Here is a 144,179-nt window from a genome sequence, read left to right on the forward strand (position 1 = left end):
CCCTACAGATGGTCCAGGCAGACAGACGAGAGTCCGGAGAGGGAGCCTCAATAATGCCAAAGACCTACGGATGGGACAGGGAGAATTCAACAGAGTCTCCCGATTCCCAGACGGATCCCTCACAGGTGTCCAAACAGATGGACCCCTCACGGGCATCCTAACAGACGGACCCCTCTCGGGTGTCCTATGAAAGGAAGAAAGGCTAAAATTCTCCACAGTCCCAGTCCTCATCCTATTGTTGAAAACAGACTGTTTTCCTGGAGGGTCTGCAGGCATGCCCTGGGATCCTGGTGCAACTAGTTCCTGCAATCATGAGAAGAAGTACAAGGAAATTTCCACCAAAGATGCCAAGCAAGGGCTAGAGAGAGAGCTCAGCTGGCAAAGAGCTTGCCTGGCAAATAGGAGGACCCGAGTTCGATCCCCAGAATTCACATTTTAAAAGCCAGGCATAGTGAAGCAAAACTGTAATCTTAGCACTGTGGAGGGGAAGACAGGAGGAACCCTGGGTCTCTCTAGGTAGCTAACCCAGACAATCTGGAGCGCTCCAGGCCTGTGAGAGATGCTGTTTCAAGGAAAAGGACAGAGGATTTCTGAGGAGCAACACTCAAAAGTTTTCTTCTGGCTTCCACGTGCTAGTGCAGACACATGCAAATGCACCAGCCTGCACATACATGCACACACACACACATAAAGATGCCACCCAAACATTCAAGGATAAGATATAGGAATTTAGATGCTATTTAATTTGTATTCCCTCCTCCCAGGCCACTGGCAGTGCTGTAGCTAGACTGGTACAGGAAAGGCATTGTGATAACTATCACAGTGGTCAGACTGAGACATAGTTTTAAGTCATATAGGGATCTTTAAAAAGAATGATGCTATACGTAACTGATTTAAAGATGAAAGCAAACATGGTTTATAGATAGGTAGACAGGTATATGAACAATTTAAAAAAACCACCTCATTTGGTGCAAACTTTGCAAATGTTACTATGCTTCTAATTTTGTTCAGGCTGGGGAAAAAACTCTGTGTGTGTGTGTGTGTGTGTGTGTGTGTGTGTGTGTGTGATGCAAAGAGAGATATTATATAAATTCATAGACTGGGCCAGATACTTTTCTCCATCAAAGTATAGTTTTGGCTCCCGTATTATCCCCAGGGTCAGAGCAACTTTTCAGCCAACTCAAGTGACGTTTTAATTCTGGAACATAAGTAATTTTGACCATGGTAGAAATATCAGAGCCCTGGGAGTGGCTATTCTCCATGGGATAGCCTGGGTTGCTTCCTGAGCCATAGGGAGGCCAGGAAGTGTGCGCTAGAACAGATCTGGGGCTCCAGTGTGGGCTGGAGCTGGTGAGAACCCTGCCACCTCCCTCTGGTCATACTCTCTTGAGCGCCAGACTCAGTTGAGCAATGGAGTTTGTCTTCAGCTTCCATCCTTTAGCCTGGTCCCGTGCTGTTGCCCTCTGACACGTGGGTACTCCTGAATCTGCACTGGCTTTCAGATGTTGGCAACTTCAGAGACACTTAAGCTATGCTGACCGCTGGAAGGTCATCATTCTCTGACAGCAACACTCTGAAAGGGGTTGATTGTAGACGAATTTTTAAATGGTCTTATTATATTAAAAACAAGGAACCAAATATAGGGGTTAAGCCTTAAAGAGATCAGGGAAATAGGAAAAGCCACCAGCCAACCTTACCCCACCAACTCTGCAGCTTCCAAATGTGAGCTACTTCCTGTCTTACCCATGCCTTTATTGCCTTGATGGTCTGCCCTCTCATTGGCTCTTAGCCCAGCTACCTCACTTCCTCGTCACTGCCTGTCTATACAGACCTCCACGTCTCTACGGTTGGTATTGGGATTAAAGGCGTGTGTTACCACGCTTGGCTGTGTCCTTGAACACACGGAGACTCTGCCTGCCATGTGATCGGATTAAGGGTGTGTGCCACCACCGCCTGACTTTTGTTTATGGCTGGCTATGACCTCTGATCTCCAGGCAAACCTTATTTATTAGCATACAAATAAAATACCACCACATTTCAGCACAAATAAAATATCACCACACAGAGCAGTCAATCCTTCAAGTATATTTACATAAAAAGATAAAATATGTGTTGCTGGTAGAAATGACCCCAAAGCTATGTTTCTCAGGTGAAAACAGTAGTGTCACACTGCGAACACACTGCAGAGATCCCATGTCATGATTAACCTCGCTGACACCCTATCCGGGCTGTGTGGCTTAGATTAGCGGGCCCTTTCACACACAGTAACTCATCTGATCCCACGACAAATGAGGGACACCACACTGAGTGTTCTGCCAAGTGCCATTACGCAAACGATATACCTAGCAGGTTCCCAGTTAAGCCACAAGGATCTCACCCCACGCTGCTCCCCACCCCCAGAGTTCTCCACATACTGTTTTATTCCCTCCATATTTTACCAAATCCTAAATCCGTGGGTTCATCGTTATCTTTTGATTATCTCTTCTCCCTCACCCTTTCCTAAGCAACCTTCCTGGTACTCCAACAATGACAAATCGCTTCACCACAGGAATTTACCTATTATCTCCCAAAGTAATCAGTTCTCTGACCTAGTTCTGTCCAAGAGAAATACGAGATGGGGGACTGTTTTAATTTCCTTGCTTTATTTTTGTGGGCTTACAAATTATTTGAAATCCTGGTTAATCTCATCCATATTGACGGTAGTGTTTGTTTGTTTCTCCTTCGGTGTCGAGAAGTACACAGGTAGCCAATGTAAGGGAACAGCATTGGCCCAGGACACCCAAGACCAAATTCTCAGCCCGATGGAGATTTCTTTGTACCAAGGGACAGAGGGCAAGAAATAAGAGACTAAGACAGGAGATCGAGAATGAGGGGGAAGGTTTCCTGCAGCCTATTCTTGCTGATGGTGTAGTCTCTGGTCACCACTTCAGTGATGGCAAAATGGCATTTCTAGAGCTCTCTTGGGTAGGAAGCCATGTCTCTAATTTAAATTTTTCTAGTAGAAAAGTAAGTCGAGATAAGTGAAGTTAGTTTTAAAGTTTCTTTCTGTAAAATGTACACAGCATAAAACTTACTACTTAGACCACAGTTTATTTATCTGTTTGCTGGCAGACATTGCAGTGCTGTGTTTGGAGCTCTTTTCAAGACTGCTGCCATGAGGGCTGGTGAAATGGTTCACTGGGTGATAGAGCTCACCAGGCAAGCCTGAGGATCTGTGTTCGATCCCTGGACCCCACGGTGGAAGGAGATCAGTAACTCTGACCCCCACACAAGCACAGCAGCACACGTGCCTTTCCACTGTCACAGGCACGCACACGAGAAGAATAAGCTTAAAGATCACTTTAACAAGGCAAAGAACAGTGTGATGAGTGTCGGCACCGGAGCATCTGCATCCTTGCCTCCAGTTCTACTGCTGCGAAATGAACTCTAACAATGCAGTTTCCATGTCAACATGCGATCAATGGAAAGATGCATTTGCGGCGCTTTGTGTAAGGTCTCAAAATCTGGGACAGTCACAGTACCACTCAATTTAGATGTGAAATTTTATTCTATATTTACACTTCATAAAATTTATAGTTAGAAAAGTAGATCCACAAATTGTTCCAAACACACTCTAGAGCGTGTAAGTTGATTTAAATTAAACTTAAAATTCAGTGCCTTGCTCACCCTGACCACATTTTAAGTGCTCGTAGCTATCAATAGCTAACGACTTCTGTATGGAACACAGCAGATCGAGCTGATGGGACAAAATGCCTGCCTCCGACCCCAATCACAATTTGGTGACTTCATCCTGCCTCTCTTAGCCTATCTTCCTCTACTCCCCAGCATACATCCTAGAGTAGGCCGACTGATGCGAAACATTAATTTGACGAAATCTACATTGAACACTTGCCTATGTGCAAGCATTCTGCTAAGCACTGCATGGAACAGGACACAAAACCATGTGTGGATGGGGCATAAAAAAAAGGCCAGCAGATTGTAACACTGCTAATGTCACAGTAAAGACAGAGTACGTCATAAATTGCTAGAAGCCTGAGGGGAAAGAATCTGATAGGAGATGCACATAAAGGACATCATTATAACACAAAAAACCCCAGCATCTTCTCAGTTTTGAGTATGTTGGGGGAAAGGATTTGATGGCATGTATAATAATAGTACATCTTAGGAATACGGGAAGATTCTAGAATGAAGGACAGATCCCCCGTGGAAGAGGTTAGAGAAAAGAGCCATGGTGTTGAAGGAGCCAAGCCAGCATGTGTAACCAGCCTGAAGTGAGAGACACCTTTGCCTGAGGAGCAAAGAGAAAACGGTTCATGCAGGAGAGGGCAGGTAAGCAGGACCCCGCTCACGCAGGCCTTTACGCCATAGTAGAGAGTTGCCATTTTGTACCAAATGCACTGGGAAATCTGTTGTACATGTTTTAAAGATGTTAGGTATGCTGGAACACTATACTCAGTGAGGTAACCCAGACCCATAAAGACAGATACATGTTCTCACTCTTACGTGTATCTTCCTGTTGAATCCTTTGATTTCTGTGTTTAGCTTGGAGTACCTGTAGAATCCAGGAAAATAGAAACGGACCATGGTGGGGAGGAGGAACAAAGTTCTTAGGGAGGAGAAATAGTAGAACATAGGCGATATGAAGGAGAAAGGGGGAATAATGGGAAGGGGAGGTTTAAGCAGGGAGAGGGGCTGGGAGGGCAGGGCAGAGTGGAAACTAACACTAAGAATGTTTGGGAAAGCCACATGGAAACTTAAGCTGCTATTTTATAAGCTCTCTCTTTAATTGGAGTTACCCTACACAGGAGATAATGCTCCTGCAGGAAGCCATAGGTTGCCAAATAAAATCCCAGTGCCGGGTGTTGGATATCCCTCCCTCCATGAGTTGTTGGTTAGGGATGTCTCAGAGATGTCCAAAATAATACAAGCTATTGCCATTGCTTTTGGTTACCCACCAGAACACGACGGTGCTGAGGTACCACACACTTTGGTCATAGGACATGGAGCAATCAAGTTGGTACCAGGAAGTTTCCTCCTACCAGAGAGCCTTTAGAGTATTAACGAGTGCTGTGTAGATGGCTGGGGTGGCCGTGGAGGTGGGGGGGGGGAGGTATCATCAACAGTCCTATCTAGTTGTGAGCACTGTGAGTTAAAATAATGACTGGGGTGGCAAGGTATGCTCATGAGTATATGCTCATGCAGTGGTGGCACAAATATTATGGGAGTGTCCAACCACTTTCTGATCAGATTGAAGGCCACTCCACGTGAAGAAATTCATGCTTAGTAATGTCAACCTGGCCAGCTGGGGAGCTCACAGGTTCCGGGGATGGACCTACTTTTATTTTGGCTAAATGGATATAAAACTGCCATCTAAATCCATATCTTTTTATTAATAGATCAGTACATCTCTTAGACCTCATCAGAGAAGTTTCTATTTGTAGTAGACAGTGGTTAATGTAGAAACTCACAAATGGTTAAAGTGTAGAGAAGACATGTTTATGAAGTGCTTACCCACAAAGGTGACATCTGTATCACAACTCTCCTCCCAAGGCCCAGAGACCATCTTGGAAGAGGAAGCAGAAAGATCACATGAGGTTAGGGAGGCCTGGAGCAAACCACCTCTTGAACAGGACAGGACCACTGCACTCATGATCAGCAGCAGTTGTGGCTGTGTGCAGACGGTCAAGACAGCCAGCATTCTGGCCCCCACCTGGAACTGAGTAGCGATTGACTTCTGATGGATCCCAGGGGAGGAAGAGTCAGATGTCTTTAAGGGTGTGTCCCCCTCCCTGTAGGTCACCCAGGCTCCCACATCTAAAAATATACGGGCATCTTAAACTGGACTGAGTGGATTCTTTTAAAAGATAAAAACAAAAGACAAGGATGTGAAGTTGGGGGAGGGGATGTAAGTGGAGGTTGGGGGTATGAGTTCCAGAGAAGTTAGGGGGATGAGTACGAGGTGAATACAGTCAAAATACAAAGTAAAGAATTAACGCAAATATTATATTTAAAAGACATCAAGTTAACGCTTAATTTATCTTTTTACTTTCCTTCTACATATTTATTGAAAGAGGATCTCACCATGTCTCTGTAGACAGCCCAAAACTCACTGTGTAGCCCAGGCTGGCCTGGGGCTTGCTGGGATCCTTCTATCTCCTGAGTGCTGGGATTACAAGTGTGCTCCTCTTTTAAATCTTGAATCCTTCAAGGGCCTTTCTTTCCCCTGAGTTTTAACCTCCGCTGCGCTGTCCAAGTTTCCCATGTCCTCATAATCCTTGCTACAAAGATTTAGTTCTGTGAACAAGACTTGCCTCCTACTCCCCAGCACCCGGGCTACCAATACTTCACAACAAAATAGGACATCATTTTATGTCAGGTTGGGGTTACCTGCTGGCTAATTTGTGTCAACTTGACACAAGCTAAATTCATGGCAGAGAAGCAAACCTTGATTGAGAAGATTAAGAAAATGCCTCCATAAGATCAGGCGGCAGGCAAGCCTGTGGAGGCCCACAAAGGATTCCCAGTGAGATCTGAGTTTGCTTTACCCGGCAGGGGTGCATAAAAGGGATGGATTGATGTTTGGAAGGGACTGTACTTGGCTGAGCTAGGGGGAGGTCTTTTGCTCCACCCCTTGGCATTCCTTTAAAAAGCCCTTTAGAAGAGACAGAAGGGATCAGTGGATAAGGATCCAGGCCTTCCTGAGCTAGCCTGTGTTCGTATCTTTCTCTCTCCCCTCTATATGTCTATCTAAATATTTCTCACTTCTCCCTCCTCAAGAGTACTCTGGGGAAAAATTGGAAGCAGGACTCCCACACAAACCTGTAGGGCATTTTCTTAATGACTGATGTGGGAGGGCACAGCTCATTGTGGGTTAGGCCACCCCTAGTCTGTATAAAAGCAGGCTGAGGAAGCCCTGTGAAGCAAGCCAGTAAGCAGCACTCTTCCATGGCCTCTGCATCAGCTCCTGCCTCCAAGTTCCTGCCCTGCTGCGTTTGATGAATTGTTATATGGAACTGTGAGTGAAATAAATCCTATAACCTCCAGGTTGCTTCTGGTTATGTATGGTGTTTCATCACAGCAATAGTGACCCTAACTAAAACAGGTTACAAAATAGCATTATCAACCCCTGTGTAACCTTGTGATTATGAGACTTGAACTTTTCTGTCCCTTCCAAGTTCTGGCTTGGAAACTATGTACTTCAAAGAATTCTTAAGAAACACAATCTTTGATCCAAGAAAGAAGTGCTTGCATTTGGCCAGATGCACCCAGCTGACCTACACACCAAAAGCTTTCCTGAATGGCTTTCCCTGTGGATTCTCAGTTTAACATCTGCAAGACCAGGCATGGAAGGGTCCCACATTCAGTGACTTTCCAACCGCGGCCTTGGCAGGATACATTTCTGAGCCTGTTTCTACGTCTAAAACTGGCCATGATTAACTGAGAAGTGAAAACATTTAGCCGTAGTTCATGATCAAACCGTTCTCTGTGCCTTTAAGGTTTCCCCCGAGGAGAGAAAGGAGGAAGGGAGTGACCCTTAGTTGACAAAAGAAAATGTCACTGTTTCCTCTTCCTGTCCAGAACGGTTAGATCTCCAAGCAGATAATCTCAGGAGAAGGTCGTTAAAATATGCCGAGGGCATTTTTCACTGTAACTCTTTTTTTTTTTTTTTTTTTTTTTTTGAGTTCACAAAAGGCAAGTGAAATCCAGCTTCTGGGAGAGCGGCCTTTTTCCTGGGTCCGACCCAGGCCCACAGCCTGCACTGGCTTTAAAAGGCCTAGATTCTCCGGAGCTACGGTCCGGGATGCATGTTCCCGCAGCCTCCTCTCCCTGGCTCCCGCGCCCTGCGCCGTGCGTGCCCCGCCTGCTCGCACAGCTTGCCATGTCGGGAAGGTCAGAGCGCGGCCGGGCCGCCGAGGCCAGTGCCCGGGAGTAACCCTGCGGGCCCGCCCCTCCGCACAGGCTGCCCGGAGCGGCGCGGTGATTGGCGGACGCCGTCGCGGGTGAATGGGGTGACCCCGCTCCCCCCACCCCCCACCCCCAAGTCTGCCCGAGGCCCGGCGCCCCGAAGCAGCCCGGAAGTGAGGCCGTGGTGGTGGTGGTGGGTCCTCGGGGATACACAGGATGCATCACTCGGACAGAGAGCATTCGGCCCCGAGGGTCCCTCCTGCCGCCGGCGCCGATCGCCCGCTCGCACTAGAACCTTGGAGCCTGGGCAGGGCCTCGCTGAGCCTGGGCTAGCCCAGACTCCTGATGCTCGCTGTGTGTACCTTGTTGAACATGGAGTTTGGATTCAGCCGTTTCAGTAGACCAGACGCGCACTCTTTTCGCCATGCAGACCTCAGTAAAGGAGGCCTCTGTCGTGGTACAGTGTGGAAATGCTGAGAAGGAAGCAAACTAGAGGAGAGATTGGTTTTTGGCAGGGTAATGGCGCCCTGGTGGGGCTTCGGGTAGGGGTACGATAGGGATAGGAAAGGAGCACACAGGCTTTGTTTTTTTTTTTTTCTTTTTTTTTTTTTGGTTTTTCGAGACAGGGTTTCTCTGTGTAGCTTTGCGCCTTTCCTGGAGCTCACTTGGTAGCCCAGGCTGGCCTCGAACTCACAGAGATCCGGCTGGCTCTGCCTTCCGAGTGCTGGGATTAAAGGCGTGCGCCACCAACGCCCGGCTACACAGGCTTTGAAAAGGCCCGGCTTTTGCAATGTTCTTTCCTCATTCTCTCAGCTTCAGAAATCTCAAGGCACTTTCATTTTTTTATTTGCTAAAAGTGCATCAGTTTTCATAATGTAATGTTTTTTATTATCTCAGTTCCTGGAGTATAGCATTTCCCGGAAGACAGAAAATATGTACGTGATGTTTACTGCCATCTAGATTTCTGGCTAGGTGCAGAGGGTAATTTTTAAGACGCATAACACATTGGTGAATGTTCGATGAAAATCAGTTCCTATCTTTTTATGCTTACCCCACACACTCAGGGTGGCACTCCTCATCTCTGCCCTTTGGAAGGCTTTCTTGAATATTTAACCACAACACAGCTTTCTAGGCATTCATGCCCTCAAGTCTACTGACTGCTGAACTAGCTGACCCATAAACTACTGTCTCGGTGAGATGAAAGCACAGCACCCCATAGGATGTTTGTGTTCGATTTTTGTGTTACCATAGTTACCTGCAATGCCTCCATCCACAGTAACAAATGAAGAAAACAACAGGCAAATAAGCGAACACTCGTAGCATGAATTTGAGACTCCCAAAGTCTTACTGTGTCTTGAAACAGCCGACTAAATCTAATTTGCTGTTATGATTATGAAGAAAGTAAACGGTCTTCTTGGGATGTCGTTGTGTATGTTTTCAAGTATACAGTCTTTCACTAGTCAACTTCAATAAACATCCATTTTTTTGCTTTTTATGTATCTGGCCCTACACCATCCTAGAAGTTTCTGCCCTTGACTTGAGGAAAAGAGATACTAGAAACAGTAAGTGATACAAAGGAGTACAGAGTGCTCTGGTCTTGGGAAAAGGTGGGAAAGAAACATTTTCTTCTGCTTTACATTCTGTGAAGCAAAGCCTAGGGAGAGAGGAAAATAAATAATGAAAAGATTAAATATATGCACATTGAAACTCGATAGAAGTCAATCTTATGTGTCAATAAGATGCAGAGTGATAACATTGTATTCTGCATTTCCTAGTTTAAACAGTTTAAAAATTGCTCCAAATTTATGCTCAGAGGGAATCTGTTTATCAGCTTCTATATTTGTTGAAACAATCTGATAAAGGGCAGCAAGCTATGTTATCAATTAGGTTAGAAGACAATGCCGCACTTTGACGTAAGAGACTATGTAGCTATGCAAGCCAATGGCAAGCAGTGGTTTTCAAAAAATTAAGCTGAAGATATGGTTCAGAGGTTAATATCATTTACTGCCCTTTGAGAGGACCTGGACTTGGTCCGCAACACTCTCATGGTGGCTCAAAACCATCCCTCACTCCAGTTCCAGGGAGATCTGATAACTGCCCTTTTTTGAACTCTGAGGGCACCAGGTATGTACCTGGTGCCTGGACATGCATGCAAGTAAAACACTTACACACATAAAATAAAGAATAAAACTCATTAAAAAAATCAAGGTGCTGCACAAACTTGTCAAGTTTCACTTGAGTCTTAAGTGGTAAAAAGTGAACTGAAATTGCACTACCATATTTTGACATGGAAGAGTATGTCTAATAGTACAGATACACATAAGCAAGGCTTTTGATGAAATACCTTTTCAGATAACTAAAATACCCCATGACCTAGAATGACTACGCCTTTGAAGGCTAAATTTTAGAGAAATTGCTTTTATAAATGATAGATCCAGGGCAAAGAATATCGAGGGTATGTCTCTAGCTCTAACAGAATATAAATCACTTTAAAAGCATGTTGCTTCGCCAGGGTAGACTCCCTAACAGCCAATTTACACAGCTACTGTTGGGCTAACAGTAAGCTTACCACTTGCTTTTTATCTAATCTTTAGCTCTTTGATATGGTATTGAATTAAATAAATTAGTTCTAAAATTTATCTTGATATTCAGCAAAGTAAAAGACCCAATGATAATCTTTCCTGGTTGAAAGCCTTATTTTCATTTCAGTTACAACTTCATTGAGATATGATTTATTGACCACAAAATTCAGCCAAGTATACAATTCAAGAAGCTGACGGCTGAGCGTGGCCAGTTCAAGACTTAATTTTTGCCAGCTGGCCTTGCAGCCACGAGTATGCTACTTTAGTCTTGTATGCCTTGATTTTCTCATCTTTATGCTGTTGGCAGAAGACAACTAGGGGCTAGAGAGACGGCTCAGTGGTGAAAAGCACTTGTTCTTACCACGTGCTGGGGTTCAAGACCAAGCACCTACATGGTGGCTCTGAACTGTCCACAAAGTATCCAGTGCCCTCTTCTGACCTCCTGGGGCACCAGGCACACATGTGGTGCACAGACATACATGTGAACAAACACACGCATAAAACATAATAATAATAATAAAAAGAATGCAATCAAAAGTAAAATTCCCTTTACTGGGAAAGGTCTTAGAAATGTTTCAGTATTAAAAGAGAACTGGTACATTTTTTAGTTTATTTAAATGTAAAAAAATTTGTATGAGTGTTTTGTTGGTGTATATTTATATGCACCATATTCGTGCCTGGTGTCTGCAGAGTCCAGAAAAAAGTGTTCAGTCTCCTGGAACTGGACTTACAGATAGTTGTGAGGTACCACGTAGGTGCCTTTAACTTCTGTCTTAGTTAGGGTTTCTATTGCTGTGAAGAGACGCCATGACCACGGCAACTTTTAAAAAGGAAAAATGTTGGCCGGGCGGTGGTGGTGCACGCCTTTAATCCCAGCACTTGGGAGGCAGAGCCAGGCGGATCTCTGTGAGTTCGAGGCCAGCCTGGGCTACCAAGTGAGTCCCAGGAAAGGTGCAAAGCTACACAGAAACCCTGTCTCGAAAAACCAAAAAAAAAAAAAAACAGGAAAAATGTTTAGCCGGGGTGGCTGATCATCGTGGTCTAAGATGGTGGTGAGCAGGCAGACATGGTGCTGGAGAAGTAGCTGAGGGTCCTACATCTTGACTTGCAGACAACAGGAAGTGGTCTGTCTCACTGGGCGTGGCTTGAGAGCCCGCCTCCACAGTGACACACTTTCTCTAACAAGACCACACCTACTCCGGCAAAGCCACAACTCCCGATAGTGCCACTCCCTTTGGGGGCCGTTTCCTGTCAACCTACCACAACGGCTGAGCTAGCTCTCCAGCCCCCAAAATGTGACTAATTATTGCAATAAATATAATAGCGCTTGATATTCAAATTAATACAAATTTAAGATTTTTTTAAAAGGTATTTTTACTTATATGGGTATATACATGTGTGCTCACATGAGTTAATGTGTGTTACATGTGTGCATGTGTGTGAGGAGGCCAGAGAGTGCCAGATCCCTTGGGACTGGAAATACGGATGTTTGTGAGCTGCCTGATGTGATTGCAGGGATTTACACCCAGGTCCTCTGCAGGAGCAGCAAGTGTTGTTCAGTGCTGAGCCATCTCTCTGTCAGTCTTCACATCCCCCTAATTGTATTGCTTTGAGTCCGGGACACAGTCTGAAACCGAGTAGAGGCTGTGCCTTCAGTAAGCTTATTAGACGACAGGATAATAAATAATAAAAAGCAGATGTGGTGTGTCAAATAGTGATGAGCGCTAAGGAATAACACCGAATCGCGAAGAAAAGCTCCAGAAAACAGGAGTCCAAGAAGGCGACAGGATGGAGTGGCAGAAAAACGTCTCTTGCTTCCGGAGGAGGTGGTGTTTATGCCAAGATCACAGTGAAACAAAGTTGCAGCCTTCGGGATGTCTAGGTTAAATCCTTGGAGGCTTAGAAACCAACAAGAGCAAGGCTCTTGAGGTGGTCTGCCGCTTGCTCAGTACAAGGAGTAGGAAGGAGGCTATTGTCTGGGAAAGGCCACAGTGTCCGTCATGGCTTAGTCCTGGAAACCTGACAGGGGTGATGAGGGAATGAAGAATGGACAGACACACGTACAGAAAAGCTGGGATCAGAAGGAACATGGCCCTTTGATGGACCAGCACCACCTATCAACCTGGGACCTCCCTTATTATGCACAGGAGAGGCTATCTAGTCTCTTAGAGGAGGTCTCTGGACGAGAGCAGTCTCAATCTGCAGTCATCCTGGAGGAGGAAGCTGCAGTTGCTAATTTTTGCACACACAGGTTAATCATTCATTCACACTCACACTTGGACCAGAGAAAGGCCTTGCCATGCCTCTGAGCCTCACCCAGATGAAGGCTTTGCCAGATCCCTTGGGTCTGAGGCATTGGGCCTTGTCAATAATGCACATTTACTCAGGACTCCATTCACTCCTTACACATTCACTCAAGGCTTTCTTGGCCCCCCACAGAAGGCAGATAATTTTAGAAGGATAGAGAAATAGCAACATGTTAAATAAAGTCCAAAGGCGATTGTTAGGATTTGGGCTTTAATTCTCTGTTGAGATATGAAGTTGGTAGTACTACACAGAACTGAAAAACAGAGAGAAGACACAAGAGAGAAAGAGAGGAGGTCAAGAGGAGAGAAAGAAGCAAGAGAGCGAGCTCAATAGATGGATCTGTGTTGTCCTTAGTATAAAACAACAGTCGTCCTAGATTCTAGGCAACTTTGAAATGTCCAGAGACTGACATTTTAAAGACAGGTTTTGTTATGTCATGCAAATATCTCCTAATGAGACAGTAGCAGTTTTAGTAATTAGAATTGTATTATAATGAAACTGTTAATTGAATTTTTAATTCAACTGCAGCTGCTATCGCAATAAAACAAATTAGCCAGGATATTAAATAATCTCTTCCCTAGATCTAGTCCCAGTGATAAAGACTGGGGGGAGGGGTGCTACCATAATTTAAAAGTAAATAAAGAGGAAAATCAGTATTTAATGGAGAAAATGTGATGCTTTTTTTTTTTTTTTGATGTTACCATGTGAGTTTTACCAAGGAATTACCTTGGATCACATATGATGGGTAAAAGGGCAGCAATGGCTTCAGGACAGCCTCATAGTTCTGATGACCAAGAACCCAATTCTGTGGTACCCAAAACACTTCCCTTGAATTCCATTATTTAGTAAGCCTGGCATTGATCATAGGTTCATTTCTATTTGGGAAAAAATAGTTAAGATGGGAAGTTATACCAGTTCTGTGCCTTTCTTGCAGATTTACACTTGAATCCAAAGTTACTGAAACAGGGATGTCTTAGGGTTTCTATTGCTGTGAAGAGACGCCAAGACCACGGCAGTTCTTATAAGGGAAAACATTAATTGAGGTGGCTTGTAGTTCAGAGGTTCAGTCCATTATCATCATGATGGGACATGGCAGTGTGCAAGCAGACATGCTATCGGAGAGGAGGTTGAAAGTCCTACATCTTGATGGCAGGTAACAGGAAGTGAATTCAACTAGGCATAGCTTGAGCATAGGAGACCTCAAAGCCCACCCCTATGTTTCCTCCAACAGACCACACCTACTTCAACAAGGCCACACCTCCTAATAGTGCCATTCCCTGAGATGATGGGGGTCAATTACATTTAAACTACCAGAAGTATAGCTGTGAGGGTGGTCATTTCACACTCGGTGGTGTAAATTTAGCTGCTGGGGCAGAGAAGGCCCTGCTTGCCACTGATTGCATAGGTAAGTGTATATTGCTGGGGTTCTCAACCTATGGGTCAAGACCCCCTTTGTGGTCAAATATTAGAAATCCTGCATATCAGATACTTACAATTCATAAAAGCAGCAAAATTAGAATTATGAAGTAGCAACAAAATACTATGATTGTGGGTCACCACAATACGAGGAACCGCACCAGCATTAGGAAGGTTGGGAACCGTCGACATACTGGAAACCCTAAGGCTCTGCTTGAGGAAGATGAGAGTATGGCCTTGCTAATAGCCTTGAGATGAGTTCAAATGCTGGATAGGGTAGGAAGTGGAGCTGAAACAGGAGCGAGTGTGACACTGCTGATTTTATCCTTCACCCATTCCAAACAAGGTTAGAGACTTCTTGTCACTCACCAGGGTCTGCTAAGGTCTGTGCAAATGATGCAGCAAATCTAGCATGTTTCTCCTTTCAGTGGTGTTTACAATCTCAAGTTGTGATCTTTAAAGCACCCCAGAGATTGAGACAATACAGCTAGGGAACAAATACAATGAATATGTGTAGACGAATTTCTAAACAGTCTTATTAGATAAGAAACACAGAGCCAAATGCAGAGGTATAAGCTGTAGAGCAATAGGTGCCAACTAACCTTAGCTCACCATCTCACCATAGCTTCCCGAGAGGCTTCTTCCTGTCTAGCCTGTACCTTTATTGCCTTCCTGTTCTGCCTTTTTATTGGCTCTAAGCCCAGCAACCACACTTCCTCATCACTGACTGTCTATACAGACCTCCAGGTCTCTATGGTTCGTACTGGGATTGAAGGCATGTGTCACCACACTTGGCTATGTCCTTGAACACAGAGACTCTGCCTGCCCTGTGATCAGACTAAGGGCATGTGCCACCACTGCCTGACTTCTGTTTATAGCTCTCGGTGACCTCTGATCTCCAGGTAAACTTTATTATTAACATACAAATAAAATATCACATTTCAGCACAAATAAAATATCACCACAAATATGGGCTAACTGCGTGTGCAAAGACATCCTTTAAATGATGGGAAGAAAATATAACTTTATTTTATTTCAAAGTAAGAAAAGCATTATTTGGTGTTTGATTTTGTGGTGGTTTGAAAGAAAATGGCCCCCCAAAGGGAATAGCACTATTGGGAGGTGTGACCTTGTTGTGAAGTAGGTGTGGCCTTGTTGGAGGAAGTTTCTCACTGTGGGGGCCTACGTTGAGGTCTCTTTTGATCAAGTTTCGCTCAGTGTCACAGATCATTTCCTGTTGCCTGTAAAATGTAGGACTCTCAGCTACTTCTCCCTCACCATGTCTGTCTGCATGCTCCCATATCTCACCATGACAACAATGGACTGAACTTGTGAAACTGTAAGTGAGCCATCCCAATTCAATGTTTTCCTTTATGAGTTCCTGTTGTCATGGTGTCTCTTCACAGCAATAGAAACCCTAAGACAAGTATTTCCTTACTGTTTGTAATTAAAGTAAATACAAATATTTTGGCCGTATGGGCTTAAAACATTTTATTGGTGGAGACAATATAAACAGTTGAGTATGGTATAAAACTTGAGATTGAATTTTAATTTCAATTTGAAAACTTAAAACTCAAAAAGGAAAGAACATATAGGGCAGAAAAGTTAGCAAGTCTCTTAGGAGACAGGAGGAAGAGTGATAATAAAGGAAATTTACTCCTGTCCCATCAAAATATGTCTTTACATGCCACTTGAACAACACTCTGTATATGTAGATATCCATGTTATGAATGATTAGCACTCTGCACTGCTTCAGGGAAGGTGGTCCTTAGTGTTTGTAGAAGTGAATGGCGACTGTTACAACAGCAATTTGTGTATGTTTAAATTATCTAATGTGTATATAGTTTATCTGTACTCCTATTACAAAGGTTTAGGTCCTGAAGTATTGCTGGTACATGATAAACATTACCCTATAAACGAAAGTGCCTACATTGAATAGTTGGCTGTGTTATGTCAATAGGTGTGAGACTGTGAACTAACACACACACACACACACACACACACACAACACACACACACGAGGTTAAATTTCTAGTGCTTGAAATGGGAGTTGTATGATACTTGAGATGAAGAAGGCCCTGCATTATAAAACAGCAGCAAAAACCAGAAAGACTTTCATGTTTGTGTCCGATTCCCTTTTAAGTGTTTAAATTTGCCCAGCTGAAAGACATTACTCTACCAACTTCTCCATTACAAGACTGATAGTTTCATAGAGTGGAAGAATCAAAATTCCCAATAATGTGTGAGCAATCCATCCAAGAATTACCGTTACAAAGTTCCAAGTGATTTTTGTTGTTGCTTCATCTTGCCCAACCGCAGCCCCAAACTGTGAACTGGGTCCCTTTCAGAATGGTGTCGAAGCCCGTTAGGGAGATGGGCACCTGCCAAAAAACGCCGCACCAGGACCCTGCCCCCGGATGCTGGAAAGAGTTCAGGGCATCTAGAACTTCACTGAGGCTATTGCGCAGACTCTGCGTCCCACGCAGGCTTATTAGGAAGAAGCCAGAAAACTGCTCCGAGACACGTGAACCACAGGGGACCAACCCCGGCCTGCGCTGAGCACCGCATCGGATTCTGGAATTTACAATCACGAAAGTTCTATCGCTCCAGGATTGGCTCCCAGGCCGCATGACATCATAGCGCTTGATCCAGCCTCCGGGCGCGGATTGGCTGGCCGCGCCATTGTGACGTCACGGTCAGCCCACGCCGGGGTTGAAGCTGCCGGGCGCCTTCCTCTTGCATCGCGGCAGCCGCTCGCTCCTGTTCCCGCGCCCGCTTGCACATCCTCCTGCTCGCGCGCTCCTGCTCCCGCCCGGTGCTCCCCGCCGCCGCTCCGGCCGAGAGGTGAGCCGCTTGCTCTAGGAACTTGGCGGGTGCCGTGGCACCGGGGCGCGGCCGGGCTGCTGGCGCCGTGAGGTCCGAGCTGGGCTGGCGGCGGCGGGCGGCGGCGGGGGGAGGGATTGGGGTGGAGGACCGCAGGCACCGACTGGGGCCGGGCGAGCGCGGGGCGCGGGCCGAGCGGGGCTCTGCCGGGATGCTGTCGCACCTGTTCGTGGGTGGCAGCCACTTTGGCGCGCTGACAGGCGCGGAGATCGCAGGGAGGGATGGCGGCGCGCTAGGATCTTCCGCAGAGCTTTCTCCAGGCGGCAGCAAGGGCTGCTGAGCAGGAGCCCGCGCGGGTCCGGGCGGCACCGGGCGCCCGGGGCCGCGCGCCGGCCTTTCCCTGCCTTCCTCTCTTTTGCCGCTGCCAGGGACCCTCGCTAGCCGGCGACCACTCTGCCTGCCTTACATTTAGCAGCCCTGCTTGCCCCGCGAGGGTGGGGACTCGGGCGCTGCGCTGTAGGCAGCGGCCTGGAGTCAGCGGATCCATAGTGTGCACTGCTCGGGAGTTTTAGGAAAAGTGCCCTTAATTGTTTCCCTGCCAGCAAGGTTTCCCTTTCCCCAATCCTTGGGGTGCAGATAGTAACGCCCAGAGGGAGAGTTGTTCTTTTTAAATGAACTTGAAGCCCTTCGGCACCTTTGAACTTGGTAGCGTACCCGCTCACGATTGTGAGTTATGCTCATCTCTAGGCTCCTTGATTGCAAATTTGAAGGATGCATTGGCCGACTTTTCGTAAGGGGAGAGGGCGATTGAAAGAATGCAATGCGTGACTCATTAATTGGACACCCGAGAGGTGTCTGATGAGAAATTGTGGGGAGCGATCAACCTCTCCCTAGCTCAGATTCTCTGTTTTTTAATGTCAGGGCCGGTGGCAGGAAGTGTTTCTTACAGTTATACGGGAGGGCCAGTGTTGCCTGTTGGCTTTGTAATTTGTTCCTCTAACCTGTTGGTTTGTACTTTTGTTGCTTGCAAGTCTCAGGCCACGGCATTTGGGTCAGAATCTACAGCTGGCTTTGCATTAGGTGAACGCACACTTTAGATTTCCATTTACGGTTGGCTACACGTGGATCATTTATCAGTTCAGCCCAGGTACTGCCGGCGACCTTGAAAGAAATGCTACTTACGTACCTTTTGAGATTTTTCTCCTGATTATAACATCACCGTGGAGAACTTTCTGTAGGCCATCTCATTTTGCATTTTCTTTCAGTTTTGAACTGAAGACAAAAGGGGAAATGTTACACACTTTCACAGAATGTAGGGTAAACTTGAAAGAAAAATGAAGGGAAGCATGGCTGTCAGATTTTTCAGAATAGGTATCTCGTAAGTTCAAACACTGTACTTGCTTGACTGGGTTTCCTTGTCAGTAAACCGGGTTCCATGTTGCTAATTTATTAGGTGGTTTTTGAGAGACTATAAATGAAAGAACCAAACTGGTTGTCTGCTAAATAGTGGTTTGATAAATGTTTCCTTTTACTTTCCTGGGATTAACAGTGTTTCTCTTGGCCAGGACCTTAGCCCTGGGATGTCTGCTGTTAGCAGAAGCCTTTCCCCCAGTACTTTCCTCCTCTGCGTTAGCCATAATTACTGCTTGTGCTGCTTTTAGAGGTGAAGTACTCACTCTTGTGTTTTATTTCCAATGTGAAGTATATACACAAATCAAGGCAGACTTGCTTACCTTGTCTCCCAGGGACCGTGGCAGAGTAGAGCATATATGTTGCCTTTTTCTCTACCACTCACTAGCCTTCCCTATATATATATGATTCTCCTTTGGCCTGCCAACTCATGGTCACCATAGACCACCTCCCCTTAGCTGTCTGGCTTTCCCTACATGCATTCCCTTCCAGTTCTCCTGTCTGCCCTTCTCCCTGGCCTCTCTCCCTGCCTTTCTTGATGCGGGGAGTTGAACCCAGAATGTCACACATGCTCAGCAAACCTTTCCTCTGAGCTACTTCATCAGCCCTGTTTCATGGACTAATGATAAGAGAACCTATTTGCTAAGTATTTCTTTGCACGTCCCAGGGTCCCCTTGGGGAGTCTCATCACCCACCGTTTTGTTTGTTTGTTTGTTTAGAATTGGGAGCTAAAGCCTAGAGATGTTGGTTTTCTAAATTCACCCAGCCCTGTCTATCTCAAGCAGCGTTCCCACCCTGGCCACATCCTTGCGCTGCCGTTGGATCGCCTCTAGGCACCTGTATGGCATTTATGTAATCGTGCTGTTTGGTAACTTTAAAAACCCTTAAACCTTCCAGGATTAACAATCGGCTGTTTCTCAAAGCTGCCTAAAATATGTTTGTCTATTTATTTATCCTTTTCTTGATTCATTTGTTTTAAGACAGGCTCTCATGTAGTCCAGGCTTGCCTCTGCTTACCAGTTTCTGCAGGTGACCTTCAACTTCTGGTCCTCCTGCCTCTGTTTTTTGAGCACTGGGATAGTAGGCCTAGGCTAACACATCTGCTTTGTGCTGTGCTGGGGTGGAACCCAGGGCTTCAGCATGCTAGGCAAGTGTTCCAACCGAGCCATCGCCCCAATCCACGTCTTATTGTTATTAACTTGCTGGCTTTCTTTAGCTGGTTTGTATGAAATGTGTGTGTGGATGGGGTGTTTGCATCCAAAGATGAGTGAAGTGGTTCCTGATGCCAAAGCCCTTCTTGATTTGGCTTACATTTTGAGCCTCTTTGTACACACTTTTATTCTTTACACAAAAGGGAGTCAGAGGTATATTTCTGGGGTGTGTGTCTGCGTGCTTCACGGCACAACTGTCTGTCAAATACTGCAGTTTGTAGCAGTGCTGAATTGGTCAGGATGCTTTTGGTGCAGGGAGAATTAGCTTAACCTCACACCCCTGTAAGGGCCTTGAAAGCAAGACCTTTGCTCTACTTCCCTACAGCCCTCTGAGATACAGGTTCTGTCCTTAGGCTCATTTTGCAAGATGACTCTACCAGCGACTGGATTCCCCCTTGAGGTGCTTAAGTTAAGCCTTGGCCACTTTAAGCAATCACTGGGAAGAGTTGGATAACTTGGTATCCATCCCAACAGTGGGTTGACTCTTGCCACACCTAACTGGATGCTGTGCCTTTAGGGGGGCTTGCATTAACACCAGTGTGTCGAAAATAAGTTAGGGGAAGTTTGGAGAGTGAACATGTGTGGAGTCATTGGGCAAGAAGGAAGTGCAGGTGACCGAAGCTGGTAAGACGGCAGAAGCAGAACGTTAGTCTGGCTTTGCTGTAATAACAACTTAAATTATTGAGTTGTTCTATCAGACTATTAGATCACTTCCTGAGAGCGGATCTCAGGCCTCATTAATTGATACCAGAACATTCTCACTTAATAATAAGATGCTTGGGGTTGGAGAGCTGGCTCAGCAGTTAAGAGCACTGGCTGTTCTTTCAGAGGACCTGGGTTCAATGTCCACCACCCACATGGCAGCTCACAACTGCCTGTAACTCCAGTTCCAGGGTACCCGAAACCACCATGCAGGCAAAACACCAATGCATATGAATTGGGAGGGGAAAAAAAAGGATGCTCAGTTTAGATACTTGTCCAAGGTCATGACTCATGCAGCCTAGATGTTTCTGATGCCGGATCCTGTTTTCTCTTCTGAGGTGTTCAGTAACAGAATGTTACAATGGTTCCTTTTTTTAAACTAGAAGAAATATATTGAGTGCTATGCTTAAGAAATAGGAATCTTATCAGCATGTATAGGATGGGTTGGCTGGGATGGAGGCTTGGGATGTGGAGAGGGCCTGAGAATGTGGAGAGGTAACAGTCTGCCTTACCCCACATAATGGTGCACATTATAGACTGAAACACAGGCTTGGGATGCAGAATTAAAGCACACACATGCTAACCAGCATTCAAGTGTGAAAAGGCACGAGTGTTTCACATTGGTGTGTTGAACTGACCGCATGGTTCCTTGTCTTCACATGCCACCAAACATGAGAAATCAGCTCTGAGCACTGGTCTCTCTCTCTCTCCCCCTCTTTAAAAATGAAAGGAAGAAGTGAACATGTCTTAGTTTCATTTTTACCAAGAATCAACCCTTTGTTTCTGTTTGACGGTGGCTAGAGGGTGAAACTTGAGATCTTTTAGGTCTTAGAAAGACATTACAACTGGAGGTAAAATTGAAGTCGTGGAAGCAGATTGCTGCTAGGCTTGGCTTCTGGAGCTTGAAGCGTTACCCTAGGAGATGAGGGTTCAGCCTAGAGAAGCAACTTGTTGTATGACCATGTGTTGAGATAGGACCCTCTCTCCCAGTCCCTGACTTCAACCATAAATGTTACTGTCACCCAACTTTGGTTCCCATTGGCATGTTTGCCCCATGGGGACATTTTTTGTTGACTTGTAGTCATCTATTTTAAGCATTGTGTGGCCCCTGGGTTTAAAACAGTCCTACTTGGTGAATTTTTAGAGATTTAAATTCCTGGTTAGGGAGATGGCTTTCCTTGCAAGCCTGAGGAACTGAGTGAGCAACTCAGAACCCGTGGCTGGGGGTGCGAGCCAGGCAGGGGGTGACGGCACCCATTTTCACTCTCAGCACTAAGGACACATTGGTTGGCAGGTCCCTGGAACTCCCTGACCATCTAGCCTTGATGCCTGGGAAAGTTCTACACCAATGAGAGACCTTGTTGTGCTCCCCTACCCCCAAAGGGGGGCCGCAAGGAATAATGGTATTATGATGTCCTCTGGCTTCCACAAACCCACACGTGCACAAATATACAAAAAAGCTAATTTCCTGTCCTTCCTGTCTGTCCCTTCCTTCCCCTCCAGTTGTGTGTGACGTTCAGTTGGAATTGTATCCAGGAAATAAGGGGTACCCTAGTACTCTTTATTGCGAGTTAGACTTTAGTGCTTTGGGCTTAACATCTCACATTGTTTGGGGTTCAGAACATAGCTTGTTATTTTTGTTGTAAGATTTTTCAGTGTTGATTCTGTCTTGCTTTTTCTAACTAGAATAACCATTTTTCTAGAAACATACTTGTGATTTTCACAAGTATATTCTTAGTTACTATACGAGGCTAGAAGTTCCCACACATGCTGGTTGTGGTTTCTACTGGTTGATTTCTCCTGTTGCCCCTTCCTCTTCCCCTGCTTAACACTTAGATTCTTGTTACTAACTCTAGGAAGCCATTTTGGACAGGCTTCATTGGAACCATGTGGGGAATTGGTCAGGGAATGTGCTTTGAGTTTCTGGAACCAAGAGCGCTGTTCCCGCTTTGTCTTGGCACAGTAAATGCTGGGACAAAGTGATTGTTATGAATTCTCCTTCCTTAAAGAATATTCTCAGGATACCAAATTCAGTAATTACTCATTTGTTTCTCTGGGACTTCAGCAATATGGTGTGTCCCCAGGGCTAGTGTTGAAGGCACACCTGCTTCTTTGGAGAAGAAACAAATTAATATTTACAGAGGTGGCTGACACCTCAGTCAGCCCTTGGTTAGTTGATTCACACAACTGAAAATTAGCAATTGTTTCTGACCGAACTTGGAAATATCGACGTTATGATCTGAGGTGCATCTTGTCTGCATCTAAGTAAGGCAGGCTGTAGGAAGCATTTTAGAGCAGTGGCTCCCAAGTTAGCCACACACCTATGTAGGTTCCACACTTACTGAAGTGTGGACTGTGGCAGGTAAGTTACGCCACTTTCCCAAGACCCCGACTTGCGTAGAGAGCTTGGATAATAACTATAACCACTTTGAATGGCATTGGAACCATCAGTTTTTTTTTTTTTTTGTTTTGTTTTGTTTTGTTTTGTTTTTTGGTTTTTCGAGACCGGGTTTCTCTGTGTAGCTTTGCGCCTTTCCTGGAACTCACTTGGTAGCCCAGGCTGGCCTTGAACTCACAGAGATCCGCCTGGCTCTGCCTCCCGAGTGCTGGGATTAAAGGCGTGCGCCACCACCGCCCGGCGGAACCATCAGTTTTATGTGTGGAAGCTAAGTAGGGTATTGACTGGTAAGTGCAGTACAGAATTCCCTCTGTACAGGACACCACTCAAAGCATTGTTTATAATAGCAACAGGTTAGAAGAGCCAGTAGGGCAGATGTCGCGCAGCAGAATAAATTGTGCCATCGCTTGGCAAGGGACTACACCAATTGGTGCGTGCTAAATGGGGTTGTTTTTCACCATAGGCCACTTTGATGAAGTGCCCAACAGAAATGAACAGCTCACTGAACCTTACAAGATAAGAACCTGAGGTGTACAGAAGAGAACTAAGGTTCAGGAGTGTCACTTCACTCTTTAAAGCTCCACAGCTAGTAGAGCCTGGTCTCAAGTCCGGAAGGGTGCTGCAGAGCTTCCTAGGTCTTTGCGGTGCCTTGGCCTCTAAGACCCGGTCACTTAGACGGGGGCAGCTGTGCTTCAGAAGGCAAGTGGAGGTCAGAGCCATCACATTCTGGGAGGTTGGTGACAGCATAAAGCTTTTGTTGACAGTAACTAAGCAAAGCTCTAGAAGTGGACAGGAATAACACTTGTGGTCGGGGCTCAAGAGGGTGGCCTTTCCTTTCTTCCCTTAACTCCTTTTGTAGATATTCTGGTCTTCAGGCGGCTCTGTCTGTGGAATCGGAGGGCAGCGCTGGAGACGTGCCTCAGTGGTAGAGCGCTCACTTAAGTGTGCCTGGGGTCCTCGTCCTCTTCTCAGTCCGAAGGCGTGCAGACACGGCTCTGCTGGTCTAAGAAGCCTGTGTTGAGAATCCTCAGTCTCCTGTCGTCTTGGCCTCGGGAATCCAGCCTTGGTGTCCTGGTGTGGCCCTGGCTCCATTGGGTTTTCTTTACAAGGTGTAAGGCCTGAGAGGTGTGTGCTGCACTGGGTAGCAAAGACACCCAGAGTCTCCGGGGAGCATCCTCTCAGTGCCCCTGGTGAGTGGACATGTAAGTCCTGAGCGTTTGGGGAACACCAGGTCATCGTCCTGCTACTGGCACCGTTAGGACTGCTGTGCTGAGCCAGTGTTGTGGCCGTAAGCACCTTCTCCCTTCCGTTCTCCTGGGATCCCTCATCTTCTCAGCACTTCTTCTTTCTAGGTGAGCACCGAGTCACTCAGTTCGTCTGACAGGACTGTGATGACCTGAAAGTACCATCGTTCCTAAAATAAAATCACAAGTCATATGATGGCTTATGTATTAGCAAGGAATCAGATAATAAAACCATCCTGACCTTGGCCACGGTCTGCAGAAGAGATGAATACATGAATACTATTATGTTTGCTTTTTTTTTTTTAATAGCACATCGCAGCAGGCTTTGAAAAACAGCCTGCACATGTTGATTGTGGCCATACTGCATTCACCTCCACACTCAAATAAGAGTTATGATATAGATATCTAGTTGAATTTTAACGAAGAAACGTGTTTTCGTATTGCACGGCCTAGGTCACACAGGCTCGGATGGAAACCTTTTAAGCCATTTTCTGTTGCAGGATCGTAGAACTCTGTTACAGCCTCCTCTCTTTCAATTTTAGCTTGGGCTGTGATGCAGCCTTTGTGCGCTTGGTACAAATTAGCTTGGAGAACATTAAAATTTATTTTGAATATTCAAGTAATCACATCAACCATAAGACTGCAATCAGATAGGAATTTTAAGTAGCTACCCAGAGTAGAAAATATTGCTTAAAAGCCTCTTGAAAATTGGTCTCCCAGCTATTTGCAGTGGCAGTCTGTTGGCCTCGTAGTTTCCAGTATCATTGGCTCTACTGAGCTAGAGCCCAGCCCAAGCCCAGCCCCTAAGGCAGCTGCTGAAAGGAGGCAAGTGGCGTTATCTTGATGATGACTGTCTTGGCTGGTGTTTTCTGTTCAAGGGCTCTTCCTGCAAGAAAGAATTGCTCCAAATGGGTGGGAGCTTCTCCAAGGAGACTCTTCAGATACATCAGGACCTCCATGTCCCTAGAAACGCAGTGACTCCTGTAGTGGCTTCATTTTCAAAACAAGTAGTGTTTGGGGTGGGCTTAGTGACCCCAAAGGAGGTTGGCTGTGACTGGAGAACACTGAGCCCTTCCATTTCTTCCTCCCCATCCTCCCTCCCCGCTTCCTTTTTGGTGGCACTAGGAACTGAATCCAGGACCCTGTGTAAGGCAGCTGCTGTTGTGTTTTGTTTGTGAGACAGAGTCTCACACACAGCCTGGGCTGGCCCGAAACTCTGTATGTCACTCCCGATGATGGCAGGCTCCTTTATCCTGCCTCTACTTCCCAGGTATTGATATTTCAGTTATGTACGTACCATTGTGCCCTAGTTCACGTACTTTTCATTGAGCTATAGAACTTTGCATGGGGCTGATATAACTTAAGGGCCTCCAGAGTCTAAGCTTGAGGTCAGCATTTGTAGACACTCCCATAGCTCATGGGCTGTCTCTTGGTAGGGTTTCAGTGGGGTAAGCATTTGTAGATGCTCCCATAGCTCATGGGCTGTCTTGTTGGTAGGGTTTCAGTGCCTCTCCCCACTCACTGATTGTTCCTCTCAGCTTTCTAGTCCATCTCTTTTTTTGCCCCGTCTCTGCTTCATGTTTTATTTGGATAGCTTCCTCATTAATATCTGTATCTATTCCCACTATTTATAAAGCAAAGCAAAATGATAATAGAAAAGCCTTGTTTTTCATGGGACAAAACCTCACCTCTTTGATTCTTCTGGCTGAATTGTGAGTTCTGACCCCTTCTTGGCTGCTTGGTCCAACGTTTTAACCTCTTGTGTGTCTCAGTTTTTTCTTAAAACGAGACTGACCAGTATTTTTCTTCTTCACAGTTGCTCAGAATCTGCCTGGCAAGAGTTTCTCTGTGTTTCAGAACCTGTGTGCTTTCTGGGTGTAGTGTAGGTATCTGGCAAATATTTGCATAAACATTTCTCCGAAGTGTCCTTCAGACATGTGCTTGAGTCTGCACGTGGCTGTGTGATGCTGATGAGATAGATCCCTGAGAATACTGGACTACTACACGATTCTTCCCAGTTGAGGAGCCCACCTGATCTGAGGATGGGGCATGTCTCCAGGCCAAGAGAGTAGAGCAGCGGCGGCCCACGGAGCATTCGAATCGCTAGACATTCATCCCACCTGCCTAGGACCAGGGGTGATGATGACTGCTATTTTAAAGCTGGTGTTTATTTGCGTATCACACTATATGCTTCAAGGTTGAATATGTTTGCGCTAGAACAGTCTGGTGGCACTATTCCCAAAGAAGGAATAAAGTCGACACTGGTATCTAAGTACTGAAGATATCCATTATTAAAATAATAGTGAACTTGCCACTCTTTTTAACCTTATTTTGGTTAGCATCATGCCCAGGGGAAGGGTGGACAGAGCTGGGTTAAGTAGCCACAAGGCTACCCAATTTATTGATCATGCACATTCACTCATTATAGAGCGTGGGAACGTAAGTCTTAGCTGGGTGTGGTGGAGCACACCTTTAATCCCAACACTGGGAGGCAGAGGCAGGTGGATCTCTTTGAGTTTGAGGCTGGCCTGGTCTGTGTAGTGAATTCTAGGCCAGCCTGAGTCTGATGGAGGACACTGAATGAACAGATAACTCAATGTGAGGCCCGAGGTAGGATGGTGTTGAGAGCCAGGGGCCAGTCAAGGATACTTTCATGAGATTGGAAAGCCAGGATGCTGCAGGAATCAGGCTGGTAGAAGAGGAAAGAGGCTTGCTGTTTGGGGATGGAGAGTCATGTGAGGAGTGAGAGTCAGGAGGATCAGTGGTGGAGCAGGGAACTGTCCCTGTGGACCCTGTGGCCACCCGGAGGAGTCTGAACATTTTCCGAAGAGATTTCACCTGGCAGTGCCAGTGCCAGACTGGAGGGGGGTTTGGAAGTACAGTGGAGCTAGCCTCAGGTAGCCAGTGGCTTTGGTGGAGGTAGATAAAGTTTTAAAAATCTACAGCATCTAGGGACTGGGGAGGGATTTAGAAATAATCTGGTCTCTTAAAGTTTACCAGGACTGGAAGTCTAAATGACTTCCTGGAGTTTTCACAGAAATTGAAATAGAGCAATACGGGGAAACTGCTTGTCTAAATCTCTTTATGTCTCTTGGCTAATGTGCTAATTTAGGAGAATAGGGCATTGTGGACGCTGGTATTTTTATTTTATTTTTATTCTTTGAAAATTTCATACATACATACAATGTTTTGACCATACCTCCTCCTCTTCCCACCCTCACTACATCCCGGAGTCCCCTTAGTGTCCACAGTGTACGCATGCGTGTAGGCCCATTGGCGCATGGGCCACCTGCGGGGCGGGGGGGGGGCACATCTCAGAAAAAGAACTGACTTTCCCTTCTAGGGGTGGGGCTTCATGCTCTCCCCCTACTCAGGCTGGAATGTTGACTGGCTTGATCTCAGGCAGCCACGGCTGTGTGAGTTCCTGAGCACAGCATCCTGATGTCCGGAAGGTACTGTTTTACGGCCGCCCAACCTCTGACTCCGAATCTCAGAGTTCCCTCCTCTGTGATGTTCCCTGAGCTTCTGGGGGAGAGGTGATGTAGATGTCCTGTTTAGGGCTGGCCTGAGCACAGCATAGTCACTTACTCTCTGTACTTTGATTAGTGTGAGTCTCTGTATCTAACCTCGAGTCATTATAAAAGGGATTTCCCCAGTGAGGGGGGCGGGCTGCGTTAATCGTGGTCAGCCAGAAGTGATACTAGCAGCTAGAGCAGGGTCCCAGGCTAGCTTGTTTAAATTATTATTATTATTATTATTATTATTATTATTATTATTATTATTTACATTTGGGGAGAGAGAGAGAAAGTAAGAGAGTGTGTTTCAGGGATTGATCTCAGGTTGCCATTTTACCATTTTACCCTCTGAATATTCTCTGGCCCTCACTTGATGTTTTTGAGAGTGGGTCTCTATGTAGTCCAGGCTGGCTTGGAACTGCAATCCTCCTTCCTGCCTCCGCCTAGGATTTATAGGCATGATCTACCACTTGCAGCTTCTGTGGGATGTTGAAGAAGCAGATTTGTTTCTGGCATGGAGAGTTAGATGACTTAGGAGGTGGCTGGCTTTTCATCTGAATCTTTAGAGCTGAGAATAACTTGGAGAGAAGAGTGGTGAGGGCCTACTGTGTGACAGGCCTACCTTATGGAGGAGGGTGTACTCTGTGGAGGGCCTACTGTGTGACAGGCCTACCTTATGGAGGGTCTACTGTGTAGAGGGCCTACTGTGAAAGGCCTACCTTATGGAGGAGGGTGTACTCTGGAGGGTCTACTGTGGAGAGCAGCATGTGAGATCATGCCCTTAGTTCTATGCTGTAGTGATACCGGGTACCTCCAGGAATCGTGAGTATCCTTGGACACCAGGAAGAGCTCTAACAGCACCAGCTGTAGAGCAACTTCAGTGTTTCTCAGAGTTGACTGGTTTTATTGTGTCATCCTCAGTACTGAGGGTTCTGCTTCGCATCAATATGTAGTACAAAATGGCAGAAGTTAACTTAGGACCACTTGGGAAATTGTTGGAAATCTGTCCTAATCCCAAGCCAAAATTCATTCAGCAATTTTTTGTTTTGTTTTAGTTTTAATGAAATCCATGTCAGCAGCTTGAACAGCAGTTTTTAAAATAGAATATACTAAAACAATAGCATCCAAAGATATACTAATTTGGTATTTACATGCTGAGGAATGATAGTGGGAAAATACTAAATGTCTTTGTTTTCCGTAAGTAAACTATTACATTTCTGTACAAGGAGAAGACTTGGTACAGCAGAAATGCAGTTTGTACTGTCCAGTCGTCTTGCCCCGAGGGTTTTCAGGTGGCAGTGGTTGGGGTTGTAAGGCACGATGCTGTGGGCTGTGCAGCCTTCACGTGTACGTTCAGAACCAAGGCCGCAGTGACGGGTCATGGAGCAAGGGGAGGGCCCCAGGCAGCAGCACCTTGGACTCACTCCACATTTGATGTGGAGTTCATTTTTGGTCATCGTGTATTCAGACACCTTTTACCGTCACCGACTTTTTCATGACTCCAGCGTTCAGTATGTGACCTCTAGTTTAAGAAGATGGGTCATAGCCAAAACTTAAGTCAGTCGCTCAACGTGGCCCGAATACAGTGAAGCGATGTGGTTAACGTGAGATGTGTCGGGCAGTTGCCATTGTTTCGGGACGTACAGTTCCCCAGTAAATGTTTATTTACAGAGTGATTGCTTGTGATAGGTGATTGCATGTGCCATAACCACCCTCCCCCTTCTTCCTAGTGTTTAGTCTAAATTGTTTTGTTGTAGTTTACATTATAGCTCCCCCTTTTTATATCTTTGAATGTTTTATTATTTATTCCCTACTGAAGTCAAAGCCCACTTTGGGCCAGACTTCAACTAAAAATGAGAATAGTATAGAGCCCACAGTGCTGAAACCTGTATCAAATCTCGAAGACGATTGCTTTCAGATGCATTGGAAGACTTTAACAAGCCTGGTCCTGGGACACAGCAGGGCCCTCCTGACTCAGATAGAAAACTGTGTTGTCTGTCTCCTGCGGCAGCTCCAGCCACTGTCCACACTAGGGAATAGAAGCAGGAGCCCCGAGCTTGGCTTTCGCTGAGTGCTCAGTAGCCTGGCTCAATCCTGAGACAGCTTCACCCTGTCTGTCAGTCTGTCTGCTTCTCCATTGCCCATGAATCTCGAAGGCCAGAAGCATGCAGCTGCTGAAGGTGCATGCCCTGGATGAGCTCCAGTCTTGTTTGGTTCTGCCACACTGGTTCCTCACCCATTTTTCCAGTCTTGAGCCCAGTGTGTTATCTCTAGGAGGATGTGTACACTGGCTCATCCACCTCCAGGGCCCTGGCTTTCCTGTGTGTGTCTGGAGTGTGTCTCCCTCCCTCCTTCCCTCCCTTCCTCCATCCTTCTCTCTCTCCCCCTCCCTACAAGGTCTCACTATGTAGCCCTGGTGATTTCCTTGGAATTCTAGGCCAGGCTGGCCTTGAACTCTCAAAGATCTCCTTGCCTATGCCTCCCAGCTGCTGGGGTCAAAGGTGTGTACAACCATGCCTGGCCTGAGTCTCACTAGTTATAATTGCTTTATTTATTTATTTATTTATTTATTTATTTATTTATTTATTTATTTATTTAGTATGTTTGTTTTTCGAGACAGGGTTTCTCTGTGTAGCTTTGCACCTTTCCTGGAACTCACTCTGTAGCCCAGGCTGGCCTCAAACTCACAGAGATACGCCTGCCTCTGCCTCCAGAGTGCTGGGATTAAAGGTGTGCACCACCAACGCCCTGCTGCTCTTTTTATATTTTGAGTCAGCCTGGACTCTTACTTCCTGGTCTCTCTGTTGGTTATGCCCTTAGTCTGTGCCTGAAACACCCTGTCTTCCCCATTTCTGCTAGCTGTCCAGCCTACCTGAGCTCTCAGCTTAGGACGCCACTTTCTCCAGGAATCCTCCAGTCTCCTAAGTGTCTCCAAAGTCTTGTTTTGCATGACACCCCGCCCTCATTCCAACATACCATAATCTTGAGTTAGTTAAATGCATACAGAAATCAGGTCCTACAAGAGCAGAGCTGTCCCCACCCCATGACAGCAGACCTCTGACTTCAGAATACTTCCTCTCTGTGCCTCACAAGCCAGATGCATCCTCACTACCATCTGCATCAGTGGCTCGCAACCTTTCCTAACACTGAGACCTTTAATACAGTTCCTCGTGTTGTGGTGACCCCCCAACCATAAAATTATTTTCGTTGCTACTTTGTAACTGTAATTTAGCTACTGTTATGAATCATGATATAAACATCTAATAAATATGCAGTTATCAGCAAAGGAGCCTCGACTCACAGGTTGAAAACCGATGCTCTAAATCCTGCCCTGTCTCTGACCAGGGAGAAACTGCCTGTTCCTTTCACTATGACCAGAAATCACTCAAAGAAATAAGATTACTGCTTACCATTTGTGATGAGCATAACTGTAAACAGACCAGGTTACGGATGTTCGGAGCCTTTTAGTTAGTGGCTTTGCAGGCTGCATGGAGTTGACTGTAGCCTGTGGAATCTAATACCTGCATTTAAAGACTGTCTTGACATCCCCCCACCCTCTTCTGTCAGTGAAGGTTCTTGCTCATTCCTCTCAAATGATATAAAAAACGTCTCCTTGCTGGTGGAGGGAGCTGACTGTTCTGTTTCAGATGCTTTCCACATGCGTCTCTGATTTCATTCAACCTCATCCAGAGGCTCCTGGGTCACTTGTAAGTTCTCACCTGCGATTCCTGTCCATGTACTTGCCCTTCTCCATCATCCTGCCCCTCAGTTCCTTAAAGCCCTGAGCCTATGTTCTGTGGCAGCTGACCTAAGTCTGGCAGTGGAAACTGGTCTGCCTGCCTTTGTCCTCCTCCCTGCTTAGGAAGATCCCGGTCTTGTGGCCCTTCCTTCTGATGTAGACATCTTGAGCCTGCAGATGCAGCTGCTGCAGTGGCCTAGCCAAGGCCACTAGGGGTCAGGGACAAAAATCTGAGTTGCTTAGATACCAGGCCACATTTGCATCTTGGCCTCACTTCTGATGACAGTACCCCCCCCCCCTTTTTTTTTATAAGAAAATAAGTAAATGCAACTTAATTACTAAGTTAAAATAAAATCGAAATGGCAGTTCCGTGGCTCTTTGCTGCTCCTGTTCAGTGTGCTTGCAAGGTTTTCCCAGAAGCCACTCTGGCTTTGGTTGTCCCCTCTCTGAGTAGCTCAAGGTCACAGGCTCTGCCCTCTGGGCTCAATATTATTGAGCTTTACCAGTTGAGTCATGGAGGAAAGAAATCACAGCTTGATGACTTGTGCTAGAAGGGAAATGGGTGCTACTTGTTACAACATTTTCACATCTGTTTTTAAGTTCGTGGTTTCTAAACCCCTTTGTTTTTCAGAAAGAAGTGGATGTAGTGATTAAAACTACAGTGTTCTCCCAAGAAAAGGGGGGAGGAAGCTGTTTTAGAGCATTTGCAGAGTGTCTTGGCATTAGAGCTTATTTTCGCTGGCACCACATTGCCTGTCTACCTATCTGGAGATGTTATTAATAAAGCAGTTGCATACGCCGCATGTGAAAATCACTTTAATTACGATCATCTTTCCTGCTGTTTTATTCTCCAGAAAGGGAAATAGGATTGAAGTGAGAGCCACTTCATTTTTAGGTGACGAGCCCAACTTCCTGTTGTCTCTTTCTTTTGCCTTTTGCCTTGCTTAACTAAGATTTCTATGTTGCAGACAGTGGGCTGTCACTTACAGTAATCAGTGTCCCCGTGAGACAGAGCCCCCTAGCCACGCTGCGAGCATAGACTGAGCACAGCCAAGGATACGGGAAGGACCCGCTGATCTTCACTGCCAATGTCAGCTGTATTGTTCTCTATGAACAGTTCAGGTTTTTCCTTCTATCTTCAAACCATTGTTTCCCCTTAATGTGATCATGTGCCTGGCTAGTAGGCATCACTCTGTAATATTTTCCAAACTAAGAACACCAGGAGTTTCTTGTGTTGAGAAACTTGCAGCTGTCTGTTTTGTGGCTGTGCCCTGGTGGTCAACGTTCTGAGCTCTGGTTCCTAACACAAGGGGTGTGCTGTGCGCGGCCCAGCCGGGAGCCTGTGCACTCGGATGCACAGTGGTTCGCTCTCATGACGCTGCGCTCTTGCAAAGGAATCCATTCCCAGACCATGAGAGGAGATGAAATGTCACTTGCAAATTCTCATTTTGGAAAAGACAGTGTCGTGTACTTTACCCTGTCTCTCTTCTTCACTCCCATTTTTTCCCTCTCTTTCCCTCTTCTCCTTCCTCCCTCTTCCCCTCCCTCTCCCTTCCTTGTCCCCATCTCTCTTCCTTCTCTCCCTCTCCCTACACTCCTCTTTCATTCTCCATGGATATATTTGAATATGAGTACTTCATGTATGCAGTGGTTAGTAATTGAATGCATTCCTTTTTATTGAAATTTTAAATTAAGTTAGCATAAAAAGTAATGTGTTTTATTATCGTATTTTCTTTCTTTATTGTTTTTTCGAGACAGGATTTCCCTGTGTAGCCCTGACTGTCCTGGAACTTGCTCTAATGACCTGAGTGGTCTGAAAACTCAGAGATCTGCCTGCCCCTGTTTCCCAAGTGCGCGCTCTCGTCTCTCTCTCTCTCTCTCTCTCTCTCTCTCTCTCTCTCACACACACACAACACACACACACACACACACACACAAATAATAAAATAAACCTTAAAAGAACCCTCATTTTTTTTGGTTTTCTTTTTTTTGGGGTGTGTGTGGATATTTTAAGTTTAGAAACTAAATTTTCAGCATCTTTTGGAAATAAAACCTTGGGGGGAAGGAATCTGCATAGCCCCTATTACAATAACTGTCAGAACTTTTTGACCCCATTACATTACTTAAAAAAAAAAAAAAAAACAAAAAAAAAAACTATTGAGCTTCATAGAGCTCTAGTTTATTCAGATTATATCTATTGATGTTTAGCCTGTCAGATACTAATTTTTGAAAATTACTTTGCAGTTGAATTTTTAGGTAATATTTTTCTTGTTACCTGACAGCATAAACAGCCTCTTTGTGGAAAATGTGCTTTATGAAACAACAAAACATTAGTGCAGACTAGAAAGCTTGATGGTTTTGCCCATCTCTTAACTACTTGGCTAATGAAAGACGCCTGGATCCTCTCAGTCCCCTGCATTTAGTAGGTTCAGATCTCACACGTGATAGGGAGATGGGGAAGTAACCTTTGAGTATTATGGACTGGACTGCATGTTGAGAATCCTGCCACAAAAGGCCCTACATATTGTATTTTTAAAGAGGAGCCTTCTCCTTAATTATTACAAAATCATTTTTCATTTCTTCTTTCTGTGTGTCTTGCCATCATTTCCTCCTGCTTAAGATTCTTGACGTAGGCTGCAGGGTATGTGTGCACTCCTTCACATTTTACCTGCATCAGGTGGATAGCCATTTTGGACTTAACCACATGAATATATCTGTAGAGGACCTTACTTAGGTAGGGTAAGATTTACTGTTAATTTGTTCACAATACTGGTTGTTGGTAAGTTCTGGAAAATCTGAGCAGAAAGGAGCAAATAAGGTCATGATTGTACGTGTGTTGGGGTGCACTTTTTAATTAATCCCAGCACTCGGAATGCAGAGGTAGGTAGATCTCTGAGTTTGAGGCCAGCCAGGGCTACAAAAAGAGACTCTGTCTAAAGAACAAAAAGATTATTTTTTTGACATAAAAGATTATGTCATTGTAGCAGTAGTAGGTTACTTTTTAAAAAATATTCATTTTACTTTTATTTTTTAATTATTCCTTCCCATGGAATATCTTTGCTTTATAATCTTTGGACCTTAAAGTTGGCTGGACATCACTTAAAAATACATAATGTCATTTTTATCCAGACTTGGTGTCTTTCACTGTTGATGTTGGAGAATGCCTTTGTTTTAATACAGAACTGCTGCATCATGTCCCCTTGATCTTGCTTTGTATAACTATTTAACCCTTAATTCCCTGTGTTCCAGGGAATTAATTTTTTTACAAAGTGTGGTCTCTGGATCCTAGTCATTGTTGTGCGTCTCCTGGTTCTGTGCTGAGTCGGGCTCCAGTGCAGAGTTACTGTTTGTAGTTACTAGCTTTTCTGTTGGTTATATTTGCACTGTCCAGTCTAGTAGTCACCAGCTACATGTTGTCACCAAGACTTGAAAAGTGACTGATGTAACTGAGGAACTGAATGAATTTTTACTTTTTATTTTTACTGAGTTTTGTTTGTTTTATTTTTGAGACAGATCTGCCTGCCTCCATGTTGTGTGACAGACTTTTCCTGGGGAAATGTTAGGAAGTGTGTGCACAGAAACACACACACACACACACACACACACACAACACACACACACGTTAGGGAGATCAGGACAGATCACAGTACAGTTACCACTGAAGTCCAACTTGCTGATCCAGTGAGTTTTACTGGTTCACTTACAGGGGCAGAAATGACTCAGACAGCTGCTTCACCAAAGCCCACCCCAGCATGAATGACAGCTCACACAGCTGGGGACCTGGAGCACAGTCACCTGCAGACAGCTCAGCAGGTCAGAGAGTGTCCTTCCCAGGTGGCTCAGCTTCCCAGGTGGCTCAGCTAGTCTGAGCCATTTCAGGCAGTTCACTGATCTCCTCTACTCCAAGTGGTTGAGCATGTCTTAAAGTCTCCTTTGGAGCTTGGCTCCTGAGAGGGATTACTGTTTATACTCTTTGAGGAGGTGGGAGGAATCTAGTGAATCCTGTCAGTTTTAGGGACTTCCTGAAGTGGTTTTGAACTGTCTTGAACTTCCCTGTAGGAGGGAATGTTTCAACATCAAGGAAACTGCTACATAACACTTCTCCTCAGGGACCCAGCCAAGCCTGGTTTTTGTTGTTGTTGTTGTTGTTTTAATTTAATTTAATGAATTTACGTAGCCAAAGAGTGTCTGTTTATTTCTTAAGTTTTAATGAACAATTATTGTATATATTTAAAAAATACACAGTAGGCATTTGATATACACATACAAATATAGACAGATGTTATTAAGGCCCTCCAAACTCTTCTAGTGACACACACACACACACACACACACACACACACACACACACACACATATTTAAATTGTTGTAAGTTGTAGCCACCCTGCTGTGATCCAGAACACTAGAAGCTATTCTCGCCACCTGCCTGTACTTGGGTACCCAGTATCCAGTCTGTTTCTATCTACTCTTCCCCCTGCTGCTACCTGAAGGACTTTGGGGTTGACCTGATGGAAGCACCAGGGAATGAAAGTAGGGAATAAAGAAATATCAGACACATGCATCCATAAAAGCTGGGATCGGGTAGGACATGAATTCTGATCCAGACCAGCAGCAGCCCTGAAACTCAGCCGGTCTCTGGAGGGGAGCAGTCTCAGGCTGTACTCATCTTGTAGAAGGAAGTTGTGCTTTGGTATTTTCAGTACACACTGTCAGTATCCATACTAGGACCAGCAGACGGCCTTGCCACTCCCATGGTGGGGGGCATTGGCCTCCTTGATATGGCCATGCTCATGTCAACAGTGCATCCTTAGGAGATCGTCCACTCCCCATACCCCACCCTCCTAACTTCCTTTGTCTATGTGATTAACATTTAAAATCCCACAAGTGAAAACACCAGGTATTTGTCTTCTTGTTGTGCCTGAACTGTTCATGGGTCCCTTTTTTTTTTAACCCATACTGCCACAGATGACTAGATTGCTTTCCTTGTTTGTGGCATGGTAATACCCCATTGTGTATGTGAACTCATGCCTTTTTTTTTTTTTTTTTTTTGGTTTTTTTTTCGAGACAGGGTTTCTCTGTGTAGCTTTGTGCCTTTCCTGGGACTCACTTGGTAGTGTAGGCTGGCCTCGAACTCACAGAGATCCGCCTGGCTCTGCCTCCCGGGTGCTGAGATTAAAGGCGTGCACCACCACCGCCCGGTGGCACTCACGCCTTTAATCCTAGCATTCCAGAGGCAGAAATCCATCTGGGATCTCTGTGAGTTCAAGGCCACTTTGGAAACAGCCAGGCATGGCTTTAATCCCAGGGAGTGATGGCAAAAACAGAAAGATATATAAGGCGTGAAGACCAAAAACTAGAGGCATTTGGCCTGGTTAAGCATTTGGCCTGGTTAAGCATTCAGGCTTTTGAGCAGCAGTTCAGCTGAGAGCCATTCGGATGAGGACTCAGAGGCCTCCAGTCTGAGGAAACAAGACCAGCTGAGGAATCGGCGAGGTGAGGTGGCTGTGACTTGTTCTGTTTCTCTGATCGTCCAGCATTCACCCCAATACCTGGCTCCGGGTTTGTTTTTATTAATAAGAACTTTAAAGATTCGTGCTACAATTACCTTTGGAGATCTGCCCAGGAATGGGCGTGCTGGTTCATACGGTAGTTGTGAGTTTAGTTTTTTGAGGAACTCTTCCTTGCTGTTTTCTATTAGTGACAGCATTATCCACATCCCTACCAAGAGTGTCTGAATGCTCCCTCTCACGCTCCCCATGAGTGTTTACTTTTATCTTTTTAGTCACAGCCATTCTGATTGGCAGGGGGTGATTTCTCAGTTTCCCGGGGGGACACCAAGTTTTTTTTTCTATTATTTCTTTGCCGTTTTTCTTTTGAGAAATGTCCTGTCAGATTGTTTGCCTGCTTTCTGAAAAGAGGATTAATAAAAATAAGGAATATTTCACAGATAAGTGTTATCCTTGTACAAGGGCCTAGCTGATCTTTGTTTCAGCCCATTGTAGCTCGTGTGCTGAAGTGAATATTCCAAGTGAATATTCCCACTTTTTAAAAATGAGGAATCTCGGCCGGGCGGTGTTGGCGCACGCCTTTAATCTCAGCACCCGGGAGGCAGAGCCAGGCGGATCTCTGTGAGTTCAAGGCCAGCCTGGGCTACCAAGTGAGTTCCAGGAAAGGCGCAAAGCTACACAGAGAAACCCTGTCTCGAAAAACAAAAACAAAAACAAAAACAAAAACAAAAAAAAAAAATGAGGAATCTGGCTTTCGTGGTTGAGTGCTTGAGTTCTCTGTACTTGGGACAGCCCCTCATGGAGTGTTTTCTTCAGTTTGCCTGGTTGTCTCTACCAGCAACTCTTTAGGATGTTCCCTTGTCTCACCACTGACTTCGGTTTCTCGAAGGCTCCCGCTGTCCACTCATCTGTTCCGCTCAGATGTACCGTAGCAAGTGTGTTTGACTGTCTGGTTTGCTTTATTGATGAGGCTGGAACTGGAGAGACAGGAAATTAAAAGCAAGTCTGATTATGAGCTGGAGAATGAGCTTTGGAGGGCAAACAGTTTAAGGGGCGATTGTTAAGGTTGGGCAGGGTCAACCTAGCTTTTGGAGAGAATACGTTCTTGAAAGGGAAACAATCCAGACAAAAGTAGAGGGGTGCAAAGACTCTGTGAAACAGGCTCACCAGTCCCATTGCTGATGATACACAGAGGAAGGAGATCAGTATGCTGAAGAGAGCCTGTGCTTGGGAGTTGGTTGCTGCACCAGGAAGTGGAAATAACCAAACTGTCCATCAGCTGAGTAATGACTAAAGAAAAGAAGATCTATACACACAATGCAATACTGTTCAGCCTCTTTGTAATGTGGATAGAACTGGAGAACAGTATGCTAAGAGGAGTAAGTCAAGCACAGAAAGACAATTGCTACATGTGCTCAGGTTGACAGGAAGCTAAAATGTTAATCTCATGGGAGAGTGCTAGTTATGTTATCAAGGGCCTGGAAGGGGAGGGGGAGAGGGACATGGAGAGAGTGTTCACAGGTGCAGTTGGGTAGGAGGAGTATCCTGTCCCGTTTTTCAGCACAAAACAACCATGGTTGCCTACAGTGACATATATAAAAGTAGCTCCTAGAGATTTGGGGTGTTCCTAGTGTTGAAGAAGTGGTGTGTCCTAGATGATGCACATAGATGCCATGACTCTATCATCACATGTTTATGTGTGCAGAATGTCACACTGCACCTTCTAAGTGTGTAGTTATTATGTCTGTTACAAATAACAAAGGTGGTCTTAAAATAGACACTGAGTGGGGAAGTAAACAATAAAGGACTTTAAAACCGTGGGGTTAGATGTCATCCTCAGTGGTCCACAGACACTGCAGTCTTGTTGCAGAACACATTCCCTCTTTCCAAAGGAGAGTCTGTGCTGCGTCTCTTCCGCTCCCTGCCACCTCACTTGCCCCATTTCTGCAGACTTGCCTGCTGATGCCTTCCTACAGTGCACAGTGTGGCCCATCCTCTCTGTTGGGTGACGGTGATGTTTGAAGACAGAGTGCTAGTCATATGGACACCGAGTTTGGCAGAATTATGGTTCTGCCAGTTAGTATTTTTCCTGGGAGTAAGGCTCCTTGGGTGTGGTGTCGAGAGTATTCCTGGAAACGCTAGCTAGGGTCTAGCCTGACTAGAAAAGCAAAGCTGGATGGGTGGGACCAACGACATCCCCCAAAGCAGACTGAATCCCTGGGAGAGCCCAGGAAGGGAAGGGCTGGCTGGGAATTTGTGTTTAAAGAGAGAGGGGTATCCGGTTTCAGGTTGGATAGTGGGATCCTGACTTAGAATACCTGTGGAACCATAAACTCACCTAAACCGGGGTGTTATCTTCCGCTGTGCACCATGGGGAGCACCCCAACTCTGTGCTGCAGTACACAGATGGGCACTCCAAGGTTTAAAGGCAGCAGAGTGGGAATCTCCCTGCTTGGAGGGCTTCTCAATCAGTTGGAAGCAGCTCATTTTTCTGCCTCCTGATGAGTCAGCCATAGCTGCTGGTGCCTTTGGCCAACTGATCAAGCCTGTTTGTGTTCCCAGTCTGCTTGCTAGTGGTACTGCGCAGCTACCATTCATCCATAGGATTGTAGTGGGCACCCTTTGTGTGCTCGTGGTGGGTCAGATGATGGCCACAGCCTTTGTCTTGATGCTCACTAGTTTGTGTCTAAAGTATGAATAGACAGTGGGATCTAACCCGGGCTGGAGCTTTTGGGAGGAGTCCCCAGGAGAGCGTACAGTGTGGTACACATCCGTTGCCCATTAGTGTAGATGAGAGTGAAGCAGGGAGGCTGGAAGACTTGTTAAAGCTTCTAGCATCTGCCTCAGGTAAGGGTGCACTGCTGAGGAAAAGGAGATGCCCCTGCTCAAAGTTTTGGGGGACAGAAGGCTAGGAAGCTGGTGTTAGCCGGAGCTTAGAGGAGCCTCTAAGCCAAAGGAGGGGTTCAGACTCACTCACTGTCCACAGATCAGGAGGAACAAAAGGCTCTAGGCAGGAGCAGTCCTATTAGTTTGGGTGGGTAGTTTAAAAACAACACACTGGTACAATATGTTGATGGATAGGCGAGAGCAAGAATAGACCCCTACAGTGGGTATGGTGGTACATGCTTATCATCCCAGCACACAGGATGCGGGGCACAGTGATCGTGAACTCAATGCCAGTCTGGGTTCATAGCAAGCCATTCTCAAAGAGGAATAATAATAATAATAATAATAATAATAATAATAATAATAATAATAATAAAAATAATGTCTGAAGCTGCCTTAGAGTTCATGTGAAAGCAATTGGACTTGCCAGTCACACACGCCTTTAGTCTTACGCTAGGAAGGTAAAGGCCAACCTGTTGTACATAGAAAATACCAGGGCAGCAAGGGCAACATAGTTTTTTTTTTTAAAAAAAAAAGAAGAAAGAACATGGCTCTGTCTGGTGTGATGGGGATGTAGGTGGGAAGACTTGGGTTTTACAAAGTTCTTGGGAGATAACAGGCCCAGACATGGTTGAATTACCGATGCCCCGACTCTTCCATCTGCTGTTTCCTCTCATGCCTCTGTGGCTCTTCCCATGTTGTGCCCAATGCTTTAGATACCCTCCAGCATTGTCTTAAGGCTCTTCTGTCTTGTCAAGTTCTTACTGACTCGGCCGGATGCCACTAGTTACAGTCTTCTTGGAATAATTCACTGAACAAATATTTAAGCATGTCCACATGTTTTAATGTGCTGATTTAGTCACTGCCGACTTGGCTTTCTGGAGAAGCAGATTCAACACACGGCCGTTGCAAGGTTGAGGCAGAATCTGAAATGTGGCAGGCCCCACCACAGTGTGTTTCTCCCTAGAACACAGCAGCCTCCGCCCACCTTCATTCCATGGGAACTGTTTCTGCCTGCTCTCACCGGCCAGCATCTCAAGTGGCAGGGGAAGCTTTGCTGAATCCCCACAGTGCCTCTGGCCTGGCTGCCTGCCCCCACCCTTTACCGTTCACCCTCTGTTGTTCTGTGTCTTGCTGGGTGCCTGTACAGTTCTTACCGCTGATCTGATACATGTCACTGCTGTGCCAGACACTGAGAGCTTGCCTAGGTCATTCCATCCAGAACAGCACTTTTAAATAGTTGGTATTTGAAAAATACCCAGCTGGCATGCCAGCTTCATCATTTCCTGCGATAGACGTGAGGACTCCTCCCCTGCCCCCCAAGACAGGGTCTCAACTATGTGTATCACTAACTAGAACTTTCAGAGATCCACCTGCCCGTGTCTCCAAGTACTGAGATTAAAGGTCTGAACCACCATGCCCAACTAGACAGACGCTTGTAGACTTGGACACCTGAAGTTAATGAGTAGCAATGTGATTGGCAGTGGCATCTTGGAGGGTATGTTTGCACACTGATTTTCTTGGAAAGATGTAGCAGTGGATAGGACATCCTCATTAATTAGAAAGTAGGCTTGAGTGTGAGGCCATGCTGCAGAGACCAGTGACGTTTAATATTGTGCATTTCTACCTTGCTTTAGTCTGCATGGGCCCAGGATTATCAGTGCCCCTGAGTAGTCCTTGGCCCCAAGTTAACCCGTATTACCAACCACTGAACCCAGGTGGGGGCTCATGTATGCCCTGTCTCCACTGGCCTTTCTATTGGTTGCACATTTCACTGAAAGTTCTTCAAGCTAACGTTTCTTATTTGCAGCCAGCTTGGGAGATAAAGACACATTTAAAAAACTTACAGTGGGCTGGTGAGGTGGCTCAGTGGGTTAGGGTGCCTGCCTCAAGCCTAGTGGCCCAAAGTTCGATCCCCAGGACCCACTATCTATAGTGGAAGTCGATAACCAGTTGATGTATGCACACACAACAAATAAATACAGAAATGTATTTTGAAAGTTTTTAAAACTTAGTGTAACCTGTTCCTCTACTTTTTGTCTTAATCTAGGGCTAATCTCTGACCCCTTGTTATAGGTCTTTTTGATTGCCATTAAGCATTTAATACATGTTTTAGATGTGCATCTTAAATATATAGATATGTAATTAGTTCCCATAGTTTTATAATCGAATCTTATGTGCTTTATTATACCACATTTTATTTTTATTTTGTGTGTATGAGTGTTTTGCCTGCGTTTGTATCTGTGCACTGTAAACAGATGCTTCCTGTTCTGACTGCCCAGTCCCAAATAACCAACTTAGAGACTGAATATTACTTATGAATGCTTGCTTGTTAGCTCAGGCTTGTTACTAGCTAACTCTTACACTTAAATTAACCCATATTTCTATTTATGCTTGCCCCATGGTGGTACCTTTATTAGCATGGCACATTGTCCTTCTCCCTCTGTGTCTGGCTGGCGACTCTGACTCCGCCCTTCTCCTTCCCATCATCCTTAGTTTGGTCACTCCACCTATACTCCCTATGTGGCCAATCAGCATTTTATTAAACCATTTCAAGTGACAAATCTTTACAGTGTGCAAGAGGATTATTCCACACAGTGCCCACAAAAGCCAGAAGAGGGTGTTGGTTCCCCTGTGCCTATAGTTATGAATGGTTGTGAGCCACCATGTGGGTGGCTGCTGGGAATGGGACCCAAGTCCTCTCTCCAAGAGCAGTCAGTGCTCTCAACCATCTCTCCAGCCCCTTTACAAAGTATATTAAAGGACTATGGGAGAGGCTTGTGGCTCCTCCTGTTCTCAGTCCTGCATGCTGAGCACAGTGGACATCCGTAGGTCATAGTATCCTCCAAGGCAAATGAGAACTTCCTTGAGACTTGTCAGCAAAGCCTTGCTAAAGTCACATCATTACTGTATGTATGTACTTGCCCACCATTTTGAAGCAGGCCTACTGCCCAAGAGTTGGTAGGTCCTAATTCCTACTGCCTCCAAGGTACCAAAGTCAATCTGATGCTTAATTAGAATGAAAACTTAAAGTGAAGGAGAGTGTGTGTGCTACCTGAGCTTGTCACCGACAGCTGGTTCTCTGACATCTTATAGAATCGTTGTCTTGGTATTAGGTTCCCCTGTATATTAAGTGCTCATCACAAACTTTACATGATGACTTGGATCCTCTAGTTCATGGTAGGTGTCTACAGGTTGCTCGTTTGATGCACGCTCCTGTTTTCCTGGTAGACTAGATTATACCTCTTCTAATTTTAGTGGCAGTTAAAAGCCTGAGCAGCCAGAGTTGGATCTGTTTTCCACCTGGTACATGTAGGCTCTGCAGTTTCTAATGTGTGAGTCTCCACTTCTGTAAATAGAAAAATTACCCTTTAAGGACTATTGGGAAGATTAAATCGAACAGTTTGCGTGGTATAGTCCTAAGTGCACAGTGGTGGTTACTATTGGGATTGTTGTCATTGGTGTGTTTCTGTAACTAAGGGTCCCATCCTGAAGCCAGAGTCACCAAAGGAAGAGCGTTCAGGCTTCATAATGAAATCTTCTTACCTCATTAGTGAGGCATTACAGACGATAATGATGCCGAACTTGTTTGATGTTGGGACAAATTAGGCCTGAGTTCATGCCCCACCCCATCCTATTAGACCCAGAACAACTTCTCCCTACTTGCCGGTTTCCTGCAGTGAGACAATTCTCAGACAGGGGCCGCTTGTCACCATAAGGCCGTTATGACCCTGGTAGAAGCTAGACAACTCTGAGTTGAAGCTGTTGTATCCCAGGCCTTATTCTGTGTGTGGCAAGTAGACAACACTTCAGGGTGTGGGTATAAAATTTCTCAGTGATCAAGTCAAAATATTTTCCTAACCGTTCATCAGCACCTGCACAGGGACTGGAAAAATCAAGCTGCTTTACACTGCTTTAGTCCCTCGGATAACTCATAGCATAAACAGAATTTGGCTGACTCAGCTGCTGATCACCAGGGCCTCTCTTCTGCAGAGTGCTATGTACACAGTTAGGAAATCAACCAGTGTTCTCTTAAATACATGAAGGAGTTTGAATTTGTAAAAAATAGATTTATGATCCTCTCTCACAGACCAAATTGACTGTTGCTTCATAGGACCCTCCCCCACTTTGAAATTTTTTTTTTAAAACAACAGTCCACATTTTCAAAAGCCAGATGACAAATGAATATCTATGATACACCTTCACATAATGAGGAGATTGTGTGTATTAAAATAATTGGGGGGGGGGCTGGCTCAGTTGTTAAGAGCCCTTGCTACTCTTCTAGGAAACCTGGGTTCAATTCCCATAGCCCGCACCAAGTGTTTCACGATTCTCTGCAATTCCAACTCCAGGGGATCCAATGCCTCTGGCCTCAATGGGCACTGTACCCAATAGTATTTACCCACACATAGGCATACATATAATTAAAAATAAGTCTTTAAAAAAAGAAAAGAACTGGGTGTGGTCAAGCACACCTTTAATCTCAGCACTCCAGAAGCAGAGAGATCTCTGTGAGTTCAAGGCCAGCTTGGTCTACATAGTGAGTCCCAGGCCAGCCAGAGTTACATAGTGAGACCCTGTCTCACCAAACCAAAACAACAAAAAAAGAAAAAGATCTGGACATTCTAGCCTCTGGAAGTATGAGAAAGAAATGGTTTAATAAGCCCTTTCATCTTGAGTATTTGTTACAGTGGCCCAGGATGGCTATAGCCTTTTTCCAGTTGGTTGGAATGCATTACATGGCTCGTGTGTATGACAGAAATGGAAATGCAGGCTATTTTAGACACGCTGTTGCTGAACAGTTTCAACTTTTCAGCTTTTTGTGCACCAGGAAATATGTGATAGCTTTTCCAAATCAACGAGGCTATTTATGCACCATTTTATTTCTGTTACTTGCCAGGTAGGTAGTCAGTTTTAGCTTTCAGTGTATGTCCGTCTGTCCCTCTGTCTGTTTTGTGTTGGGCTTTGTGAATTTGTGCTGAGTGTGGATAATAAGGAGTCCCACGCACTTTTGATCACCATCTTGTGCGGTACTCCTGAAGAAATCTGGTGCCGAGGAAAGGCAGGTTTTGAGAGCATTTTACAGCTTCTTTTATTAAAATATGCCCAATTGACTTCTCTAGGAAAGACTATTTATAACTTCTAAACACAGATGGGGTCTCCTCCTCTTACATCTCCTTAATTTTCCTGTGGGGACCTGTTAGTTAATCCTTAATGGACTTCATGCTAATGTCATCGCTGGCCTTCCTTTGTTTTGTTACAATAAAGTGGTTTTTCTGATAGCTCAGAATTGAATGTTGCTGCTTGGGGAGAGCTGGGCTGAAGGGACCCATGGCAAAACACCGGCTCATATTGCTGTGACTTAGGAAAGCTTTAGTAGTTCCACTCAGATGCAATCATGTGGCCTAATGTTAGCTTTCCAACTATATATTTGTCAGGACTTAAGCACCCGTGCACCTGGTGGAGACAGGAAAGCGCTGCCTGAAAGAGACTGGATCTAGATGGAGTTTCCAGAGGTGGCTCCGGATGTCTTTTCAGTCTGCAGCGGGGTCGTGCCCATTGAGTAGCTCCTCCGTGCAGAGCCAGGTGGCAGCAGGAAGTTGAGTCACAGTGTGACAGGAGTCCCTCCACATGTAAAATTGCTCTCTTCTTGTCTTTTCTGTTTTTTTTTCTCTTCTTTTTTTCTGAGACAGGCTCTCTATGTAGCCTGTGGTTGGCTTGGAACTTACCACCTGCCTCCACTTCCCCTGAGTGCTGGAATTAAAGCTGTGTGGCACCGTGCAAGATAAAATATTTTATTCTTGCCATTTTTAGTGGAGTTGATAAGAAATTAATTAGATAATCAAAAAAATTCTTAGTTTTTAAATAATGCAATGAACTTTTATGTTTTATTATCAGAAACACCTAGGATATGACAATATAAAACTGAGAGGATTTTTGTTTAAAAAGGGGGGGGGGGCGCTGAGACTGTAACTCAGCAGAACAACACTGTGTGAGATCCTCCGTTCACTCTGCAATAGAGGGAGGGACTGAGGTGAGGGAAGGGTGCCCCACTTGAGAGAGGACGTGACAGACTCCTGGCTTGCACTTACTGTTAAACGAAGCCCTGGAGCTGTTACGGATTTATCCCGGTGTCTTTGCCCATCTACAGTCCTGTAAGATATGAGGTTTTGCGTTTGTCGTCATGACTGAAGTAGTTCAGCCCACAGTGTGTCTCTGAATCTCAAAGATGACATTTTATTCAGGGAGGCTTTACTTGTCCTATGACTTGCCTGCTCTTTGAAAAGGAGCCTGTGTGCAAAGTAGAGCTCCTGGAAGGGAAGCAGAACCAAGGCTGATGGATGCTAGCTTCCGATCCCTGTGGTCTGGGTAGGTGAGTGTTAAATGAAGCTAGGTGAGACAGCCATGGAGCAGGGGAAACACCAGTGTTTGGGTGACGTGTAAACTCTGGGGCAAAGTTCAGAGGACCCCCTCTTCCTTTTCCAACACGCACCCTTTTTACTTTGTTACAACTAAAGTCACCGCCATGTAGAGCAGATTGATGATAGATAGGGGTGTTCTGTCTTTTGTTTCTGATCAATGCTTAGCCTTGCTTGTTGGTTAGTTTTTCTTCTAACAGTTACAGATTTTTGAAAATTGGACTTTTTGAGAGGGTTGTAGATTCATATGCAGCTGTAAGAAAGTGTTCGCGCGCACACATACGCATGCACACATGTGCGCGTGCGTACACACAGGAGCTGGGGCAAGGGCACATGGCAGAGGATGAAGGGAAAAGGGAAAGTGATCAGATTACATTTTAATTTAAAATAAATAATAGAGATAGCTCATGGGTCCTAACAACCCTTTCCCTGGTTCCTCGGAAAACGCCCTGCCGACATGGACCTTGGTGCAGTCTGGCATGGGATGGTGTTGTCAGTGCAAGTTTACTCAGATTGCCACATCTTTTCCCTCCACATCACCCTTGGCAGCCACTGGCTCTTCACCAGCCCTGTAATTCCATCATTACAGAATGTTATTTAAGTGGACTTCTTCGACTGGGTTTAAATCTTCGGAGATTCACCTAGGTTGTTGGTATATCAATAGGCTTTTTAAAAAATGTCTTTTATCCTTTGACAGATTTGTACATGAATACAGTATATCTTGATTCTTTCTCCCCCCAAGTCTCCTCTCCTACTAACCCTGGATGTCTCCCAACATGCCCCCTTCCCACCTTCATGGACTCTCTTTCCCCCTCCCTTTTGTAACCCAGCAAATCGAGTTAGTGCTGCGTGCTGGAGCGTTGACTGCTGGTGTTGACCCTTGGCAAGTCTTAAGCAGGTAACTGTAGCTTCAGCGAGTTCATGAGTGCCATTCGTGCTGTGTCTGTGCCATGTCCGGAAGAGAGCACTCACAGCATCCTTCTCCATCCTTGGGCTTTGACATTCTTCTCTCCCTCTTCCCTGATGTTTCCTGAGCGTTAGAGGGTGATAGGTCCTATTTAGGGCTAAGTATTCACAGTCATTTATTATCAACAGCTTAACCAGTTGCTGCATTAACTGCCGAAAGAAACTTCTGGCCAAGGTAGAAAGCAGCACTTCTCAGTGGATATAAGTGTAATTAATTTAGGAGACAGTTTGAAAACATGTCCATTTAGCAGAACAACAGAACCAGATTCTTCCCTCCTCACTCTCAGGGCCTTAACTACCCGCCCCAAGCCATGGGCTTTTGACCTCATTTCCCTCTTGTGGAGCAGGCCTCAAATTGAATCGGAAAAGGGTTGGTTGCCTCCATAACTTTGCACTATTTTCCAGTAGGCATACCTTGCCAGGCTGGTTAGTACCCTGTTCAAGGTTTACTGCTGGATAAAACCATTGATAATGTTCCTCCTCCAGTGATCCACAGCATCTTCTGGTACTATGAAAACTAGCCAGCAAGGGACAGAGTTTTAGATCAGTTCCAGCTTGACTTCTCTAATGTCCTGCAATCAAAGTGTGTTGTGCCTTCAACAATATCTTACAGTCTGTTGGGCAACCAAGAACAACACTAACAATGGCTGGCTTGCATTGTTTGGGGGCCACCCGGGCTAACAACTCATGGGAAGTATCCCATGCCTGTTATTTTATTATTTATTTTTTGTTAATACTAAGGACAGGACATACTGCTGTGTAACTGTCCACCCATTAAAGAACATCATAGTTACTTGAATTTAACTTACCATGATAAAGCTGCTTTGCATGTGTTTGTGTGAACACAAGTTTTCATTTCTCCCAGTGTTCAGTAAGTTCATTGTGGCAACAGAGTAGTATGTAATTGTGGGTCTTTATAATAGGTTTTTTTTGTTTTTAATTTGGTTTTTTGAAACAGGGTTTCTCTGTGTAGCTTTGCGCCTTTCCTGGAGCTCACTTGGTAGCCCAGGCTGGCCTAGAACTCAAAGAGATCCACCTGGCTCTGCCTCCTGAGTGCTGGGATTAAAGGCGTGCGCCACCACCGCCCAGCCTGTTTGTTTGTTTTGTTTTTTTTTGAGACAGGGTTTCTCTGTGTAGTTTTGGTGCCTGTCCTGGATCTCGCTCTGGAGACCAGGTTGGCCTCGAACTCACAGATCCTCTTGAGTACTGGGATTAAAGGTGTGTGCCACCACCGCCCAGCTACAGTAGTTTTTATAGTTTGTAATTTCCAGATAAAATTTTAATAGTCGGCTCTTCTCTCGATATTTCTGCAGTTCTAAATATTACCTAGATGATGATCTTTAGAGAAATTGTAACACACACACACACACACACACACACACACACACACACCCACTAGGAACCCCTCCCCACTCCCGCCACTGGCAGCCATGTTTGTCCTTTGTGTCTCTCTAGTCTTTTGTCGGTTCCCCACATTGAACTTACATAACGGAACCAAGGGATAGATAGCTTTTTGTGTGTTGTACCAAGTAACATACTTCATGCCTTCCTGTTCCATCTTATCACTTACATTTTGCTGACTTGTTAGTTAAATTGATAGCCTCTTGAGTCACTGTAACTTTGGGGCTGTTAGAAATAATCTCTCTCGTAGGTTCTCATTCTCTTGGGTGAATATCCAGAATTGCTGGGCCACGGGAAATTCTTTCTCATTTTGAGAACTTGCCGAACCGTTTTTCCTAACACATAAACCGTTCCATAGTATGACTGTCAGTCAGCATTAGTTATCTGACCTGGCAGAGGCAGGTGGGTCTCTGGAAGTTGGAGGCAGTCTGGTCTGTATCGTGAGTTCCAGGCCAACCAGGGCTGCGTACTGAGACCCTGTCTCAACCACACAGAACAACAACAAACTGGACAACAACAGATCCCCAACAAATATCCCATATCTTTGCCAGCACCTGTTTTTGTCCGCCTTTAGTATAGATTATCACGGTGTCTGTTATGTGGTTCTTTTCAAAGAGAGAGGGCTGCTACAGCAACCCTGCTTTGCGGTCCCCCCTGGTGTGACCACCACAGTGACTCTGCTTAGGTTAAAAGTCACCTGTGAACCCAGTTGACTGCTTCTGGGCTTCTGTGAAAGAGGGGGAAAAAACAACTTGTATTTTTTTTTCCTGTTAAAAATGAAAGAATTGCTGTTGTTATGACACAGAATGGCATGGAAAACTTTTTAAAAGATTGAAAGTTTTCTTTTTTTTTTTTTTTTCAGAATAATTCAGACTCTCTTTTTGTGGCTTAAAGAGCTAACATATACAAGCTGGGGGGCTTCTCACGGAACTTCACATCCGTTTGGGGACTTTGCAGGAAAGATAGCGGGGCTGTGTAATGCATGCTGGGGCGATGTCGTGTGTGAAGCGGGGAGGTATTAGCACACGTGAGAAATAATTTCCCCGTTGGTAGGGTTTTGTTTCACTTGGAGAGGTGGTTTGAATAGAAGTGGTCTTCCTGTCTCTTAGCTGGTAAAATTACAGCAAACAAGGAATTCGGGCCAGAATCTGCTGGAAGAAAAAACAGCTTGTCCTTGAGACGAGGCTTTGTCGGTGTGATATGATATACGGAGGCAGCAGGGTGACTAAGCAGCAACAGCTGTAATGGTAGGGGATTTTGTTAAGAGTTCAGAAGCCCATTCATTCATGAACGAGTTACCAGAGCAGACCGCTCTTCAGAGAGCCGTGGAGCCGCTCAGAGAGATCTCTCAGCCTCCAGAAGAAGGACCCTGAACTTCTAGGGATAGGTTCCAGACATCTGTGCGTTAAAGCTTCTGGGTGACTGAGGTGCAGCCACATTTGAAAAGCTATTGCTAGGAAACTGGGAAGTCACAAGGGCATATTCATTTCCTCACTTGTCTGGGCTTACATGGGCAGTCACATGCATATCCAGGTTCTCTATAAAGATACAGATGTGAATGTCTTACTGAGGGTTTTATGCTGTGACAACTTTTTTTTTTTGGGTTTTGAAGACAGGGTTTCTCTGTGTAGTTTTGAAGCCTGTCCTGGAATGAACTCTGTAGCCCAGGCTGGCCTTGAACTCACAGAGATCCGCCTGGCTCTGCCTCCCCGAGTGCTGGGATTAAAGGCGTGCACCACCACCACCGCCGCCCAGCGACCATGGCAACTCTTATAAAGTGCTGCAAGCCGCAGGAAAACATAATGGAATTCAGCTACTAGCACAAAAGCTTCTACTTGGAAAAGTCAAGGACTTCTCTAAAGGTCAAGCCATGGCTTAAGGAGTCTTGGTGATATTTTAGCTTTTGTATATATATTAGCTGGTTCCTAAAATGATTTTCTTGTGCGCTTCCAAGAACTCCTAACAGTGTATTTATCTAAAATGCCTATCAAGCATCCAAGGCCATATGAAACAACACCTGTCTCCTAGGTCAGGAGGATAGCTTTATTTCTTTTGCAGTTTAGGGTGAGACCCTCCTTTCTTATAGAACCTTACTAACAGACCCCTAACTTCTTACCTAACCACTTCTCGGAATGCAGACTGAGCACATAGATCCCTTTTTTGATACACTAACCAGTCATTAGCACTCAGGTGACCTCCTCTTTTACCACTCCCATACTGGGTTGTAAAAGAAAGCCTGGTGGTCACTGCCTGAGGAAAATTTTTACCTGCCTTTATGACCCCACAGAATTCAAGCCTAGTGACCTTGCTCAACCAGGGAACTGCTATTGCTTGGGTTTATAACTGGATTCCTGGGAGAGTTAGGTAGATAAGTATAGAGAGAAATCAGGCAAGAAAGGAGCTAGGCACGAGAACAGAACTGAAGCTGTGTATACAGGATGTTATCCCAGAGGAATTAAAGCAAGTGGACGATAGAGCTCGGTATGCTTAGATTCTATTTCCCGGAAATAGTCCTCGCTGTTAGCAGTTCTCACTCCTGAACCCCTGGGATGTATAATATTAAGACTGATCCCTCTAATTTTATACAAGAATAAAGGAAAATATTTAAGTGAGGCTTATACTTCAGAGGTTTAGTCCGTTATCGTCATGGCGGGAAGCATGGCGGCAGACATGAGACTGGAGAGGCAGCTGACTGTTCTACATCTGGGTCTGCAGGCGTCAGGAAGAGACTGCCACAGTGGCCCTGGCTGGAGCGTCTGAGACCTCAAAGGCTGCCCCAGTGACGCACTTCCTCCCACAAGGCCACCCCTCCCTGTAGTGCCACTCCCTATGGGCCTCTGTGGCCACTGTCACTTAACCCACCACAGGGAATTCCAGAGGTTTCCCTCTTGAAGAGCTTAGGCCTAAGTGGAACTGTGGACAGATGAACAGATGGTTTTATTTTAAGTAATAATCACATATTACAGATAAAACACCATTTTATCACTGATTGAAATACAGTGGAAATGGTGGTGGAATTGGAAAATGAGGCCAAGGGAGGATCATGGCCTCTTTTTCTCCTATCTAAGACTGCAATGTGCAGAGGTTTCTGAGGCCTCTATTACCACCCATCTTAGGGGAACACAAATGTTTTGGGGGGGGGGTGTTTATGTGTGTGTTGTAATGTGATACCATTTAAAATTACATTAATTCTCTATATTCTCTTAGAGGTCTGTATTCAAGCAATGTTGATAACTATCTTCATCATCTTAGTACATTCAAGTGCTCCTTTGGAAGGTTGTCTGGGTGTTCTAAGGGTGGTAGGCTGTAGAGCAAAAGACCCAGGGTCAGTGTCTTGAGTGCATGACCATTGGCAGCTCAGCACCTCCCTAGGTAAAATGCTTCTTGATTTGGGACAGTGAGGTCCAGATAAGTCCATAGCAACTCAGCAACCAACCCAGTCCACTCGCGTTTTCCCGTATGAGCGCATGGCTGATTGGTAGTTGTGGCTCACTGCTGTTTCCCAGCATCAAAGGGAGAGAATGTCACACTGCCTGTCACCAGGCCAGGAAAAGATTAAAATTGAAAACCCAGTTTCTCCTGAGGACTGTTTCCACACTATCACCATGTCAAAGAACTGGAGTCCTCTTGGCCGGAGAGATGGCCCTGGTGAAAGCATTTACTGTTCCTGAAGAGGCCCAGGGTTTAGTCCCCCGCACCTCAGGTGGCTTGCAGCTGCCTGCAGCCCTAGCTCTGATACCCTCTGACACCAGCATTCTGTGCACATGCACGTTAACTCATATCAGGTACACAAACATACAAAAGCAAACCCACCCAGAGTTTAATTAGGGAATTGAACTAATTAAAATAGTAAATTAGGGACCATCTGTATAGAAAACTAAGAAATTTATTATGCACTTACCATTTGCTGGTTGTGAGGAGTAAGAGGCAGGTCAGACACAGACTTACATATGCTCTGTACTAAGGATGAGATGGAACATGATCTGCATTCTTCCCAGAGAAATTCATGACCAGTATCCCCTCAGCGTTCCAGAGAAATCCACCTAGAGATTTCTTGCAGGTCCCATGATTCAAGTATCATCATTGCTTGTGATTACCATCTATAATAGGGAAGAGCAGAGCCCTGAGGTTAAGCACATTTCACTGCCCGTGACCTCGTAGGGAGTTCCAGTTTCGGGCCAAGTTCATAAACACCAGTGTACAGTCGATCAATGTTGAGTCTTTCTAACAATGGTGAGAATATACGTTTTTGCAGCACAGTGTGACTCACTGGGTCACACAAAGGTATAATTAGCCTTGTTTCACAGACTAGAGGACTAAGACACCAACAGATTGAGTAACCTTTCGTCTGTCACTCTGACTGCGAGGCAGCCACTTGAACCCTGGCTTTTTGTTTGTTTGTTTCATTTTTTTGAGACAGGGTTTCTCTGTAGCTTTGGAGCCGTTCCTGGAACTCGTTCTATAGACCAGGCTGGTCTTGAACCCAGAGAGATCCGCCTGCCTATGCCTCCCAAGCACTGGGATTAAAGGTGTGCGCCACCACTGCCCAGCTTGCTCGTTTTCTTGTGTCTGAGTTTCTTAGGTTATTTATATATTGCTTTTAAGGCCCAGAAAAGCACATCTCTGTCCTGAGTGGAAAAGAAGCTCCTTTTGATTTTGAAAGGGGCGTTCATGCATGAGTGCCTGTCTGCATTTTTAAAATTGTTTCATATCTTACAGAATGCTTTTGCTGAGCACATCGCTAAGAAGAAAGCAGAGTATTGAGGAAGGGCTCCCTGGGAAAATGCCTCTGTAACTAGCATTTTAGGAAGCTGTTGTTGTGGGTGGGTCTTCCTCCTTCTTTCCTTTGTAATACCAAGTGTATCTTTCCACCTCTGGTATCTTGCTTATGGACTCTCTTGCTCAGAACAAACTGGAAGAAAGAATGAATTAATCTAAGGTGGTACAGCGCTGTGTTTCCTAAGACCTAGCGTGAAATAAGCAGGTTCTGTGTAGACAGTGCTGAGTGCTGGATGAGTGGTCCAGACTGCAGAGCTACGGGAAGCTAGAGAGAATGCCTAATGAGGCGTGGAGGAAGGAGAAAGGGTCGGAAGTGAGAAGAAAGCAGAGGAGGAAGGAGGGCTGCAGATGGTCTCTAAGAACAGAACAACCGGGCAGGTGGTAAACCCCTGCACTTCCAGGGCTTTGAGGCTGAGGCAGGAGGATCCTGGCGTTTGAGGCCAGTTTGGGCTACATAGTGAGACCTTGTCTCAAAACAAACGAACAAACACCTCCAAACTACTACTACCACAGACCACAACAAAAAGCAAAGCCAGTGGAGTAACTATTAGTTTAGGAAAGTGTCCTCTAGCTGAGTTTAGAATAGTAAGTACCCCCACGCCTTCCTTTTTATGTGATGGTGTGTTCATGAGTCCTGGGGGTCAAGTACTTCAGGGCTTCCTGTATGCTAGCCAAGTACTCTGTCAATGCAGTGTGTCTCAGCCCCTAAAATAATTCCTTTTTTTTTTTTTTTTTAAATACTAACCGGCAGCAACAGAAATTGAAGATGGAGGCTTCCCATGTGAAACATCTCATCTTATTTTAGTGCAAAGAAGTACTGATTGTAGCAACATTTTAAACGTGATTTTCCCCCAAATTGTCCATTATATCCTAACAGTAGGGAGGCTTTCCCTTCTGGTCTGTGACCCCAATTTGAAGAACACATCCACGCCTTGCTCTTAGAGTTACTGATCTGAGACCCTGAGTGAGCTGTGCTGGTTTTCTTCATGTTTAGCAGAAAAAAGGATGTCACCAGGGTGGTAACGAGAGTTAGGGTCTTTGAGTGAGGGGAGAGCATATGGGATTTCTAGAGTAGACAAAGAATGTAGCTTTGTATATGTGGGAATGGTGACATGCAGTTGGACGAGGCAGGGAGCGAACATGGCAGGTAATGTTTTGTAGCCAAAATTTCACCCAACTTTATTATTTAAATGCCAGAATTTTTGAGGGATTTTGTTATTAGGTTATACTCATGTCCTAAAACTTGTTAGTACTTGTGTGTTTTTCCCCTTGGAGACTTGTGTAGTTAACATTTCAATTTTTTATTTTTTTTTTTTTATTTATTTATTTATTTATTTATTTATTTATTTATTTATTTATTTATTTTTTTGAGACAGGCCTTCCTATATAAAGTAGGCTGGCTGGCAACTCACAGAGCACCACCCATGCCCTGAGGCTGTGTTTTAACATTTCTTTAAAAGAAAAAAAATTGCTGCTTGTTCTCTGTGGGAGCTAATGTTCTCAGTATAGAACACCTCTAAAATTCAGGGGGATCATGTGTTGTGGCTGTGGCTGTGTGTGTGTGTGTGTGTGTGTGTGTGTGTGTGTGTGTGTTGGCAGCCAACATGAAAGAGTGTTCCATGTCTCCTGACCCTAAGTTGACCATTAAAAGGGATGGATGAGCCAGCGTGCGGGCTGTTAGGTACCAGCCTGCTACCTCTCAGGGCATAGGTTTGTTAGCTCGGCTTAGTTGGCTGTTTGTAGGTGAACTTTGACAGTTCAGAAAAATAAAACACAAGGTGATGCGGTTACATAGTAGACAGCTAAACTTCCCATGATACATTTTTAAGCCAAAAGGAATTTGACTGGCCTGATTTCACAGAAAGGAGACTGTCACCTGGCAGTATTATTACCTTTTGCAGCCAGATTTCCAGACTGTCGCTGGCATGGATGGGTCAGCAGGTGGCCTGGTTGTGGGTTTAGGGCATCAACTGTCTTTGCTGTGGTTTGTGTTCCAACTCTTGGATGTAGTTACATTAAGCCTTACCTGTCAGGCAGGTTGCCTTCACCCCAGGCCCTTCCTTTCCCTGCCTGGCACCTGTCTTTCTCTCTCTGACACGTAGACTCTTCCCGGGAGCGCTCACACAGGTCAGACTTGCTGCTGTTTCCATCTCAGCCCCACCGCCACACTCCTGTTGTCCTTCTTGGGAGCCCAGTGGGAAGCAGGCAGAGGGGACTGGTTCCCTGTAAAACCCGTTGGGGTGTCATTATTCAGTTTTTGAACGTGCTTCTGGTAACTCTGCTGTACGGTTCACCTGGGCTTACACTACATTCGAAGGGAGCTAGTGAGGAGATAGATGGAGGGTGGGTTTTCCACACCAGCAGAACTGGGGTTCTCTTTGGGCATGTGGTTTGCCCTCTTGGGTTCAGAGTTTACAGTATTTCATGCTGTGGTGCTTCTGATCTTTCCTTGAATTCAGGCCTAAGGATGCTGAACTCTAAGCCCTTCCTTGCCAAAAGTGATTTAAGTGGTGTGCTGGGCTCTTTTCTCCCATCATGCTCTCTTTCAGCTGCCCCTTTAAATACAGGGAGTGCCAGCCTCCGTCAGTTTTCTATAGTGGGATATTTAAAATGTAACACAACATTGTCTTGTGATTACCGAAAGTAGTCCAGAATTTTGTAGTGAGAAATGACTCAGCCGAGAGTGTCTACTGCAAAATGTACATATTAAAAAAAGGAATTCGGGGCTGGAGAGATGGCTCAGAGGTTAAGAGCACCGACTGTTCTTCCAGAGGTCCTGAGTTCAATTCCCAGCAACCACATGGTGGCTCACAACCATCTGTAATGAGACCTGGTGCCCTCTTCTGTGTACATAATAAATAAATAAATAAATTTTTCTTTTAAAAAAGGAATTCTTCGCCAGCACCTGGTGGGTGGCAGGTATACACCTATTTTCCTAGCACTTGGGAGACTGAGGCAGGAAGATCTCCAGTTTGAGGGCACCTTAGGCCTTTTTGTCTGTTACTGACAGAAAAGATTTCTTGAGATCTATTCTAACTTACCATCCCTCCCTCACTCTTTTTTTCTTTGTCCATGTGTTTTATGTGTGCTCTCGCACTCCTGAATAGCTTTGGGGGTTACTGTTATGGTTGGAATTTTAAAATGGATTCTGGTATACCTAGCTATGGCCTGCAGTTTCCATGAGGCCATCTGGGTTGAGTGGAGGGCAGAGACTCTCGGCTAACGAGGCTGTGACTTTGGTTTGGTGTCAGCAGGGTGTCGTTTCTGGGGATAGTAATCCATTCTTGTCATGTCCCCTCTTGTCGATTTGTGGGGAGCCAGGCAGAAAAATGAAAGGCCTACTGTTTGCTACACAGAGGATCAAAGCTCCTCCTCTAGAGGGTCCCGGTGCCTGGCTTGGTTCCTGCTAGCACAGTGGTACAGAGCAGCTGTGTTCCCACTTGGTCCAGCACAGTCAAGAAGTCATGTCACTGGGCCACACAGCTTGGAAGCTGGAAACCCCGGCAGATAGGCAGGCTGCAGACCCAGCAACATGATTGGACGTCGTCGCAAATTGGGTCATGGCAACAGCTAGGCCAAGTGTCGAGGGTCCTTCAGGGTCCTGTGCCTATACAAGGGTGTCAGGCCGCTATACAGGCCACTCAGCAGTGGGCCAGTCCAGCCTGGCAGTGAAGACCATTTTTACTGCTCCTGGCATAGCAGATGAGGCTTAGTGAGGGAGAGGAAACTGGACAGGGCCCCGTGCCGGCAGATGGCCTGCAGCCAGCGTGGGGACAGAGGTGGTGTGAGCAGCTAAGGATTGGCACCTCTCTACTTTTCCCAGTGTGCCATCTGCAAGGTGTGCCATGTGACTGCCCACTGTTGAGCCGGGCCGAGTGCACCCAAGCCTCTGAGCCACTGTGCTCCTCTGTAGTGAGCACAGTGCCCTTTCTCCTGATGGACACTGGCTCATACACCAAGGCCCCCTGTTGGTGCCAGCTTCTCAGGGCAGCCCTCTCTAACTCCGTTTTTGAAAATAAATCCTGTTCTGAGGTTCATTCCGTCCCTTTTCCCCCCCGCTTTAGTCTTCTTGTGAAAGTATATCATATTTCATGTATGTATCTGTCATTAATACAGTTGTTCCCCTTAGGCATCTGGGTCTGCTTCAAGACCTCCCCGGAATGCCAGAAGCCAGAGACTGTATGAAACCCTATACATACTTTATTCCCCCCCTTCTCTCCCTCTATCTTCCTCCCTCCTCCCCTCCCTTCCCCTCCCTCCTTCTCCTCTCTTCCACCCACATTGTAACAAACTTTGACCTTTTCACTTGAAGCACACCTTAAAGTGCATATTTTGACCTCTCCAAATTACCAGCCCCAGTATTCTCTAGGTCCATAATAAATACAGGCCGTTCGAACAGCCAGTCCGATAAATAGATGTGACTGAGTGCTGGCCCTATTGGTTAGCATGTAGTTGGTGGGGATGCCCTGGACCAAGCACTTTGTGCTCCAGATGGGATGGTGTGAACTGCTCTTCTTTCCTCAGAGTATTTTACAGTCAAAAACCAGGAATTATTTTTTCTATTTTCACCTTAATATTTTCAGACTGCAGTGATTGCAGGTCATTAAAACCATTTAGATTGCTGTTTGTTCATATTATTTCTTTCTCCCCCACCTTGAGTTCTGTTTCCTAAACTACCATAGCTCTTAGGGTTTTAAGACCTTCATGCCTAGCACCTGGTGTAGATAGTAAGTGTGGGTGTAAATGAAAAACATGAATGGCGTGGATTGGTGAGTTGTGAACAGAAGTATGGCATTTGGTGCCTTTGGTGATGTCTGTACCTTCTAAGAACAAACAGCCTCAGCTCTGAAGAGCATACGGACACACCCATATGGGAGTCATGGGTCCACCCCCTACCCCATAATCAGGGCCTGAGTCACAGGCCCACCTCCCCACGTCTCTTCATCACAGGACTACCAAACTGTTGTGTGAACTACCTCCCTCTTGACCATTTCCCATGTCTGTTCTTTCAAAGACTGTCTGGCTGCTTTTCCCCTATGTTCCTAAGTTTGGTGGGAAAAGTTCTGCAGATCTCAGGGAAGGGTCATGCAGTTGAGAAGAAAGGCGTCCTCAGAACAGATGTGGTACTCTGGCAGTCTCCTCCTGGGTGTGATTTGAAGAGCCCTGTGCATGCCAACTCCTGCAGGCCTCACAGCAGAGCAGGTTGGACAGATTATCCATTCCAGTGCTGACCTCAGTGTCTCCAAATACTAGAAACACGAGTCCTTTTGGTATCCCACTGCTGAATTCAGTACTCTTGGACTGGAATTTGACCTTACGTTTAATCAAGCTGCTTTTCTCTGGCCACGTTAGCCTAGATTCTCAAACTGAACTCTGTCCTAGGCTGTTGTCCTTGGAATAATGGGTCATTGAGCAGTTCCCGGAACTTATTTTCTTCCCAGTCCACTAATGGCTCTCTTGCCCTGTCCATTCCCCCACTTTCCAACACACACAACCAGTTAGCATTGTACCATTTAAAGCCTTTCTTCACCCTTGTCTCCAGCTTTCCTTTGGCCTCTGCTTAGGAAACCAGATCTTGCAGCCTTCTGTAAAGCCTCTTAACTAACAAGCAAAGAGAACGATTCTTGTACTGTACCCCCATGTCTCTCTGGGAACTGTTCCCGATGTTAGAAGCTGTTAGTTGAATTTTATTCCTCCAGCACAGCATTGAATGTGTGCATGCAGCTATCATGGAGGTGCATTCTAACATCTGCTGTCTTGAAGGCCTGGCTTTGGTTTGGGGTTCCTTACACCTTCTGGGCACATCTCGGTGATGCTTCTAAATGTTCATCCCTGTTTGCACACAGTTGGACACAGCAGGTGATATTTAGTGTTTTCGTTCAAAAGTCATGACTTGATTTAGATAATCTCTTGTTCTTTCAAGTTCCTCTCCTGAACTATTATGCATCCCCACACCACACCTTTCCCCCAGCGGTTTGGCAATACTTAGAAATGGTTTTGAAGGTTATCAGAAGAATTGGAGACTCAGTGATACTGTTTAGTGGACAGGGACCAGGGATGGGTTAATGATCCACCAGGTACTGGGCAGTAATCGTTTCCCTCAGAATGTCAGCGGTACCCAGAGCAGTACAGACATTTGTGGCTGACTGGTAGCAGACATAGGAGGGCTTCCTACCTGCCCCAACACTGCCTTAGAGGACTTACTTACACGTAGTAAATAGATGCTGTCTATAATCATCCAGTCGTTGAGGCAGTTACGTCACTGTTCCCTCACTTTACAGATAGGAGGTTAAACGACCCGCCTGCCACATACTGAGTAAGTAGGGAAATGGGTTTCAAGGCTTAGTTGCCTTTTAAAGCACCCAGCCCCGACCCACTCATTGGCCAACTTAAACTGTGCCTGTATCCTTTTAGTGTGACCCTTCATTAACTGAGTAAGAGTGCTCACCAGGTAGTAAATCTAGAGGTAAGATGCCTTGGGGGAAAGAGACTGTTCGGTAGTCATAGTCTTTGTTTCCGAACCAGTGGCCTATCACTGGGGATGGAGGTTGATGCTGTCAGTTTCTACCACAGGCTGAGGGTGCCAGTGCCTTCCCAAAGCAGGAGAGATGCTCGGACACAGCTCAGGAGCTGCTGCATTCCAGCATAGGTGGTTCTCCTAGCCCCCTTCGTATTCCAGCTGTATTGACGTAATTATAAATACTAGAGCTATCAGATATTTTCATGCATAAAGTTGTTTATCTGGAAACCAGCCAGAGAGTACACATACTTGAGTGTGGTGAGCCGAGAGCGGGAAGGAAGGCTGAATGATTAGCAGTTACTGAAACTGGCTTTGCTTTTGCCCTTGGAAGTTACGATGTTGTTGGTGTTTTCTTTTTTACACAGTATTTATTCTTTGCAAATGGCATGCATTGATAGAGTATATTTTGATTATATCTGTAAGTGGAGTTTTTCTGTCCCAACCACCTGCTCCCAAATAATTGAACAGAGGCTTAATACTACTTTTAAATGCTCGGCTGATAGCTCAGGCTTGCTACTAGCTAACACTTACACTTAAATTAACCCACCACACCTGACTTCAAATGTAAACTCTGAGAAGACTATTTGAGAAAAAGGAACACAAAATGTTACAAATCATGACTTACAACAGAGGGATATGAGAGAACCTGAAAGCCAGTAACTATTCCTAAGCCATTCATTTAGAAGGTACTTGCTTTTTGGTTTTTTGAGACAGGATTTCTCTGTGTAACAGTCATTGGCTGTCTTGGAACTTGCTTTGTAGATCAGGCTAGCCTTGAACTCACAGAGATCCATCTGCCTCTGCCTACTGAGTGCTGGGGTTAAAGGCATGTGCCACTACTACCGCCCAGCTCTTGTTGCTTGTTTTGAGACAGGATCTCAAACTTTGTAACCCTGGCTGACCTAGAACTATGTGTAGACCTGGCTGGCCTCAAACTCAGACTTCTGTTGCCTCAAAAGTGTGCACTTCCACACCCAGCATTAATCCAGAGTCTTAAGGATGAAGCACTGACTCACCGCTGTGATCAGTTTATTATTTTCTAGTGCTAAGTTGGCTTGGTCATTTGCCAATGGATTACAATCCAAACTTATAAAAATCTGTTTATCATGACTTTTTTTGTGCTCAAAGGGGAGCTGTTTCTGGAACAGTTTATTCAAGTACTACCACTGGCTTCCTTCTGTTTGGAGCCAGTGGACTGTGGTTAGAGGTTAAGGTGTTTAATATTTTTCCCCCTGTAGACATGAAGCATTTAAAATAATGACAAAGGTGACAAGTTGTTTTTTGTTTTTGCTTTTTTTTTTTTTCACTCTTTGGGAGCCTGACACCCAGCTCCCAAATAAATACATGGAGACTTATTCTTACTTACGAGTACCCGGCCTTAGCTTGGCTTGTTTCTAGCCAGCTTTCCTAACTTAAATTATCCAGTTTCTCTTTAACTACGTTTGCCTCTGGGCTTTTGCCTTTCTTTCTTTCTTCCCTCTCCCTCTCTTCCTTTCTTTCTCTCTCTCTTTCTTTTTTTTTTTCAAGACGGGGCTTCCCTGTGTAGTTTTGGTGCCTGTCATGGATCTCGCTCTGTAGCCCAGGCTGGCTTCGAACTCAAAGAGATCCACCTGGCTCTGCCTCCCGAGTGCTGGGATCAAAGGTGTGCGCCACTACCACCTGGTGCTTTTGCCTTTCTTTATTCTATATGTCTTTCTTTACTTCTTATTCTGTGGCTGGCTGGCTGGCTCTGGATGGCTGGCTCATGCCATCCTCCTCTCCTCCTTGATCCTTCTTCCTCTCCTATTTGTTCTCTCTGCCTGGAAGCCCCGCCTATCCTTTCTCTTGCCTTGATATTGGCTTTTCAGCTCTTTATTAGATCATCAGGTGTTTTAGGCAGGCAAAGTAACACAGCTTCACAGAGTGAAACAAATGCAGCATAAAAGAATGTGACACATTTTCACATCATTAAACAAATGGTCCACAGCATAAACAAATGTAACACATCTTAGACTAATATTCTACAACACAAGTTATTTTAAGGGGGAGAGGGTTGAACATGGGTTTTGGAGTGTCTATGACTGGGAGAGAGGAAGGGGACCAGCAAAAGGATGGCAGCTGTGAAGGTGTGTGTGTGTGTGTGTGTGTGTGTGTGTGTGTGTGTGTGTGTGTGTGAGAGAGAGAGAGAGAGAGAGAGAGAGAGAGAGAGAGGAGAGAGAGAGAATGCTATGGTAACAACACCGGGGGAAGGATGGGCTAGCAAGATGGCTCAGCAGGGAAAGGCACTTGCTGCCTAGTGTGACAACCTAAGTTTGAGCCCCATGGACCCACATGGCAGAAGGAGAGACCCAGTTCTGGAACTTGTCCTCTGCCTTCCATGTACATACCCCTACTCTCCCTTTAAATAAATACAGTAGGAATATTTTAAATTACATTGTATATGTTATATACAATGTATGTCATATACAATATTATGTATATATAGTAACAAGCAAGGACGCCGCCACTCCTCTCCTCTTGTCCTTGAGTGTGATTTCCCCATGGGGATGGATGTCTGCCACCTTTCAGTCCCGTTCATTCTTCACACCGAGGTTCAGCATCACAGGGATGGCTTTTATGGAACTGAGAAAAGAAAACTGAGACTTTGTTTTTGATGTGAGTTCACAGGATGCATCGTTCTGAGTTTCAAATTAGACCTGGCATATCAGTTGCATGGAGGAGTTAAGAGCAGTTTTGTTTTTGCGGGAGAAATTCAACTTTTCCCTTTGCACCTTTGAAAATGGCTTGTTCTTGTTCTTTTAGGAAAATGCATATAAGAAGTATTTTGAGTAGACACTAATCAATGTCTTCTTTTCTCTTTAATAGGTTTTAAAATGGAACATTTTGATGCATCACTCAGTACCTATTTCAAGGCATTACTGGGCCCCCGAGGTAAGGCAGTTTTTGGTTTTGTTCATCATCTAGGGCTTCCCTCCCATCTCTTTATGGCCTCTTATAAATATTGCATGAGGAGATCTTAGAAAATGTTTTCTGTGGTGAGATCAAAACTTTATCCCCAGTAACAAGGGGCCTTGCCAAGTTCTCTTGCAGTTGAATGCTTTCCCCTGGCTCCTGGGACAGACTCAGCTGCTGTGGCCTTCTCTCTGCTGGCTTCAGCTGCCATGCTTACAGCCCGGGATTAACGGTGGCTCACTTTCCTTAAATCTTGCCAGTGCATTCCAAATGCGTACTTAGCCTGACCATCAGACACTGTCTCCCTTGCAAAGTTTAAGGGCTTCTTTCCTCTGAAAAGCGGGTCCTGATGTATCACCCAGGCTGGCCTTGAACCCATGGGGATCCTCTTGCCTTAGCTACCCAAGTGCTGGACTGTGTGTGCGGCACTACCCAAATAGAAGTATGTGCTTATGGTACGAGGCATGAAACCCAAGGCTTCAATGTGGGCTGCATAGTGCTCTGTTGTTGAGCTATAGTGTAAATAAGCACATTCAGGATTTTTTCTCTCATTTTAAAAGTTTAATTTTTTTTAAAATTATGTTTATTTTAGCATATGGTAATGGTACAGAGTAATGGGCTTCATTTTGACATTTCCATGTCTACAGAATGGCATTGCTTTATATTCACTCCCTTGGTTACCCTCTCTTCTGTCCCCTCCCACATCTCTAATAGTGCTTTAAGGACTTGTTTATAGCTCATTACACTTCATGTCATACCCTTGAAATCCCTGGTTATACTGCTGTGGTAGTCTTCATTATCTCTTGGTATTTTTTAAGTAAATTAGCTCTGCGTGGCCTTTTAGTATTACCTGTAGTGTCTTTAGAGAAGAATTTTTTGAGGGGTTCACAGAGATGTATTAGACTTCCGTCACGGGGACAGAATCACTAAGAAAGTCATCTTACAGGAGGAAAGGTCATTTCGGTTCCTGGTTTCAGAAGTCCCAGTCCATCCTGGCCCTGTCATTCTGGGCGTGAGACAAAGCTGGCTGTCATTGTTGGAAGAGCATGGCAGAGGGTGTAAGGACAGACCCCAGGATAAGGTGTTCCCTCCAAGGGAAGCCTTACTGACCTAGACTCTCCGTCAGGCCCCACCTTCTACAGTTTTCAGGGGCTCTCAGTAGTCCAGTCAACAGTGAACCCAGAGATGGATTCATCCATTCGTGACATCAGGGACCTCACAGTCCAGTCGTTTCAGCCCAAAGCCCTAACCAGGAAGATGTTTGTGAACATCTTCTATCAGACAAAAGAGTCTCAGTTTCACTCATGATTTTTAAAGTGTAGAAGAAAACAGCCAAAGAATTTCATCTCTCAGTATGTCAAAGATGAAATGGTGTTTGATACCATCTGTGATAAGAATAAAGGTGTGTGGTTATACTTTTTGTACTCCAGCAAATAAAATTTGTCTGAAGATCAGAGAACATAACAAGCCACTAGAATAAACATAGAGGCCAGGCCGTGGTGGCACACACCTTTAATCCCAGTACTTGGGAGTCACACACCTTTAATCCGGGTGTACACCTTTGTGTAAACACTAGAAGGTTGAGACAGGAAGTGATATGGCTGGGCAGAGAAGGGAATATAAGGCAGGAGGAGACAGGAGTTTGGTACCCTTAAGGCTGAGGACTCAGGGTCATTCATTCTAAGGATTTGTAGAGGAATGGTGAGGTGAGAAGTGGCTGTGTTTTGTTCTCTCTGATCTTTCAGCATTTACCCCAATATCTGGCTCCGGGTTTTTATTATAGACCATTTAGGATTTGTGCCACAAGGTTGTGGGGAGTCTAACTTGGTACAACCTCTTTTCTTCTGTGGTAGTTAAAATACACATGACTAGTGACCCTGAGCTGATATCTACAGTGATTCTTGATCAGTTATGCAAAGATACATGAAGAATGCTCATTTCAGAATTGTCCATCCATTAGGAACAGGTTAAACGAGAGGGTGGTCAGTTTGAAGGAAAAACAAAAACAAAACAAAAAACGAGTTATGTTGGGAGTGGTGGCACAAGCCTGTAATCCTGCACTCAGGAAGCTGAAGCAAGAGGATCATGTGTTTGAGAGTAGCACATCTGTGTAACAAGTCCCAAGACATACCAAGCTGTACAGTGAGAGACAAAGAAAAAAACAGATGCATTTGCATCAGCTTGTGTCAAGACGGTGCCTTCTTGGCTATAAGAGACAGAAAATCCAACTTTTAGTTGTCTGATATAATAATAAAAATGATGATCTTGCTTTGCAAGGAAGAGTAACTACTGCGCTATTTCAAGGGTTCTCTGACAATAGCCAAGAGCCCTGTTCTTTATATTTATCCACTTTGTCATCCTCATCTGAGCAGCGTAGTCTTCAGGGTGGCTTCCTTTATGACGGCAGCCCCTCCAGGCTGTACATCCAACATAGGAAGAAGACATTTGTACATTGTATGAGTTGAAGAACAAAGAAGTCTTTTCACCTAAAAGCTTAGTGGTCACAACTGTTCCACATCTCCATTTCTGGACTGGCTACCACACAGAGCAGCGAGCTACCCTGATCAGCTGGACCCCGAGGAACCCTTTGTCTGGGGCTAGGGTTGGGACCAGCTGATATGGGTACCCCTGGAGGGAGGATGGGTACTTGCTGAAAATATACTATACAAAAGAGCAAGGTGCTGGACTGAACCTTTAAGTAAAAGAACATGAAAAAATTGTAGGTAATTACGTATATTCGTTGCGTTTATAATATATATGCACACAGAAGATGTTAGCTGCTTAAGTGGTAACTTACTTTTTCAATATAGACTGCTAAGGCCCAGAGCTGAGAACAAAAGGCGTTAGGAATGCCTGCCTTTGTAGCTACTTCCCTGAAGGACTTCTGAGAACTGACGGTTCTTAGAACTGACAGTACCATCCGCCACCACGCTGGTGGGGAGGATGTAAAGGCAGCATCTCTTTCTGAAGCCAAAGAAAGCAAGCCGTGAAGATGCTGGGAAGGCTCAGAGTGTCTCTGCAGAAGGCTGATGGGCACATAGTTCACCAAAGGGAGCGCGTGGTTTTTTGAACTGTGAGATCAAGGCAAAGAACTGAGGAGGGTGAGCGTGGCAGTCCAGCCAGAGGCCAGGGCTGTTGCTATCAGGTACCTGGACCTAGGTGAGAGGATAAGAGTGGGGTGTCCTCTTCTACACAGGTAGCCCCTTTGAGTTAGTGTGGGTCTCAAGTTCCTATAGTGCTCTAAATCTCTTAAATAGTCCCTGTCTGATCATAGCCCACCCAATAGCATTTCATTATTTTTACTCATTGGCCCTCTGCTGCTGGCCTTCTAGTCAGGCAGTGTCCCTAACCTGGCTACAGGGCACACAGGTTGTGCCTGCACATGCTAGGCACATGCTGGGCACTCACTGAGCCATTTCATGACTCCATGTTAATTCAATAAACATAATAAACTTGGTGGGTAATTTAGCTCTAATTTTCTTTCGGGATTTTGGAAAGCACGTTTTTACTATTTTACGTAGCAGAAACACAAGTAATCAATTATTCTCAACCTGTATCAAAACGCTGTGCTCTGTTTGATGTGTATCCGTATGTATTCTGCTTTGTACAGATTTAATGCAACATTAGTGTCAGGTGGATTGGGAGTGGGTTTTCTTATGCGTATCTTCCTAATCACTGCACATTTTCTTCTGGTGTTTTTCAGATACCAGAGTGAAAGGATGGTTTCTTCTGGACAATTACATACCCACATTTGTCTGCTCTGTCATCTATTTACTGATTGTGTGGCTGGGGCCAAAGTATATGAAGAATAAGCAACCGTTCTCTTGCCGGGGAATCCTAGTGGTGTATAACCTTGGACTCACCTTGCTGTCTCTATATATGTTCTGTGAGGTAGGTCAATGTCTGGCGAGGGCTTCCTTCCACTGCTCTCTCTGCTGGGGCTACTGTCCTGAGTTGTGTCCCTAAGTGAGGAAAGGCACCTGCCCCACTCGAGGAGAGCTGGGCAGCTAGCCTAGTAATGCATTTTGAGTAGGTTTTAAAATTGATCTTTAAAAAAACAAAACAGCTGTTTGTACAGATGTCTCCTAGACGACCTAAAGTAGAAGACTTTGTTATCGATTCTTTTGTTACTCGTGTTTCATGTGACATTGAAACTAAACAAAGTATCTTAAAAAACATTCATATGCATGCAAAGTACAGGTTGGAAAATGAACAAAATGTGAAAAGCAGATCTGCGCACATTTTATTATTTATTAATAGATGCTCCTTTCTGATGTGGAGGGAGGCGGAGGAGGAAGGAAGTGGGTGGTACATTGGTAAATTCTGTGGCAATCAGCCTTTGTTCTGATCTGGTAACTTGTCAGGTCTCACAAGTTTTGTTTTTAAAGTTTTGCTGTGCATATTCATTGTACCTGGCCCCGTGTTAAGACGAGGATACTTTTACACAAGTGTACACTGTGTATAAGCTGATTTTAAAAGCTGAGGCACATGAATGGTAAGATCCTCATTTAGAATTTTAGTGGGCTGTGTGAATTCAGGCCCAATACTTTTACATGACTAGAACGTTCAGATTAGGTATTTTTGCTTCAAAGGCAAATAATATGAATCAACATTTCAGTTTTCCCTATTTTGCAAGGGGTAGTAACGCCAGGAAGGAAGGGGAAAGTTGTCCACTGTTGATAAGCACAGTTTGCGTCTTTGAGAAGGACTGTATTTTCCAGGCTCACATTAACCTCTTGCTAAACCCCCTTGGACAGAGAATTGATATCTACACACGGAATGGACACTTGCAGCTATTCTTATTGTGGCTTTAATTCTCCAGGGGGTAGTAGAGAAGAGGAAGGGGGAGGGGGAGGGAAGAATTGCAGTGGTGACTTCCTGGCTCACACTGAGCTAGTAGAAGCTCCTGGGACCGTTGGAAGGGCTGCAGCGGGAAGAGATGCAGCGGGAAGGGCTGCTCGTCCCCTCATGTGTGCATCCCTCTGCCAAGGTGTGACTGGGCGAGAGCAGCACTAGCATCGCTTTTATGTTTAACACTCAGGAATGCCTGTGTGCGCGCGCATGCATGCGTGCGCACCTTTTTCTGGCCCATTCTAGAATGAAGGCAGTTTAGCCTCCAGGATGACAGGACGGAGATTGCAGGCCCAGAGGCAGGGCAGTACACGGGCATGACTCCTGGCCCAGTCCAGTGCCGGGCCCTGCTCTCCGTGCTGGAAGGACAGATTGCAGCAGCCGTCAGGTTCCAGAGCAGACTTGTCTCTCACATCTTTGAAAGGTGACAGAGCCGTTTCTTTAAGGAAGCTTCTATAGATTTTAATAGTGTGCGTAGTATGTTCTAGAAGGAAATAAGGTGATTGAATTTGAGAAGCCCTAAGTGTTTGCCTTACATGATGTTTCACTTTTCACAAGTCCCAACGACATAACTATTATGTAATTTAGCGTCCTATACAGATATCTCTGAAGTAGAGAAGAAAATTGCTATATAAACGACGGTTTGTGCATCTGATTAGGGGCTTCTGGACAGCCTGTAATCAAAAGCACAGTTTTTCCTCTGGCACTGGTGAGCGTGAGGGAGTTTTGTGAGGACCATTTAGCCCCATGTATAGAGAAGAGATGTAAGAAATAGACAGAGGGAAATCCCACCCTCAACCCCTAAGCTTACAGGACATAAAGGGTAACACACGACAGGCAGCTGTTACTTGTATTAAATCAGGTTTGTGAATTTATATTCTAGTCACTTATGCCTGAGTGATAAACCCTGTTGCTCCAACGTGATCATCATGTGTGATTGCTGTTGTTTGATTCTTCCATAGGCTCATCAGTGATTCGACTGTAGTGTGTCCCTTGTCAAGTCTGGCACTTCATTTCAATTTAGGTTTTTTTCTGGAACTAGCGTTTGTATTCCATTGACTAACAAGACACATACGGCAGCCCTGAAGCCTTGGCTGCTAAGCTGAGGGGATCCTGAAGCCTGTGGGGTGCCGTGCATGCATAACCATCTTCAATTACCTTCTTGCTTATTGACATTTGAGGCTGTAAAGAATTTTTAAAGCAAATATGTAGTCGTGGATATTTTTGTTTATTGATTACCAATCTGCCTTGAGAAGTTCTGGGTCAGTACAAGGAGAAATAATGGCTGCAGGGAAAGGAAGGCCATCCCTCACCTGTGTTTTCCCCCCTTACACCTCCCCATATTCAGACCAGGGATGTTGCCATTCACAGTCAGGGTGGGCCTTCCCACAGTGAACCTCTCCATAAACACACCCAAAAGTATGCCTCAGTAGTGCCCTAGACAGTTCCTAATCCAATCAAGCTGATGTTTAGAATTTACCAGCATGGGGTTCTCACCGTGAACACTGACGTGGATAATTGACACACGGTGGCACATCTACTCAGCTGAAATACACTCTCAGGGGGCAGGGAGCACACGGACTCTGTGTGCCTCGGTAAGAGCCGTTCCTCAATGCTCAGTAACTAAGGCCCTCCTTTCCCTGCTCCCAGAGTGGAACAAGCCACTCTGACCACCGTGAGGGAATGCATACTCTGAACTGAACCAGAATAAACGCTTCCTCCCTCAAGCTGCCTTTCGTAAGGTAAAAGGAGCCAATACAAAACCCCCTGCCTTCATGATAGCCTGTTTCTGCACCAGCTGGACCTGCATTTCCCTGTCAGCCCGGCAGCAAGCTACATCGCAGTGACTTCTGCTCCTTTGTTCCAGTGTGACACAAGGTGTCCCTCTCAGGCAGCCGCTCTGTTCTGACATGAAGCTGTTCTGATGTGTCTGCTCTTTTCCCATTATGCCTCTGACCTCTGTGGCCCTGCACGGAGTGGATCTAATTGTGTGGTCTGATGGAGTCTGAAAGGGCACGTTCATCTTGCTCAGCCTGTGCCTCACACACTGATCAGGACTCGGCAGCCGCTGTCAGGAAGCCAGGGTCCAGCTGTACAGCCTTTGCCTTTGGTCGCCGCAGGGGTGCTTCTCTTCCAGAAGACACGCTCCAGGCTCCCCTAGGCTGTCCTGCCCAGCTCTGCCTGAACCCCACCGGCACTAGCTCTTGGGCTCTTCTCCCTGCCCCCCAGTCTCTTCAGTATCTCTGCTCCCAACTGAAGTGTTTTCATGGTACACCCATCAACATCTCATTCCATCCCAGCCCAGACCCACAGACAACCTGTGAGTTCCCGCTACATCTCTTCATTGTTGTTTTGGTTGTTTACACCACAAAAAAGTAGCCTTGTATAGATAGGAACAGGGAAAAGTCAGATACGAGAACCACATTTTTATACTATTTAACAGTCAGTTATAAATTACAGGTTACAAACAATTACTTTTTGAGTATGCCTTTTTCTCTAGTAGCTATATGTAGAACTGTATGAAAAAATGTGATCAAATGATCTTTCCAACATCAGAACATTTAAAATTTTGTTTAAAAAAAATTATTCCTGAGAAGACAGACCTGGTTTAACATACCAAGCTTATTCCTTATTCCCCTCCCCAGTGCTGGGCTTACATCCATATGCTGCTATTCCTGGGTTTCCCAGGGGTTCTAGGGTTCCCAACTCAGGTTCTCATGCTTGCCCGGCAAGTACTTTACCAACAGAGCCGTTTCCTTATCCCCAAATCAGCTTTTTTAAAGAACCGATACTGGGCGTGGTGGCACATGCTGGAGGATCAGATCAAAGCCACCCTTGGCTACATAGTGTGAGGCTAGCCTGCCACACATGAAACTCTGTCTCGAAACAAAACTTCTTAAAAGTACCCTCTAGCCACCTCTCTGAGGTCATGCTTCTGAAGTCATGGTTTAGCCTATGCTAATTTTTTTTTAACTTTAAAACAGAAGTGTTTGTTGAATGTCCCAGATAAGCGTCCCATATTAGCATCGTTGGGTTGTGTGAGATGTCTTCCCCTGACTGTCTGAAAGATGATGGAAGAACTTGAATACAGACTTCCAAAGAACAACTAGGGGGTAGGGCAAACCAGCTTAACCTTCCTGGTTAAGAGTTAGAGTTGGGTGTGTTTTGTGTGGATGTGTGTTCAACCTGGGTGGTTTCTGCCTTTGTTCAGGTTGCCAGGAGCTCAGACTGCCTTTTCTTTGAACCAGGCTTTGAAAGTCATGGTGCTTTATTGGAGAGGTAGAGGATGCAGTGTTTGGGTTGGGTACTGTGCTGGAGCCTCCCGGTCTGTAATTGGAAGCTGTTAAATACCTCCCTAGGCACCTCTGGCTCTGCCTTGCTTGGGACTCTGATGTGGCCTGGGAGCAGTTGCTTTGGAAGTATTATATTCCAAACTCTCTTTTTCTTTTGGTTCAGGCTTTCCTAAAATAGATAACATTATTGTGGGAAAAACGGAATTTGAAGGACATGTTTTGTTTCCCAGAATACTTTGAAAAGGGTTTTTGCTCTTGCCTTCTTTGAGGGTGTAGAGAAGTTGACTCAACTGGAGAGACCAGTGTCTGTAAGAAAGCTCTGCTAGGTGTGCCTAGCGTTTTGATATTGTGACAAGACATTGTTGCCTATGAAGTTCACACCATGAAATCATCAACCCCTCCCTAACATGCAAAAAAAGTCTGAATGTTCTAATTATGTTTATGGTTTTATGTTGGGGTCTATTCATAGCTATCCCTGGGGTGCACAGTTGTAGGTTGGATATTGCTGGATTGTTGCCCAAAATTGGTGACCCTTTGTTCCCTTACAACTGAAGTTCCTTGTTCAGAAAAACTCGCCCGAGGGATTGTAAGGGAATAGTACTTGCCCCTCAGTCTGTCTGAAGCTCTTCTGAGAGGAAAGGGAGGATGTAGTCCAAGCACCTCCTCCCTCCTCACCCACACAGGGAGGAAGGGAGAGAGGGAATGCCTTTGTCAGAGAGGAAGCCTTGGACCTGATTCTCCAGACTCCTCAGACCTAACTTTGCTACAAAGTAATGAAGTAGTATACGGGAAGGCCAAGGCTGCTCTTTCTTTTTTTCTCTCTTCCTCTCTGTCTGTCTGTCTCAGTCTCTGTCTCTGTCTCTGTCTCTGTCTCTGTCTCTCTCTTTTGAGATAAAGTCTATGTACATCAGGCTGGCCTAGAACAGAGATTCTCCTGCCTCTGTCTCCCCAGTGCTGGGATTAAAGATGTGTACCACCATGCCCACCTTACCAGTTCCTGACTGAAGCAGGGCTTTGCAAAGCAAGACTAAATGAAGTAGGTTGGCTGAAGGAGAGTTTTAACCTATAAAGGACACTGGCAAGGGCTCCTGTTTCCACCCTGATTGTAGATTCTCAAGTACCGGAAGCAGAAATACCATACATTTGGCTGGAATCATATCAGACTTATGTGGTACCTACCAAAGGCTGTGCACCAGACTTCCTCATTTAACCTTCGGTCTCCATATTCCTGTTCTTTTTTTATTGTATATAAACAGTTAAAAAAAAAAGACCTCCAGCATAAAGAAGTCAGGGCTAGTACTGAGAAGATGCCAGGCATACTTGCTTCAGGTTGGCCTGTTTGCTCTGTGCTAGAGATTTGTCAAGTGTGCAGGAGCGGTCCTCATGGGTAAACAAGGGTGGTGCCTTCAGCTGTGTTCGTGGTCATAGAAGGAAAAACACTTCTGAAGAGCCTGGGTGTGAAAGTATCCTCACAGGCTTCCTTGTGCTCTGGACATGAGATTGCAGATTGAAAGCTACCTGCTGCTGTGACTCCATTCATAATAGTGTCCAAAGTGGCCCAATATGCTGTTGGGGAAATGGGTGCCTTTGAATTCAGAATGGCTTCTGATGACTTACAAATCAGATCTCTGCTAAGGAGATAGATACAGGTAAAGGTCTAATTTCCCCCAGCATCCTTCATGGAGAGATTAGCCAAGAACCCAGAAACAGGCATGGAAGGCTTAGAACTGCTGTGTGAGTTACCCATGTCAGTTTTGTGTCTCGGTTTCCTCACTTACAATGCTCACTTTTAGCAGATATAAAAGCACACACACCCCAGCAAGCAAATCTGTGAAATGTCTTTTTTTTTTTTTTTTTTTTTTTTTTTTTCGAGACAGGGTTTCTCTGTGTAGCTTTGCGCCTTTTCCTGGAGCTCACTTGGTAGCCCAGGCTGGCCTCGAACTCACAGAGATCCGCCTGGTTCTGCTCCCGAGTACTGGGATTAAAGGCGTGCGCCACCAACGCCCGGCATGTGAAATGTCTTAACAGCTCTTAGGAGCGTCCCTTGGGCTGCGATACTGTCGTATTCAAGCATTGAGAGCTTGCTTTCACTGCCTTTCACTCGTCTCTGCTCAGGGAACAATGTCCACATGACTTACCCACCTTTAACCACCAGAACCAGACAGCCCTTCCAGCATCTTGGGGCGTTGGGGTAACGGGGTAGAACTGTGAGGAAAGAGCTTCTCCAATTAGACTGGAGTGCTTCACATGACCTTGTTTCCCAAGAGGCTTTGGTAGCATTCCAGGAAGTACTGTGCGGAAGGAAGGTTAGACTTCATTTGTGGTTGGAAGTCAGTTCTCACCTTTAAAGGTCGTTCGCACCCTTCTTGCATCAAGCAGACCTCGCTGTGACTGATGCTCACCTACACTTTTCTTAAGGTGAAAAGATACACAAAACCTCCATCGGCTATTGGATTTGTCTCCTAGGAGAGAAGGAAGCTGCTCGCTGTGTTTTAATTATAGCTCTTCACACGCTCCTGGCCTAATTAAGGTTTGCTTTACTCCAAGGAAGGAGAAAGCGCATATGGCTTTACAGTGGGAGCTGCCCGTATCTTGGTTACTTAGGGAAAGCCACGTAAGTAATCCTCTCTTTGTTGTCTTTGGACCGGTTAGTGGTACAGGGAGTGTGAAGATCGAGGCAAGCTGTTGGTTGTGGCCTGCTTTTTCACTCGGAACCATCCCTTAGCTGTGTCTCAGAAGCTCAGGGTCGATGGCAGTCCTTTCTCTGAGTGCCTCGCTTTGTCCATCCTCTCGGGCCCTCTTGCTGCACCAAGTCTGCTGACACACAACATCTTGAGAGTCTCAGTGAGAGAAGGCTGCAGTCCAGGTGGCCTCCACAAGGACCAGGAGAGGTGGAGGAAGGGCAGGCTCAGGCCAAGAGCATGGCCACCACAGGAGCAGCTGATGCTGTATGGAGCTGGCTGTTGCTGACCGAGCTCACCACCCAGTGCCCACCCACACCTGAGTTCTTTATCCTCCAAAGGTGTTTTACATAGAGATTTTCATTTTCCTCTTTTATCTGAGGCCATAGGAAGGGGCAAGTAGGATTTTGAGTCCCGTTGCTTATAGAAGGAAGTCCCACTTGGATTCCTTTAGAAACAAAAATGAAAACGAGGCACGTATGTGCCTGGAGGGATCTGCTGCTCCATTAACAAGAGTCTTCCTTGCTAAGAGGCACCTGCAGAATTCCAAGAGGTAGGCTCTTCCCTAAAGAACAACCCCACCCTGCACAAGGAGGTCGGGTCCTCAGTACCTGAATAAGTGTCTTGTACTCATGGTCATCCAACCCAGGATGCCAAGATGGTAGCTGGGGAAATGGTGATGGTAGACCGATCTAGATGTGACTTTTTTTGGTTGTTGTTGTTTTTGAGACAATCTCACTATTTACCTTAGCTCCCATGGAACTTATTGCGTAGACCAGGTCACCAACTCAAAAGAGATCTGCTTGCCTCTGTCTCCCAAGGGAGATTAAAAGTGTGTGCCACTGCACCCTACTAAATGCGACAACTTTTTAATATGGTAAAATTTCGAGAGGTGTAGCAATTGAAGGTAACAATTTTAGCACATTCCTTCTATTGTACATATTTATCCTCATGGGAACTTTACTGCATTGTCTGTGACCTTTTGGGAAGGAGCATTTCCTCTCTGTATCTCAGAAGATATCTAGCGTTTCTGTCATGGGATGAAGGCAGGACAGTAGACAGTGTATTCTGACGGCATGGCCCTCTCCGGTTAGGTTTCCTGCGGAACCAAGCCCATCTCCTCACCCTGCTTTCTGGTCCTCTTTTCACTCTGGTTTTGTATCCTGAGTCTTGAAAGTTCTGATAGGTCTGGGAGAGACAGACCTAACTGGCCTTGAAAGAAGACATAAGACCAAAAATATATGCACGCCTAGGATGTTACCTCATCATGCTGGCCTAGAAAAAATAGCATTGTGTGTGGTCTGTTACGGAGTCTAGCGTAGAAATTATTGAAAACTTGGGCAGAAAACCACTTAGAGATAATGGAGTTCACCCTCACTTTGACAGTGAAAAGCACAGTGCTACCGATCAAACCTTCCCAACCCACAGGGCTTTTCATCCCAAGGCATTCCAGACTCCTGGGCTGTTCTTTGGCCTTGAAAACTGTGTAAACTCTGAATGTTTCCATGTGGAGAAAGTAACAAAACAGAAGGAAAACATCAGAAAGGAAGTCAAAAGAAACACCAGATGCCAGCTCAGCATCCATGTACCAGTGTACCAGGCCTGGCATTTATTTCTCACGTTAAATTGGATGAAAATGTGACAGTGTGACTCAGCATCCATGCGAGTGTACCAGGCCTGGCGTTTATTTCTCATATTAAATTGGATGAAAAGGTGACAGTGTGTCTTCCAGTCCTTGTCCAGACATGCTGCTCACTGTAGGGCATCTGTGCTGTTTACCAGGCTGAGCAGTTGTCTCAAGGGCAGTGGGCCTGAAGCCTCCTGGATCCTGGCTCTCAGGTATCCCTTCCCTCAGACCCTTTCTGACTGTGATCAGTAGCATGAAACCGCTGGGTTACCGTCCGAGCTGCATACTGAATTCTCTTGAGACCTTTACAAGAGGCCCCTTGAGGTTTTGTTTCATGGTCAGAGTGAGGCCAGGCATTAGTAATTCTTTAAAAGCTCCCAGGTGATCGTGCTGTGCAGCTACAATGGGACCCACAGCTGTTTCCAAATTTCATCTGATCAGAATCACCTGTTAAAACACTGGCCAGCTGGTAAATCACAGCGCTCAAGAGGTGGAGGCAGGAGGATCATTACTTCAACCTTGGCTACCTGAGACCCTGCCTCTTCGCACACGCACACCCAACTTTGGGTTTCCTGCCCATAAATTTCAGAGTCACAAGATCCAGGGTGGGGCTTACGGCTGTTACAAGTTGGGGGGGGGGGTGTCAGCTCTGCTAGTTGGGGACAGTTCTTTGAACCAACATCATTAGATTCTCTAGAGTTTGTAATCCGGGTCCCTGAGTGCCAGCCTTGGTTATCTAGGGTTTTGGATTCTGAAGGTGTGGGGTAGTTCAAGAATGCATTTCGCCGGGCGGTGGTGGCGCACTCCTTTAATCCCAGCACTTGGGAGGCAGAGGCAGGCGGATCTCTGTGAGTTCGAGGCCAGCCTGGGATACAAGTGAGTTCCAGGAAAGGTGCAAAGTTACACAGAGAAACCCTGTCATGGGGAAAAAAAAAAAAAAAAAAAAGAATGCATTTCTCAGGGGTCCTGGGTGCCGCTGGTGGTGCTGGACGAGGATACACACTTTGATAACTAGTGACCGGGTCCTTGTGTGTGTTTCATGCTTGCGTGAGATGAGACTTAAAGCATGCCATCTCAGCACCTGGCGTTCTGTGGTTATCAGGAACGCTCAAGATTGTTCCAGACTGTAGACGAAAGTAAACAAGCCTGGAGCTGTGCTTTTCATAGACAAATAGCACCCCATGGCTGTTAGGAACATGGCAGGTGGGCAGCGTGGAAAGAGAGTAATTCAAATAAACTTCCTGTCCGGACCGTTGGCGTGGGTCCTCAGGTCTCATAGGCTGCTCATCTCGCTGTGTGGAAACTGCTGAGGAAACAGGCCCTGGAAGGGAGCCCGTGAAAACTGTAGGACTATAACAAAAGCTTGCACCTGGTTCTGGGGTCTTCTGTGACACCACAGTGTGTGCAGACAGCTCATCCGTGAGTCCAGAGGGCGACACAGCAACAGGAAGTGACAAGGAATAAGGAAGATGGACTGGGTTGCTCCTGGTGTTTAAAGCGTGGTTCCAGGCCAGTGGTCTTGGTACCGGCAATTTAGGGACTCACTAGAACTACACATGCTTGTGCCCCCATGCCCCAGATAGTCCATGACTGGCACACTCACATCTGAGTGCACTCAGGTTTGAGAACCCCGGCTTAGGGAGCGTGGCATACAGAGACAGGATGCCATCTTGGAGTTGCACTGGTCTCGGGCATGCTGAGGCTCCAGGTAGAGGGGGTTTCTGAGGGCAGCAGCCTGGGAGTGACTTCAAGCTCCCCTTCAGCCTTCCAGTGTTCTGACCCTGTGTGAACGCAGGTACAGTGTTAGACGTCCCTCTCTCACAGTTCCCGAACTTGCCTCAGTACAGCCCCGAGTAACTTTCCACATACTCGAAACGAATGAAGTTCAGCTGAACAAAGTTCACTTGAACAGGGTTCTCTGCAGTAACTGTTTTTCTTCTCTTTTTTCAGTTGGTGACAGGTGTGTGGGAAGGCAAATACAACTTCTTCTGTCAGGGAACACGCAGCGCAGGAGAATCAGACATGAAGGTACTGTTTCAGGGGTGGGTGTGGGTGGGTGTGTCTGTGTGTGTTTGGTTCTTCAATAAAGAACTTCTACAAAAGGCGAAAAAGACCATACCCTCTCAATCCTGAGAATTCCTGTTGACATTTTGAAAGGAGAAAGAAAGAAGTGCTGGGTGTGTGGTAGGGAAACGTGAACATGAACGGCATAGAGAGGATGAAAATGTGAGCCGCCCTCTCTGTAGAAGAAATTCTGTGAGCAGTTGACAGGGGAAGCTTGTGTTTATCAGCTTTCATATTTACATAAAAGAGATCATTTGGATTTCAAATCATTCTTCTAAGTGCCTTCTGAGTGGTGGTATTAAAGGTAAAATCCAACTTCCACTCTTGAGGATTGGAGTTTGTTTTTTTTTTTTTTTAACAGAAGGCTTACAGTCAAAGCTCAGCCCGGCCAGCATTTCCTTTGGACATACTGATTGGACCAGCAATGGGTACCACACATTCTGGTTCCGTTTCTTCCACGATTCATGCTACCTCACACCAGTCCCTCAAGCCCAGAGCATCCTTCTCCTCCTAGAAGCTCTGCAAACTACTTCAGAAAAGTGTTGTTGAGGCTGGAGCTTCCCAGGGCTTTTGTGTTGACTTAGTTTTGCTTTGAGGTGGGATCCTGTATGGCCTCACATTCTGTGTAGCTAAAGATGATCCTGAACTCTGGATTCTCTGGCTTCTACCTCCAAATCCCAGGATTGCAGGTGTGCGCTTCCTGTTCTTCTTAGAGTGTGCAAGAGTGTCAGGAGCCCTTGGCAGACATCCCTGCTGCCCCTCCAGTCCTCCCAGGATAGCATGTTCATTGACTAAAGGCACCCACAGTGGCCGGAGCTCAGACACCCGAAGGCACTGGGAGCCAGCGGGGCTCTCCAGCTTTTTGTGTTGAGTGTACATGTGTATAGCATGTCCCAGGTGACATTCCAGAAAAGCACTGGAGAAAAACCATAAACCCTTTGCTTGTAGATCATCCGCGTCCTCTGGTGGTACTACTTCTCCAAACTCATAGAATTCATGGACACCTTCTTCTTCATCCTTCGCAAGAACAACCACCAGATCACAGTCCTACATGTCTACCACCACGCCTCCATGTGGAATATCTGGTGGTTTGTGATGAACTGGGTTCCCTGCGGCCATTGTAAGTAATAGGGTGTTTGGGAACGTGTGATAGAGACAGACTGGAAACTTAGGCACTCAGCAAAGATGTTTGCTGTCTCTGTAAATTCCTAGGTTAAGCTTTGATTTGTGTTCAGGTTTTTTCTTTTTCTATTTTTTATTATTGTTTTAGTTAGCATACATTGTTAAGGGTTTCATCGTGACATTTTCATATCATTATACTTTTTTCTCATTTGTCCCTCCTCCGACTACCCTCTCAAGTTCCCTTTCTTTACCCCTTTTTGTCTCCTCCTTTCTACTTTCTTAGAACATCTATTAGACAAAGTAATCCTAAGCAGAAAGAGCAATGCTAAAGATATCATAAGGCCTGATCCCAAATTATGCCACAGAGCCATAGTAACAAGAACAGTAGAGTACTGGTACAAAAGGGGCATGTGGACTCAAAGAATAGAACAGAAAGAAGACCAGAAATCACACAGCTACCACCACATAACCTCTGACAAAGGTGTCAGCAGAAATACTCATTGCTTTAAAAAAAAAAAAACAAACACAAATTATTCATTAGTAAATAGACTGTTGAATTCAATACACAGTTCATTAAAGGAAACACAAATGCCCAATAATTACTTTTAAAAAGTGCTCAGCATCCTTTAGCTACCAGGAAAATGCATGGTACAGCTGCTTTGAGACCCCATCTCACTCTAGTCAAAATGGTTATCCTCAAGAAAACAAACCAGTGGGGGATATAGGGATATAGCAGAGCGACAAGCACATGACCAGTATCAGTGAGGTCCTAGGTTCAATACCACTAGAGGCAAAATGCCGGCAAGGACATGGGCCAAGAGGAGCTGTGACTCACTTCCGGTGGCACTGTATCCTCATTTAGCTGATATGGAAATCAGGAGGGAGGTTCCTTGGGAACTGAAGCTAAAACTACCATATGACCCTTCTGTACTGCTCTTGGGTAAATAGCCAAGGACTCCAAGTCAGCATACCACAGAGGTACAAGTACTTTCATGGTTATTGCTGCGCTCTTCACGATAGACAACAAATGGAACCAGCCTGGATGGCCATCCACAGATGAAGGTCAGCAGTGCACAGTGGAATTTTATGCAGGTATAAATCATAGCATTTGCAGGAAAATGGAGGCAACTGAATGTAGCCAGGCTTTTCTTTGGACTGCCAGTTCCCAAATAATGATATGGAGACTTATTAAATATGAAAGGTTGGCCTTAGCTTAGGCTTGTTCCCAACTAGCTCTTAAAACTTAAATTAACCCATTTATATTAATCTACATTCTGCCTCGTGGCTTGTTACCTCTGCTCAGTACCATGAGTCTGATTTCCTCTGTGACTGGCTGGCAAATCTCTGCCTCTCTTGATTCCTTCCCAGAGTTTCTATCTCTGCCTGGAAGTACTGCCTATCCTCTTCCTGCCCAGCTATTGGCCATTCAGCTCTTTATTAAACCAATTAGAAGGTGCTTTGGCAAAACACATCTTCACAGTGTACAAAAAGATTATCCCAGAAAAAAGTGAAATGAGCCAGACTCAAATACTGCATGTTGTATATCATATGTGAACCCAAATATAAAATTGTATATGTGCATGTATTAATGTGTAGGTCACAAAACTAGGAAAAGGATCATGAGAGAGGAGGAAGAGAGCTTAAGGGAGATGGGAAATAATGAGGGTAATGGAGTGTATGTAAGAGCAGAGGGGACTGCTTACTAGGGAAGGTAGGAAGCCACCTGGACAAGAGGAGGGACAGGGAAGGACACCACCAGGAAGGGGAGCAAACAAGAACAAACTACAACCCGGGCGGTGGTGGCGCACGCCTTTAATCCCAGCACTCGGGAGACAGAGCCAGGTGGATCTCTGTGAGTTCGAGGCCAGCCTGGGCTACAGAGTGAGTTCCAGGACAGGCACCAAAGCTACACAGAGAAACCAAAAAAAAAAAAAAAAAAGCACAGTGACAGAAATGTATGAAGATGCCACTGTAAAACCCATTATTTTGTATGCTAATTTAGAATTGAAATCATTAAAAAGACAAGCCTCTTCAAAGATGGTTCTGGGAAAACTAGAAATCCACATGTAAAACTATGGAACAGAACACAGATCTCTTGCTCTACCCAAAAATCAATCCTAAATAGGTCAGAGGCTATAAAGTAAAACCGGAAGTTATGAACCTGTCTAAAGAAATCCAAGGCATCAAGATACAGAAATAGGCAAGGACTTTGTGAAGAGGACCTGGGGTTGCCTTTAATGAGTTTGTGTGGCCTAAGAGCACAGAACTTTCTCTAGCAGTCAGTGTCTTGTGCTGATTGGGTAAAATGAAGGAACTACCAGCCTGGGTTACATTAAGAAGTGGGGGATGGGTGGTCAGGTAAGTAACCAGCCGGCAAAGGTGTTTGCTGCCAGGCCCAGTGACCTGAGTCCAACCCCAAGAGCTCATATGTTGGAAGGAGAGAACCAACTTCTACAACCCTTGTTCTGTCTAGTGTGGACGGTATGTGCTGCCAAGTGATGGAGTCTGTCTGGTGTGGTAGGTGTGTGTTGGGGAGCAAGGCCTTCTTGGCTACAGCACACGTTATGAAGCCCCCATACCCTCTCACTGAGTGGCTACCAGTCCATAGCATGCACTGAAGTTTGCTAGCTCTTTAAGGTTGGTTATGGTGCTAGCATTTGCATCTTCAGGTTCCACTTAGGATTCCAACAGATACCTCAGTCACGTGGTTTTTTATCCTGACATTGAAGAATTTGACTTAGAATCTTAGGATCTGCTCATGGATTCTCCCCTGCCTCCAGCATAGTTGCTGATTAACTCTCCCTACCGAGATTCACAGCTCTATCGGGTGTATAACTGGACAAAATTTTCTAAATGCAGTGCCTTTGTTCTTGGGAGATAGGTGAGACCCTGGGGGGATGGGTTGAGCTCAAACCCCGCCCCCTCCTTTCTTTTTTAATATTTTTATTCACCAACCACAGTTTTCCTCCCTCCCCACCCCCATCCACTCCTCAGAAAGGGTAAGGCCTCCCATTTGAGTCAACAGAGGCGGTACATCAAGTTGAGGCAGGACCAAGCTCCTCCTCCCCTGCATCAAGGCTGAGCAAGGCATCCCACCTTAGGGAATAGTTCCCAAGAAGCCAGTTCATGTGCCAGGGACAGATTCTGGTCCCACTGCTAGGGGCCCCACAAACAGACGAAGTTACACAATTGTCATCCACATGTCTAGGGCCTAGGTTCGTCCCAGGCAGATTCCCCAGCTGTCAGTCTAGAGTCCATGAACTCCCATGAGCTTGGGTCAGCTGTCTCTGTGCGTTTCCTTGTCATGATCTTGATATCCCACCTCACCCCCGCTTGCTCATATAATCCCTCCTCCCTCTCTTTGATTGGACTCCCAGAGCTAGGCCCAGTGCTTGGCTGTGGGTCTCTGCATCTGCTTCCATCAGTCACTGGATGAAGGTTCTATGATGACAATTAGGGTAGTCATCAATCTGATTACAGGGGAAGGCTAATTCAGGCACCCTCTCCACTATTGCTAGAGTCTTAGCTGGGTCATCCTTGTGGATTCCTGGGAGTTTCCCTGGTACCAGGTTTCTCCCTAACCACTTAATGGCCCCCTCTATCAAGATATCTCTTTCATTGTTCTCCTTTCCTGTTCCTCTCCCAACTCGGCCATCCCAATACCTCGCATTCCCATCCCCCATCCCCTATTCTCTATCTCCCCCCTCCCCCCAGTTTACCCAGGAGATCTCATCTATTTCCCCTTCTTGGGGGTGATCCATGTGTTCCTCTCAGGGTTACCTAGCTTCTCTGGGTCTGTGGATTATAGTCTGTTTATCCTTTGCTTTGCTTTACATCTAATATCCACTTAGAAGTGAGTACATACTGTGTTGGTCTTTCTGGGTCTGGGTTACCTCACTCAGGATGATTTTTTTTCTAGTTCCATCCTTTTGCCTGCAGATTTCATGATGTCATTGTTTTTTTACCACTGAGTAATACTCCATTGTGTAAATGTACCACATTTTCTTTATCCATTCTTTGGTTGAGGGACATCTAGGTAAGCTCAAACACTCCTAAACTAGTGTTCATCCCTTACCACCTGTGGATAAAGCTAGCCCAAATTCTAGTAGGGACCGCCCTGCATTTGATTACATTCGAAGAATGTTTTACATTCCAACATATCTGGACAGCTAGCCCCACCTGGCCCATGGAAAACTAGAGAGAGTATACGTGACCTCTGCAAGGCTCCAGGACCAGCTTCCGTCATACTCAGTAGGAACTCTTCCTAACATAAGTCTGTGTATCTGAAGCGGGGGTGGGGGTGGGGCTTTGGTTCCTTAGTCACTGTTGAGGATGAAAGTGTAAAAAAAAATGTATTGTACTAGAAATTGAAAGTCGTGGTAAAATGGATCTTTCATCTCGAAGGAACTGACTCTAGATTCTGCTGTTAACCACAACCATAACTATAGTCCTAAGGAGTAACCGTAACTTCCAAGTCTCCCCCAGACCTCAGCAAAGGAATGGAAACAACATGCTGCCCATCACTTAGCCTCCCCCAGTATTCAGAATGGCACCTCTTAGGCATCTGGGAGGAGAAGTCCGCCTCCCCACCAGCCACACCTGCAGGTGCCAGGGCTGGGGCACAAGTAGTCACGGGAGCGTCAGTTGACCACTGGGATTAAGGTGTCCTGGTGGCTGCCTGCCCTGCCCACCTAAGTGGAAACTGACTTTTCCTTACACATCCGTGTAGTACGTAGAGCTGCAGTGGTTGTTGTCCTCTGGAGTTTCAGAGGAGTTTCTCTAGCTCCAAAGGGTCTTGAATTTCCCCCGACTGTTATTTATGAAACTCTAATACATTCCTCCAATCCCCTTTGCTCTCACAGCTTACTTTGGTGCGACACTCAACAGCTTCATCCATGTCCTCATGTACTCGTACTATGGTCTGTCATCTGTCCCTTCCATGCGTCCCTACCTCTGGTGGAAGAAGTACATCACCCAGGGGCAGCTGGTGAGTAACTTAATCACTGTGCCCAGAACTGGCTCCTTGCTGGCCACAGCCCTCTTCCAGGCCACACTGTTGTTTAATCAAATCCAGTTGATCTAGTTCAAGTTTCATCGGCAGATCAGGGAATGCTCTTGTTTCTAGTAGACGGAGACACTGCTCTGGACTGGGGGTGCCTCAAGTCTTGAGCTCCCAACTTCAGGTCAGTCTTAGTTCTTATTTTGTGTGTGTGAGCACGTAATGTGCACACGTGTACTCATGTCCAAAATGAAGCTGAAAACTGCTTATCTGTGTTCCCAGGAGTTTCAGGTAGAACTTCCAAGGTGCTGAGTCCAGAGCCTTTGTAGCTTACTAGACAGTGAGCCTGTTGGCTAAGATGGGTACAAGGTGACTATAGCAGACTCTAACCCCGTATAGCAGATCACCTCACACTGCTTCAGAGGATGGGCCCTGCCAGAAGCAGGCCAGCAATTGTCTGGCCTGGATGGTTCTTCTCACCGTTCTTTCTTAAACCTTGGCCAGTTGTCAGTATATTATTGGTGTACATTCCTTCCCCTCATGAAGTCTTCCTGAGCTGATTAGTAATACTACTGTTGACCAACACTGGCGCCTTTTGTCCTGGGTGCCAAGTACTCGTGCTAAGTAAATGATTTTTGTATGAGTTGTTTCAAATGTTGTCTCCATTCTGTAGGTGAACATACTGAGGCAGGAGGCCAAAGCTGGCTGCAGGGGCAGGCACTGAGCTCCCCAGCCCAGGCTTGCCATATACATTTGTTCCAAATGAATCTAATTTAGATCCCCTGAATCAATCTTGATTTCTCAAAATTTAAAAATAACATTCTGAGACGCTCCTTCTGTGTTTGGTGTTTCATTATCACCTCTGCCAGCTGCTCTGCAATCCTTACTAATCTTTTTCTCACCTGTGAGGAAGGGTAATTGTTCTCTAGCCTCCTCTGCTACCAGAGGAGAAAGGATGCAGAGATGGATCGATGCTGTAGTCGGGGCTCTGGCAGACAGAATGTGGACAGAATGTGGAAGAACACCATGGGACATTGACATCCTGCTGGGCTGTGGGCCATCTGCCTCGTTATGTCTCGTCTTGGAGGACTAGCCTGAAGAAATAGAGGAAAACAGGGAGCTGGTGGAAGCTTCGGAGACGTCACTGGGCTGGCCTTACCCGTTGGTCCTCCTGAAGGTTCTTTAAGTAGTCAGGTGGCCCTAACACCTTTTCAGCGTATCTCTACACGGGTCCACCGTTTTTTCAAGGTCGCTCATCAGGAGTCATCTGTGGAGCTGGCCCTTTGGCCAAGAAGAGTTTTAATGTTCATGACAGCTTTCACCACATTAAGTGAACACAGATCCCGAGGAGGAAGCGTGTCAGTCAGATCATGTGTAGCAAGCGACATCACTGGCCCCTTCAAACACATACCTCGCTCCTCTCTCTTGGATCTGTCGGTGCCGAGTCCTGGAATAGGATGAAGGTGGTTTCATAGCTTTGAGGAGAGGGGGGAACTTGGAGAAGACACAAACATACACAGTTTAGGATAAAATGTGGTATAGAAGGCTGGCAAATGCCGGTTCCCAAACTTGGGTGGAAGCTCTGATACACAGTTCTGGTTGGAACCCCGTCTGTGTTCAGCCCTGGCCTTTCTCCTCTAGGTCCAGTTTGTACTGACAATCATCCAGACGAGCTGTGGAGTCATCTGGCCATGTACCTTCCCCCTCGGGTGGTTGTATTTCCAGATTGGATACATGATTTCCCTGATTGCCCTCTTCACGAACTTCTACATTCAGGTAACCCTCGCCTTTCGCTGGCAGCCGGCCTTCAGCCTCTCTCTCCTCAGGAGGGCTCTGTCAGCCCCTGCTGGTGCTGGCACTGTGCTCTGAAGGAGCCTGCGTAGGGATGGAGGGACCGCCCGCTCTGCTCAAGATGCTGGAACTGGGTGTCTTGGGGCTCAGGTGGGAGATGAGCAGTGTGCTTTTTTATTCCTTCCCTCTGGCCTAGTGCAGAGAAATAGAGGTGATTTTCAGTCAGAAGTCTCAGCCTCACTGCCCTGCTTGTCAGAGCTAAGTGACATTTCCATCGAAGTCCTCTGCTATAATTGAAACCTACCATTTTGTCCCACTTTTCTTACATGCCGACTGCTCAAGTTGGGGGCATGAGTTTGGTCTCATGAAGTGATAGAGGTTTGCGCACAGACTGTCTCTGGGGGGTGCCTGACCACTTGGCATACACTGATTCTCCTGCTTCTGTGGCCAGTGCCCAGTGGCTTCAGTCCTCACTGACCTGGGCAGAAGGTCAGGAGCAAGGGCAAAGGTCATGGGTCCTGAGCAAAGGCCAATAGTACGGAAGGGCCACCCGGAGGCTCAGCCACGGTTTCTCTTCTGTGTCCCCATGTACCTGCGTGTGACTTGTTGACTCATGTTTTGCTGGGGCCTGACTATGGGACCTTTCTCCATTTGCTCCTAGCAGTATAGTACTTCGCACAAGAGGGCTGAGGTAGTAGCTGAGGCAATAAGACAAGATTAAAGATAAGCAGTGACATCTGTGTTAGAGGAGCTACTGTCGGGTGGGAGGAGCCAATTTGGTCATAGCCCGTCACTCTACCATCCAGTCCTGAAGAGGCAAAGCAGAGTGAACATAAACTCTGTATCATAAATGTTTCTGTTGTGACCTCGGAGTCAGAGAACCTATGAGCTAGGCCTAAAAACAAAACCAAACCCCGAAAGTGTGATTGAAATAGAAAATGGTTATTGGAGCACAGGAATTACTTGACGAGATTTACCATACAAGTAGAGCAGGCCTAGTTAGGTGCCGACTAGTACAGTTCTCCTGGTTAGCAGGCACTCAACTGCCTTGTACATTTCAGACCTACAACAAGAAAGGGGCCTCTCGGAGGAAAGAGCACCTGAAGGGCCACCAGAACGGGTCCACGACTGCGGTCAACGGCCACACCAACAGCTTCCCTTCCCTGGAAAACAGCGTGAAGCAGCGGAAGCAGAGAAAGGATTGACAAGGCGGAGGCGACCCCTCCGGACCACGGCGTGTGATTGTAAGCACAGTATGAGTTGTGCCCTGACGCTCGTAACAGCTGCTGTCACTAGTCTGGCCTACTGTAGTGTGATTTAGGTAGGGCCTTCTCCATCAGTTCCAAACCCCTAGTATGTATACAGATTATACAAGTAGGCATACGATTTCTCCCATTTCTGGGCTCTCATCGACCCCCGCGCTAGACTGTGGAAAGGGAATGTTATTGTAGTATCCGACACTGCTGTTGCCTTATTAGTTATAACACGATAGGTGCTGAATTGTGGTTCACAATTTAAAACACTGTAATCCAAACTTTTTTTTTTAATTGTAGACCATGCATGTGATTGTAAATGTAAATTTGTACAATGTTGTTAACAGTAGAAAAACACACATGCCTTAAGACTTAAAAAAAGCAGGGCCCAAAGCTTATTAGTTTAATTAGGGTATGTTTCAACTTTGTATTCATTTGTAATAGCTCCGTTTAGAAAAATCAAATATGTGATTTATGAAACTAGCGTGTGATGTGTAACTTCAAGTGACTTGGAGATGCGAAATGGACAGCACCTTCTGTTTTCTGATGCTGGCTTTTAATAAGTAGGCTCAAGTCTAGTGGAACAGTCAGTTTAACTTTTTAACAGATCCTATTTTTTTATTTTGAGTGCCACTATTAATGTGTTCTAAAGAGGTGGGAAAAGGGTCCAGCGCAGTCTGGAGACACTTGTATCTCTCTTCTTGGTCCTCCAGAGTCTAGGGCGACTGTAGGGTGAGCAGGCCACTTGACACTTCTGAAGTGCTTAGTGTTTATACAGGAGACAGAAAGTCCATTCTGCGTCCCTCCATTTGCAAAGAAGAGAAATAACCTTTCAGGAAGGGTGATTAGACACTCACCATGTGACCGTTACATGGACCAGTGATGGGGAACTGGTTGCCTGGGTCCAAATTTTTTTATTGTTTTTCTGTAGTGCTATTTTGACATATACTTCCTTTTAAAATGTGCCTAATTTACCAAAATTTACCAAGAGACCAGGAAGCACCTTAAGTATTTTGAGGTAAAATTAAAGAGGTAGCTAGAGCATGAAGGAACCGGGCATTTGGGGAGTGATTTTATTCAGTGTATATCTTGGCGGCATCTATACTTTTTTTTTTTCTGCTTAGCATCTAAAGATTGGTTTCAAGCGCTTGTTTCAAAGTAACAGACTGCTTATCTTAAAATCGTCTTGTGTACCTGAGGCGGTGATCATACAGATGAGGACTCTTAAACATGTGTCGTTTTTAAAGTGTTGAAAGTTTAGCCTTTGAATACCTTCCGCTTTGAAAAAAATTTTGTTGAACCACTCACGACACATCTTAGCAGATGATTGACAATGTATAAACTAATTGTGGGTTTGATATTTATGTAAATATCAGTTTACCATGCTTTAATTTTGCACATTCAATTATAAGGAGCCAATTGGTCCTAATTAGTCTTGTGGGTTTTCTGTTTGGAAGGAGTTGCAGCATCTGTTTACATTTACCTTATGAAATCTAGAATGTGTATATTTGTGTGTGTCTTCATCCTAGGTACCGGTTTGCAGGTGTCTTTACGTATTTCAGTACAAAAACTATAACATTCAGTAGTGTGCTGTCAAAGTGTGCTTAGCTTGTCTGGATATACCCACACTGTTAAATAATGTCTAAACATTAATCATTAAAACATTTTTGATTACCAGTGCTGTGTTTTCATTGTTTGATGTGCTGCCAGTTCTGAAAGGCTGGAGGTTGGTCAACTCCATCATTTTATAGGCGCTGAGGGAGTGGGCATGAGTAATGCCATATGGAAAGTGGTTGGACTGGTCAGGGTTCTCTAGAGGAACAGAACTTACAGAATGCATGCATGCATGCATACGTACATACATACATACATTCATATACACACATATTTTAAATTTATTAGAATGGCTTACGGGCTGTGGTCCAGCTAGTCCAACAATGGCTGTCTACAAATGGAAGACCCAAGAATTCTGTAGTTGTTCAGTCCATGAGGCTGGCTGTCCCAGCTGCTTTTCAGTATATACTGGAATCCCGAAGCAGTAGGATCTAATATCAGTGAAGGAATGGATTTGCTAGCGAGAGTGAGACAAGCAGGTAAAGAGAAGAGAGGTTCCTTCTTCCGTGTCCTTTATATAGGCTGCTAGCAGAAGGTGTCGTCCAGATTAAAGATGATGATGATCTTTCCACCTCAAAGATCCAGATTAAAAGTAAGTCTTCCCACTTCAAATGATTCAGTTAAATTTTTTTATTTTTTTAAAGATTTATTTTTATGTGTATGAATGTTTTGCCTGTGTGTGTGTGTGTGTGTGTGTGTGTGTGTGCGCGCGCGCATACACACATGTACCATGTGCCCAATCAAGTCAGAAAGTGTTGGCTGTCCTGGAACTAGAGTTACAGATGGTTGTGAGCTACCATGTAGATACTGGGAGTTGAACTCAGGTCTTCTACAAGAACAACCAGTGCTCTTAACTACTGAGCCATCTTTCCAGATACCAAGTGATTTAATTAAGAAAAAAAATCCCTCACTGGTGTGCCCCGCCATTTGGGTTTTAGTTACTGGACAACCAAGAGTTGCCATCCCAGCTTGCTACCGCTTCCCACGAGGAAGAACCCCACAGGATAAAGCACAGGGTCTCCCAACTCTAACTGCACCCCCACAAGAGGTTCCAGCTCTGAACACATTCCTGGATCCTTCCTGGCATCCCACCCACTCCTTCATCTTTGGGCTGAGTGGCTTTTCTCGTTGTAGATTGTACGTGCACATTTTTCTGTGAAGAGCAAGCTGGACAACATCTCAGTCCACGTGGGAGCTGCTCAACTGAGCCACTGTGGAGCACAAAGCAGCCACAGGCATGTAAGTGAGTGTGTGTGGCTGTCGTGACACTCCATGTGCAGAACAGAAGACCCGTGCCATGGATTGCTGAGTGTGCGTGCTGGAGAGTGATGGGTCCCCTCCTTCATCCCCGAGTTTCCTAACTCCTGCCCCTCCCGGCCTGTCCCAGGCTTTCCTCTCCCATCCCTGTCTACAGTGAGGTGGATGATCTAAATGCCTCATCTTTCCCAGGGAGACTGGTGGTCTAGATGCCCCATTCTCCTGCTCCTTCCACACCACAGCCTGAAGTGTAGGCTGGAGCTTTTGTATATGTCAGTAATACTTTCAAATGTCACCTCAAAACTACACTAGTCAATGGCATGTTAAAAGATTACTTAAGGGAACTGTTGGCGAGGATCTGTGAGTTGAATGGTGATAAAAGCAATACAAAAACCAAAAAAAAAAAAAAAAAAAAAAAAAAAAAAAAAGGAATGTGATAAAGAATCAAATCAAATCAGCATTTCCTCCTTTATGTCTAGAAGAGAGGTAAACAACAGGAATTAGAGTAATAGAAAGCATAACAGCCGCATCTGTTGGCACAGAGGAGGCAGAGTGAGGAAGATGATGGTAAACTAGGCGAGCCTAGAGTTCCAGGCCAGCCAGGGTTACATGGAAAACCCCTTTCATCCTGAAAGAAAAGTGAGGAGAGGAGAGAGAAGAGATCGAAGTTGCACATCTCGCTGAAAAGACCAGATTGTTAAGCCACAGTCTAGCGCTCCCTGGCCAACAATGTCCTGAACTGAACTCGGGGCTGCCTCCATCACCAGTGGTGACTGGTTTCTCGTCCACTGCTGAACTGGTAATCAAAACGTATTTTTTAATGAAATTGGTGATAAACCAAAAATTCAACCCCTGACCTAATCTTATATGCAAAAATTCCAATGCAAGATTACAAACAGTATAAAATCTAAGACCATGTGACTTCTCCAGAAATTATAATGATCCCAGAGCAATGGAGCGCCAATAAAAGTAAATTAGACGAAACCCTCAAGGGTTAAAATAGAGTTGGTTATTTATGTTTTTAATATATGGACTTCCTTGTTTCATTTCGCTGCTTGTGTTCTCTTGGAATTCATTCAGGAGTATCACCAATATTTCCCTGAAAGCATTTGCAGCGCTCCAGAGGGACTTGAGTCATTTTCTCTGCTGGATTGGTGTTCAAGGCGCCAGGCTCAATCCCCAGTACTCTGTGAGAGTTGAATACTGTCTGGGGGAAAAAAAAAATCATTTATCAAAAGTGTAGGCAGCTATAAAAATACAGTAAAATAGAAACCAATCACCCTAACATCGGTTCTGTCACGAAGTAAGGAACACTGACGGTGCCGTGTGCACTAATGTGTTAGTTCCGGCAGGCATGGGTGCAAACAGGAAAAGCAGAGCGAGACTAGTGATGAATAGGGGGTTTGCAGAGGAAAGCAAAGAGAGGAAATAGAAGCAAAGGGGGAGTGGGGAGGACTGGGGGAGGGGGCCGTGATGCCATTTGAGCCAAAAGTACGATGAAGAGGTAGAGAAACAGGTAAAGTGAGAGGCTGAGCTGCAGGACGTCCAGGAACCGGACCTGCCTTTGTTCTTCGGGAAAGCTGTGTGAAGGAGAGGGAAGAAGAGGGCACAGCCGAGCAGAGCGACTGGCCTGCCAAGGTGACATTGGATATGAAATAATGTTACACACAGGGGAAAGGTGAAGAGCAGAGAGCTGCCGGGGGCCGCAGCCTAGTGTCTTCCTTCTTCCTCGGGATCTGCTGCTGCTGGTCAGCTAGTGTGGAGGGAGCAGAAGCAGGGATCAGCGTTCGGACGGCCGTGGATATGACAGAGATAGCCCTCGGGAGATGACTTCAGTGAGACAACTCAAATTTATGCCAGAGTGTAGGAAATATATAGGATGAGACGCCTGGGACAACCCCTCATTTCCACTGAGTGGCACGCTCCTATCATAAGGCTTTGTATGTGGAAGCAGGGTGAAAGCTCCTGGTGCGAGTCCTAGTTACCCTATCATCCATCGGCAGTAGGGGCAAAGCTTCTAGCAGGGAACCATGCCAAGGGTCACGCTAGAGATGAGTCAGGCATCCCAGCCTAGAGACATCCTCCAAATAAGGGCAGATAGAGAGCAGGAAACCTCACTGGGGAGGGAGTCCTTCATGTTGCTAAGCTTGGGGGAAGCTGCCAGGCCATGATAGATTGCAACCTCGGACCGGGAGGGCCTCTCAACTGACTATGAACATGATCTGGCCTGTTTGCTGTTTCCGGTATGAGCCTCTGCATCCCTTCCCTGACTTCCAGATGCCTGCCTGTCTGTCACAACCCCTGGGTGTTCCTTTGTGAGGTTGAGTCTCAGGGGAGTCAGGAGTTGAGTTACAAATCGTGTTCTCACCTCTGGACTAGCTTTGTGTGGTTTCTGCCACTGATGCTGGGCACACCTTTCGGTAGTCCTGTAGGAGTCTGGTTGGGGATGCTGGCACAATCCCAAGCAGGTTGTTGCAAGGTTGGATTCACAGATGGTGTTCCTCTCTTCACCAGTCAGGTCACCAGTCAGTGTTGGCCCTGCCCTTAGGCAGTCCTATTCGGCTTTCAGGGGTACCACATGGAACCCATGATATTCCCCTGCAGACTCCGGCTCCAACTGGGCTTCTACCTCACTGAACACAGCATGTTTTTCCTTCAGACCTCCTTTCCTACAGATTTGGACCTTTCTGCTGGACACCTTTTGATGTATCATCCTTGACACTTGCTTTGCGTTTGCTGAGAGTACACAGGGGTCACAGGCCCTCCAGACACCTAGCTGCCAACCCAGCAAGGGTCTTTTTAGGATGGTGTACAATGGCTGCCCAGTCGAAAGCTGAGATGAGGTTCTCCTGGCATCTCTTCCCTCTACCCGGCATCACTATTCCTCTCTTTCCCATTCTTCTTTTTCTGATCTGTAGATTTTCCCTTACTGAAAGAACAGCGCAGATTCTCTGGGCTTCTCCATCGTAAGCCATAGTTCCCACAGTCTGTACTTGGCATTCCTTCTCTCTGGGAGTAGGGTGTTTCCCAACTAATACAATCCCCTGGGGTGCATTCTGGACTTTTTTGCTTTGTAAAGTCCTCCATTTTTACCTTGGTTTAAAAATCCAGAGCTATCTGGCTATCGCTTACCTTGTCTAAAAGCTGTTATCTAATTTTGCCCAGTTTATTTCCTGAAGAGACTATGCCATGTCCGTATTCTGTATTTACTATTATTTTTGGGTTTTTTTTTTCCCCCATCACAGGCAATTTATTTTGTTCTATTCATTCACAGTTAATACAGAAAATACTTGGAAACATTTCCAAATAATGTTTGACACAGAAATCATCAAATAGAAGTATACAATGTTGACAGGAGACAGTACATTTATAATTTATAACCCCAAATGTATTTATAAATTAGAAATGGAAAGATCTACAAATGAAATTATGAAGGTTCACCAAAGTCATTTAATCTGTCAGTTTCTTATTCATTTTTATATCTTAATAATATTCTATTGTATGAATAAGCCACATTTTATTTCTCTCCAGTATTTGATAGCTATTTGAGTTTTAACTTTTTTTAACTTGTTTTAACTTTTTTACTATTAGCAACACACTGCTGTAAACCTTCATGTACATGTTTCATAGGTGCACATTTTCAGTAGTTTGAGGTTATATTCCTAAGGGTAGAATTGTTGAGTAACAGAGTAACAATGTTTTGCATTTTGACCAACCACCAAACTGTTTTGCCAAAGTGGCACACCATTTTACAATCTCACCAAATCCTTGTTTTTAAGGCTCTGATTTTTGTACAAAAGCATTCAATCATTCTGTCAGACCAAACCAGGAAAAGTAAGCTGTAGTTCAGAGCTGTTCTATTCCATTTACTATGCAAAGCCATTCTTGGTGTTTGCAACTCTCAGCCCTTTTGAGTATCCACCACTTTTTTTTTTCTTCTTTTTTTCTGGTTTATTTCTATCTATTACAAATGTATAAAAAATCCTCCATCAACGCTGCTGATAGCAGCAGAACCTTGAGAAATATACCTTTGGTTTGCCTCAGAAAAGGAACATATATTGCACTGTAAAGTTTATAAAATTGGTGCAAAACATTGTGATAATGTTACAATACCAGTTTTAAGAGTTCATTGACTAATGGGGAGCCGATGGGATACATGCAGAACTGTGAAAGCGATCTCACTTAGCCAGCTGTACACGTAGACTGTAAATCTACATTCAGATCATTTCTGATCTAAGACTATCATCTCAGTTTATCTGTTGAGGTCAACCAGGAAACCCTAGAATATACCTTGATTTTTGCAAAAAACAAAATAGGGGGAGGGGTTTCTTCAGCATTTCAGTCCACGAGTAGCAGTATCCTAACAGGCAAAGTGTTCTCTCACTGTCAACATAGAATGAACTGCTGCTGGAGATCAACTTGGGCTTTAATTTGCATTAGCACTTACATGCATAGTAGTCTATTTTTGGTTTTTTAATGTGCATTTGTGTATTGCCTTGGTGAGTTTTTGTGCACCACATGCATTCAGGAGCCCACAGAGGCCAGGAGAGGGTGTTTGAATCTCTGGACTTGGAGTTAGAAGTGGTTGTGAGCTGCCACGGGGGTGCTGGAAATTGAACCCAGGTCATTAATAAGCACTGAGCCTTCTCTCCAGCCCTAGTACATTCAGCGCCAAAACATTCTGGATGTTTCTAAAATCTCCTCTGCTGTTTGGCAGACAGGTCATGGTTATCAGTCTGGCCTGATGGTCATCATCCCCAGAGCTCTGACAGCAACACTCCAGTCAGGTTTATTCGATGCCTGAGGTGTGTTTGACAGAAACTCAAATGGATCCCACTGTCCTCTTGGACCTAACCTAACGGGTTTATTATCTACACTTCTAGACCTGAGTGGTGGTTCCTGTGGAGAAACAGCACAGCAGGGCTGGCTCTCCTCTTTTTTACCCGGCTCTTTGGGTGCCACCTCTTCCAGGAAGATGTAAAGCCCGTGATTGTCATTCTTGATTTTTTTTTTTTTAAAGATTTATTTACTTATTATGTATACAGTGTTCTGTTTGCATGTACCCCTGCAGACGAAGGCAAGATTCATTAGTGTTGTGAGCACATTGTTGCTGGATTGTCAGGACTCTGGAGCAGTCAGTCTTTAACACTGAGATCTTCAGTTTATGGCTTTGTTTTTTTGGTTTGGTTTTGCAGCTCATCTGTCTTTCTCCTCTTGGCTGTGTTTATGGGTCTCATCTCTGAGGGGTCATTTTTACGCCCATCTTTGCCACAGTCCACACAGGGCTTAACTTTGGTGAGGCCATGGAAGATGTCCAGGATGGAAGTTGTAGGAACAAGCAGCAGGGGCAGGGAGCCAGTGATGTGGTGACAGCTGTTCCTTCCTCAGATCATCTGGACTCTGTCACGTCGCCCGGCTTCATCACTGTGTGGACCAGACTTGGGCGGTTGTTTCTTGGGAGAGAATACTGCAAGGGGCTGTGAAGTGGATGCAGCAAATGAGGGTCTGTGGGAAATTACTTCAGTCCCCAGTGGCGCTTTTGCTCAGTTAGGACCAAGAGCATCTACACCGAGGCCCCAAGTGTAAGATGGCTTGTGCCAGCTCCTTGGGAGTACAGAGAGGGAAGGCTCTCCCAGTGAAGATGATGATGAAGGACTTCTCAGCTGAGCCTTCCGACAGTCTGGGTTTATGGAGACGGAGGCTGGAGGTTGTATGGGCACCAGCATTTCAAATCCAGGAACCTACATTCGCAAATGTGTAGAAGGCAGCGAGCACATTGCCTGGAGTTAGGGGGCGTGTGGGTGAAACTGCTAGTTTTTAAAATGATTAGGGAAAATGAGAGGAGGGTGGGATTCGGGTGTTTTCATGGATGAAAGGTGTGTCTTACTCAGCCTTCCGGAGGAGAAGGGATCGTTATGCTGTAAGTCATTCTGCCGGTGCCGAATGTCCTCACCATCAGTGCTGAGGAGGAGCCTAGAACTGGTGCTGATGAGAATTGCAATGGCTTGTACATCAGCTGCCAACCTACGGAAGGCTCATCGGAGCCAGAAAATCCCTCCTAACTCGAGATGACACTGGAAGTCTGAATCCGTGGTGCACCTGAAGGGGAATAGTTGGTGTATGGCTTGTAAATAAGCCAGCTCTGTGTTGACTGTAAGCAAAAAATTGTTCAATGGTTACGTCAACATTCTGCTGGCATGATTGGTTGAAATAACAGACACAGATGTGGCTTTCCTTCGTAAGTGAGTCTGACAAAGGTTTAACCAAGCTAGCGCCTCTCGGCAAGCTTCATGCCTTCCTCTGCGAGTGTTCCCAGTGAGATGGGTGCTCATTCATAACTGGGTCAACTTCAGGTTCGAACACACGTGGGCCCTACCCTGTCCCTCAGGCATCAGTTCTGAGTCCTGAGGAAGCTGAATTGGCCAACGGTGAAGCTTTGGCTCTCTGCCCTATGCTATTTGGGTTAAAGGTATTTTAAGAACAAGGCCAAAAGTCACTGCATGCCCTTACAAGGAAACAATCAGAAGCCAAATCCTGAACACAAAACTGCTTCCCTGAGGAGAGGAGGAGAAAAATGATGGCCCTAAGTGAGACAGGGAGTTACACCCTTATTTTGGAACTGGGGTTGAAAGGACACATACTAGATGGGGTCCATCTGTTCAAGTTTGATGGCAGAGTAGCATCCTGTAGGGTAGAGGCCTCTATGGGGACCTCAGGAAAGTTAACCTTGCTTTCCTATTCAACTACGAAAGAGATCTAAATGCCTTGCTGTGGTTTGAAAGAAAATGGCCCCCAAAGGGAGTGGCACTATTAGGAGGTATGGCCTTTTTGGAGGAAGTGTGTCACTGTGGAGGCGGGCTTTGAGGTCTTGTGTGTGTGTGTGTGTGTGTGTGTTGTGTGTGTGTGTGTGTGTGTGTATGCTCAAGCCATGCCCAGTGAGACAGTCTGCTTCCTGTTGCCTGCAAGATATGAGTCTCAGCTACTTCTCCAGCGCCATGTCTGCCTGCCCGCCACCATGTTGCATCATAATGATAATGAACTAAACCTCTGAAAATACAAGCAAGCCACCCCAGTTAAATATTTTCCTTTATAGGAGTTGCTGTGGTTGTGATGTTTCATCACAGCGATAGAAACCCTAACTAAGACACTACCCCAGATGGCTGAGGTTAAGTCAGGAGATAGGAAGCTTTTAACGCAACCTAGCAGTAACTATCATGGGTCATTTCTTACCAGACAATGTCTTAGCCAGGGAGATAAACATTAGTCACTTTTGCCCGAAACAAATTATTAACCTAAATTATCACTGAGGTTTAGTTACTACAAGTGTTTTCCATAAAGAATTTTTTTTTTTTTAAGTTTTTAGATGTCTTAGACTTAGTTGACTCACAATATGTGAATGTGAGAGTTGCCTCATCACAGGCGGATCCTGGCAAACAAGCCGTACTCACCCTGACTGGCATGCTACGGAACTGCAAAGGTGAATCAGAACTCTGGGATGGATCTACTGAGTGAAGGAGGGGGCTGCAGGCATGCTGACGTTCTTCCTATCTACTTCTTTCTGTGAAAGGCATGAGAGATCATGCTCCCCACATGCTTTTGACGTCACACTCGGAGCACTGAGAGATAAGGAGACCGTGGAAGATTTCCTGGCTTCTGCCTGGTCAGCAGTCCTTCATGGAGTTGTTAAAGCACTTCTCAGGAAAGCAGCCTGAGCAACCAACTAAAAACCTATCACCTCATTTGTATTAAATATTTAAGATATACATAATTTTTAAAATACCGTTCTCAGGGGCCGGAGAGATGGCTCAGAGGTTATGAGCAGTGGCTTCTCTTCCAGAGGACACAATTTTCAACTCCTAGCACCCACATGGCAGCTCACAACTGACTGTATTTCCAGTTCCAAAGGATCTGGTAGACGAAACACCAGTGCACACAAAATAAAAATAAATAAGAAATTAACTTTAAAAATGCCTTTCTCACATGTATGTTTCTGTGGGGGTGCTTGTGTGAGCAGATATGAGTACATGTATGTACATGTGTGTATGAAAGCCTGAAGGTGACATTGGACATCTCCCTCAGTTGCTGTCTACCATGTTTGATTAGGTATGGTCTCTCATTTGAACCCACGATTTGCCTATCTGACTAGCCTGAAGTGCCAGCTTGCTCTGGAGTCCTCTGTTTTACCTGCCCAGCTCTGAAATGACAGGCGGGCCACCACGTCCACATGGCATGGGTGCAGGAGACTCAAATTCTGCTCCATGACAATCACTTTAACTAAGGACCCATCCCCCTGGACTAAATATCTTCCTGTTAATCTTCTCTTTTCAATTCATTTTTTAAAAAGATTTATTTATTTATTTATTTATTATGTATACAGTGTTCTGTCTGCACATATCCCTGCAGGCCAGAAGAGGGCACCAGATCTCATTACAGATGGTTGTGAGCCACCACGTGGTTGCTGGGAATTGAACTCAGGACCTTTGGAAGAGCAGCCAGTGCTCTTAGCCTCTTAGCCATCTCTCCAGCCCACAATTCATTTTTAATGTTTGATAGAATACATTTTATATGACGGTTTGTATAACTTTGTCACGGCGTGTTTTAACTTTGGTTTGGGTTTTTTTGTTTGTTTTGTTTTTAAGAGAGTCTCATGTAATGTAGCCTAGGTAGCTTTGAATTTGTGTAAATTGCAGACAGACTGGCAGCCTTGGATTCTCTGAGGGTCTGGGCCACTTACATATTCAACATGGCCAACTTCCTGCTTCCTCTCCAGGACAGATTTGGTGGGCTTTCCCTTTCTCTTCCAAAGGGAAGTGTTCGACAGGATTTTCAAACGGGGTTGGGGTTGGGGGGCTCCTGTGGTCGGAACTAATCAACCTCCCTTTGTCTGGATTATGCAAAGTGAATAGCACAAACCAGCCTATTCAGAGAGAGAAAGAATTCATTCCCAAACACATAAAAGTCCCAGCAGACTGGGGTTCCAGCCCTCTGAGAAATTTGTGTGTGCTTTGCTATATGCTTTCAGTCGAATTCTGGCAGAATGCTGAACCCTCACTTTTCCTGCCCTTTTTAGTCTTTAAATTGCAGGAGAAGCAAGAATATACCCCAGAAACCTTAGCCCTCACCCTGACAGCACCCTCTGGACACTTTTGCCTCTCCTGTGTTACCAGGACGGGGGCTGGGGGCCGGAGGGGGATGTAGTCCAATCCGGTCTTGAACTTGTGATCTTCCTGTCCCACCTCTCAACTGCTAGGATTGCTAGGTTATCAGTGTGGTTCTTTGGGAATGAGATCAATAGGGCCTGGAGCAAGGGAGTATAGACTGGGTCCTAGGCCCGGGAGTGGGATCTCCAGTGAGGTTTCTGCAGCAGAGGTGGAGATAGAGTAGTGTAGAGGGAAGATTGAGAATTTAAGTTTAGGGCAGAAGGGGTATGGACAGAAGAGTGTCCTAAGGACAGGGACTTCCCTCAGATCTGCACTCAGCCGTGGTGCACTCCCAGAGGCCATCCAAGTTGCTGGCAGGGCTCACTGACTCAGACAGGAAGTTTTTAGAGGAGAATCATGCAAGCATGAGTTCCTGCTGAGGGTGATGCAGAGGTACTTTTCTTCCCAGGCCTACTGTCCTGCCTGGGTCATTAGTTCTCAACCTGTGGGTTTCGACCCCCTTGGAAATGACCAACCCTTTCACAGGGGTCACATAACAGATATCCCGCACATCTGATATCTACATTACGATTCATAACAGTAGCAAAAGTACCGTGATGAAGTAGCAGTGAAAATAATTTTATGGTTGGGGGGATCACCACCACATGAGGAACTGTGTTAAAGGGTCGCAGCATCAGGAAGGGTGAGAACCACTGTCTAGGTACTGGTGCTTTCCCACTGTGGATGAGGAAATGGCTGTTCAAGGAAGTCATGGAGTAGTTCCTGCTCCAGTGGTAGTGAGAAAAAGAAACCGGCCAACCAGTGCCTCTGGGCACATTAGAGCTGTGTCCATTCTAGCCAGTGAAAGTCCACATTACCAAGTGAGGATGCCTGTTCCATGGATGAAGGACATGCCAGGAGAATCCCTCAAACACCCAAATATTATACCGTTGCCATTATTAAGCTTTGCCATCTCATAAACACTGTGACATGTCTTGATATATGTATACCAGACAAACTTGGCCAAATCATAATAATCATGTCTCTTAACGCTTTCAGGATTTTGTGCTCTTTAAGTACAGCAGACTATTGCAAGCAAAAGTTGCCCTACTGTGCTATAGAAAATCAGCCCCAGCTGTGCGTGCTGCTGGTCCATGCCTAAACTCCTAGCACTGGTGGTCAGGCCGAGGCAAGAGTATTGCAAGCTTGATTTTTTTTTTTTTTTTATAATGGTTGAAAACTATTCCCCCATGTTCTGTTGTATATATACATTCTACATCTTCTTCCCCAGTCATTTGCTGAAGGACATCATTTGTATCTTAGCCGTTGGGGATAGACCTGCAGGACAGTGCTGTGTATCTCTTTGCTAGGATTTCATTGCATGAGCAGGGGTGCTCAGGGGTGAGAGCATTGGGTCTTTCAGTAGCGTTTCTTTTCAGTTTGTTGAGGACTTACCATACCATTCCCATTACTGTCTGTATTGCTTCACACTCTCACCCACAGTGGACAAGAAGCCCCCTTTCTCAAATCTTGGTCCTGTATTTTTTTTTAAAAAAACTCTAAAAATTGTTTTAATTACTTGCATTTATTTGTGTGGGGAACCGAGGATAACTTATAAAAGTCAATTCTCTCCTCCTACCATGTGGATCCTGGGAGATTGAAATGAGGTCTTTGGGCCTAGAGGGAAGTGCCGCTACCTACTGATCCATCTTGCCACCTCCACCACCCAGCTGAAGCTCTTCTAGCCATTCACAGTTGTGGTCTTGACCTCCCTTCCCCTGCTGATTAGTGATGCGTGGCATTTCTTCACATACTTATTAGCCATTGAGACCACTGGGCTGTTTTTAAAATTGCATTCTTTGGGGGGTTTTCTGGGTTGTGTTTTGTAGGATATGTTTGGGCCGGTTTCGTGGGTTCTTGTACATTTGGGATGTTAACTAACCTTCCTGTAAATGAGTGATTGGCAGATCATTTTCTCTCCTCCTTTAGATGGCCACTTCACCTCATTTCCTTTGCTTTAGAAAAGGTTCTTAGTTTAATGAATCCAGTTTGTCTGTTTGCTTTCGTTTCCTGTTCTTTGGGGTCCTGTCCACAAAGTTATCACCTGTAGAAGTGCCTTGAAGTACTTCCTGTATCTTTGAAGTGTTTCCTGTGGGTTTCCTTCTAGCAGCTTCAGGCATGAAATTTAGGTCTTCGATCACATTGATTGATTTTTGTATGGGTAATGTATGGGTCAAGTTTTAATCCTCAACGTGCAAATGTGGTTTTCCCAGTTCTGTCTGTTAAGGATTCATTGTGCATGTATGTTTTTGGTGCCTTTGTTGAGAATCATTTCGCTGCCGATGTTTTTACTTCTGGGATTTCTTTGCTATTCCACTTACCTATTGCTTTAACATCAATACCATCTTGTTTTGGTTACCATAGCTTTGTGATATATTTTTAAATCAGCTGTTATGCTGCTTCCAACTTTATAACCCTTCTCCCACACCTCCAAGATTGCTTTGGCTATTCTGGGTCTTTTGTGATTCTGTATGAATGTCTTTTTTTCTACTATTGTAAAAACAAGCAATTGTTATTTTCATGGATTATTGCTTTAAACCTATAGATGATTTTGGTACTGTGGTCATTTTAGCAATATTAATTCTGCTCCATGGACATGGGATGACTTTCCATTTGTGTATTTATGCATTCATATGTCTGTATGCATGATCTCTACAATTTCTTTATAGTTTCCACTGTAGAAATTTTTTACTTCATTCTTTAATTATTACAATTTTTATTTTTTACATTTATTTATTCATGTATGTATTTGCGTGCGTGCGTGCGTGCGTGTGTGTGTGTGTGTGTGTATATGTGTACCATGCCACACTTTGGGAGGTCAACTTGTCTAAGTCTGTTCTATCTTTCCATCATGTAGGCTCAGTCAACTTTAACCACTGAACCATCTCTCCAATTTTAGCCCTACATTTTTTATTTTTATTATGAATGGGATTGATTTCTAGATTTCATTTTCAGCAATTTTATTCTTGATGTAATTAAACGATAGTTGTTTTCTTTGTTGATATTGCTGGGGAGCTGAGTTTTGGGAGAGAGTTTGTTTGAGGAGTCTTGCTGTGTAACCCGGGCTTGTCCAGGATTCACTATGTAGACCAGGCTGGCCTCACAGCTTTCCTACCTCTGCCACTTGGGCGTGTGTCCTCACCTTTGCTGGATTCAACATCAGTCCTTGGGTATGTTGGAAGGACATTTCATTCATCACGCTATTTCATACTTCATCCTGTGATGCCACTGAGAGCAAATATTAAAATACTAAAAGACAATAGCAAAATCTATAATAAAGTCTTTTCAGAAAACAAACATGTAACATGTTCATAAACCTATTTGAAAACCAAACATCTACCAAGAAGTATATAGTACCAGGTGAGGTGGCTCACACCTTTAATCCCAGCACTTGGGATGCACAGGCAGGAGGATGTTTGTGAGTTCGAGGCTCACCTGATCTACATAATGTTTTAGGACAACCAGGACTACATAAACTCTTCATTGAAAAGGAAAAAAAAAGTGTATAGTCTTTTCTTTTTAAGCATTATGGTAAAACTTTTGCGTCTAAGCTCCCGTCACAAAATGACAAATGTATTGACAGATGATTCAGCAGAGGCACAGATGATGGCCACATCGTATTCTAGCTGATAGCTGGCAGAGGTCTTGGGAAAGATGATAAATCTGTTTCTGAACATCTAAAATGGTGTATATTATATGTGTATGTGTATGTGTGGGGAGGTATTCTTATACCATCCTGGGGAGATAATAGATTCTAGACAACACACTCAATTCCACGACACACGAGAACAGGGACTCTGTCACTCATCCCTCCATCCCCACTGTATACCCAGCAGAGCACCCAACACGTAGCAGATAGTCAGTAAAAACGTTTTGAATCAGAGTTGCCCAGCTGGCCACAAAATTAAAATCCTCCTGCCTCTGCCTCCTAAGTGCTGGAGTTAATAAACTTTGAATCGCCACTCTGGCTTCAAGAAATGTTCAGAAGAATGAATAGAGGCAATTGGGAAGTACTAGACAGCATCGTGCACATTGAGAAAGAGGCTTTCGAGCCAATTAAAGCTGAGTTTAAAAGTTTTCATCCCTCAGAAACCATGTGACCTTCCTTGTCAACCTACTTAACCTCCTCAACAAAGATCTCTGGCACTTGAGAAACTATGCACGGATTTACATGATTTGCATGGACAGACCCAAGGTTTTTGATCCCGTGCAGCCCTCAGTGGTGACATCAGATGGTTGAAAACTAGTCAGTGGCACAGAGGGAAAATACAATCTGCTTCCAGTTGACCAGGTGCCAGGGCAGTTCACCTGAATGGTGAAGCCTCCAACAGGGTGGACCTGGGAGACTGCATCACTGCCCAAGGCCTGGCACTTTTCCTTGCAATTCCTAACGGATGCTTCCTTCTGCCTCCCGGCCACCTCTGGATGATTGCTTCATGGGGAACCAAGCCCAGTCCATCCCTCTCTGTATGCTGGCCCTGAGCTGGCCCACCGGCTCTCAGACCAGCCTTCCTCTCCCTCCCACATTCAACCACACTCAGCTCCGGGCTGTCTAGAGCAGCGCGGCCTGCAATGCTGGAACCTTTTGCTCTGCTCTTCTGAAGATACTTGGGTGGCCTGTCCCTGTACTGAAATGCCACCTACCCAAAGAGGCCTTCCCTGGTGACCAAATCTAAAAGCTTACTCTTGCCCACCTCCTTCCCCTCCTTGCATTCCTGTTCTTTGTTTTCCTTCTAGAAGACCCTGGCTTGGTGCCCATGAGCCTTAAAGACTTAAGTTAACATGGATGAATGAGCTGAGCTGGTCTGTGTAGATGGCACCCACACCCTCCCTTGAGGACATTCACCTTGTCTCAGATATGAAGGGTGTTGTGCTTTTAATAGCCCCAAGGTTATCAGTAAAACTCCTTAATCATCTCAGAAAAGTGCACCCCAGTTTATTTCAGAACGAGCACATGATGGTGACCAGTCAGATCTGGCCAGTGTTCAAAGGAATGGACTTTCTGGTTTCCTCTAAACAACGCACAGATTCTGCTGCTCCGGGCCATTTGCATTTAGAGTTGAAGACAATAATTGTGAAGGTGAAGAACAGCATTGGAAACTATTTTTAGAACCTGCAGCAAATGAGGTGGCTGGGGAGGGGGCGGGGCGGTTACTGATGTTCAGATACTCAGTTGAGGTTTATTGACTTTTTATTACCTCTCTCATCTGTTTCTCAAATTGTTGTTTTCAGTTGCTAGAATCACAAAACAACCCCTGATAGGAAGAGAAGAGAGATTTGGAGGATGGTAGCTCAATTCAGTAAGAACTGCCCTGGGCTGGGCGTGTGACTGTGGGTAGCATGCTTGCCCAGCATGCACAAACCCCTAGGTTCCATTCCCCACAGCATATAAAATGGAATAGTGGTGCATTCCTGTAATCCCAACCCTCAGGCAGAGGCCAGAGAATTGAGAGTTCAGAATAATCCTCAACTACATAGTAAGCTCGAGGCCAGCCTGGGCTATATGAGACGCTGTAGAGAGAGAGAGCTGAAAGAAATCCAAAGGTCCTGTCATTACTAATCATCTTCAGGATTATTCCCGGGGTCACTTGTTGTGAAAATGGACCCATAGGCAAAATGGTGCAGGGATATGTCAACCTCAGATAGTGTGACAAGAAGCCTTCATTAGCTGCCCTTAGAAAAACCTTCTCAGTCACGGGGGTGGGAGGGGGTGGGGGGTGGACACAAGGCATTGCTAATGGCTTCGGGGAGCAGGAAGGTGTGTTCTTTAGGGAAAACTGGGCAAGGTGGAGGCTGGGAGACAACAACAGAAACGGAGGTGATAAGCAGAGCAAGAGCTGAGCTAGGAAAGAACAAAATTGACAGCAAGCAGGAAACAGCCCTCTCGGAGACCTGAAACCGGCAGCCTCAGCTCTTCCTTCTCCAGCAGACCAGCAGAAATTGAGGTCGTGTCTGTTAGCTTGCTTTTCCTCTATTTTCAATGTCCTCAAATCGAAGGCCCAAGCACTGACTGGCAGAAAACATCTTTATATCTTAAAAAAAAAAAAAAAAAAAAGGCAGTGGATGCACATGTACTCTTGTTTATAGTTAAAGGGCCAGTAAAAACTTTAGAATCCCAAGAGTCACATAAAGCTGGTGCATTATTATATAATATGATTAGACACACTTTGAAAGAAGTTTATGGTGTTTTATCACAGCAATAGAAAAGTAAGATACATGGATAGATTGATGGAGGCATAGGTGGATGGATGGATGGATGGGTGGGTGGGTGGATGGATAGATGGAAGCATGGATGGAGGGATGGAGGGATGGATGGATGGATAAGAAGATGGATGGAAGGAGACATGCACAGATGGATGAATGTAATTGTGAATAAATGTAACTTGCCTCCATGCGTTCTCCAGTCTTTCTCTTGAAGGAAGAAGCAGATAGCTTCCAGCATGAGCTCTTGTGGTTGTCTGCTCTTTGCTTCCACGTCCACTGTCTTCCTTGCCCCGGCCTTCCCTTTCTTATTCTGCTGAACCCGTGGCTTTCTTGCTGGCTAGGATTCTAGCCCCTGATCAAGTCCTACCACCTGCCCATCTTCTCTGGCCCCTTGTATTTATTGCAGGTGGCTGTGACTGTGGTTTCCAGCTTCAGGTGCAGATTATCCTCAAAGGCAAGTTTGCCCGAAAGCAGCTGCTCTCCATAGTGCAGCTGAACTCAGATCTCCCCAGAGCAGATTGGGGTGGGCGAAGACCATCCTTTCATTTGTATAAAGCCGTGGTTCTCAACCTCCTAGTGCTGCGACCCTTTAATACAGTTCCCCATGTTGTGGTGACTCCTACCCATAACGTTATTTCATTGCTACTTCAAAACGGTAATTTTGCTACTGTTACGAAGAATTGTAACATAAATATCTGTGTTTTCTGATGGTCTTAGGTGACCCCTCATGAAGGGTCTTTCGATCCCCAAAGGGGTCAAGACCCATAGGTTGCAACTAACTGGTATAAAGCAACCTTGGACAGAAAAGAAAAGAGGCCCATCAGAATGGAACTGGGGGTGTTTAGGCTGATGCCCTCTGTTGGCACACATGCCCCCCAGCTAGGCTGCCTTTGGGATGGTTGGCAACTCCAGTGCCGTCTGCTCTCTTCCCCATCAGTCCTCCAGATACTCAACCATGGCTTCAACCTCCTTCACAGCCTTTGGCTGGTGCAGTTCAGAGGGTCTCAGTGAGAGCTTAGGTTAGCATCTCACTGCCTTGGAAGCCTGGGTCCTGGATGCCAGGTGATATAGGTTCAGTCCCGGCTGAGGACTGTGCTTCCTCCACATGGGGGGAGGGGACCCAGGGGAGGAAGCACTGCCACGGAGACTGGAAAATAAGGGGTGCGTTCCTGTAATCAACCAAATCGCGTGGGCAGAACCTTCTGACTAACCTGGGCTTTGGCATACAAGCTGGAATCCCTGCCTTGTATTTGGGTCAGATCAATGGGAAGGACACACGACTTGCTTTAAAATTAGCCTCAAAACTCACTGTATAATAGTTCTGGTTTTCACTAAATAGAATGGTTGGGTTTTCATAAGGACACACACAGCATTTATATTAGTGTACGTGATTGAATTATCTTAGAGAAAATCCTTTAGATTCACTGAGACACCTCGTTTACCTGTAAAGTGATGTTGTAGATTTTGTATGAAAGAAAAGATTAACAAAACTAACTGTCTTATCCAGGACTCATGCACACACACACACACACACACACACACACACACACACACACACACACACACACACACGTTTTTGAGCTTGTCAACGAAGAGAACAATCTCTTCTGTCCCTGAAGGACAGGGTGTAACTGGAAAGGAAAGAAACGCTAGCTTCCTAAATCATGCCAGAGCCCAGGGTTAATATTCTGGGAGGTTCCTAAGCTCAGAGAACATTTTAAATCTTAAGAAAACAAGCTCACCCCCACCCCCACCCCCACCCTGCCCTGAATATTTCCCCTCTGACAGTGAGATAGTCTTCACACAAACTCAAAATCAGCAAAAACGGTTACAGCAAAAACCACCTCCTGTTGTCCTTTGCAAGGGAGCCTGTTTTCCCAGATTTCTGATTCACCTTGGCTGAATCTGCAGATAAGCCCAAATGACCTAGAGGCCCAGGAGATGCAGAGAACTGTGTGTGCCCTTAGAAAATCCCTCTCTATAGTAAGGAGAGAGAGGGAGGCTTGAGCTCAAGGCCAGCCTGGACTACATGAAACTCCATCTCAAATACAAAAAGGAAACCACTTTATAGCAAGAAAATCATTTTCCTGTGATCCTTCGAACTATAAAGATGCTTGATGGTCACTTACGTCTCATATCTCATGTGATGGTAAAGAGTCGGAGGCTGGAGAAGAGGTGTTTGGCAAGCTCGACCTTGGGTGGGCAGATGATCAGGTGACTGTCACCATGCCTGACACCTTGAGTTTGATCCCTCGGGCCCATATAGTAGAGAGAAATGACTTCTGTGGGTTGTGCTCTGAGTTCCACAAGAGTGCTGTGGCATGCACGCACCAGCATACACACACACACACACACACACACACACACACACACACACACACACACACACACACACACGTAAGTGTAGTAAAAGCTTAAGAAAAAGAGCTGGGACTCTCTAAGTAGAGGAACAAAGACTATATAAAGCAACTGGCAAGAAACCACAAGCAACCATGGGCTTTGTTTCTCACAAGATGTGACCAGGCAGGCAGGGAGGCTTTCATGGGTGATGAGAGGTCCTCTTTGGAGTCAGACATACTGGTCTCAAACCACGCCTCTCTCACTCACTGGCCGTGTGGTCATGCCCTTTGACCTGTTTAAAACTTATTTCATCATGGGTAAACTAAGCATAATGATGACACCCACCCGTAGGCAGTTACAAGGTTTTAATGAGGTAATGCTTGTAGCATGTCCATAGCAGAGTGGCTGCAGTCAGGCCTGGTAAGTACTCATCATTGGTGACAGTCATAACCAACCCCCACAGCCTCAGACGGCTATACTACAAATTTTGTGCCTTAAGACAACAGAAAACTCTTCCACAGTACCTGATGCCTAAACTCAAGGTCCCAACAACCCTGCTGTCTCAGAGTCCCAAGTCCTTTCTCTGATGACTTAGCTGTCATTCCGCTGTCTTGGGTCCACAGTTCTTTCTCCTATCCTTCCGGCTCTTATCTCCTTGTCCCTTATAAAGCCTGGACCTCTTGCTTCATAAGACCTCTGTCTCTTGGCACCCAGCTCTTGCACAGTGTAGCCCCTGACCCTGAACAACCCAGGGGATGTCTGTGTCTGTGGCCCTGTCTTCTCCAAACAAAAAGGTAAATGTCACTTATGCTGCAAAGGTTGGTAGGTTGTGATTCCTGATGATGCCATACAGATAGTGGAGCATGAGGAAGCCCGGGGCATCAGGGGCTCTAAGCTTTCCAAAACCTTCCTCCACAGGTCCTTTCTCTTCATGTTCCACCTTACAGTTCTAGAGTTACACTATAGAATGTTGACAACAGTTTATGTGTCTTTTTGCCATTTATTTGGGCTTTGCTGTTGTTTAGCACGCTCCCTATGTTGCCCAGGCTAGTCTTGAACTCTTGGCTCAAGTGATCGTTTGATTTTAGCCTTCCAAGCAGCTGGGACTATAGCTTTGCCGCTCTTGAGTGTGTGTACATGTGTGATGGTTAATCTTGATTGCCAACTTGATTGGGTTAATGACACTTAGGTTGTTGGTAAAGCATACCTTCTGGTATGTCTGTGTGGGCATTTCCAGAGAGGATTACCTAAAGTGCAAGACTCACCCTGGATGTGGCCACATCATCCTACATAGTGGGTACCTGGGTGCAAGAAAAGGAGGAGGAGGAAGCTTCCCAGCATAGGCATGTTATCACTCTTTGCTCCCTGGCCACCATGCGGTAAGCAGCCTCCTCCACATGCCATACTGTTCTGTCTTGCCATAGGTCCAGCATAGCCAAACATGGGTTCAAACAACTGAAACCACCAAAAGAAGATCCCCATCTTAAGTTGTTTGGAGAATTGTCACAGTGACGGGAAGCTTATACACCAGGTTCTCACATGGTACACATGAAACATAGACACTCTTTACAAAAGGGTTTTTAAAGATTTTTGGAAATCATGATACAAATGCCATAGGATAAAAACAAAACAAAGCAACACCCAAACAAATGACATAGGTTAAAGTATCTGATCTGGAGAGATGATTAAGAACACTGATGCTCTTCTAGAGGACCCAGGTTCCAGTGCCAGTATCTACATGGCAACTCACAGCCATCCATACTCTAGGTCTAGAGGATCTGATGCCCTCTTCTGGCTTCTGCTGGTACTGCACACATGTCGTGCACAGACACATGCAGGCAGAACACCTACATGCATATTTTTTTAAAAAAGGTAAAATGATCTTGTCTGTCACAATGAAAGTATATCATCTGTAACCCAACTACAATACTTGATAGGAAAAATTCATGATTCATTTCCAAATTTGAGTTAGTCAAATAAACATCACAGAACAACCATTTAACATGCTAGTTTTCATTTATTTTGACTATACACCCAGTAGCGGGATGATTGGATCAAATGGTGGCCCTATTTGTAGCTTTTAATGCACCTCTCACAGTTTTCTGTAATGCCCACACTGATTTACATTCTTACTAGTGGCATATAAGGGTTCCCCTCTCTCCCTGTTCACATCGGTATTTGTTACTATTGAGTTTGAATCTTTGGTGGGGAGATGGGTGCTGGGAACTCAACACATGTCCCTGTAGATGCTGAATGGATGCTCTACCATGAAGCAGCATCCCCCATGCAGTTTCTATCTGTTTGGTAATAGCTATTCTACCTGGGGTGAGCTGATTCCTCATTATTGTACACAATACCTGTGTACTGATCTGTGAAAGCTTAAAAAAGACAATGTAAGGCTGGAGGGATGGTTCAGCAGTTAAAAGCACATACTGCTCTCCTAGAGGACACAAGTTTGGTTCCTAGCACCCGCGTTAGTTGGCTCACAACTGCCTGTAATTCCAGCTCCTCCAGGAAGGAATCTAGTGTGTCTGGCTTTCTCTTGCATTGCACACATGGATACACTCATGTGCATAATTTTTTAAAAATGTTGACATGTAGAAAATAGGTTAGCAGATCAGGAGGATATTTAATGGGAACATAAGAACAGTTAGACAAAAGGAATAGATTCGAATGTTCCATAGTGTGTGTGTGTGTGTGTGTGTGTGTGTGTATGTATGTGTGTATGTGTGTATGTGTGTGTATATGTGTGTGTGTATGTATGTATGTGTGTGTGTGTGTATGTGTGTGTGTGTATATGTGTGTGTGTGTGTGTGTGTGTGTGTGTGTGTGTGTGTGTATGTGTGTGTGTGTATCATACCTGCTCTTTAGCTCTCCTGAACCTGGTCCTCTCTCCCTTCTCTTTTCCTTCCTCCTCTCCATCTCCTTCCCCACCTCTTTTTTTTAAAAATTATTATTTTTATTTCATAAGTACAAGTGTTTTGCCTGTATGTATATGTGTACCATGTGCTTGCCTGGTGCTCATGGAGGTCAGAAGCATTGAATCCCCCTGGAACTAGAGGTTTAAAATGTTTGTGAACCACTATGTGGGTGCTGAGAATCAAACCCAGGTCCTCTGGAAGGGCAGCCAGTGCTCTTAACCACTGAGCCATCTCCCCATCCCCCGTCTCTGTCTTGCAACAGGTTCCCATGTACTCCAGGCTGACTTTAAATTCACTGTATAGTTAAGGCTAGCCTTGAACTCCTGATCCTTTGGCTTCCACCCCCCAAGTCCTATCCCAGCTGAGATAGGACTACAGACATGTGCCACCATGTCCAGTCTTTGATAATTATATATTTCAAAATAGCTAGCAGAGAAGGCTTTTACTGTTCCAGTCATAAAGTAACAGTAAACATCTAAATGATAAATATGTCAAGTATCCTGTTCTAATCATTATACATTGTGTGCATGGATTGGAATATCACACTACACCCTATCTCTGTCAATTAAAAATAAATTATACAGGTACTTGGGATGTTGCTCAGTAGCAGAGCATTTGCTTAGCATGTGAGGCTCTGGGTTTGATCTCCAGTCACACACCACACACACACACACACACACACACACACACACACACACACTTTAAAGTATAGTGATGGGTAATGTCAACTTGACCTGATCTGGAGTCATGTAGGAGATAAACGTTGGGCATGCTGTGAGGGATTGTCTAAGCTAGGCTAACCGAGGTGGAAAGACCCACCTTAACTGTTTCATTCCGTGGGTTGGGGTCCTAGAGTGAATAAAGAGAAGGCAAGCTAAGTGCCAGCACTAGTTGCCTGCTGCTTCCTGACTGCAATGTGACCAGCAGCCCTCCACCCTGCTGCTGCATCCTCTCCAACTGTGAGCCGAAATAAACCCTCAGGTTGCTTTGTTACAGCAGGAAGGCCAGGATGTTTCAAGGAGAGCTGCTTTAAGCCAGGCATGATGATGAGCACTTGTAATCCCAGCACTAGGGAGGTAGAGGCACGAGGGTCAAGGAATTCAAGGCCAGCCCTGGCCACAAAGGATGCTGGAGGTCATCCTTAGACTCCACCTCAGTAACAAAGCCAAAGCAACGGAAAAGAATTAAACTGACAGTTTCAGTTGCTACCCTCTCTTTGTTTTGGTGCTGTTTTTCTAAACAGGAAAAAGGTTTTAAAATGAATAAACCAAGACTCAAAAATACTGACTATAACAGTATAATTAGCAACTTAATGAAATGAAAGCCCTAACTAATTTTTGGTGAATATGTGATATGTGAATTGTGGGTATGTTATTACTCAAGCAGAACATTCAGGAGTGGGCAGTAGTAATGAGGTCATTTCCTTTCAGTTTTTAACAGCCTAGAATCATACAAAAACCATACATTGCCAACTGTTCCAACGCACACATAATCCCAGCTCCTGAGAAGCGGAGGCAGGAAAATCAGGAGTTCAAGGGTAGCTTCTCCTCCATGAAACCCGTCTCACAAACGAAAAGCTCATACACTCCTCCTCCTCCCCTTGTTCTTCTTCTTCTGTTATGAAGGAGCATTTCCCAAGTGTGAAACAGCATTTGTTTCTGCAAATACGTGATGTGTCTCCCCAGGCTCTGAGCATCTAACTCTGTGACAGGTCTCTGACACTCCCTGGCTGAGGAACATCTGCATGTACTGATGATGGTTACCTGCCTGAGAATCTCCCCTGCTGTCCCATGGCAGGATCACTCTCACCTAGCCTGCCTAGGAAGAAGACGAACATGTCCAGCCTTCCAGGATCAGGAAGGAAGTTCTTAGCACAGCACACAATGCCAGGCATTCACACAGCAGCTCATGGCTTACATCTGCGGAGCTAGATGTAATTGTCAACCGTGGGGCATCTGTGTTTAAAACCTGGGACAGCTTTTAGACATCTTCATGTGCAGAAGCATAGCTCTTCGAGTCCCTCCACACCACACACTAAATTTATCAGTAAATGAAATTATCCAGCTGGACCTAATGAGGCCATTGGGTTTTGCTTCTCCTAGCTTCATGATCATTGTGCCTTTCCTCCCTTGGAATGTTACCTATCTCCAGCCCTTTGGAACTCAAAGCCTTTGTATTCTAACCATGCTTTGCATCAGAATTCCAGTTCTGCCAGTCAGGAAGTTCATTTGCCTCACAGCGCGTGTACATGTTGCCCAAGCTGCCACGTTCACATTTGTGTGTAAACCTGCATCATGGATTTATAATAAGCTGTGTGCCTCACAGGGAGCTTGCCCCCACAAACCCTGAAGGTGCCCACTGCACAAGGTGCCCAGCTGTGTGGGACTGAAATTCCCTCTGCACTCCCAGGACTACTGGAGAGCCAGTGCCATCCTGACGCCCCAAGGGGACACTCAGGCTTGCAGCTTTTCTAAATCACATAAAAGCAGGTGTCCAGGCTGGAGATGGCCCGTTTGCCCTCATCTCTCTCCGCTGTTGTCCTCTTTCCATTCTCTGCAACTCCAGGGTCAGGAGAACAGGCAGTTAACCTAGATGAAATACAACAACCATGTAAGCGAATAGGTCCCAAACTGTTTAAGTTGCAAACAAGCGTGAACTTGCCTTTGAAAATCTGTGCTGGCGTAACAGATAGCAGCCACCCACAGCACAAGTCTGAACAGACTGTCCTAGAGTTCTCCTGACCTTGGGCTGCCCTGAACACGAGAGAGAGCAAACCAGCGCCACACTCCCAGTGGCTTCCTGCCAGCCCACCAGCTCCTGCAAGGCACAGCGCCTCTCCAGGCTCTCGGGCTCCACCTTCTGGCCTGTGACCCCCTTCTGGCCTGGCCTGTTCCTTGACGATACAGGTGGATCGCAACTGCAAACAATTTTTCCAGATTCCTCAGCTCCTCAGGGACAGCCTGGGATGGTGCAGCCTTAGCACAGGGTGCTTGCCTGCGTCGGAAAGATGGCATCCAGGGATGCTGAGACCCCTGCTGTGGTAAATAGAGCAGATCCACCCAAGGATGGAATCTCTGTCTCAGCTTGCTGGCACAGCCAAGGCTGTGAAGTCCTGGCATATGCTCACCTGGATCTCTTCTCTCGGATCTGGTTCTTGCTCTTTTATTGACCCTCAAATGGCCAATAAAATCACAGTCCCAAATCTGCTCTTCCTTGGATGTTGATGTTATGTTTCTTTTTGCGCCTCACCTTGCACTCCAAATTCTTTGTGTGGCTGCAGCCCAGTGTAGAGCTTCTTGCCTGCTCTGCCCCTGCCCTGAAATTCAAGGAGAGTGAGGCTGAAACGTCTCTGTGGTCAAGGTCACATACTGCCCTTGAAGAGGGCATGTGGTAGTGTTGTCCAGTGAGAGAATACAAGTCTGTTGAGCATCTTCCTGGAAAACTCACGCATGCCTCTCTTCCGCATCTTGCATTTATCTTCCTGCTTAGGTACAGAGGTTACATGTGGAGGCACAGCAGCCATCTTGGAATCAGGAGGACATTAGGCATTTTTCAAGGATGAGTAGAAGCATAGGAAAAGTCTGAGCTCAGATGATGTGGAGTCATCTCACTAAACTTGGACAGCTTTTGGTCTTCTTGAGAATGTGAGAAAAAAATAAACTATTGTCTGGTTAAGCTATCATACGTAAATTTGTTTCATGTAGCTGAACATCCTTTTATAGGTATGCACCATATATCTGACTATAGATACCTCGAAACAAGATGAGTTACAAATGAATTTAATGCCCTTGACCCTCCAAATATCAGACCTCAGCAAGACAGTACACCACAGAGCACATTGCCCTCTGCTGGAATTACTAGTCCAGTTAGGGGCCTTGTGTTGCAAGATGATGTATTAACTGGAAGAAAATTCAAAATTCAAAAAAAAATAAATTCAAAGTGTGCTTTTCCCGAACAGGTGTCATGTTTACATTGGCAACATGTTAAAAAAATTGCAAACCAAATACCATAGTTAGGGATCTTGTGCACACGACAGTTTCAGAACCGTGAGCCCAAGTTACACATCAGCCTCAGATGTGTGAAACCCACAGAGGTCAACACAGAATGAAGCAGCTCAGTTCGAACCATGCATCCTGCCCACAGCTAACAAAGCCCGGGCTTTCTGGTAAGAAAGGGCTGCCACAATCTTGGCCCTTCAAACTGAGATGAAAGTAAAGGAAATAGCACAAACGGAGCCCCACCCGCTTGGAGGGTGAGGTTGATCTTAGTTCATGCTGGGTACCAAGGAGCCAGATCTACAGTGTTGCAAGAAGCCGTCATTCAGGCTTTTGCTTCACCAGTCACCTCCTGCCTGCTGCCTCCATTGTTGTTGGCAAGGCAACAAGGTGAAAGTATACCTATGATTTGTGTAAATCTCAGCAATTTAAGAACTTGGATGTCAGACTGGTGGGGTCAGGCTGTGGCTCAGCAGCAGAGTACCTGCCCAGCATGCTTTGCGTTTGATTGCTGTGAGCACCATCAGGAGAGAGGCATCATTCAATTCTAGCCTGAGACATCTTAACTCACTGTATTCTAGCCCAGGATGATGGCTTTCTGCCCTCTATTAAATAGCTAATGATTACTGCGCACTCTCAGAACCCCATATACTTTCGTTTCATCCTCTTGAGAGTGCCATGGGATCGATATGTAGGGATATTGTGTTCTTGGGAAGTAAATAGAGCCAATGCTATTCCTGCTGCTATGGGATCATCTAGGTACAGAGAAGGTAGAGAGTTATTTAGTGGCAGCAGCAGTGGTCAGGCTGAGCTGAGCCCTGGTAACAGCTGGTATTTAGCCAACTGATGTCAACACTGGATCCCTAGCAAGCTCACTCTCCCGCTCTGAGCTCGCACAACTTCTCTTGTTGCTTAGCTCTTGCACATCTTCTGTTCTTGGACATGGCTTCCCTCTGGTGTATGGTCTCGACATTTCTCTGTTATGGTTTAATGCTTTCTGTTATGGTCTTATTTCCTTGTGTTTTTGTATATTGGGCATGACTCTCTGTGTACACCTCTCTTTGGTGCATGAAACTTGGACATGGCTTCTCTCTGGTATATGTATCTTGGGTATGGCCTCCTCTCTGGTGTACGGATCTTGGACATGGCTTCCCTTCTGGTGCATGGACCTTGAACATGGACTCCCCTCTGGTATATGAACTGTCCACATTTTGTTCACACCAGTCAAAAACATTTTCTATTGTTTGCAACCAAGAAATATTCTTTTATCTTTTTCACATGAGGAAATTGGGTCTTGGATGTAGGGAACTTACCAAACATATCCACTCACCCTCCAGGATGGTCCCAAAGATCCACATGTCTTGGGAATTCATGCCAGGTGAACACCCCCCAATGCTGAGTTAGGACTGGCCTGTGTATCGTACAGTGTGTGACTGCTGAGCCCAGATCCCAGGGGCCATAGTTCTACCCTGTTCTCTGCCTTGCTTTCTCTGAGCAGAGTCAACATCATGCCATAAGGCTGTATTAACTGTATTTTTGTTGTTGTTTATTACTTAACACTTTGGTATCTAAAGCCTTGGTGACCTAGAGAGACACACACCCACATTCCCCATCTCCTAGCTAATTCCTAGAATTAGTAAACAACTCTGAGTGCACTTTTCAAATGCAACCCAACCACTTCAGCACCCACATCCCAGCTTCCTCCTTCTTATACTCTGGGTCACTGTCCCCTGCTCTACTTAGCCCAGGACAGTATACAAGTCAACTAGTACAGCCGTATGCCCCAGAGCAAGCCCACTGAAATTACTCCAACTAGCCAACCCCAAACCTGATTGCCCTGCCTTGATCATTTCTCCCCTCAGAGACCTCAGCAGACAGGCTTAGCTGCGCTGCCCTGTTCCCACTGCCTTCTGCCTGCCCTAGGGTTTCTCTAAGTGCTCCCCCCCACCATGGCCTGGAATGTTCCCCCTCTTGGGATCTTTGGCGTGTAATGACTTTGTCTTTTTTCTTTTGTAGCACGAGGGATCAAGCCCCAAGCCTCATGCATGCCAGGCAAGTGCTCTACTGAACTGGAGCACCCATCTTTTTACGGGCAATCACCTCTTGATGTGTTGGCCTTGGTATACCTATAATACTAAAGCCTATATTTTAAGGCGGATGATAATTAAGTAGACCAGGGGAGACACCCATGTGTTGAGGAGCAGAGGCCTCTGTCCACAGCCAACACCCGTCTATGAACTATCAGGACAAGTCACCCTGGCAGAAGCCCCAGGGGCAATGCCCAAGCCTGCAGATGGCAGCAGCATCAGAAGACACCTCAGAATAGGACAGATACCTCAGAACAGGACAGCACTGGACCCATGATGCTGACTGCAGGCATTCCCAGGTATGCCGCCCATGGAAAGTGAGAAAATACATGCTCATCTCTATAGGAGTCCCACCCACCTGTGGGCTTACCTTCCTGTTCTCTCACAGGCAGCCAAGACCTTGGAGTGTTAAAGGAAAAATTCCAGAAATAAACAAAAAAAAAAAAAAAAAGATGGGCTGGCGAGATGGCTCAGAGGTTAAGAGCACTGACTGCTCTTCCAGAGGACCTGAGTTTAATTCCCAGCAACCACATGGTGGCTCACAACCATCTATGAGATCTGGTGCCCTCTTCTGGTGTTCAGGGATACATGCAGGCAGAACATTGTATACATAATAAAGAAATAAATCTTAAAAAAAAAAGAAATCATAAATTTTAAATAACTTTAGCAGCAGTATAATTATTCTACTTTCTTAGCAGTGATTGTGAGTCCCTCACTATGGGTACTTTACACATAAAGCTTCGTTCTAGGTATGTGTATATAGCAAAACTTGTGAGATAACAAGGTTTGGTTACTAGTCTTTGTTTCCAGCATCCATGGGCATCTTGGGATGTGCTCCCGTGTTGGAGACACTGTATTCAAGCTGCTAAGCTCTGAGTTAATTTGTTCCTCAGTGACAACGTCTAAGTGGAAGAACTGAGACTCGGAACCAGGCCAGTGCACTTCGAAGTGGGCGGTCCTCACGGCTCCTGCAATGCGCCACAGCAGCCATGTGAAGAGGCTTTAGGCTCCCCATTCAGCAGTAACCTGAAGTCAGGGTAGCTCAGGAGACAGCAGGTCCTCTGGGTCGTACATTGACCAGCACACCCTGTCACCCAGGATCCGGGCAATTCAGCTGGCCTCACTCAGCCTATCATTCTAATCTTCAAAAGATGGCAGTGGCATTCAGGCATGTAGCACAGATGTCACCATAAGTTTTCCCAGATGTTTCTCAATGGACTGGGAGGGCAGTCCTAGCCATACCAATTAGGAGTAAGTAGGGTAGGAACATTCGAGTATAATGGACCAGTCTGGTGTGTCCATGAAACAGATGCCTGGGAGTCCTTCACTTAGTCACATGGGCTTTGGAGTCCCCTTGCACAAAATCTGGGCTCTAAAGATACAGAAAGTGTGCAGAAGGTTGGGGGTGGTGGTGAAGGATGTAGGTGTAGCATCTTCTATAGGAGCCACCGAGGAGCAAGTGGTATTAGCCAGGAGGGGGAAAGTAAGCAGGCGAAAGGTACCAGAGAAGCAGAGGAGCCGGAGCAGGGCATGGGCTCTGCACCAAGAGCTAAGACCCGGAATGAGTCCTTCCCTACAACCGTTGCTCACAGCCCACCCTCCCTCCTGAGGCTGCGCTGGGCGGGGGCTGGCACACCTGACCACTCACTCTTCCCCTTTATCCATGTGGTCGAAGTCGGGCGGCCCTGTTGCTTCCAAGGGCCTCCAGGTAGTGGAGACTGCAGGCAAGCCAGCCAGCTGGTGGCTGCTGATCGGAAATTTCCAGGATGGGAAGGCACTTGCACCTCTTTTGAGATTCAGGGAGGCTACTGAAGAACTTTTTTTTTTTAACATTTAAATATATTTTTATATCTCTCTCTCTCTCTCTCTCTCTCTCTCTCTCTCTCTCTCTCTCTCTCTCTGTGTGTGTGTGTGTGTGTGTGTGTTGTGTGTGACACATGTGGAGATCACAGGACAACTTCGGTTATTAGAGGGAGAAATCACAAGACAACTTCAGTTATCCGGTTCTCTCCTCCCACCGTACAGGTTCTGGGGATGGAAGTCAGGTCTTCAGGCTGGGCAGCTAGCACTTTTACCTGCTGAGTTGTCTCACTGGCCCAATGGTAAGGCTATTTAAATGGCATTTAGTGGCACCAGAAAAACATCTGTCTCATTTATCAGGACATGGATTAATCCAGAGCAGTAAGTGGTCTTTGTAGATATGGAAATCCAAGTTCACAGTGAAGTGACTTGGCCAGGGGGACAAAGGCAAACTGAACTACCGCTGGGTCTTAGTGCACGTCCCATCACACAGAAAGGTCTGTACCAAACGCCATGGAGATCCACAGCCTTGGTTGTCTGGAACACAGAACTGATGGCTGTAGGTAAAATGTCCTAATTATTTGTGCTCATTTGAAAATACTAATTACGCTTAACACAGAGACATTTGTTTTAATGGCATCAAACCAGACATTCTGTGCTGATGCACAATTTCTGTCTACATAGTTAACGATGACTTATTACACATTCCAAAACAGGCAGAAAAGAAGGGATTTGTTCTGTTTTGAGACAGGGTCTCACTATGCTGGCCTCAAATACATGATCCTCTTGCATCTGTCTTACTGTGCTGGTCTTAAACCCATGATCCTCCTGCCTCTGTCTCACTATGCTGGCCTCAAATGCATGATCCTCCTGCCTCCATCTCCTAAGTCCTGGGATTACAGGTCTGTGCCACCATATTCAGTGAAGAAAGAGTTTTGAAAATTCCCAAAACAAAGAAATGATTATTTAAAAATTGAGGTGATGGACATACCAATGATCCTGTCTGACCACTGTACCTTGTATTTGTCTGCTGAAATATCACACACTGCACCCAATGAATGTTTACGGTTATCACATGGGAATTATATGAGGGTTAAAGCAAAGATGTATCTCCTTCTTTACCGAAACAGGCCAAGATTGCAGCTAATAATATTTTGCACCACTTTTAGACTGAGTGCTCTCCAAATGACGACAGAAACCAGGACGTCCGCTCTCCAGTTCAAGAGTTCATTAGGCTCAATACTTCAAAGGCCACCTGCTAAGTTTCCTGAGAGGATCTTTCTAAAATAGTTCCTTTCTCTCTCCCAGCTGACTTGCAGGTCTGACTGGGCCAGACTCTGGTCCACATGACAAGCTGTGCAGGGGTGGGGTGAAGGGTGGGTGGAGGTGAGCCTTTGGCTACTTCAGCAGTTTCTGTCTTCAGAAATAGTTTTCCCTTTCTCTCTATTCCTCCTCTCTTCCTTCCTTCCTTCCTTCCTTCCTTCCTTCCTTCCTTCCTTCCTTCCTTCCTTCCTTCCTTCCTCTCTCTCTCTCTCTCTCTCTCTCTCTCTCTCTCCTTGTCTTTTTTTCTTCTTCTTTTTTTTTTTTTTTTTTGGTTTTTCGAGACAAGGTTTCTCTATGTAGTTTTGGTGCCTATCCTGGATCTCACTCTGTAGACCAGGCTGGCCTCGAACTCACAGAGATCTGCCTGCCTCTGTCTCCTGAGTGCTGGGATTAAAGGTGTGCACTACCACCGACCGGCTCTTTGTCTTTTTTTGATAGGGTCCACAGTGTAGCTCTGGCTGACCAGGCTAAACTCACAGAGGTCCACCTGACTCTGCCTCTTGAGAGCTGAGATTAAAGGCATTCTCCATACGCTCAGCTTAAATATCTTTTTAAAAAATTTATTTATTTATTTATTTATTTATTTATTTTGGTTCACTAAAAGTTGTCAAAAGTCAGTCTCAGATGTCAACTCTGGCTGGGTATGGTAGATCACGCCTATTAATCTCAGCACTAGGGAGGCTGAAGCAGGAGGATTACTGTAAATTCAAGTCCAGACTGGATTTCGGAATAAGACTAAAAAATAAACAACCATACCAGAAAGATGCTGATTTGGTGGGTACTTCAGTTAGGGTGTCTATTGTTGCTATAAAACACAATAACCAAAAAGCAAGTTGGGGAGGAAAGGGTTTACTTGGCTTATACTTCTGCCTTGAGTTCATTACTGAAGGAAGTCAGGACAGGAACTCAAGCAGGGCGGGTTGCTGGAGGCAGGAGCTGATGGAGAGTCCTCCAAGGTGTGCTGCTTACTGGCTTGCTTTCCCTTGGCTTGCTCAGCCTGCTTTCTTATAGAACCCAGGACCCGCAGCCCAGGGATGGCACCACCCACCATGGGCTCAGCCCTCCCCCATTGATCACTGAGAATGCCTTACAGCTGGATCTCATGGAGGCGTTTCCTCAACCGAGGCACTTTCTTCCCTGATGACTCTAGCTTGTGTCAAGTTGACACACAAAACCAGCCAGTGCCGTGGGTCTCTGTCCTACAGTTGCCCCTTCAAATATCCACTAGAACTTTGGGAAATGTGATACTTGTCCTAGAGGAGGGGAACACAGACAAAATCTGCTAAGGTGGCTTGTAAGAAGTAAGAGAGGCGTTTAGGAGTTTGAGATTGAACTGTAATACTTCGAACACTGCTCCAGTTAGGGGCGGCACGGCCTGGGATCCCAGTCCTTGAGAGGCAGGGGCAGGAGGATTGCAAGTTCAAGTCAGCCTTGGCTACAGACCAAGGTACAATCTCCAGAAAGACCCACGTAAGCTCAAGCTGTAGACACTCTCAGCGTGGATGTGGGGAGTAGGCGTGAACTCCCACCCCAGCTGAGGAACTATTAGATCGTGATAGCTGCTGGGAGAGGATGAGGTCATTTTCCTTGAGGACGTGGCCGCTGGTAAGTTGACCCCTCTTCATGGCAGGCTCCTCATCCAAGTGTATTTGGAAACACGGATTGAATTCCGAACGTTTTGAGGGAAAGGGGAAGAAAAGAACACGGAGTTGCAAGGGTAGGGAGATGGGGTAGATTTGGAAGGAGTTGGGGAAGCAGGTGGATATTATATAAATCTATGAAATTCTCAAAGAAACGATGCTGGTCTCTTCAAAGACAGGGTTTCCCTGTGTAGCTCAGGCCATTCTGGCACTCACTGTAGACCAGGCTGGCCTCAAACTCAGAGATCCCCCTGTCTCTACCTCCCCAGTGCTGGGATTAAAGGCAGGTGCCATCACGCTCAGTTTAAAAAAAATAATAAAATATTTTTAAAGATAAGATATATACACAATAAATATAATCACCATTTAGCCATTTTAGTTATTTTTTAAAAGATTTATTCATTTATTATGTATACAGTGTTCTGTCTGCATATGTGCCTGCAGGCCAGAAGAGGGCATTAGATCTCATTATAGATGATTGTGAGCCACCATGTGGTTGCTGGGAATTGAATTCAGGACCTCTGGAAGAGCAGCTCTTAACCTCTAAGACATCTTTCCAGCCCCTTAGCTATTGTTGTATGCAGTAAAAATAATTTAAAGCATTCCTGGGTTAAATAGACGATTCATAGCCAAAAATCAGGCTCTAAATTGGTCCTCTGCTCCCCAGAGTCTCTCTCTACCTTCTGCCTGCAGATCAGACGCAGAGCTCGCAGCTGTTTCTCCAGCACCATGTCTGCCTGCAGGCCACCATGTGTAGCAGGGATCTTAGAGAGTCTTTATTAATAAAACAAACCCGGAGCCAAGGATTGGGGTGAACACTGGAAGATCAGAGAGACAGAACAAGCCACAGCTACCTCACCTCGCCGGATCTTCAGCTGGTCTTGTTTCCTCAGACTGGAGGCCTCTGAGTCCTCATCCAGAATGGGTCTCAGCTGAACTGCTGCTAAAAGCCTGAAGGCTTAACCAGCCAAATGCTTAACCAGGCCAAATGCCTCTAGTTTCTGGTCCTCGTGCCTTATATACTTTTCTCCTTTCTATCACCATTCCCTGGGATTAAAGGCTCGCTTTCTGGGATTAAAGGCATGAGTCACCATGCCTGGCCGTTTCCAATGTGGCTTTGAACTCACAGAGATCCAGAGTGATTTCTGTCTCTGGAATGCTAGGATTAAAGGTGTGAGTGCCATTATTTTCTAGCCTTTGTATCTAGTGGCTGTTCTGTCTCTGACCCCAGATAAGTTTACTAGGGTGCACAATGTTTTAGGGAACACAACCCCACCACAACCATGCTTCCCACCATGATGATAACTGACTGAACCTCTGAAACTGTAAGCAAGCTGCAACTAAATGCTGTCCTTTATACGAGTTTATAAGAGTTGCTGTGGTCATGGTGTCTCTTCAGAGCAATAGAACAGTGACTAAGCCAATGATCAGGCCAGTGTATGCCGGAAACAAGGTTAGAAACAATATATCCTTCCAATGTACTCTGTCTGTGACAGGCTTTGCACTATGATGAAAGAAACGCTAAGTAAGGGAATGCAGGGAATGCAGTGTTTTAATGCTGAGCATGCATGAGGTGTTAAGTGCTTGCAGCATGTGTGAGGACAGGGTGGCCGGGAGCTTGAGCAACAGGACGGTCCAGGAAGGTTTGGTTGGTAGGAAGGGTGGTTGCCTCTGAATAAAATGTGGAGGGCAGATCAGGGATCGACAGACCTGGAGGTAAAGGGAGCGGGAAGAAGCCAGAAAGGCAGGGCTGTGGCCATGGTCTGCAAGTCAGTGGGAGAGGCCAAAGCCATGAAAGGAAGGGAGCCAAGGATGGAGGGCAGTGTGCCCAAGGCTGCCCTGGTCTGCCCAGAGGTCATGAGAATCACTGAGGGAATAGTTTCAAACAGTTCTATTTTGAGGTTCCTAGAGAAGTGAGATTGTGTGTGGACATCATGCCCTAGCCCTGTGCATCAGGATGAAGGTATTCTTCACATACATTTCTTTCTTCTTGAACACAAACACAGGTGTTATTTGGTGGGAGACAAAGCAAATAAGAGCCATGGCCAGCTTTGATAACCTTTATACGTGGACCACCAGCAGCGCTTCATCTCTTATTTTGTCTTAGTGGTCTTTGGAGACAAGGTCTGTGGTCTCTTGAATGTAACTGGCCCCCCTAATCCCAAAGGGAGTGGCACTACTAGGAGGTGTGGCCTTGTTGAAGTAGGTGTGGCCTTGTTGGAGGAAGTGTGTCATGGTGGGGGTGGGCTTTGAGGCCTCTCTTGCTCAAGCTTCACTCAGCGTGACAGACAGCCAATGTCCTATTGCCTGTAAGATGCAGGACACTCGGCTACTTCAGCACTATGTCTGCCTCCTTTGGTTTAAATCTGTAACCATTATCACCTCGATAACCACATGGTGGCACCCCTCTGCATCCCTGGCACCTGAGGCCTGAGGACTGACAGTTCAAGCCAGGCTGGGTATAACCACACTTGGTGCAAGTTTTTAAAGAGATTTTTAAAATTTGTCTGGATGTTTTGCCTGCATGTATGTCTGTGCATCACATGTGTGTAGTACCTGAGGAGGCCAGAAGAGGGAATCAGATCTCCTGGAACTGGGGTTGCAGGTGATTGTGAGCCACCATGTTGGTGCTGGGAGCTGAATCTGGGTCTTCTGAAAGAGCAGCCTTAACTGAGGAGCCATCTCTCAGGCCTCGGCACTCAGCGCGTGCTAGAGCACATTACCCAGTTTGAGGAGTGTCACCAAATACATCCATTTTTCATTGAAAATCTACAATTTCAGATCTACTGAAGTCGTTTCATTTTTGATATCAAGTTTTGCCATGTAGCCCAGCTGGCCTTGGATCTGAAACTTCCTGTCTCATCCTCTCAGGTGTTAGCCTTACAATGCCTACCACTTTGTCTGGCCCACTGAGATTTTGCATTTACTGACAAAACTCTGTGGTCTGTGGTGCTTTGAAAGAAAATGGCCCCCAAAGGGGAGTGGCCCTGTTAGGAAGTGTGGGCCTTGTTAGAGTAGATATGGGCTTATTGGTGGAAGTGTGTCACTGTGGAGGAGGGCTTTGAGATCTCATGTATGCTCAAGACATGCCCAGTGTCTCAGTTCACTTCCTGTTGACTGCATTTCTGGATTAAAACTCTCAGCTCCTTCTCCAGCACTATGTCTGCCTGCATGCTGCCATGTTCCACCATGATGATCATTTATAACTCCTTTATAAGAGTTGCCATGGTCATAGTGTCTCTTCACAGCACTAGAACACCCTAACTAAGTCAACTCCTTTATGGTTCTTTTTCTAGTCACCATAGTTACATCTCTTTGAAAAATAAGTTTAGTCAGATAAATCAATGTTAAGAACTACTGACTGTAACCATGCAATCTATTCCTTGTTTTAGATATAAATATCCCCCATTACAACTATTTGTATGTATTTGTTCTCAAGAAATATTATCTGAAGCTAGAGTGGTTGCTCACACTATAATCTCAGCCCTTTGGAGGCTGAAGCAGGGGGATTGCTATGAGTTCAAGGCTAGCCTGGGGTAAACAGTGAGTTTCAGGCCAATATAGGTTACAGAATGAGAACCTGTCTCAAAACACCAAAACATAGGGGCAATGAAATGTCTCAGTGGGTAAAGGTACTCACCGCGCAAGCCAGGTGTGGTGAGTATTTAGTTTAAATAAATAGAAAAAACTGAACAATGCTCACAGGTTTTGAACTCGGTGAGGGAACATTATAACTTTCGTGGGTTTGTTTGTTTGTTTTTAAGATTAGTCAAAAGTAGGGAAGTGGGGAGATGGTTCAGTTGCTAACATGCTTGATGTGCAAACCCTGAGTTCAAATCCCCCCCCTACCAAAAACCAAAACCACAACAATAACAAAACCAGATTGGCATGGAGGCATGTGTCTATGATCACGGAGCTGGGCAGACAGAGTTGAGAAGATCCCCTGAGCTTACTGGACAGGCAATCCAGCCAATCAGTGAGTTCCAAGTGTACTGGGCGATCTTGTCTCAAAAACTAAGATGAGATCAGTAGAAAACATCTGGCTTCCACACACCATGGCACACACACATGCACACCCAAACACAGAGTGAAAATAAGTGCGCACACACATTTTTTTAAAGATGAGGCTGAGAATGGGTAGTGTACTACCATGCAAGTTTGAATGCTCAGAACCTACACAAAGGGGGGCATGATGGTTCTTCTGTAATTCCAGTGTTCCTGTGGTGAGATGGGAGGTGGAGATAGGAGAATCTGGAAACTAGACAACTAGCCCAGTGCACACAGCAGCGACACAACAGGAGGCCCCTCTCAGGGTCACTCAGAGACCCTGTCTCAAGGAAATAAAATGAACAGCGACAGAGCTAGACACCTAACAGCCTCTCTGGCCTCTATGCATGTATACTTGCACATGTGTGCTCATACACTACACATACACACACACACACACACACACACACACACACACACACACACCCTTGAAATGAAATGATTAGTCAAGGGTAATTGTGGTAGTTGAAGGTAATTGGCCCCCATAAGCTCATAGGAGCTATTAGGAGGAGTGGCCTTGTTGGAGGAAGTGTGTCACTGTAGGGGCGGGCTTTGAGGTTTCCTATGCTTGGAATACCACCCAGAGAGTCAGTCAACTTCCTGTTGCCTCCAAGACATAGGACTGTCAGCTACTCCAGCACCATGTCTGCCTGCATACCACCATGCTCTCTGCCATGATGATAATATACTGAACCTCTCAAACTGTAAGCAAGTCACCCCAATTAAATGTTTTTCTTATAAGAATTTTTGTGGTCATGGTGTCTCTTCACAGCAACGAAAACCTTAACTAAGACAGTAATTTAGCATAAACTTCAAACCCTGGATGCTGAGCCTGAAACTCATGATCCTAACACCCTCACCTCCTGAGTTCTAGATTACAGACCACCACACTCCCTGTGCCCCTGTATTTGATGACACAGGCAAGTACCTCCATCATCTGTGTGAAGATTCAACCAAGTCACCCGCTTTAAAGACTGGAAGAGTTAAATTGGACTTAAAACATTATTGAAGGATTGGGTCTGACAGTGAAGATCAGATTGCATGTTTAGGGGTTGGGGATTTAGCTCAGTGGTAGAGTGCTTGCCTAGCAAGCACAAGGCCCTGGGTTCAGTCCTCAGCTGGGGGGGGGGCAGGAGATAGATTGCATGTTTAGCTGGTGTAACACTCAGAGTTCAATTTCTAGCAACAAACAAACATTATTCATCATAGTCCTACTGCCTCTAATAAGATGGAAGGTGAAAGAAATAGTCTTAATTGGGGGTGGGTGAGAGATGGGGGCTTGAAATTCATTTTTTTTCAATCTCAGTCTCCGGGTGGGGACAGGGCTCGCTTCCCTGGGAGCGACTGGAGGAGGGATGGGTTAAACATCGAGGAGATGGCTAGAGTTAATCACTCAAGACATGGGGTGAAAGCCAGTAGGAATTCTAAAAATAATTCCTTCTCCCAAACTGAAGCAGTCTGCAAGAAGCAAGATCGGAGTGCTTAATAGCTCGACTCCTTTGCCCTCTGCTGCCGACGTTCCCATTCAGAGCGGAGAACAATCCTAACGGGTGTGGGGACGGTGGGGGATGGATATCTGCAAAGGCTGAAAGAATTGAGCGTGCCCCAAAGGACACGCATCAGCCAAGTTTGGTGGCACAGGGCTAAGTGAAGTTCTGCGGGGCTTCAGGGGCAGCTCTGCCCCTGCTGCTGTTGGTGAAGCTGCAGAAGAGCGGCCGAGTCAGTCCTTGTTCACAGCCTTCCTCTCCGCACCACTGTCATTTGTAATGTCGCGGGCTTCGAGAGGAGCAAGAAGAACCGGGAAGCCCACGTGTCCGGTAGCTGGTGCACATCCCTTCTGTTTTCTGTGCCCTTTCTGCAGCAGAGCCCCCACTCAGATCCCATCTCCTTCAAAACCTTGCTAACCTATTTTGCACCCCCAGTGACCAGGGTCACATGGTGGATCCCCTCCGCTCTTCTCCTTGCCTGTCTTTCCGTCCTCAGCATGTTAGGATCCCCAGTGAGATACTAGCCTGTCAATCCAGTGAAAGAGATGGAAACCGGGCTCTGAAGTTTTCGAGTAAGCTGCAGCGCATACTGCAAGCGGAACTCAGGTCCTCTGACTCTGAGGCCACTGCGCCCAACCACACACACAGTGGGGACGCGGCCAGTCCCACTTACCTGGGCTCAGCATTTCAGAAACTGCGATGTGTGCAGATAGCACACACGCTCTTCCCACGCCAAACCTTATTTTTCAAAGCGAGGCTTGAACTGAAAGAATGTGTGTGCCCTCCACCAGAGAGGCCCTCTAAGAACACAGGCTTTCCTTTCTGCGTGACATGGGCCAGAGGGAGAATCCACCCCTGTTTAGAGGGCTCAGCATTCTTGCTACTGTTACTGAACGCCAGTGTGAATTTGTACTTGCACTGAAATGCAAAGTTTCTGAGCCTCCAGTTCCACAACGATGGCACAGGCTATTTTTCCTTCCTTACGTGATGCTCCTGGTAAACGTACCATAAACAGATGTGGAAACTGTTAACAGGGAGCTGCAGGCACTATCCTCCGGCTCTGACCTCTTCCTGGCTGGTTGGTGCAGCTTGCAGGAGCGGGGAGTGGGGGGGGGGGTAGGCGGCACAGCCTTTCGGGAAGGAGGCGTGGCTTTGCAGGTGGTGTGGCCAGCAGCAGAAGTGGAGGTTTGAGTCCTCTAGAAACTTCTATCTTGATACAATGTTCTGTGTAGCTGAGCTTTTGGCGGGAGGGTAGCGGGGGTTGGAGGAGGTGTGCAAACCAGGAAATTGGAGTCAAATGACAGCCGGGCAGCAGAAGGATGAAAGGTCACAGGCTGATAGAAAAGCCGGTTACCTGGCCAGAGAAGGCTTCGGGCTGCCTATGTGTTTGTTCTCTTATCCCGGCCCTCAGATCCCTTTGCTTTCAGATATTACACATTCACCATACCATCACTGCAACCCCAAGTCGCAAAGAAGGTCTCCACTGCTCAGGTGAACAACCTTCGCCTGCTGCTTCCGGCGCCGGGCCTGTGGTACCGTGTGGTTAGAGCCCTTCCCTCTGCTCTTCCTTATGAGCTCGGCAATGGCTCTGTAAGGCACCACTTACGGCGGTGGCGCACGCCTTTAGTCCCAGCACTCGGGAGGCAGAGCCAGGTGGATCTCTGTGAGTTTGAGGCCAGCCTGGTCTACAGAGCAAGTTCCAGGACAGTCTCCAAAAGCAGCACAAAGAAACCTTGTCCCAAAAAACAAAAAACCCAAACCACTGCTTGAGGCTGTGCTGAGAATCTTGCTGATTGCTAAAGCTCAAACCTCACTAAGACCTTCCTTCAGCACTGTGGTTTGCTGCTGCTGAGGGATAAAACAGTCAAAATGTAATGACTTGAATATCAACTCCATGATTTTTTCACATGCTCCTATGAGCAAGGAATGTAGGCCCCATGCCAAAGGGCACTTCTGCTTTGGGCAGGTTCCCTGAGGCCCCTGACTCACTTCACTGATGGCTGGGACAGGCCAGAAGAGCATAGAGGGTCTCGCTCTGTGTCTCCTCACTCTTGTGGTCTTCTGTGTCCTCACACATTACCAAACCACTCTTTTCCTCAGCACAGTGGCCTTGGACTGTGACAGCCACCTTTGAACGGGGCCGTTCCAACAGTAGAGGCAGGACCTGCAGCTCTTTTAGTGTTCAGTCCCAGAAGTCACACAAACCTCGCCAATGCTGCGTCCCACTAGTCAGCACAAGTCAGAGGACTAGCCTACGCCCAGAGAAAAGGCAGTAGACACTTCTCCAGGGAAAGGAGCCCCCTCCCAACCATCCAACATCTACCATTCAAGATCTACCTGGCCTGAATTCCAGTTAGTCATGGGCCCCGTGGCCTCACCTCTCCATTCTTCATTCCCTTCCCTGTGAGTTGTCTGTAGCTTTGAGGAGCTGTCTTCCCCACAAGAACCTATGTCCAAAGAGGACAGACATGACTTAATGCCCACTGCCAGAGCCTCGTGCGTTCAAGGTTCTCGAACAATACAGTGGGAAATAGGAAAGGCATGGCTATAGTGGGAAAGCACGCCTAGGAAAGACGAGAACAATGCGATGTCATCGGGAAAACAGGATTCTCAAGGGATAGTTCTTTGGAGGCAAATAAACCGCGGTTATGTACCAGGCCTTTGAAATCTGTCTTTTGACATCCAATCTCTCATCGATCACCTAGAAACCTCATACTGAGCCTCATGCTTCTGTCTTTTCTACCACGGAGGAAAGAATCTCCAGTGTTCTGCCATATGAGTGTTTCTGAACCGTGGTTTGTGCTTGGTTCCATCAGAGACTGGAGTCTTTGGAACTGGAAAAAGGGATGACTGTGTGAAGCATGATCCCAATTAGTCTTATCAATAAAAACCAGGAGTCAAATATCGGGATAATAACCGAGGGATCAGAGAAGCCAAGGAGCTGCCACTAGTGACTTCTTACCTCTCCGGATCCTCAGACCAAAGGGGCCCAAGATCCTGCCTCCACCTCCTGATTGTGCTGGGATTAAAGGCATGAGCCTCCCAAGTGCTGGGATTAAAGGTGTGTGCCACCACTGCTTGGCCTCTATGGTTAGCTAGGGGCTAGCTCTGCCCTCTGATCTGCAGACAAGCTTTATTTGTCAGAACACAAAATATCACACAACGGTTGTAACCTGCCCTATGGGGTTGGGAGTCAAATCCCAGTTTTCTCAAGAGGCTGCTCCCAACCCCTGAGCCTATCTCCAGCCCTTTCCTTTCCTTTCTTGTTTTTTGGTTTTGCAAGTTTTGACAAATTGTACTTCATTCTCTCTTTTTAAATACTTTAAAAATTTACTTTAAAAATAAAATATGTATGTCCATATGTGTACTATGTGTGTGCCTGGTACCCATGGAAGCCAGAAGAGGGTGTCAGACTCCTGGAAGTGGAGTTACAGATGGTTGTGAGCTACCATGTGGGTGCAGGGAATTGAACAAGTGCTCGTAACCACTGAGCCATCTCTCCAGCCCCGCACTTCATTCTTTAGCCTGTCAGTGCCTTGATGGGTTCCTGTAATTTTTACTACACTACTGGTTACTCTCTGCTTTCTCTACTTTCTCATATTTCATTAGTTTTCTGTGACTATGGAATAGCAGCAGTTTTTTTTTTTTTTTTTTTTTTTTTTTTTGGTTTTTTCGAGACAGGGTTTCTCTGTGTAGCTTTGCGCCTTTCCTGGAACTCGCTTTGGAGACCAGGCTGGCCTCGAACTCACAGAGATCCGCCTGCCTCTGCCTCCCGAGTGCTGGGATTAAAGGCGTGCGCCACCACCGCCTGGCTAGCAGCAGTTTTTTTATATAGATAAATGCTGTCTCCCATAAAAACGAGATGTTCAGAATGCTGTGCCCATCATCTCTACTTAGCGAAAACAGAAATTCTGCCCACTTTCACCCCCCAACATGACTCAACACTAGGTTTTAAACAGCTGATTTCCAGCCGAGTGCTGGTGGTGCACTCCTTTAATCCCAGCACTCTAGGAGGCAGAGGCAGGCAGATCTCTGAGTTCAAGGCCACCCAGGTCTACAGAGTGAGTTCCAGGGCTACACAGAGAAACTTTTTCGTGGGTGGGGGGGAGCTGGTTTCCCCCTTTTTGCTCCTGGCTATTAACAGCCTTTCCCAAAAGGTCTGTTTTTTTCTTTTCTGTTTGAAAGCACCTTATGGTGATATTTTATTTGTGCTCTAACAAATATAACTTATCTGGGGATCAGAGGACAGAGCCAGCTACTAGATTAGACATAGAGACCAGACAGTGGTGGCACACATGCCTTTAATCCTATCACTTGGGAGGCAGAGATCCTTCTGGATCTCTGTGAGTTCAAGGAACACTGGGAACAGAGCCAGGCATGGTGACACACACCTTTAATTCCAGCACTTGAGATATCATGTCTTTGCTTGGGAAGGATACATGCCTTTAATCCCAGGAAATGATGGCGGGAAGCAGAAAGGTATATAAGGCATGAGGACCAGGAACTAGAGGCTTTTAAGCAGTTCAACTGAGATCCTCAGAGGTGAGGACTCAGAGGTTTTCAGTCTGAGGATTCGTGGAAACAGGATCAGCTGAGGAGTTGGCAAGGTGAGGTTGGCTGTGGCTTGTTCTGTTTCTTTGATCTTTCAGCGTTTACCCCAATATTCGGCTCCAGGTTTTTTGGCTTTTTTTTTTTTTTTTATTAATAAGACCATTTAGCAATTTGTGTTACAACACCTCTTTACGCTGAAATTATGCTTTTCTGAAGACTCCATCATTGCCCTTCTGACCACATACCATTGTAAAATAACTTTATTCTGTTTTAAATTTCTGTTCCCATTTCTTGGTGTAGACAGGAGATCTCCAAGACCCCTGTGAGTAACAGCCTAAGACCCTTTACTGTCTGGAAATAGCTGTTCCCAGCCTGGAGGGAATTGGGGTTGGAGCTCAAACGCCTGGGTTTCATTTGTGTTTTCACAGTTGGCTGAGGAGATTCTGCCAGTATGTTGACTGAAGTCCTACACGAATTTGCTTCTTTTTACTTTCTGCCTAGAAATGTACACAGCTTTTCCAGTTCAGGGATTATTTTTAAGGAGCCCGCTATTCACATGCGTGGTCCCTTGGATCATCTTCAAAATTGTTTATCATATTTATTCGTTATTTTGATATCTTTGTAATTTTTCCTCTGGATTAGGAGGCATTTTCCCACTTTTGTTCTTCCAGAATGTAAGGAATGTCTATTTCAAGACACACCTTGAACCTTGGTCTGATGGGAATCAGAGACCAGGGATCATGAGTTCAAGGCCAAGCTCATCTACTCAGGGAGCACAAGGTTAACCTGGCCTACAGGACACCCTATCTCAAAAATACTGAAGCCAAAGAAACAAACAAAGACCTTATTGAGTGAGAGAGAGAGAGAGAGAGAGAGAGAGAGAGAGAAGAGAGAGAGAGAGAGAGAGAGAGAGAGAGAAGGAGGAATATGATGGTGAACACTTGTAATCCCAACATTTGGGAGATAGAGGTGGCGGTGGGGATCAGGAGTTCAAAGCCAGCCTGGCCTGTATTAGCCCCTGTCTCAAAAGACAACAGTGACACCTTGGGGTATAGGTCTCAACACTGACCATCGTTTCTTTCAAATTATTTGCTCATATTTTAGCTCGCAAATTAAGAGTTTTGGTCTTAGGAAGGAGTGTGTGTGTGTGTGCATGTGTGTGTTTGTGTGTGTGTGTGTGTGTTGTGTGTGTGTGTGTGTGTGTGTGTGTTGTACTTGCATTCCCTTAAGCCCTCCTGCCCGCTCTTAGGTTCTGTACTGCTTGATTCCTCCCACAGTTCTGTTCTCGTGGGGACTGGAGCCATGTCTCCTGTGAGTGGCTTTCCTCTGACTGGTAGGTCACTTAGCTGTCCTTGAGGCCTTTCCCTGCTGGGTCACTGAGGCCCCGAGAGAACTTGCTGAGACAGCATACCATGAGTTGTACGAAGGGCGTAACAAACTCTCCTTGTGTGACTTAACCCGCCGATCAGTTTTCAGAGCCCACCTGAGCACAAGAAGGAAGCGGTGCCCTCCACAGTCTCTCTGTTGGCCTGAGCGGAGAGGTCTCAGCTCCTTAGCCCTCTGGGCCCTGAGAGGGCAGCCCAACCTCTAAAGAAGTTTAGAGTGGACAGATTCGGATCTTCCCTCGTTGATCTGTGGGCCTGCCCACCTTCAAAAGAGAGTTTGGTTGGATTCTCGCCCCAGGGGTCTCTCTACTGTACCCATCTTCCTGTTCTTATGGGCCCAGCTGGGAAGGTAATTAGCCAACTCTGTCCTGTAGAGGGGACCCCAGGCCCTATCACGCTCTTAGCTCAAGACATGTAGTTTCTGGATTGGAGACGTGGGCCAAGACAAGGGTGAACTAAGGCTGTCATTTGCTAGTAAACAATTGCCTGAAACACTGAACTTCTGAGCTGGGGATGTAGCTCAGTTGGGAGAGTGCTTGTCTGGCTTCCATAAAGCCCTGAGTTCAATCCCCAGCACCACAGAAAACTGAGTGTAGTAGTGAAGACCTATATTTCCAGCATTAGGGAGACAGACAGAGGCAGGAGGATGGAAATCCAAAGTTCTCTTGGCCTGCACTACATGATACCCTGCTTCAAAACAACAACACTAACTTTCTGACCTTCAATTGAAATAAGTAATAAGAATCATGTACATTTTTACAGATGCATAGAAACCTACAGTCCCAACGAAAATGTTTTCATTTCTCCACGTTCCGTCCTAGTCTTTCTCCCTTGCAGGGAATGTTCACACAGGTGACTGAGAAGACATGCCCTGTCGATCCTGCTTCTCTTCCTGAGGAATGTGTTCTGCAGCAGAGAGGCGCAGGGTGCATCAACAAGGCCTGGAGCATCTGTCGGCTAACACCACAGGGATATGTGAATGAGCAATGGGGAATCCTCCAAGTGATTACAGCCCAGCCTTAGCAACCTGCGTGGGATGGGCTGTAATGACGACTCCCTCACTTCAGTGTTCTTGGGACGCATCTTTCCAAATTCTGTGAGTCTGCCCTCCTGGGCAGCTTCTCTCTCCACGGTGCCTTCCGTGTTTGACCTTTGGGCCGGTTGACAGTGTCAGCTTCTGCAGGCCAGGACAGTCCCAGGGGAAGGACACCGGCTTAGCCACATTCCCTCAGCGGTGTCCCCAGCCTCTTTCCCAGCTGTCACTCTTGTGCAGGCCTGGAAATCAAGCTTAAAGCACCTTGGAGTCTTATTGACAGTTTCCTTCACTGAGAGCTCATGCTCTTCTGATTGTTCCATATGGTGGTATATTATTTGTACTGAAATGTGATTTTAATTGTATGTTAATAAATAAAGTTGCCCGGGGGTCAGAGCTATTAGAGCCATAGCAAGAGCGTGGTGGTGGTGGCGGTGGTGGTGGTGGTGGCGGCGGCGGCGGCAGCAGCAGCAGCAGCAGCAGCAGCAGCAGCAGCACACGCTTTAATCCCAGCACTTGGTAGAAGAGCTAGGTAGATCTCTGTGTGTTCAGGGATACAGCCAGCATTGGAGACATACGCCTTTAAGACCTGGAGGCCTGTACTTACAGGCAGTGACGAGGCAGTCATGTGTTTGGGTTTACAACCAATTAGAAGGCAGAACAGAAAGACTATTTAAAGACAGACACACAGGAAGTAGCTCTCTTTCGGGGAAGCTAGGAGCACTGCAGGAGGTAAGATTTTAGCTCTGAGCTCTGACCTCTCAGCTTTCTCTTTTACATTGATTCTGTGTTTCTTATTTTAATAAGACGGTTGGTTATATCTACAGTTCCGTAGAAAGCAGACCTTATTTAAAATGTTCTACACTGGGCTGGAGAGATGGCTCAGCATTTAAAAGCACCCGCTGCCTTGCAAGAGGACCCAGGTTCAGTTCTGAGAGCCCATGTGGCAGTTCACAACTGTCTGAAACTCCAGTTCCAGGGGATCCAGTGGTACATGAGTGGCGCACAGACATACATGCAGGCAAAACACTCATTCAAATAAAATTAAAGTAAATAAACTTCTACACTGGTAAGAGGGGTCGTTTGCCAGCAACTGAGGTCTGAACAGTCACTTCTAAGCAAGCTTAGTCGCCTTTCCCACAAGCCCTTCAGGCCTGTGTATCTACCCACAGCTGCTCACCCACTGAAACCCACAGCCTCGTCTGGAAGTTTCTTTGGTCTCCAGATCTAAACTGCTGTCCTCATCTTTTCAGGAAGGATCAATCTGACCCTTGAGTATTGCAGAAATCTCTCAAGCATTTCTTGCCAAGAAGATAAGCTCACGCTTTCCTCCTCACACAGAGAATTTCATTCTACATCGGTGAGATTGCTCCCAGCTGCGGGGATCCACCTCCTCTGCGGCCCTCCAACCCTTCATCCTATCCCCCTGCAGCAGCTCTGGAAAATGGTCTGAAGGAAGGAAGAGAAGTCTCCTCTGGCACCTCTTCCTCACTGGGACTGAGTTCGTCACGGAGAGATCGGGTTTTTGTAAGGTCAGGCCGCTCCTTGCTCTCTCTCTCTGTCCTCAATGTCACGGTCCTTTTGTTTGTCCACATATTAAAGTGGAACATGAGACTCTTGCCACATGTGGCTGACTGGTCTTGGATTTCCGCCCTCCAGAACTGTGTGCTAAATAAACCTCTTTGTCCATACATTCCACAGTCTCCTGTATTCTGTCCTAACAACAGAAGTGATAGCCAGTCACTGCCCCTTTGGTGGCCTCCATGGATGGTAGGTAGTATCCAAACCTTTAGCAAGGTCTGTGACTCTGCCTTCCTGGCCTGGATCATCACTGACTGCATGTGCTCCCCCCCCCCACCCTGGGCCTCAGATGCAGTGGCCTCCTTCTGTCCCTCAGACTCCCCTGGCTTTGGAACACTATGCTTCTGCAAACACTCTTCTCCCTGGCCCGGGATGCTGCTATCACACTCATGCTGCAGCAGAATGTCAGTTGGAGAAGCCTCCCCTACCCCAGAGGCAAAGCAGCCTCCCTGTCACAGCCCCTTTCTGTCACAGCCTCTCTTCACAGCTCACGTTACCTAAAAACGTCCCTCGGCGGGAGGGTTTGAGCCCCCAGTGGACACTCAAGGCTGAGGTTGACACTGGACCCGGACACCAGCACTGTGGTGGTGTGATGCTATGGTGGTATTGCCGGCTGATGAATGGGCACAGAGTGTACATGGTGGGGTGGACAGGAAACAGGAGTGATGCATTATCCCAGCGGGTCAGAGCAGGACAGAGATTTCACCGCACTGCTCAGAATAAAATGCAACGTAAAGCGTGGGGTTGGTTATGCTCAGAACTTTCCCTTTGACATCTTCAGACCACATTTCAGCAGGTAACTGAAACCACAGACAACGGGACCACAGAGAACGGTGGGGGCCACTATGACGTAACACTAAGAACTACATTTGGCTAATGGGTTTGGGGAGACAGAGTTCGGTCTGGGAATCAAGAATGCTTTTTTTCTTCTTACAGTTTTACATTTGACCAGGGGCTGTCATTCTGTTTATTCTGCCCAGGGGCTGTTCTGAAAACTTTTGACAGCTAATCGCTTTTTTTTTTTCTCTTTTTTTCCTTCTCTCCACACCTCTGTATATCCTGACGAGTCCCCAACTGCCAGATCAGACATGGTCCAGGTCATGGCATCTGGAAATGAAAATGACCTTTGCGGGATTTCACCTCAGACAGCCAGGGATATGTCATTCAAAAGGAGATTTTACTCATTAACCTAGACCTTAATCCTTTTTTGCTATAACTGCTCATAATTGTTCATACTGATCGCTCATCAGTGCCATTCCCTTCCATATTTAATCATGTCCAGATGACCGGCTCAGAAAGGACCTTTTGTCCCTTTCAACAGCCACCTCGCCTCCTTTCATTCACGGTTTTTGTTGTTGGTTTTGTTTTTCCAAGACAGGGTTTCTCTGTGTAGCCTTGACTGTCTTGGAACTCGCTGTGTAGATCAGGCTGGCCTTGAACTCACAGAAATCCACTTGCCTCTGCCTCCTGAGTAATGGAATTAAAGGCATGCACCACCACAGCCTGGTTACTCATGGTTATTTTTATTAAATTTATTTATTTACTGTGGGTGGTGATGGTTGTGGTTATACAACATGGAATGTTTGTGGACATCAGGAATCAGTGCTTTCTTTACCTACTGAGGACTGAGCTCAGATTGTCTGATAGGCAGTAAGTACCTTATATACCGAGCTGGGCCAGTCCATAGTTATTATCTCTATTTTTTTTTTATTATTACTTATCCATTTTTTTTAAACGGTACAAGGCCTCACTACATAGCTCTTGATAGTCTGGACTCACTATGTATATACCAGGCTGGCTCTGAACTCACAAAGATCTTCCTGAAGCTGCCTCTTAGAGTGCTGGGATTAAAGATGGATGTCACCAGGCCAGCCATCATCTCTATTTTTTCAGTGTGGAACTCCTAACACTCTGCTTCCTGGCTTCCATTCTCTTTAGCCCTCTCTTTTCTACAACCACAGAGTAACATGTCGTAGCCCTACTCAGGGGCCTGGGCTGTAACTATTTTCTTTGTGTTAAAACTTCGAAGTCCTGCTGAGTGTGGTGGCACAAGCTTTTTATTTCATCACTGGAAGACAGAGATAGGCAAGTGTCTGTGAGTTCGAGGCCAGCCTGGTTTCCATGGTGAGTTCCAGACTAGCCAAGGTTACACAGTAAAGCCCCATCTCAAGCAAAACACTCCTCAGCCCTGTCTGAAGTCAGGAGGGAGATCTTCAACCAGTTCCTGCATGAGAGATGAGTGACTGACCTCCGTGACTAACCTGGCCAAGCTGGAGGCCAAGGCAGAGAGAACCAGAGCTACATCACATCTGGTGTGGCCTTGGTGGTGGCCTTGTTCTTGGTGTTGGGTTAGGTGTGGTGGCCTTGTTCTTGGCAGGATTTAGAAATGCAGCCTCACCTCTCTGCATTTCTGTCATGTGTGGTCCTGAGCTCTTCTAATGGGGTTGAACTTCTACAGGTCATTGACACTTTTGTTAACATGCCTCCTGAAGCCTGTGTCCCAGGCAGACAGAAGGGTCTAAAGACAAAGCCAAAGAGACTGCAGATGCCATTGTAGAAGAAGCCAAGAAAGCTATGGTGAGTGACTGAATGAAGAATAGCATCTAAATAATTGACTGGCTGGAGCGTCTGGCTCTCCCTCTCCCTTCCTCTTAGGGCTTGATGCTGCATTGTGGACTGTGCATTTAATAACGCTGCTTGGAAACATTTGTTGTTTGTTTTTGAGACGAGGTCTCTATGTAGCCATGGCTGTTCTGGAACTCTCTATATAGACCAAGCTGGTCTTGAACTCACAAAGGTCCACCTGCCTCTGCATCCTGTGTGTTGGGATCAAAACCATGTGCCACTATGTGCCTGGCTAGAAGTGTGTGTGTGTGTGTGTGTATGAGAGGGGAGAGAGAGAGAGAGAGAGAGAGAGAGAGAGAGAGAGAGAGAGAGAGAGAGAGGAACATATAAAAACAAACCTTTCCAGGTGTGGTGGTACACACTTGCAGTCTCAGGTGCACATGCACTAGTGCACTGCAGTCTCAGGGGGGCAGTCAGGGAGTGCACACCTGCAGTCTCAGGGCAGTGCACACCTGCAGTCTCAGGGCAGTGCACACTTGCAATCTCAGGGCGGTGCACATTTGTAGTCTCAGCACGTGGGAGGCAGAAGCAGGAAGATGACTACAAGTTTGAGGTTTCCCTGGTGTAAATAGTAAGTTTCAGGCCATCTGGGGATACAGTGTGAGACCTTGTCTCAAAACAAAACAACCAAACAGCTCACTCCCTAGCTTCTGTGCTGTGACTTTACTCGTAGACCATGTCTGCTCCGGTGGAGGCAGGAGGAGATGTAGGGTACAAAACAGATTCTCAGTCTGGAGCTTAAGCTTGGGTTTTGGCCAGCAATCTCCCTGCCTCTGTCTTTAGAGTCTGGGATTATAGGCGTGTGCTACTGAGGGCCTTTAAATGAGGATGGCTCCAGAGGCTCTTACGTTTGAATACTTGATCCTAGTTGTTGGAACTGTTTTGGAAGGATTGGGGGGTGACCTTTTTGGAGGAGGTGTGTCACCAGTGGTGGGCTTGGAGGTTTCCAAAAGCCCATGCCATTGTCAATTAGCTCTATCTGCCTTCTACTTGGGGATCCAGGTGTGGCCCCTCAGCTGTTCCTGCTGTCATGGGTTTGCTCCACCACCACAGACTCTGACCCTCTGAAACCATAAGCCCAATTAAATACTTTCTATTGTAAGTTACACTAGTCATGGTGTTTTGTTAGAGCAATAGAATAGTATCAGAGACAGCTACTGTACTCGGTCCTTAGTTCTTTATCAAACTCAGTTGGTGCTTTGCAAGTGACAGAAGTTGAAACCCTGGCAAATCACTGCATAAAGCACTGGACTACATGTTCCAAGAAAAGATGACCACAGTGAGAGCTTCTGAGAGAGGGAATTCCTAGAGATGTGAAAATTAGGGGACCTTAGGCGTAATAACCAGGAAGAGGACCTCCATCACCACCAGGTATCATCAGGTCTCACGTGGAGGTCTTTGATCCATTTGGAGTTGATTTTTGTGCAGAGTGACAGGGATTGTGTTAGTCAGGCCACTGCTCCTGGTCCAGACTTTTACCCAATTATTTAAACTCACACTTGGAAGGTGGAGGCAGTAGTTCAAGGATAATCACATGCATAGCTATTTTAAGGCTAGCCTGAGCTACATGAGTTCCTGTCTCAAAAACAAACTCAGGAATGGAGGCAGAAGGCTTAGGATTTCACTATCAGTCTCAACTAAACAGCAAGCTCTAGCCTTAATTACAAACCTTAATTACAAAATAATGAAGCTGGATATATAGTAGTGTAAGGGCTGAGGGAGGAGATGCTGGAAGTTTTTTTGCAAATCTGGGTTACACAGTGTGGTTGGTTTGAAACAAAATGACCACCATAGGGAGTGGCACTATTAGGGGGTGTGACCTTGTTGAGTGGGTGTGGCCTTGCTGAAGGAAGTGTGTCGCTGTGAGGCCGGCTTTGACGTCTCTCATACGTTCAGGCTACTCCCAGTGTGATACAGTCTCCAGCTGCCTGTGGATCAAGATGTAGAACTCTCAGCTCCCTCTCCAGCACCACGTCTGCCTGCAGGCCACCATGTCACGCCATGAAGATAATGGACTAAACCTCTGAACCTGTAAGCCAGCCCCAATTAAATGTTTTCTTTTATAAGAGTTGCTGTGGTCATGGTGTCTCTTCACTGCAACAGAAACCCTAACAAAGACACACAGTGAAATCCTTTCACCAAAACAAAGAAAGAAACAAAAAAAAACTGTGCACAGTAGGTAGAACATGCCTTTGATCCCAGCTATCAGGAAGCAGAGGCAGGTGAATCTCTATGACTTCCAGGCCTGCCTGCTCTACCTAGCAGTTTCTAGGACAGCCAAGTTACATAGTAAGAATCTGTCTCAAAACCAAGACAAACAAACAAACCCCTAAAAAATTAGGGCTTGTAAGACGGCTTAGCAGGTACAGGTGCTTGCCTCTAAGCCGGATGACTTGAGTTCAATCCCCAAGTCCCACATGAGGAAAAGAGAGAACTGACTCCTGTACGTTGTCCTCTGACCTCTGTGTGTGCTGTGCACACACATAAATAATAAATAAATAAGTGAAAATACTATTTAAAAAAGAGAAGAAAAATTTAAGAGAGTATGTTACGAAGACAGAGCCAAAGAACGACATGGGGTGGGGCCAACATCTGTACAGACACTGCTTTATTTTTCTTCATTTGACTGGGTCATCAGTGAGAAGGTGAAATCTTATTTTATTTTTAGACAAGGTCTCATGTAGCCCAGGACGGCCTAGACTTGCCATTTAGTTGAGACTGATAGTGAAATCCTAATCCTCCTGCCTCCACTCCAGAGTGCTGGAATTATAGCTATAGAATGCTAAACCAAGTCTATGGAAGTACAATTTGAATTCACACCTGAAGGATGGAAGGGTATACAAAGAAAAGGACCAGCTAGGAGCACTCCAAGACTAGAGCATCCTGGAGGTGAGGGCAGCCTGGCAGGCCTTTCTTTGGACCTGGGAAAGGTGTGTGGGGTCAGAGGGGAGGGTTGACGGTGAGAGAGGAGCTGTAATGGAAGGACCTGTGGGGGTGACCAGCCTAACGGCCTGACCTAAGGCTCCGGGTCCCCTAAACAGCAACCTCCACGCCACCCAAACCCGGCTGTGTGACCTTGAGTAAGAAATGCGACTTCTTAGAGGGTCCATGTCCTCATCTGTGAAGAGGGATATAGATAGGCATGGTGACAGACACCTGCGCTCGGAAGGACCAGGGGTTCGAGGTGAGCCTCGGTTTGTAGTGAGTTCCAAGTGACCAGGGGTTCGAGGTGAGCCTCGGGTTGTAGTGAGTTCCAAGTGACCAGGGGTTCAAGGTGAGCCTCGGTGTAGTGAGTTCTAAGGCCAGTCTAAGTATCAAGGATGACCCCAAGCTTCTGATCCTCCAACCTTCACCTGAGTGCCGAGATGACAGCCGTGAGCTGCCACACCCAGTTACAGTGCTGAGGTCAGAGCCTGGGACTTCCCACACGTCAGGCAACTGCTCTACCAGCTGAGCTACATCCCTCGCCAACAGCTGAGCAGTTGGAAAGAAAAATGAAACAGAAGACTTAACAACACATGGAAAGATAGGAATTTCATGTCGGTGTCTGAAAGGACAGTTTTAGCCGGGTGTGGTGGCTACAGCGGTTAGAAGTGATGATTCCCGTTTGTAATCTCGGCTCTTGGGAAGCGGAGGCAGGAAGAGCTCCCCAAGTTAAAAGACCAGCCTGGCTGCAGAGTGTAGGCCGGTCTTGAGCACCTTCCCATCCCCACCTCCAAAAAAAAAAAAAAACCAACAACGACAACAGAAAATTTAACAGGGTCTTCGGGCTGTGGCTAAGCGGATGCACACTGGCTTGGCGTTAGACCCTGAGTTTGAGCCATGACAGGAAAAGGGACGCCGTTAGAGGATGGAAAAGGAGAAGGAGGAAGAAAAAAAGAGGAACTAAAGGAAAAGACGTTTCAACAAAGACCCACAGAAGCCACAAATTTCAACTGTTTGTCATCAGCTGTTTGTAAAGGTACAAACAAGATTCACCTATCATGCAGTGTAGTTGTTGGGAGCAGATTTGGGTTACTTGGAGCCTGAGTTAGTTTCTAAGCAAATGAGTATTACAATGACCCCTCCACAGTTTGTTAATAAAACTATCTGACCCCCAAATCAACAAACAGTGCCAGTATACTGGAGGAGGAGGAGGAAGAGGAGGAGGGGGGAGGGGGAGGAACAGGGCTTCCCAGACCATGCAGTAGGGAGTCTGGAGCTCCAGCTGAACAGTGGGAAGGAGAGCCGTGGCCTGGCACATGCCAGGTGAGAGCTCTGCCCGGCAGGCACACCCTAACCCTTATAATAATGTTTCAGTTCTGGTTTAATACTGCAGTCTGCTGGAGGGTCAGCTGTATAACTGGCAACTGTTAGCGTCTCCTGGAGTGAACCAGGGTGGCTGGAGATGCACTCTGAGCCGCTGTTACTTTAGTGGGGTAAGTCTTAGCTCTCTTTCCCACTTGCTCAATGATGAAGTCATACTGAACCTATAACTTGGCTAAGTTAAGATGGAAGGAGGTATGTGAGTGCTAAGGCTCTGGTAGTACTCAGGCAGGATGGGAAGACAGGGAATTACGGCGGCCTGGAAGAGGGAAGATCCTTGCATCCGATTGGTTTCTCCTCTGAGAAAGGTTGGGAAGGGTACCACCGATGAAGCCCAAATTGCCATGGAGTCAATACGTTTCTTCCAAAAGACATCTTATTAAGGACAGTAAATAAACTGTGCTTACTTAGGGCCCAAATGAAAGAACCTTGAGTTTCTAGCAATTCCCTCATTCCTAAATGTAAACAGGACTCCCATAAATCCACCTTTCAACTTCATTCACAGAAGGAAACCTTGACCTCTAACCTCGTTGTGAGCTGCACTCCGAACAGGATTAAAGGTGGCCCTTAGAAACCTTTGGAGACACATCTTGAATGCCAGCAAACCCCCATGTTCCTGTTGTAAAGAAGCATAATGCTCGCTCACAGGGGAAGCTGGTACCCATGTTTGGCCTTGTCTCTCTCTTTCCCTGAGCACATCATCTTTTTTTCTAACATGTTAAATGCTTTTGACCAAATCTCCAACTCTGATTCACAAGTGTTTCACCATGAAATTCTTTACAATCTAGTCTGTCCATTCATCCTCAATATGCCAATTAAAGAGAAATAATCATGAAAAACATGAAGATCTACTCGATGTGGTTACATCGAGAGGAGGAACAATTAGAGAGGACCAGTGTTCTCTAGCCCAGTCCATCTTGGGGTTCTCAAATGAGGTTGAGGCGTAAGCAGAGAGCAAGGGGTATCATAACTTAACATTCCTGGCCAAGATGTGGTCCCACTCATTATCGGACTCCAGTCTGTCCTGAAAGATGGTCTGAGAGGTTGTCGGAAATACCTCCTGAGAGGCAAGTTTCTGCCCTGATGATACCAACCTTCAACCTTCTTCTTCCAGCATGAGAAACCGGGGACCATTGTTTTGATAATCGGACAGAATGGAGGGGCCAAGTGGCTCTCTTTAGAATACGTTTGCTCCTCTCAGGGTCTTTATAGTAAGTCTGGCAGAGCATACAACCCTGCTGCGGGGTATTTGTGCACTGTGTGAAGGTGTGCTGCTGTGATTGGTGTAATAAAAAGCTGAACAGCCAATAGCTAGGAAGAGGTTAGGCGGGACTTTGGGAGACAGAGAGGACTCTGGGTAGAAGGGCAGAGGTCCCAGCCAGACAGAGAGGAAATAGGAGGTGCAAGATGAAAGAGAGGTAACACCATGTGATAGAACATAGATTAATATAAATTGGTTAATTTAAGTTATAAGAGCTAGTTAGGAACAAGCCTAAGCTTAGGCCGAGCTTTCATCATTAATAATAAGTCTCCAGGTCATTTTTTGTGAGCTGGTGGCCCAAAGAAAAATCCATCTACACAATCCTTCCTGAATAGGACAGGTGAGGGCATCCAAGGCCAAGGTCTTAAAGAGCAGGAAGTTAAAGTCCCTAGGAGGTCCACTGCCTGTTCCCAAGCCTTCTCCACTTGAGATGTGCTAAGGTCTCACCACAGCGGGATTTTTTTCTGAAAAAGGGTGGGGTGGGATGGGGTGCAATAAAACTGAAACTGAAGCAACGGCCCCTGAAGTGGTTTGCTTCCTACAAACCGCCTGTGCAGCTTTTACCCTTTTAAGGAGTCTTTGCAGGTGGCTGCACCTATTGCACTGACTACTAGGAAGAGACGACAGATGTCTGCTGTGACGGAACACTGTGCCTAATGGCAGAAGGGCCCTGGAAACCTGGAATCGGATCCTCTTGCAGTACTGCTTAGCTTTGTGAGGACGGAGGGTGCATCAAGGTGTCAGCTATCATTTCCTGCTTTCCATTTCCTCCCCTTAGGTGAACGGCTTAGCTTCCGAGAGACAGGCAGCTCTTCTGAAGAACGAGCACCTTAGCACTTTGTGGGCGGCAGGCCTCTGGAGCAGTCAGTCTCATGAAATCCTATGGATTGGTGAGATCTCGATTCCAGAACACAAGCAAGTTTGAGATGCACCACCAGTCCTTGCTCGAGTGGCAGCCAGAACAACGGACTGCACAGGATGAAAAGCATTTCCTGAGTATGGACCCTCCGTGACGACACTGTGCATTAGTTCCTATCTCTAGCCCAACTGTACTTTTATTTAAATTTTTGATGCTGCTGATTGGACCCAGGCCTTGCACATGATACCCTCAGGCCCCTAAACCCACTTTAAAAATACACAAAAAGTGGTAGTGGGTCTAGATCTCGGAGGGTTAGAGGGA

The 144,179-nt window shown here is 45.8% G+C and overlaps 1 protein-coding gene across 1 annotated transcript; it reads left to right on the forward strand.

Moving 5' to 3' along the window:
* Window positions 1–16,897: 16,897 nt before the first annotated feature.
* On the forward strand, window positions 16,898–88,020 carry Elovl5 (ELOVL fatty acid elongase 5). Its single transcript, XM_028859835.2, has 8 exons — window positions 16,898–17,054; window positions 62,576–62,641; window positions 66,366–66,553; window positions 77,065–77,142; window positions 78,127–78,298; window positions 83,163–83,287; window positions 84,941–85,075; window positions 86,152–88,020. Exons 2-8 carry the CDS (start codon window positions 62,584–62,586, stop codon window positions 86,293–86,295), a joined length of 900 nt encoding a protein of 299 aa, XP_028715668.1. The 5' UTR covers window positions 16,898–17,054; window positions 62,576–62,583; the 3' UTR covers window positions 86,296–88,020.
* Window positions 88,021–144,179: the final 56,159 nt, after the last annotated feature.

Source organism: Peromyscus leucopus, chromosome 7, assembly GCF_004664715.2.
Source record: "Peromyscus leucopus breed LL Stock chromosome 7, UCI_PerLeu_2.1, whole genome shotgun sequence".
NCBI classification, from domain to species: domain Eukaryota; kingdom Metazoa; phylum Chordata; class Mammalia; order Rodentia; family Cricetidae; genus Peromyscus; species Peromyscus leucopus.

Coding starts and splice junctions, on each gene's coding strand:
- Elovl5 (XM_028859835.2), top strand. CDS start 62,584: ATGGAACATTTTGATGCATCACTCAGTACCTATTTCAAGGCATTACTG. Junction 78,299..83,162: donor CTGGGTTCCCTGCGGCCATT/GTAAGTAATAGG, acceptor TTGCTCTCACAG/CTTACTTTGGTGCGACACTC. Junction 85,076..86,151: donor TCACGAACTTCTACATTCAG/GTAACCCTCGCC, acceptor TGTACATTTCAG/ACCTACAACAAGAAAGGGGC.